This window comes from Stomoxys calcitrans, chromosome 1, assembly GCF_963082655.1.
Source record: "Stomoxys calcitrans chromosome 1, idStoCalc2.1, whole genome shotgun sequence".
NCBI lineage: Eukaryota > Metazoa > Arthropoda > Insecta > Diptera > Muscidae > Stomoxys > Stomoxys calcitrans.
In genome coordinates, this window is record NC_081552.1 from 5,684,998 (window position 1) to 5,817,950 (window position 132,953).

The 132,953-nt window shown below is 37.2% G+C and overlaps 3 protein-coding genes across 5 annotated transcripts; 2 read left to right on the forward strand and 1 right to left on the reverse strand.

The window, feature by feature from the left end:
- Positions 1–15,130: 15,130 nt before the first annotated feature.
- On the forward strand, positions 15,131–97,952 carry LOC106087797 (dual specificity protein phosphatase Mpk3). The gene is made up of 5 exons (XM_013252968.2): positions 15,131–17,316; positions 80,589–80,703; positions 80,765–80,948; positions 86,718–86,853; positions 86,921–97,952. The coding sequence occupies exons 1-5, from the start codon at positions 16,776–16,778 to the stop codon at positions 87,379–87,381; spliced, it is 1,437 nt and encodes a 478-aa protein (XP_013108422.1). The 5' UTR covers positions 15,131–16,775; the 3' UTR covers positions 87,382–97,952.
- Positions 97,124–115,717, reverse strand: LOC106087796 (sideroflexin-2). Of its 3 annotated transcripts, none has more exons than XM_013252965.2 (7): positions 115,611–115,717; positions 114,896–115,165; positions 114,527–114,798; positions 113,958–114,203; positions 113,598–113,890; positions 98,722–98,769; positions 97,124–98,641 (listed from the first exon to the last, which is right to left on the reverse strand). In XM_013252965.2, exons 2-7 carry the CDS (start codon positions 114,900–114,902, stop codon positions 98,530–98,532), a joined length of 978 nt encoding a protein of 325 aa, XP_013108419.1. In that variant the 5' UTR covers positions 114,903–115,165; positions 115,611–115,717; the 3' UTR covers positions 97,124–98,529. The 3 variants fall into 3 exon arrangements, with proteins under 3 accessions (XP_013108419.1, XP_013108420.1, XP_013108421.1); XM_013252966.2 differs by lacking the exon at positions 115,611–115,717 and adding an exon at positions 115,454–115,590; XM_013252967.2 differs by lacking the exon at positions 115,611–115,717 and adding an exon at positions 115,236–115,344.
- An 810-nt stretch (positions 115,718–116,527) lies between these two features.
- LOC106087798 (UDP-glycosyltransferase UGT5) lies at positions 116,528–119,419 on the forward strand. Its single transcript, XM_013252970.2, has 4 exons — positions 116,528–117,583; positions 117,646–118,075; positions 118,132–118,363; positions 118,431–119,419. Exons 1-4 carry the CDS (start codon positions 117,096–117,098, stop codon positions 119,192–119,194), a joined length of 1,914 nt encoding a protein of 637 aa, XP_013108424.2. The 5' UTR covers positions 116,528–117,095; the 3' UTR covers positions 119,195–119,419.
- Positions 119,420–132,953: the final 13,534 nt, after the last annotated feature.

The window sequence follows — 132,953 nt, forward strand, 5'->3', positions numbered from 1 at the left end:
GAAAAAATTAAAAACTAGGTTCAATTAGAAAATTTGTACATTAAATTTTCGTCAATCCGTTTGTAACACCTCGAAATATGCATCTAAGACCCCATAAAGTATATAAATTCTTGGTCGTCATTACATTTTCAGTCGATCTAGCCATGTCCGTCCGTCTGACGAAAGCACGCTAAATTTCGAAGGAGTAAAGCTGGGCGCTTGAACTTTTGCACAAATACTTCTTATTAGAGTAGGTCGGTTGGGATTGTAAATGGGCCAAATCGGTCCATGTTTTGATATAGCTGCCATATATACCGATCTTGGGTCTAGACTTCTTGAGCCTCTAGAGCTTGCAATTCTTATCTGATATGGTAGAAATTTTGCACGTAGTGCTTTAAAATCACTTCCGACAACTCTGCTATGTATGGTCTAAATCCGTTGATAACCTGATATAGCTGCCATATAAACCGACATTGAGTCTTGACTTCTAGAGCTTCTAGAGGGCGCATTTCTTATTCGATTTGGAGTGAAGTGTTCTAGTATGACTCCTAATAACTGTGCCACGTATAGTCTAAATCGGTCCAAATCCTGATATAGCCGCCATATAAACCGATCTCTTGAGCCTCTAAACTGTGTAATTCATAACGGATGTCTACCATCAGCTTTGCTAAGTATGGTTGAAATCGGTTAATAACCTGATATAGCTGCCACATAAACCGATCTTGGGTTTTGACTTCTTGAGCTTCTAGAGAGCGCAATTTTTATTCGATTTGGTCGAAAGTTTGTTCGAAGTGTTTTATTTTGATTTTCAACAACTGTGTCAAGTATTGTATAAATCAGTACATATCCTGATATAGCTGTCATATCAACCGATCTCCCTATTAGACTTCTTGAGCTTCCAATATGGTTGAAATTTTGCATATGTCGTTTTGGTATGATTTCCAACAACTGTTCCAAGTATAGTCTAAATCATTATTTAACCAGATCTAGCTGCCATATAAACCGACTTCCCAGTTTGACTTTTTAAGCCTCTGGAGGGCGCAATTACTACTCGATTTGCCTGAAATTTTGGTGGTGGTGTTTTTCTATGACTGCTGTTTTTCTATTTGAAAAAGACATTCAAAGAACTTGACAAATCCGATTCATGGTGGAGGGAATATAAGATTCGGTCCGGCCGAACTTAGCACGATTTTTACTTGTTTTATTCTACATACCAAACCAGCAAAAATTAAAGCTTCTAGAGACCGAACAAGAATAATCGAGTGACCAGTTTATATGGGGGCTATATCAGGTTATAGATTGATTTGGACCGTAACATAACACCGCATGCGTAATCGGACAAAAATTGCGGCTTGTAAGGACTCAAGAAGTCAAATCGGCAAATTGGTTTATATGGGAGCTTTTTCGGATAAAATATGCGGCTTCCAGGGGCTCAAGAAGTCAAATCGGGTGATCGGTTTACATGGGAGCTATATCAGGGTAAATGCCGATTTGAACCGTATTTAGCACAGTTAGTAGAAGTGACAACAGAACACTATCTGCCAAATTATATCCACATCGGTCAAAAATTGTGGCTTCCAGGGGCTCAATAAGTCAAATCGAGAGATCGGCTTATATGGGAGTTATATCAGGTTATAGACCGATTTGGACCGTACTTTGCACGGTTATGTGTTTATGCACGGTTGTGCATAAAGTAGAAGAATCTTTCGATTCCTAGACGTCCACATTGGCAGTGTCTATTGATATCGTTTAATAATTTGCGGACCGACACATTGATCCAATGCTTAGACCAATAACGGGTGGACCCGGTCCTTAGAGAGTGGATAAACCATATGTTAAGGAACAGGTGGATAAATTGCGCGTCCCATTGTCTGATATTAGCAGACTAACCATTCAAAGAATAGCACAGCAAAGAAAGGTAAGGCAAAATGTGTGATGTTGCTTAAAACCATTTGACTGGCTACCTGTCTCGAGATTTCTGATTCGCCAAGGATCTTCATCAGCAGAATTTGTCAAATGGATCATGGTGCTTTACATACCAACTCAACTAGAGCTGGTTGCAAAGCTCACATCTGAATTTGAACAGGGCTCTTAAAGACGACTTGATTCACAAGCGCAAAAGAAAACCAGTAAGGAAAGGCAAAAGTCGGGTGGAGACGACTATATAATACCCTAGACCACCTGGTGTACGTAGTACTTTTTATATGTAGAACTTCTCTCGAAATCGAGTCAGACTTTAATTTGGATAATACCTATTGAAATATAAAATAGAACCTTGTAAGATTTTTCTACGAATAGGACAATTTAAAAATAAATTGGAACTTAAATAGGAAATATGTTACCAGCGCTTACCTAATTGATTTTGAGAATGCTTTTGAATCGATGTAGATTCAACGGTTAATTGTAAAATTAATAACATTTTACTTTCCAATAACTCTGATTATGCTCTTGCACAATATGTTTAGTCACTCATAAAGATGGCCAAATCAGTTACAAAGAATTCAAGAATGCGTCAAATTATTAGAAAGTATCGACGTTATAATTACTGCAGTCGACAAAGAGATGGTAGGTGTTGATTTGTCCTTCTCGGGTCTTTTCCAGGATTTAGCGCAGTTGTGAATATCTGGTCCAGGGTGGATTTACCAGATTATAAGCCGCATTGATAGGGCACAATTATTTCATTGATTTTTGGTTTTAATCTTCCATATAGTACGCTCGAGACTTATTCCTCTGTAGTTGGCACATTCCGTCTTGTCTCCTTTCTTGTGTACGGGATATAGTTTGCTGAGGTTCCAATCATCGGGTATGCGTTCTTCTAGATAAACTGATGCATAGGATGTGACTGCACCAAAGCTTTCGGTTTGATGTTTAATTCTTTGGTAGAATTTCCGGACTTCATTCTGACTCCTGTACATCTCAATTCGCTCACACTCACGTTTTTCATGTCCTTTTTGTTTCTGCGGAATAGACGTTCCTCCTCTCTCCGTTTCTCCCGATGCTACTGATTGCAGGGTTGCTCTATATGCCGCATTCTTGGCTTCAGTAGCATGTCGACACTCTTGGTCGTATCATGGGTTTCTTGGAGGAGGCTTCCGGTACCCAAGTATGGATTTCGCGGCATTTTCCATGGAGTGGGCAATAGTTTGCCACTGCGCCATTATATCGTAGGAGCAAGGAGTGCTTTCATCAAACAGTTGGGTCAGTCGAGTGGAGTATGCCGCTGCCATCTGTTGTGTTTGCAGCTTTTCAATGTCCAGCTTCCGTGCAGTGTCAGATCGTATTTTCCTTTGCTGCAACAAGGTAATAATCCGAATCTCTATTCGCTCCACGGATCAATCGTACATCTAACACGCTCGATAAATCCCTTCCATCTATCACAACGTGATCAATTTGGTTTCTCGTGTCTTGATCTGGTGACAGCCATGTGGCTTTGTGAATATTTTTATGTTGAAATCTGTGGCTACTAACTACCATGGTTTTTGCCGCGGCGAAATCAATCAGCTTCAACCCATTACTGGACGTTATCTCGTGGAGGCTAAACTTTCCGACTGTTGGACCGAAAATGTCTTCCTTTTCTATCTTCGCATTAAAATCTCCCAGAACGATTTTAATATCATGGGCGGGGCAACGGTCATATTCTCTCTCTAAGCGCTCGTAGAAAATATTCTTGGTCTGCTCGTCTTTGTCTTCCGTTGGGATATGGGCACCAATAAGGCTGATGTTGAAGAATTTGGCTTTTTTGCGGATTGTGGCTAGCCTCTCATCCACCGGAGTAAAGCTGGAGACAAGGTGTTTCAGTCTCCGACTAACCACAAATCGCCTCCTTTCGCCCCTAACCTTGGAACAGACGCTGATGTTGGCCATTGGTTATTTTAAGGCGGCAATAACTCGCCTTGTCATCTCGAGTACCATTGGCATTGAGTATTTTATTAAGAGCCAGTGCCACCTGACTCCTCACTGATACTCTCCTCTCGAAAATCGCTGACTGCCCGCGGTCGCATTTGCAGCTACTCCGCATAAACGGAGCTTTCCACCATCCGCAACCTGTGGACACGCCCGGTAGCTTTCAGCTAAGCTTCCCGTGATAACGATGGACACCACAAAAGTCGAAGCTCAAAGTTCCAGCCTGTGTGGTGCTCATAGTTATGCCGTATCGACCGTGTGTAATACACATCCAAATATACTTGCGCTTTTTACGATGTGCTCTGTTAAAAAGCCTGCGGACCTCTTTCCGAATATAACGAATCTCCCCGGTCATCCAGGGTTTTTCCTGGTCTGATTTCATTTTCCGAAGAGGACAACTATCTTCAAAGGACCCCACCAATGCAGTCGTAATCCTGTTGAGATTTTCGTCAATGTCTTCTATGCTTGGACAATCTTTGATTTTTTCCCTTGCTGATTTTTTCCATCAGATCGTGTATAGCAATCTCGCTCCGGTGGAGGTTTATCTGGATTACCTCAATCATTGGTTCTCCACTAAATGGGCATCTTGGGAGTAGGTGATGATCTCATCGTATGCTCTCTGTCCTTTAGACTGCATTGACTTTCCTGTCACTGCACTGCCTGATGTCATCGTTTTAGGTTCTTTGCCTAGTCTAGTCTTCTGACTCTTTATAAAGTCGGTAATGGTTCCATCGTCGGGTCCCTGTTCGTTAGACTGTATTGGGTTTCCATTCCCTGTACCGCCTGATGTTTCAATACTAAGATCTTTGCCTATCTAAGTCTTACAAATCTTATGTAAATGGGCTTCTTGGGAGTAGGTGATGGTACCATCATCGGCTCCCTGTTCGTTGGGTTGCATTGAGGCTCCTGTCGCTGCGCTGCCTAATGTTTCAATATTAGGATCTTTACCTACCCCAGTATTCCGAATCTTGAAGTTGGTAATGGGTCCGTCGTCGGATCCCTGTTTGTTAGGCTGTGATGGGTCTCTCGCCACTGCACTGTCTGAATTTCTGTCTATCCTAGTCTTTCAAATATTAAAAAAGACAGTGTTGCTCCTATAGTGCGTCATGCCTTTAGTCTTAGCCAAACTCGTCACGGAGTCTTGATCAATGCCAACTACAAGGAGAGTTCCTTCCTCCTTCTCCTCCCTGCGGAAGACCTCCCACTTCTCTTGTGACCAAACCTTGGTTTTGCTTGCCCAAGAATCCCAACATGCGTTCCGTCGCAAATTTACTGACCCATCCCTTGATGATGACCGTCGCCTTTGTGAGCTGGGGGATATCCATTTTTCTCACCAGGTCGAGCTTTGCGCTCTCCCAGAGAGCGTGAATACCTCTGACGAGCTGTTTGATGGTATCAATACATTCGGGTATAACCACCACTGACAAATTTTTTAGATGTTCGAGCCAGGATTGGAGCCCAAGCTTCTGCGTCATAGGCAGACTTGCAAACCTCAGCGCTACGGTGGCCTCCACACCTAACGCTACGATTGTTATCTATTGCGATTAATTTTAAAAATTAATATAAATTAATTTGTTTATAATACTCCTTAAAGACCATGTCCCCGACAATAAAGAGAGGCTCATAATGGAGAGGCTCATAATGGAAACGAAAATTTTTCTTCGAAGCCTGGGATCATTATATATATATATATATATATATATATATACTAGCATTCCGCCCTTTATAATTTTTGTATTTTTTTCTCACTTCGTTAAGAATTGTGCGTTTGAGTACCTAAATATACGAAGAAAAAAATATCTTCTAGTTGTCCAATATATTCTTTCATGGTAACAATTACACCACATTTTCGTTTTATTTTATATGTCGTATTTTTTCAAGTCTGCGATAATGTTTCTGTAAAAAAAGTACCAAGAGGTACCACGAGTTGTGAAAAGATTATTTAGTCACCCTTCATATTTTTCCTAGTTGTACATGCATGCCAAATATCAGACCTTTAGCTTCATCTGTAAAGAAAGTACCAAATTGCACCAATTTTGGTACCAAAATGCATGACAGTTTTAATGGATAATTTAGTCACCAATCATATATTTCCCAGTTGTACCAACATGCTAATTTTCAGACTTCTATATCCATCTATGAAAAAAGTACCAAATGGTACCAAATTTGATACCAAAATGTGCAAATGATGAATAGACCATTTAGCAACACATCATATGTTTCATAGTTGAACTTAGGTGCCAAATTTCACACCTCTAGGTCCATCTCAATAAAAAGTACCAAATGGAATCAAAATATACGAATTTTTATTAGAACATTTAGTTACGCATCATATATTTCTTAGTTGAACCTGCATGCCAAATTTTAGACCTCCAGCTCTACCTGAAGAGAAAGTACAAGATGGTACCAATTTTGGTACACATATTTATGAATTTTTAATATATCTTGTAGTCACTAATCATATATTTCTTAGTTGTACCCACTGGCCAAATTTCAGAGCTAGAGGTCTATGAAGTAAATACCAATAAATGCCTACTCGCTCCCACATACCAAATATCAGACCTCTAATGCTATCTGCACAAGAAGTACCAAATGGTACCTATACTGTTACCAAAATGTACGAATTGTAAATCTTTTTACAGTCATATTTTTCCTAGTTGTACCTGCCCGCCAAATTTCAGACCTCCAGCTGCATCCATTGCAAAATGTACGAATTTTGATTAGATCATTTAGTCATCCATCATATATTTCCAGTTGTGCATGCGAAATTTCAGACCTTTAGCTTCTTCTGTAAAGAAAGTACCAAATGGTACCAATTGCTGTACTTCCTGCCGTTACCAGTACTGTTTATCCATTTGTTGTTTTCACCCTCATCCTTTTGAAGCAGATGTCTTTTAAGTCCAATTTCAAAATTCTACCTCTACCTACCGCCCTGTACAAAGTTCACCCATTTCGTACCATTTTGGTACTTTTTTTAGTACCTAAGTGTGGCAAAGTTTCAAAATCCAGAGTTCTAGTTCAATTTACAAATAACCAATTGCGGTACTCAACGTACTATTTCTCGTACTTCCGTTACGATTTTCCATTTTTTTTTACCGAACTTTATTTTTTCGAGATGCTTCTTAATTTGAGCCCAAAAACATTATTCTAGCCTTTTCCATTCGCGCTGGGTAAATATGTACCATTTTGTACTTTTTGATCCGAAGTTATGACCGAAAACCAAAATTCGTGCAAAATTTCATGAGTTTAGCTTTAGCCGTTAGGCCTGGGCGATGATTAGTCAGTCAGTCACGCAACTCTTGTATATATATATATATTGGGTTGCCCAAAAAATAATTGCGGATTTTTAAAAGAAAGTAAATGCATTTTTAATAAAACTTAGAATGAACTTTAATCAAATATACTTTTTTTCTAAAGCAAGCTAAAAGTAACAGCTCATAACTGACAGAAGAAAGAATGCAATTACAGAGTCACAAGCTGTGAAAAAATTTGTCAACGTCGACTATATGAAAAATCCGCCATGACTTTTTGGGCAACCCAATACAAGCAATATATTTCATGTTTTTCAAGTAATATATTTCATGTTTTATACACAATTTAATCCAGTAAATAAAAAAGTTTTTATTCATGTGAACAATTTAAATTATTTATTTTTTTAAAAATAGTTGCTAATAAGGGCAACTTTGAAATAATTGGTTTATAGAGTTAATAACCACTTTCATTGGGGTTTTGGAGCTTATCGTAAATCCAAATTGCGAAATTGTTTATCAATAATACAAATTTCTTGATAGGACCGATTTCAGCATATTTATTAATTGAATGTAAAAATTTCTTAATTCAACCTAGATTGTAATTTTTTCTGTGTAGCAATGACCAGACTATAAACAACAGACAACAAGACAATGTGGGCCGATGGGTTGCGCGGAGATGACAAGCTGATAAGGCGTATGCATTAGCTCCACTGCACGATGATTGCAATCTCTGCATTAGAGCTGGCAATTTCTCGATAATCGCAACATTCGATATTTTCGATAGTTTTAATAATAAATATCGATAACATCGATACTATCGTTAATTTCCCATCACCTATATTTCAAACGAAAATGAAAAGTAGAAATCAGGAGATCGATTTATATAGAACCAATATCAATGCACAGACCAAATAAAATTAAGGTTAATGAAGTCATGAGAGAAATCATTGAACAAAAATTGCGCCCTCTATCGGCGCAATGTATCCTAAAGGATATATTCAGTATTGGATTGCTTTTTTTTTGTTTAGTTTAGCAATATTGCGAAAAAATATTAATCGATATTCAGTCAAAAAATTAAATACCAATAGTGCCATGGATATTTTGCCAGCTCTACTCAGTATACTATTTCCCGCACAAAAGAAAGGATCAAGATGGAAGGTGTCAACTACAGAGGGATTAGTCACCTCTCCAAGATACTTCGTACTGTGCGAAGGATTAAAACCTAAAGTCAATGAGTTCATTGGGCCCTATCAATGAGGCTTTGGACCTGGTTAACCCACCATAGTCCAGATATTCACACTGCGACAAATCCTGGAAACGACCCGAGAAGGACAGGTCAACTGTAGTATGTTACAATGGAAACTCCCAGTTCATCGCATATAAAGATTTTAAAGGTTTCCCATAGGTTAAGTCAGAGTCGCGGGCTTGATTCCTTGTAAACCAGTGCTATTTTAAGGGAAGAAATGTAATATAGACGCCAGGCATAAAACATCAAAATGTTTTGCTGGCCAAGCAGCCTTTCTTGTGTCCCTTACACGAGAAAGGAGACAAGACGGAATGTGCCAACAACAGAGGAAGAAGTCTACTACCCATCGCATACAAGATGCTGTCGAGCGTACTGTGTGAAAGATTAAAACCTAATGAGTTCATTGGGCCCTATCAATGAGGCTTTAGACCCGGCAAACCCCCCATAAACCAGATATTCACACTGCACCAAATCCTGGAAAAGACCCGAGAAGAACGGCTAAACTATATTATGTTAAAGTAGAGACTGCCAATACTTCGCATATAAAGACTTTAAAGTCGTAGGTGTGATTCTTGTAAACCAATGCTATTTTAAGAGAAGAAATTTAATATAGAGACCAGGCATAAAACGTCAAAATGCTTTGCTGACCCTGTAGCCACGTTCGATTACTTTAAATATAAAAATACAAAAAAGGATTCTTTGAATCTGGTCAACTCGTGCAAAAAAAAAAAAACGAAATGTATAACGTGTGTCCGGGAGACTTAAATCTTAAAAAAAGACTTATACCTGCCTGACAGACCGTACGCCAGTTCGCACGTCTGTCTTTCTCCCTGTCAAAAAAACGTAGTTTTTTTTTTGCCCATTTGATTTCAAGTGGGTCGGTTGGTTGGTCGGTCGGTGATTCGGTTCGCTTATTCGTTTGCTTTGTCATGTACACACTTTGGTCGTATTTTGTGTGTTATTTTTAAGTCCTGCGTGGGTTTTCATTCATGAATTCATGTTTACTTGCTCTTGGCCAATACTCTCAAGCATTCCCACACACAAAATCTCACACTCACATACACATGTATTCAGAATTTTACTCTACAGCAGGGCACATGTAACTCTCGGTGTATGTACCTCCACTAGGGGCGTCCTCATCCCTCCGGCGTAGAGCTTCTCTGGGGATGCTATAAATATTGGGGCTAACACCCCGTTGCGAACAAAAAGAACAATACTTCGGACAGCAGCCTCCAACAACCCCTTGAGAGCGTCCCACTATGTGTGTGGAGAAATATTTGTTGCCAGCAAGGATATAAGGCAAGCGCATGCCCCTTGCTTTTAATTTTTTGCTTTTCAATTTCCGATGGCAAATCGTGCACATGCCTTTACAACGGAGCTACAATGCAAACGCTTTTTTTTATAAGCGCGAGAGTAATCATAGGCGGCAGCACAAATTGCTTATTTTGTAGAGTTTTACACGCGCGTGTATTTGCTTTTGATATCCTTGAAATAAGTTCACCTTCTTTGTGGACTGCTGTGTCTGAGGCTGCTGTTACCCAACTCCTCCCGCATGTAGGGCGTTGGGATTTTCCTTATTGTGGCAGGCATTGTTGCAGTGGTTGTAGATGAAAGCTGACTTTTTGCCTTGCCCTGCTCTGTGTGTTTGACTCTACGCTGGTTTTGAAGTATCAGGGTCATGGATATAAATTTTAATTTGTTTTTGGGTCTCCAAAATGGAGAAGCTCTTGCAAAACGAAAGAAAAAGAAAAAAAAACAACACAGTACGAGTTTTAAGTCATAAAGGAGAGCCTTCTATTTTACACATACACTGGCGAGAGCTTCAGAGAAGGCTGCAGAAAAATGCCAGCCATGAAGGTATTTGTATGGCCGGAAAACTTCGAAACCCCCAACACCATTTTCAGGTCCACGGACAACAAAACTTAAGTTGAAGGATAAATTTTTTTTCTCGCTATCATGCAAATCGTGACAGACCCATAGTAACGACAAAGGAAGGCACAATCCGTAAGATGATTTGTTCCACCACAAGGAAGTGAACAAGGACATGCTGCTGTAGTAAACGCTTCTTCACAGGCAGAGGACACATGCTGTGGGAGTTCGGGAAGGAGGAGATGATGCTCGAGTTGATAGTAGTGCTATGAAGTTGTCAGGCTTTAGGGTTGAAAGAAAGAAGTGCACCTAACACATAATTTCTAAAGCCCTTCAGTTTCTACTTCTTCAAGTGTATTTCAAATGGGATATTAACCCTGTCGTAGTGCTGGGGTAGGCAAAAAGGCAATACTAACGCATTTACACAGGAGTTCGGAAGGTAGGTTAAGAATCATTGGCGTAGCTAGGGGGTCCTGGGGGGCTTAGCCACTTAGAAAACCACAAACTGTACCCTGCAACACTACTGTGGCTGTGGCTAAAATGTGTAGTTCGACTCGGATATTCCTGCTGATTCAGATAAGTCATGTCCATCTGTCCACGTATTCTTTCTGTGCTGATAGTCCGTCTGTCAGTTTTTGTAACATTAATCCTGAAAATTTCCATATATCTCGTATCTCTTTTTATGTTCAAAGACAAACGCTATCTATATAGGCTAAAATCGGTTTAGATTAAGTTACAGCTCCCTTATATATATACATGCATCGACCGATTTTCACTTCCCCCAGGGAATACTTAGGAAATGGGTCATAGCCTGATGAAATCCTAGTCTGTATAAGCAAATTTTAACTAAGAACCAATAGGAACAACATGTACGATTTAGCATTAATTTTGATTGGTTTAGTGTAAGTAAGGTTAGATTGAAAAGAAGATGCGGATATCAATCCGCCCCCTGCCACTATGGACATACACCTAAGGTTTTGTAAAAAAAGAGAATTGGAAGGACTTGAGTTGGATAGAACATAGAATATTCTCTTCTCGCTAAAGATATGGCATCCCTTCGCTAGTATCACATCTAGACCCAGATAAAGATTTCTAAGCTAGAATATGGTCAAAATAGAAGCACATTGATTCTATCAAAATTTTTTCAAATCTGTGTATCGCCGTTTAAAAAGTTTACATCGGAAAGTATACTAACGAGAGCGTGAAAAGATCTCATCTTCTAAAGATTTTTGTAGATATTCAGCTTACGATTACTTGCAACACATGGACTGACAAATCCATAGAATAATCTGGTGTGCCTTAGGATTCTTAACATTTTATAAAATATTGTCATTAGATTCCTTAGATTCTTATTAGCGTGTCGCCTCCAATCTTAAATATTTCGGCTGGCGAACTATCGGCTCCTGCTGCCTTGTTTTTTTTCGGTCGGTTGATGGTAGACATTCTACACCATCATCATGGATTACTTCTGTGGTGTCTTCATTATCGAATGCCAGCAGCTGAAAAAGGTATTCCTTCCTTATCTGTAGCACACTTAACAGCTTTGTCTACACTGAAAAAATTGTTGTTCCAATTTCAAAGACTCCAGCTAAAGCTAAGCAAGCATAATTTAAAAATGATCGAATTTACAACTTTTTAAGGAAACATTTCCTTTGACGAAAGATAATATCCATGATATTAAGGATTTTTTACTTTAAATGGTAGGTTAACAGATCCTTAACATTGCGTAAAATTAAGGTCAAAATATCGATGAAAGTTAAGAAATCGACTTTAGGACAAGACAACTGCGAACCTTAGTACACTTATAAAAAAATTATAATTGGACAGTCATCTGTGTGGCAAAAAAAGGATCAATCAGTGATTGAAATTTGAAACGGATGGTCGTGTCCGTGAGTAAATAGGAAATCAAATTTAAAGATAGGATATTTATTTTAAAGTTTTGATTCTTTAACTACTTTGCATTGCTTTAATCCTACAAATAAAGAAAGTTCTCAAATTTTGAGACTTTTTTTCTGTGTATATCTGCTACGTTGTAACGTTGCAACGTTTTCCGTTGCCATTTTGTGTGAATAAGGAACAATTTAAAAATTTCGGCCAACTATTTTTTTTTCTGTTTACGAACTTTTGTTGCAACAAGGTTATGATCCGGATCATAGTTCGCTCTTCGGATGGATCATAAGTTGTTGTTGTTGTTGCCACATTTGCGCGATCCGTGGCCATTGGTTAATTAAAGGCGCCAATAACTCGCCTTGTCATTTCGAGCTTCATAGGCACTCATTATTTATGAAAGAACGGGTGCCGCCAGTTCTGTCACTGAGACTCTCCGCTCGATATCGCTGATTGTCCGCAACTGCCATTGCAGCTGCTCCCTCTATACAACCTGTGGACGCGCCCGGTAGCTCGCATCTAAGCTTCTTGACGATGAACAACACACCGGTCGGACCCCAAAGTTCCAGCCTGTGTGGTGCTCATAGCTATCCAGTGCCGATCATACGCCTAACACGTTAGTTGAATGCCTTCCATATATAACAACATGGTCTATTTGGTTTCGCGTGTTTTTATCGGGTTACAGCCATGTGGCCGTGTGAATCTTTCGATGTTGGAATCTAGTGCTGCTAACTACCATATCAAAAGTTTCCCGTGTAAGCTAAATTTTTTGATTGTTGGACCAAAGATATTTGTTTCTTCTCTATTCTTGCAATAAAGTACCCCAGAATGATTTTAATATCATGGACAGGGCAGTCGACATATTCTCTTTTAGGCGATCGTAGAAAATGTCTTTATTCTGCTCGTCCTTGTCTTTCGTCGGAGCATGGGCACAAATATGGCTGATATTGAAGAACTTGGCATTTTGGGCTTTGATTGTGGCATCCGCAGGTGTAAACCTGGAGACAAGGTGTTTCAGTCTCTAACAACCACAAATCCACAGCCCAATTCATGCCTCTTACCATTGTAACGCCACCTTTCGGGGTCTTGTGACGTCTTTTCCAAGCCATCGCCTTCCTCTATGACAGTCATATCAGCCCTGTACCATTCAAGCACATCCGCCAGTGCGTGTACTGCACTTTCTCTGTACATTTCAGATGCAGATATGCAAGTCATGTGTTTTATAATTTTTGCGGGGTCGTCAACATTGGGGTGATCAATTTAAAATGTTCTTTGTTATTTCGGACGGATATGTTCTTTTTCTAAGTGATGGGCTACTTAACCGGTGCCTCAACACACCCAACTTTGTATAATTCCATGGGTGAACTAGCGGCTCATTTTAACTCACTACTTTTAACGGATGTTAAAGAAAGCTACCCCAGGAGACGCCACAGTGATGTTTGTATCCTCAATGGAGATAAAGGAAGATCAACATAAGCCAGAGTTTTGCACAGTCAAAACCAATCAAAACCATTGCTTGGCATCTCCAAGTCAAATATGTAAGGTGGAAAAAAGTACAATATATAAGAAAAATACATCCATTAAAGCGCACTCTATTCGTATCATATGGATACAGAAGGAGACATGTAATATGACAAAAACATATCGTCTGATGCACCTTTAAAAGCCGTAATTTAGAGCATTGCAAATTTACCCATCACATATCAATGAGTGCTGTCCGTTTCAAATTTAAGCTCAACGATAAAGGGCCTCTTTTTTATAGCCGGTTCCAACAGTGACGCAGTGAGACACCTCATGTTGAGAAGATTTTACATGGCTGTCATATCATATGGTACAGTACTTACAAATGTCGCCAGCATCAGGAGGAGATTACTAGGATTCGAACCCAGGCAATTTAGCGTCATAGGCGGACATGCAAACCTCTGCGCTACGGTTAGAGCATACTAAGCTTTAACCCTTATTGGGTTTCCTGTGGTAATTTTAAACATTGAATTCAATTTGAACTTTTAACATTAGTTAAATCTATTTGCATTTAAAGGCTGGCACTATGTGTGTTTTTCGCAACGGAAATCAAATTTTTTCGCGATTAATTTTTTTAGGTAATAGATTTTGAAATAAAAAAACTTGTTGATTTCATTTAGTAATTCACTAAATAATGAGGGAATGTCTCACTGAAAATCTGTTATCTAATTGTCGTCACAAAATGCGAACATGATACCATCCTTCAAAGACAATTGCATACATCTTAATTTTTATTCATTTGCCCCTTGCACAACTTTAAAAAATCCCTCAAAATTGTGCTAATGCCAATCGGATTGGCAACATTTCGTGTGGCTTGTGTGAGTGTTGCCTGCCTTTGTTGTATACAATAAACCTGTTATGATGGGACTATTTTACTTTCGGCACGGATGTATCTGCGTGTAGAAATTGAAAAATTTCAATGAATCGGCACACAAACACACACCCGCAACACACGCACACCAATATCCGATACAATGGGAAAATATCAATGAACTTGTACGAAAAAACAAGAAGAGAGCAACAAAGTGGAATACTAAGAGAGCCCAGACCATATTCAACAATCTCAGTTGTAAGCTTCAATACATTTGAGAGAGACCCGACAAAGTCATGCTGTATGTATCTATGCTGCTACTTTCGGTTGTGTATGCATATTTATTTGGTTAGAAAACGTACGCTCATATCAGAAGTGAGCAGCATGTTAGATGGATGTATCTCATGGAATGACAGTCAGAGCAAGGCAAACACAAAAACAAACATGAAACACACACTCATGCATATAGCAATAAAACATTGATTCTCAACGGCTCTCGTCGTTTTGAATGAAAAAGTGTGTTGTTGTGTTTGAAAGGAAGAATGAATTGTGTTTGTTGTAGCCGCCGCCGCCGCCGCCACCGCCACCGTTACCGCCGACTTAGGAGTGTAGAGATTTCCTTGCTTGTCGGCTGACGTTTGATTGTAAAGGAATTACATACATGGTCAGAGGAAGAGAGTTACAAACAGACAGGGGCAATAGGCTTTCAGTTGTGGGCAGCGGTAGCTTTGCAAGAAATGTGTGTATCCGAATGCTTGGAGACGACTATGATTTTGGAATTAACCAGCGCGTTATACCTGCTTGCCGCCTGCAAAGTAACGTTTACCCCATCTGTAGGTTTGTATCTCTGTCGTGTTGCCGGACTTACTAAGAGCGCTTTTGTTTTGTTTTCCACAATACACTCTACTCTACACAACAGTCATTGGCAGTGACTCTCCTCTACACAACCAAACACAAGTATTGGCTGTGTGTAGCTGGCTCGCTGCTCTGGCTGCCTTAGCTAGAGCTACTTGGTGCTTGTTGTGTTTGGTTGGATAAAAACACTTTACTCGTGGCTGTAGTCGTCGAAGGTTTGTTTTTACGTATGGTAGCGCTCGCTCTCTAGTGTGGAGTGCCTTTGAAAGCAATTCATTTATTTTTATTTGTTAAATCCAATACCAAAATACAAGAAATCATAATAATTTGCATACATTACAAAAAAAGAGTAATTAAAGAATGCCTACAGAACGTCGTAAATAATAAAATTTGCCAAACGAAAATTTTAGTATTTCATACAAAAAAAAAAAAAAAGAAAATCAAAAACAACAAAAAACGGGACAAACACAAAAGCAACAACCCAACAAACAAACAACAAAAGTGAAGTAAAATTAGAGATAAAAGAAACAACAAAGCAGAAATTTTATAACACAAAAAAGGTTTTTAAAGTTCTCAAAAAAGTGGCAAACAGCAAACTAAAGTAAAAGTTTTAAATGTTAAAGCCAAACAACTAGAAAGCAGTAAATATTGTACAACAATTTTACATATTTATAATTTTTACAAAAAAAAGTACACTATCATTAAAAAAAAAGCCATGAGTAATGTCAAGTTGACACAAACAAACAGCGAAAATATAATAAGAAAATAAAAATATTGAAATAGCAGTGGCAGCAGCAGTAGTAGCAGCAGTGAGGAGAGCAAGAGCCAAAAGGCAAAGAAACACAGCACCAGCAAAAACAACACTACAGCAATAATACTACACACGACAAAAACAGCAGCAACAACAATAAAAAAGCAAGCACGGTCGGTCGGTCGTAGAGCTATGTGTGGTGCGGTGTAGTGCAAGAAAATGAAAAACAAAAACTAGGAAGAAGCAGATGAAAAAAAGTAAAATAATATAAAAACATCAAGTGAAAGAAAACAAATAGAAATGGTGTTTTTGTCATTTTACGTCTTCGTCATTTTAATGTGTGTTTAGAAATTAGAAAATGACAAATTGTTGATGAATTTCGTAAGATAACAATAATGTGCTAAAATAAACTCACAAACAACAAACCAACAGGCTCCTAGCCAACAAAACAGAATCATCAGCATCAGCATCGTCAGCATCATCACCGACCTCTCTTTTTCACAAAAACAACAAAGCGAAGCACAAACAGCATTCACAACGTTACGGAAGGCCTAATCGTCATACCTACCTAGATAGCAAACTAACTAACTCAAAGAAAAATCTCAGTCCAACTCTCTCGTCATATACAACAACATAAAGCCAAGGAAATTAAGCCTTCTTAATCCTCCCACCCTCTTCTAGCCACAACAACAATTCACCAACATGCCCGAAACGGAATACGAATTAATCAGCAAGGAGTGGCTGCAATCGGAGCTGCGCTCCATTTCAGCCTCCTCCTCGTTACGTGATGCCAAAGATTTAATCATATTGGACTGTCGCAGTTCGAATGAGTTCAGTGAGTGCCATATAAGGTCGGCCGTTAATTTTTCCATACCCAGCATTATGCTGAGACGTTTGGCGGCCGGTAAAATAGATCTTTTGTCTACCATCAAATCGCCCGAATTGAAAGAGCGCATACACAATGGCTATAAGGTAAGCCTATTTGTGCTCTACAATGATGTAGGAGCTACGGGACATCAGCATGACAACTCATCATCGTCCACCTCTCCACCGGGAGTCTTGAGTTCTGGCGGTGGCGGCACTGGGGGTCAAACAAATACCTTGGACCTGAATAATTCTATAGGAGGCGGTGGCGGTGCAAATGTCGGCTGCGGACCTGTATTGGGCGTAAGTCCCGATACCACCATAAATGTTTTACACAAACGCCTAAAGCAAGACGGTTGCCGTGTGGTGTCATTGAAAGGTAAGTTGAAAGTAACGAATTGCATTTTATATTTATGTATATGCCTAGGTCAACGACTTCTTATCTCTGGTCTCCCCCAGAGACATGATGGTAATTACTATCGTACACTCCTATGAACACGAACAAAAAAATGTTTATTTATGAAATTCCCTTAAAGTATTTACCTTCGTATGCGTGCACCACGAAGTATCTGGAGCAAATTGTTACCCCACCACAAAAACTGTTTACCTTTCACATTGACACAATTTAACACCGTCTATAACATATCGAGAATTGGAGTAGTTGTGGTTTTTTTCATTTGTCTTTCACTTCGATTTGAAATGAGGAACGCCAGGGTAGCAATGAAAATGTAATGAAAAAACCTAAAACAAATGTTTTTGATTATGCAATATGGAGTAAAATTCCCAGCAATTAATGATGGTCAAGAGCTGGAAGATTCATATGTCACTTGGAAATATTTTCGAGAATCTATTATGACATAGTATATAATACCATAACTACTCACTGAGAGTGACAGTGATTGATATGATAAATTTTCAGAAAAATTTTCATCGATGGTTTTACCCTTAATAATGCTGGCTACATTTGTGAAGTCTCTGTCATGTTAAAACTCGGACTTGGCATAAAAGAGGAGGTCCCTTATCATTGAGCTTAACCATTAATCGGGCTGCTCTCATTGATACTCGAGAAGTAACTACTGTTCCTTAATGGAATATTCATGGAAAATGTAGTATTTGGTAAAGTGTTTCTTAGCTTGATATTACTGAAGTTTTGATCATCTTTTTTTTTTCGCATGTGATTTTTGTGCGAAGTGTGAAGCAGGAGACTTCAAGACACTAAAGAACTATATTGCTTTATTCCATATATAAAACGATGTTAAACGTTTTATATCATCAATACCATACGGGATTATTTTCGATAAAAACGAGGATTATTCACTATTTATACCGTATGGCAGCGATAAAAGCATGTTTGGTATCAATCCTTCTTTCGATGTATTGTATCGGATCTGGCTTTGGAGGAGTCGGATAGCAGAAATAAAATCGTGGGATATATTCTTAAGGCAGCTACCGCCCATTTACATATCAATGACCTACATTATCTTAGCAAAATCGCCATGGTGACTTCGAATGATGTGTAGAAAGTCAATAAGACATTCGGGGATCGCACCTTGATATTTCAAGATGTTACAAAGAAATGGAAATATAACATATAAAAAAGTCGAGACCATTTAAAGTAAACACTAAAATTAACATTTTTAGCTTCACAGAAAATTTCATCATAATTTGTTTTTAGAAAAGAGTTCATTATAATTTTGTATTTAGAGAAAACCCCTTTAAAATAGTAGAAATTTCATTTTTGAGATAATTAGAAAAATAGAAATAGTAAGAAATTTAATTCCGAATTGCATACTTCGAAGCGATCTATTTTCATAGAGAAGTTTTACATGCATAAGGGCCTTAGAATCATCGCCAGCGTTTGTGGAAGGCGGTTGCAACCAGTGTTGCCACTCAAAAAAATTATTTGGTACCAAAATTTAAGAAAAATCCTACCAAACCAGACCAAAACCTACCAAATGTTCTACAATTCAAAAAGTGCAGCATATGTTTTTATACCCTCCACCGAAGCGTTGGCCATTACTCCATTCTACCCTGCATAATGATCCTTTTGACCCTTTATAACGATCTCTCGATAAGAAATCCTGAGTTCATAAAGTCGTATTTATGCGCCGATTTCAATGAACAATCGTACCGAGTTTGTGTAAAACAATCAGCCGATTTAAGTGTTCGAGCCCAGAAATGCGCTTTACTACCCATTTTCGCTGTTACAGTGAGTTGCATGAATCCTTCAAGATATGACTATAGACTAGATTTGACCATAGTTGTATTCAGCTGTCACATAGCTCTGTTTTCCGATTGAAGACAGAGAACGCACAAAATCCGCATTTTCTACCTACGAAATTTATAAGAGCTCCCTTAATACCTGTATCAGTTATAGTCAATATCAAAACTTACGCCCTTTTTACTAAAATTTGAAGCAATGAGACCGCTTGTAATAGTATTTAGACCCTTGACATCCATAGTTTTATTCTACACTCTTAACGAATACACAGACACGAGAAGAAGTGAATCAATATTGAGTTATCCCCGGCGTTTTCTTCAGTAATTAACATGGTATTTATATGTTGGAAAAACCTACAGAAAATTGAGGTCAGCCTACCAAGAAAATAAAAACTTACCATATTTGGTAAGAACCTACCAAAAACTGCAAAACTAGCTGCAACCCCTGAACGTTTTTTCTAAAGTTTTGTTGGGGATTTTAACCAATTATTTTAGTTAACCGTCCGTAAGGCGGACATATGTTAATTTTCAACTCAGTGATAAAGAGACGGAGAAAAAATACAAAATTCCCAGAGACAAAACCTTGAATACAAACTTCTTTAGTAAAACTTAAAAAAAAACTTTCTGCTAACTTAATTTGTATTAGAAAACACTTTACTTTAATTGGCCATTACAAAAAAAATTATACAAAAGCCGAACGTAGAATGGGACACCTCGATCTTTTGCGCTTCTTCTCCAATCTCTGACACCCAGTTTCGAAATTTCGCTCTCCACTTCTTCATCCATTCTGACAGCATGATCTAGCCAACGAAACCGTTGTTATTGATGAGTTTAATTATGATGTAGTTGTCATACACCTCGTGGTTCATACGACGCCTACAATCGCCTCATTTGCTTTCGCAAGTTCCCATTCTTCGAAGCTATACAGCAGCACGAGTAGTATCAGTGTCTTGTATAGTGTAATTTTCGTCTGTCGAGAGGTTGCTTTGATCCACATCTGCTTGCGTACACCAAAGTAACGTCTATAAGCCAATAGTACCCTTCGTCTAGTCCTTTTTGGGTCCTTCTAACCTATTTTGGGTCCTTCTGTTCACACGGATGGGTACAAGCTGGATGAGGGCAACGGGGTAGGGATTTTTGTTCAATTCTTAGGAATTAGGGAGTCACATAGACTTGTGGACGGGTGCAGGGTATTTCAGGCTGAGGTTTTTGCGATCCTCAGAGCTTCGGATGTTATCCTGAGGGGCGGCGCTCTCAGGCTGTCACAGGCTACAGATTATGCGAAGTGGAGTCCCTTCTCAGGTGATGGAAGGGACATCTCGGACGTTTGGGAGCTGTTGTCAGATTATTCCGGTTCATAAAGGGGTGGGAGGTAACGGCCAGTTTTGGATTGAGGATTTGCGGGTGCAACGCCGATGGTATGGCTGTTTGGGATGGTGGATGCCTACTGCGGCAAATGCGCAGACTTGGTGTGGGCTGGCGCCGCAAGATGCAGTGTTGTTAAGGAGGTTCCCCGGAACGACGATGTCGACAGTACTTGAGCTGGATAAGGGCGACACTGGAGTGTTTGTGGGAGTACTGACGATGAGGATTTCTGCAGGGACTATGGTTGTTGTTCTTGTATCCACATTTTCATCTGAAGGTGGAGATCCTCGTTAAGCTCCTATAGGAGAGCAAGCTCGTTCTGGTCCAAAGGACCAATCGCCCCACGAACAGTGTGGACAAAATTTTCTATATAACTTACATTTTGGGAAGGTCGGTGGGTAGCTTGCTCGAAATACTAATGCGAGAACTGTTCTGTCGCTATTGTGCTACCACGATGGACTAAAATAGTAAAAAAAATTGTAGAGAAAACAAAGGCCCCCAGAAGCAGAGCTAGTAGTGAGTTCTCATTTCCAGTGAGGGGGTCATAGGTTAGTACCTTCAACTACCAATATTTCAGCAAAATTTGCCAAAAAAAAATGTAGCTTCTAGGGTCTCAAGAAACCAAATCGAATCAGTTTATATAGGGACTACCATATCTATTCATTGAACTCTCTGGATTATATAGGGTTTAGGTTTTGTATGTGTAAAACACTCTTTTGCTCGCTATTTATCCAAATCGGATACAAATTGAGGCCACTTGGTGCTTAGGAGTTCCAATTTTAGGGATCTTAGGATTCATATGGACATATCTGTATCGTGTTTGATTTGAATATTTAATAGCAAAAGTGTATTTCACATACCAAAATTCTGATTAATCGGATAAAAAATAAGGCGTTTAATAGCTTCAAAATCTGAGTACCGCTTAATACGACTCCACATCTTTTAAATCACCTATCTTTAAAGAACTTAATGGGGTATCATGAGGCATACTTTTAGCCAAATTACATTAAAATGGAAGCATGAGCATATTGTATATAATGTGGGTGCTGAAGCGCACAGGTCTACTTCATACAGTAAATTAAAGTCTGAGCCGATACAAATTGAAGTTGGTAGAAGCTAAAGAATTTAAGTCAAAAGATCGGTTTATATTGAACACACATAATTTTTCCACGAAAATTCAATTAAGAAACGGGGAATAATTCTCTCATATCAATGAGTGCAGTCCTATTCATGTTTTCGCTCATTGATATGGGGCCTCCTTTTCTATGCCGAATCCGAACGGCGGGCCACGCCACTTGTTGAAGAAGTTTTAACATGGCATAACAAATGTCGCCAGTATTTGTAGGGGGATGACCACAGCTGAAATTTTTTTCTGATGTTTACGCCGGGGTTTGAACCGCGGCGTTCCGCGTCATAGGCGGACAGGAAAAAATGCACTTGGCAGGGGCTTCTAAAAGTGGTTTGTTCATTGGAACGTGTAAAAACTATAAGTTCGATCGAGTAGAAGACAATTTAAGTGGGCTTGTTTGGCTCCATATTTCCTATTTACATAACAGGCTATTTTTTTGTTCTTAATTAAAATTAGAAACTTGGAAAGCCAGTTACTCAATTAACTGTATCTCCTCCGTATTTGACATGTGTGAAAGATGATGAAATCAATCCTTATTTCCGCAAAAGCCATAAATGGTATTACCAGCCAGGAAAGCTAGATCCCCAATCATGCGTTTACAGCCATTTATGGCAGCATTCAATATCCAAATATGTACGAACATTTCGAACGGCTTTACAATAATTAGCTGTTATTTTGGTATGCACATTTTGAGGCAATGCCGAATAGTTTTCCTGTATGGAAAACATTTCCCCACCCCACCATAATATGATGATTGAGACATTTCCTTCAATTTCCGGATGTCTTCAAAGTTATGCATATAAGAATGATCTCAAAAATTACTCCCAAAAAAAAAAATATCGTTTAGCGCTTTTGACTTCCTCTCAAAGCAACCAAAACAGACAGCCGGTCAGCCAGCCACTTTGCCGTTTCAGTTAGTCAGTCAGGCATTCGACGATTGTGGTATGTGTCATTATTTAATCATTCTGTTCATTGTCGTTGATTTGTGTGCCGTTTTGTTTCTACTGCTTTCAGTTTCTCTCTCACACTCTCCATTCACTCACAATACTACTCGCTTGTATGAATGAATTCTGATAGACATAGAGCGACGACGATTTTATCTATGGAATAAAGAAAAAAAATAATGCCAGAACAGAAATGTGAACAGCAGACATTGAAATGTGTTATGAATGGTGACAGTGTGTGAGTGGGTTAAAATGTGAACCCACATGGGTTATCTATAATAGGCATCCACCCGTACAACCTACCAAACAGCCATCCCCGTTTTAAATGTAAAGCCAAAGCTACAACCACCCCACCCTTTGGTTAACCAACTAACTGTGGATACGCCCTCTCGCAACTGACCCCAACTATTCACTATTCTATAACCTCCATTGCAGCCCCTCACATTGTCATTGAAAAACGTTTTTGTTTTATCTTCAGCAAATAGAATTAGTAATTTGTTTTTATTATGGGCTCATTGCGTTTATGAAATCCTGAGTACTAAAGAAGGGGAGGGGAAGGGGAGACTGGTCTACAAAACTTCTTTTTTTGTCATTGATACGATAGATTTTCCGTTGATTGTTGCGCTTTTTGTGCGCAAATTAAAAATAATGAATACAAACTGAGTTTTTGTTAACAATTGCATAAGATAAGATAGCTCTGACTTTGGCATGTTAATGTCTGTGGTAAGTGGGAATGGGGATGATGGATGTTAACGCTGCGGCTTTTGTTTGAGTTCCATGCAACTTCCAACATTGAATGGGACCTTCATGCCCTCACACCCCCTTCTACCTCAGGAGGGGTTAAATGTGGCTACTTATCATAAATTAATTGAAATCCCAAACCTTTTTGTGCAACCCACCTTCTGTTTAGGGCTGCGTTCAATTCCATAGAACTCCATTGGCCTCTCTCCTCACTTTGTTGGCGTTATGCAATCCTAATTAGAATGTAATGAAGCCTTAAAGCATTTATTGCCTTGACGTTTTTTCCTTCTGTTGGGTTTTGCTAGCTGACTGGATGGCTGTTGGCTCTTTGTTGAAAGATTTTTTCCATCTTTCGTTGGCGTTGTTCTCGAGCGTATCTCTATTCTAAGTATTTCGCAATTCCATGAACGTATGTATATCAATTCGTTTGTATGTAAGTGCATACATGCAGCTATTACCATGGGGATGGTAAAAATTCTGTACATATCCTCTTCTACAAAATTATTCGTCCGTCCGTCCTCCCATGATATTTATAGAAGGGGCGAAATGTATTTAAATTAAAATCAACCAGATGCTATTAATTTAGATGTCATTTCATTATATGCGCCATTTTTCATTTAATTTCATATATATTTTAACGAAAATTCACATTCACGAGAGCCCAAGCAGCTAACGACCAAAGTACATTTAACTCATTTTGCATGCAATAATTGAGGCATACTAAAGGCTATAAAAGGAAAATGTTCGAAAAGGGGTACCCTAGCGCCTGAATATCGCATTCAATAAAGTCACTTATCGAAAAGGACATCTTATAATTTTCTTAACAGCCTTTGCGAATTCTACACCAATTGAAGAATAAATAAGGATAGGCAAAAGTCCGGCAAACCCGACTCGGGTTGTCCAACATTTTTTGGTTCTCCAAAATATTTTTCTTTTTATAATTTTATATGAGGAATTTAAAATCTGTACATTTTGTGGCAGTCATAGAGGAAAAACTCTGTGCAAATTTTGGAGAAGATGGGTTGATTATTGCGCTTGCAAAGACTGCAGAAGTGAAAATCAGGCGATGCATATATCTAAATCTGCGCCGATTTTTAAGAAATTCACCATGATAAGAGAAACTTTTGTGCCAAATTTTGTGGGGATCGGTTAACAAATGATCAAAATCGGATGAAAAGACATTTGGCAATTATATCTTAATCTGTACCGATTTCAATTAAAACCGAAACACATAGCAGAAGTACGCTGACAAGGACTCTAAAAGTGAAAATGGGGTGATACATTTAGTATACTAGCCGAACCGGGCCATTTTAAATGAGCCCCATAATGGCATGATCAGTAAATAAGTTCTGTTTGAGGGTGAGGGTCTTTGACATGAGTCTTTGTCTCGCAAAATGAGTATCAATTTCCCGAAAATCAATAAATTTTCACCCCATATAGCTTTTATAAAATAAGGAGGCATTTTAGAGTGGGGCGGCTCCCCACATGGCTCTTCAATTGGATATCAAATTCGTTTTTTTTTCTCTCAAGCGCCTTTAGTTGGAGCTCTATATTGTCGTGATTAGTCTATAAGGAGATATTGAAGCATTTGAAGAGCACGCTGCGGAAATTAGTGCGTTACATTATTATCATACACTTCGATATCCCTAGAAGCACTGCCTCTTTGATAGACTTCTGCTTGGTTAGTGACACGGATGATATTGTACACAGTGGATAATTGAATTTTCCACCACTAAATTCGAATCACGTTTTCATGGTTATTCAATATAACGTTGCTTATACTCGAAACTGCGTTATCAAGAAGTATCGTGACTATGAATCCATTCATATGAACCAACTATTGGAGAATATTAATGGAACCGATTTTCTCCAATTTACGATACTAAAATTTCGGATGTTCAAGTTAAATTTATTAATGGTATTCTTTCTTTTAGCTGTTTAACAGACATATCCCTGAAAAGTCTAAGACAATATTTAACGATAAGCCTTCGTTAATGTCCCGACCGGAACAATTACTTTACTTCTTCTAAAACGAATTCGTCAAATTTTCACAATTATATCGATTATAAAAATTTTCCATCTGTTTTTCGTTTGGACGAGTTTAGTTTTAGAAATTGACGACATGGAGGTTTGTGATGCTTAATATAACATTAGGCATATATACACAGATCCTCTGACAATTTGCTTTTTATTATTCTATATTTTTTTACGTAGGGAAAAGTGCGTTAGATTTTTTTTGTTTCTATGTTTAAGATTTTTTATTTTAGTTTTTATATGTTAAGTTTTTTATTTTTTATGTAAATGTTTGAAAAATTCACCATTTCGATCCACTTCATGGGTTTAAATTCTAAATATTTATATAGTTCTTTTTTTTATTTTGTGTATGAAACTTTCGTCCTATCAATGTATATTCCACTTAGGGTGTAGTGATTGATTAATCACAAATAAATAAATAAATAAATATGTCCATTTGGCGGGTTTTGAGCGTCCCCCGAGGCGCCCGACCCCAACAATAGAAACCATGTTTCGTTTTTGGTGACTGTGAGTGTGGAAAAAAATTTCGAACGAAGAACATTATCAATCTCCAAGATCTGGTGTTTTTGAAAATTACAATAATGAGAAGTGCGTTTAGGGAGGGATGGCACCTCAGACATGTCGAATCAAAAATGAATACCAAAAGTGGACGTTTTACGTAAAAAAGTCGAAAAGGTGAAATCGACTTTCAAATATTAAAAAGTGGAATAATCGATTTTGAAGTCGAATAGTCGAAAAGAAAGCTGCACAGAGAGATAAGTTTGGCTTTGCTAATGTTGCTGCTAGGTTGCTGTTTCTATTGCCCTAATTTTACGATTCATTGTTCTTTGGTTTACTCTTGTTGGCATCAATAACTCGTGCCAAAGATTGTGAATATCCAAGACAAATTTTGGGATTAAGCCATAAGTGAAAGATTCATCTTATTAGTTTTATGTATATAGATGCTAAATTTTGCCACAAATGTATTTTTTTATCCACTAAAATCGAGGATGGACTCTACAGGACTAAATCTTTTAATTGCCCCGCATAGACTGGCTGACTAGATTGACATGTGGTTTCAACAAGACGGCGCTACATACCACACAGCACGCGTAACAATGGACTTATTGAGAAGCGAGTTCGGTGAACATTTTATTTCTCATTCAGGACCGGTCAATTGGCCGCCTAGATCGTACGATATAACGCCTTTAGACTATTTTTTGTGGGGCTATGTTAAAGCTCATGTCTATACGGACAAGCCCGCTTCAATTGACGCATTGAAAGACAACATTGAAGCATTTATTCGAAATTTTGGAAAGAGTATGCAAAAATTGGAGTAAGCAGTTGCATCATTTGAGGCGCAGTGATGGTCAAAATTTGCATTAAATAATCTTGAAATATTAAATTATATGCACCGTACTACCGATTCAAATAAAGGTTTCATGCAGTTTTCTGAATTTTATGTTTTTTTTTGTTGAAAAATATTCCTATAGCTCTTAAAAACACACCCGGCGGCGTCAGATTTTGTGTTCCTATCTGTATCAATTTGATCTTAGCTATGTTTATTTTTAGCCCTACTTTGGCTGCGTTCTCATTCAAGCATTCTAATTTCGCTTTCATATGCTCAAAGCAATGCGCAAAGAGGCATATATCATCCGAGAGGCTTGTTTATCACAGGTAATTTGAGAAATTTTAAAATGATAGCTAAATTCTTTCTAACCTGGAAAGCAAAAGGACCCTACATACGGTTAGGCTATATGGTCTCCTGATTAGATTATTGGAAATCTCTTAACTATGGAAAATATTCGAGGGCTTTTATATAAGAGTCTGGCATAGGCTAGTATTGCCAGACTCAATCTGACATTTCCATTGGAAAGTTTGATTTTTCTAACATTATCGTGCTCAGAACGATTTGATGTAAAATCATCAGTGACTTCAAAAAATTAAGTTGACAGAAAATGGATTAACACGTGAACATTTTCGTGCGACTATTTTTCACCCCGGAGCGGACTATGGGCACCACACCGGTTGGAACTCTGATCTTCGATTTTCGTGGTGTTCATCATCATCGAGGAAAGCTCAGTTGAGAGCATACGGGCCCGTCCACAGGATGCGAATAGTGGAATGCTTCGTATACGGAGTAGCTGCAATTGCAGTCGCGGATAATCAGCGATACCGAGTGGAGAGTCTCATTATAAGGCCGGGCGGCACCGGCTCTTCTTTAAATACTGAGTGGCTGTGAAACTTGATATAGCAAGCCGAGATATTGGCGCCTTTGAATAACCAAAAGCCATAACGTGACTGCGGCGATCAATTCTATGGACCGGAACAGGATTGCTCACCTATGAAACTTGACAAGGATCGCTACATCTACATACCAATGTGGCCACAACAAGAACAACCATTTTTCACAACGACAAGATTGCATTGATGATCTTCAATCTTTATGAAAGACTGGTTTAATGAATTCAGTATTGGTCGACGCTCGCTCAAAGTCAAATTCCTTGAAGGTCGTCCAAAAACGGTCGTTTCAGATAATTTTGATGCCACTCATGAACTTATAATGCAAAATCGTCATGGAACATACCATTTGGGCATTTCTTTCACCAGCATACATTCGATATTGAATGAACACCTGTCCTACAAATAGTTTGTTCTCGTTGGATTCCGCTAAATTTAACAATCACTCAAAAAAGCTCAAGTCGATTAGTGCGAAGAAATGTTGGAAAAATACAATCGTGGTGCTTAAAAATACGTTTAACATTTACAAGATCGTCGCAGGTAGCGAATAGTGAATATGTGTATGATCCCGAAACAAAACGACAATCGACGGTGTGGGTCTTCGTAGTAGAGCCAAATCCAACGACCACCTGTTTCATCGGCAAAACCGGTCATGAGGCGACTGTTCCGCTTGAGCAACATAGGAAGGTTAATTCTCAGTGGTACATCGCAATTTAATGGCCTGAAAAACGAACAAGAGAAGACGAATCATTGTTCACCATGGTAATGCGAGCTTCCGAGCATCGGCTCAAACCAGCCTTATTTTGGCCGAGCGAAACGTCGATTTTTTTCGCCGCCAGAAAGTGACGTTGGAAAAGTGCTCGGCGTGGAAAAAGTGCTTCGTCCATCGATTTGAGTGCATGCTGGAGGATACTTTGCATTTGCATTGCAGTTATAGCACGTTTACATTGACATTTTTATGATCTGGATTTAACTAAGTCCAAAAACAAATCCTATCCGTTTACACTGCGTTTTTGGGGACTTAAGTGACATACACAAGCGGAGGCCGCTGGGTTCGAATCTTGGCGAGACCATCAGAAAAAAATTTTCTGCGGTGGTTTCCCCATCCTAATGCTGGCAACATTTGTGAGGTACTATGCCATGTAAAACTTCTCTCCAAAGAGGTGTCGCACTGCGGCACGCCATTCGGACTCGGCTACAAAAAGGAGGCCCCTTATCATTGAGCTCTAACTTCAATCGGACTGCACGCATTGATATGTGAGAAGTTTGCCCCTGTTCCTTAGTGGAATGTTCATTTGGTACTTTTATCGATTATTCCGCCATTACATCGGATTTATTTGGGATTTAAAAATATATCCTTCAAAAATGGGACTTATTTTTGTATGGTAAAACCTGCAAAAACACAGGATAAAGTACTTAAATCTCGAAAATGCCATAAATTCGGATTGAGAGGCCAATGTAAACGTACTTTTATACAGTATGGCTAAAATGTAAACCCTATTTTAATAGGGTCCGTACACATCGAAGGATCATATGATGAGCTGATTGAAATTTGTTTTAGACTTAGGTTTAGTTTGAATGGGTATGTTCATTCGAAGGCCAGTCTAGCCCATTTGTAATACCCCAGTTTCTTCTTTCCCAATAGACGGCTGGATTGTTTAGTCGTCCGTTTTCGGCAGAATTTTCTTTGCGTGAACAAATTCCATTCTTCCTATTGTTCGAATACATATTTTCACACAAAAGTTCAAATCATTTTTGCTATGGCCAATTGCATAGTGTCCATAATAATCATAATCAGATATTAAGTATTATGAATGTTACCAATTTATTCCTCATGGAAATAAAATGTCCATGTTTGTTACTCATGTTTTACTATACATTTATTAATGGACGTTATTACCCCTTTTTTCTCGTACGTGAGAATGCATGCATAGTGTTTTTTTTTGCTGATTTCTGTGACTTTAATTAATAAAATGCAACCACAATTTAAATAAAGAAGATATTATTACTCATACACATCTTTGCAGTCTGTAAGCCTGTAAGGCAGTCAGTCAGTCAGCCCATGAGCTTGTTTAGCCGATTGCAATGCAGTTCACAGTCCAAAAAGAGATATGGAGAAGGGGTTTGTGCAGTTGGGTGAATGTATAGGAATGTATGTACATACATACACCAAAGCTATTAGAGAGCAGAACCAGAACACAAACGAAAGGAACAGAAAGCCATGGCGGTCTGTAAATAGAATTTTATTACAATTATACGACCAACTTCCGTTTATAAACAATAAAAACGAGCTCTCACTCGCCGAGGCACACACATAAATACACTCAAGCAGTAGTATACGCATACAAAATATAAACGACCGTTTGTTGTTCATTCAGACTAAAGAACTGTTATAATTTAAAATTTGCCAAACACTGACAGCTAAACACAAACACACACACACACACACACTTTCACACACAATTATTGCATTTTCAATGAACTTTAATATGCAACACTGGGTTATTGACGCCATGCAGCGGGGATGCCACACGATTGCAAATTAAGCAATCCCTCCACACAAAAGGCCAGGGAAGACTTTGAAATATATGAGATGTGTGTGCAAGTTTGCACAATTACTTTATTAAAATTATTTTACAAGAATTGTAATGAAAATAAAAATTCCTCAGCATCATTAATTTTGTCTTGTCTGTTTTCTGTCCTTCCTCCGTGGTTGGGTATTCGTTCATACTAAAGTGTTTGGTTTCCATTTTATGAGTGGTATTTATGAGATGTGTTTGTGTGTACATAAATGTATATGTATGTATGGAAGAAGAGAAATAACAGCCTCAGACCTCTGCAGCCTTGTGAAACTTAGTAAAATTCTTACTAAACACACATTAGGTTAGGCAGTCGTCCTTCCTTGAAAGTCATTAACCGCTCTTACTTATATGTTCACCAATGTATGTACATATGTATGCATATACTCGTATGCACGACTCTACGTAGCAGTTAAAGGTCCAGTAACCCATTGCTTAAGACAAGGCAATGTTTTGAACCGGCCTTTTCAACGCGATTGGTTTGAAAGTTTACGTCTTGGCCGTCATCACCATTCTCGTCATTGGCATCGTCATTGTGATGTAAAGTTTTCAAGTCCAGCTATAAACTAAGAACTGGCATTGGCGCGCATGCGGATATTATTTCGTGCTGAGGCATACAGATTTGGAGTTGTTTGGAGGTTTTTGTTTCTGTTGTCGTTCGTTGTTGCTGCGGCCACAGCTATTCACGCATCAACAGGTCGTTCCTTGTTGTTGTATTATTTCCTTTTTACCTTCTTTATCAAATGTACATTCTTTTTTTCCGAACCGATTTTTTCGTTTACATTCTTAATTTTGCACAGTGGCGAGAGGATTTGTGAGTAACCAACACACTTGAAAATGAAAAAAGCAGTAAGTCGCATAATCGTTGGGGAAACGGAAATAAATTTTGAATCGGATACCTGCGACGACGATTGAGGTCGAGTTTGAAACATGGATAAAAAGCATGCAGAAAGTATGGGAAGAACCCTAGCACAACTGCCACCTGGATAACGGGTCGATCCAGAAACCGAGTTATAAAGGGTGATTTTTTTGAGGTTAGGATTTTCATGCATTAGTATTTGACAGATCACATGGGATTTCAGACATGGTGTCAAAGAGAAAGATGCTCAGTATGCTTTGACATTTCATCATGAATAGACTTACTAACGAGCAACGCTTGCAAATCATTGAATATTATTCCCAAAATCAGTGTTCGGTTCGAAATGTGTTCAAATTTTGACAAATTTTGTTCAGCGATGAGGCTCATTTCTGGTTGAATGGCTACGTAAATAAGCAAAATTGCTGCATTTGGAGTGAAGAGCAACCAGAAGCCGTTCAAGAACTGCCCATGCATCCCGAAAAATGCACTGTTTGGTGTGGTTTGTACGCTGGTGGAATCATTGGACCGTATTTTTTCAAAGATGCTGTTGGACGCAACGTTACGGTGAATGAACACATTTCGAACCGAACACTGATTTTGGTAATAAAATTCAATAATTTGCAAGCGTTGCTCGTTAGTAAGTCTATTCATGATGAAATGTCAAAGCATACTGAGCATCTTTCTCTTTGACACCATGTCTGAAATCCCACGTGATCTGTCAAATACTAATGCATGAAAATCCTAACCTCAAAAAAATCACCCTTTACTATCGCCAGCCTGATCGTAACATGGTCCCAGAGGCGGAGATTCGAGGGAATGTGTATTCTGCTGGTGTACTGCCAACACGAGATCTGGGAAGGCCAGTTAACTACCGTCAATAAACTTGGTTAACCCGAAGCCTTTCGGGACGACCCAGTCCGAGTAAAGGGCGTGGGCGATGAATGCGCATGTAACCCTGTGGAACAGCGAAACGGTCGGTAGGATGGCGAAAATCCTATGGGTGGATCCAGATCGTGAGAAGACGAGGCTATTGCTGAAAGAAAGTAAGAAGAAGGTCAGTATAGCTTCCGGTATCACGTTGGAGCATTTCGTATGTCATTACCCAGCTTTCGTGGCTAACAGATACCGCCACTTAGGTGGGGACACCATACCGAACATGATCAAACTTAGGGGTGTGGCATGGAGAACAATTAAGGATTTTGTAAGTACCACAGAATTCCTTACTTAGATTTTCTTTTTCGAGATTATTTTTTTAGTATTTAGAGCGTACAACAAGCCGATTACTGGCTTAGGTGTTTGTCCATAGGGCGGACTAATATCCGCACCCTCTATTCAACCAAACCTAACTTATATCGAGCTATGTACTGATTTAGATCATTCTTAGCGTGTATTTTAGAAGTCGAAACAAAACTTTACGGGCAAAATTTCAGCAACATCGGATAATAATTGCGCCCTCTAGAGGATTAAAAAACAAATGGAGAGATCGGTTTATATGGGAGCTATATCAAAACATGGTACCATATGCCCCTACAAGGTATATTCTTGATAAGACAATCTAGCCATGCCTGTCCGTCTTTCTGTCTGTGGTTAGTAGGCTAAAATCTTAAAATCATTTTTTTTAACAAATACAGGTTAAGTTCGAAGATGGTCTATATTGGACTATGCGTTATATAGCCCCATTATATACCGATCTCCCGTTTTAAGGTCTAAGGCCAATTGAAGCTGCATTTATTGCCCGGTTTCTCTGACATTTGGTACAGGGAGTTGTCTTAGGACCCTCGACATCGTAATCGAATGTGGTTCAAATCGGACTATATCTGGATATAGCCAACATATAGACCGATCACCCGATTTGAGGTCTTAGGTGCGTAGAAGCTGTATTGATTACCCGATTTCGCCGAAATTTGGCACAGTGAGATTTCTTAGAACCATCGCCATCGGTATCGAATATGGTAGTGATCCAACTATATCTTGATATAGCCCCTATATAGACCGATCTCCCGATATAAGGTCTAAGGACATAGCAGCAGCATTTATTACCCCATTTAGCTGAAATTTGGCACTGTGGGCTGTCCCTATGTTCCTACGTCGTCCATGCGGAGTATGGTTTAGATCGAGCTACATTTGGTTTTAGCTGTCACAAATACCAATCTAGCGATTTAAGGTATTTAACCCGTAAATTGCGTATTTATTCTGCGATTTTGCTGAAATTTAGTACGGAGAGTTATATTAGACCCTGAATACGGTGCTGATCGGATCATATTTGGATATAGCTGCCACATATACCTTAATTCAGATTTCGCAAAATTTTGGAAGAGTGATCTGCGTAAAATCCTCGACGTACTTGCTATGTTTGGCCGACATCGGACCTTATAAATATATAAAGCTGCAAAGCGTTTATAAAAGGTGCACTTTGGGGATCCCAAGTTGGGACGAAATGTCGACTTTTAGACTTTTATCAAAATAGCAGAAGTCGATTTTTCGACTTTTTATCAACAATTTCCCAAATTTTGTTAAATAAGATTCTCCTACTTCCTACAAGTTTACGTAGGCTTTTTCCAACAAGATATAATCATTTCTTTGTATTTTCGTAAAGGGGAGGTATAAAAAAGAACTTTAAATACAACATTTTTATATCAAAACCGCCCCGATATCTTAAAGTCAATAGGGCTTATTGGAAAAGTTTCACATTCTCGTCTACTTTTCCCTGTTTTGTATTTGAATTAAAGCTTGACCTGGTCCATATATTGCACATATGACTTTTATTCTCTATCACTTCCTCTATAAAACCCCAAAGGATACACAAAATTATCTCTATTCTATCCGATTTTATGTATCCGGCATTATCAAAGACCATTTTTCAAAAATGAAATTGAGACTGTCTTCACCAAATCGGAGTCTATCTATTCTAAAGTCCATCTAGACTTCGCTTCATTCGATGCAAAAATCCCTATTTGTGAAGTGTACCCTTTATGTGGCAGCTATTATAAAATGTTGTTCGATTCGTCCATGGATTAAAATATACTTTAACTAAGCCGAGAAAATTTCGCTTGCCAAATTTTATACAAATTGGAACAAAAATGTGGGCTTCAGAGCAAAAATACAGAAAATTGTGGCTACGTTGGTAAGGGACCTACACCTATAGTTGGACCCTCGGACATAAAATAAGCCTTTTTAGAAGCTGAATATTTCAAATCGATTCAAGCGAAGATGATCAAATTGATTGAACGATGTAATGGCATTACCAAGTTTTGTCTTCCGTAGCACTTGAGAACAAAGTACCCAAAGGCATCTCAGAAAAAGTGGAAATAATTCTTACCTAGCAGCAACATAAGCAAAACAAAACTTGTATCTCTATGCAGCTTTCTTTTCTACTATTCGACTTTTTTACACAAAAAGTCATAGTCAACTTTGGGATCCCTAGGGCATTTTGCCAAAATGTGATTAATATATCAACGGCTTAATATAAAAAGGGCTAAACTCGATTTTTGTTACCTTACAGGAACAGGAAAAACTTGATATAGACTTTTTTAATATCGTTATAACTCTGTTATTTGCAATTGATATTTTAAGGCAAGGTGCATCCAACATTTGCCTTTCTGAGAAAACAAAAAACGCCATTGGGGAAAAAATTGAATTGCGCCCTTTTTATATTGATTGTATTCAGCCATCGATATATACTTGAGGTGGGTTGTACCCAAAGTTTGGGGGGTCGAACTTAATGTCCTTTTACTTGTTTTGTATTATTCGTTTACATTAAACAATTTCCAAAAAATATATATCATTTTATAATTTCTGTATTTAATCATGATTGATCGAATGCACGAGGTGTAATCCATATGACATTGGGAAAATGCGTACCTTTTTCACAGGGATCCAACACAAGGAAAACTTTTTTTAATTTGACTAATTGTTTTTGAATATGACCAGTTCTTTAGTTCATATGCGTCCTTTAGATTGTTCTGACTGCTTTCATGTGGAAGCAGGTGATAGTTTTTTTTTTCGTTTAATAATCACCATAAATCATCATAAAATATATCGAATTTTTTGGGAAATCAATCCAATGTGCGGCAGCGATAAACGCAGCGGACAACAGAACTCATGCAAACAATAACAACAACAAAATAGTGCTAACAAACTTTTGCTCCAAAGAAATATTGTGATGATTGGAGTTGATGTTGGTGGAGTTTGTTGTTGTTTGGGTGTGTGTGTGTGTGCATAAGTGTGTTTATAAGATTCTTTACAGAATTATTTTTCTTTTTCCATCCATTTTTATTCTCTTTAATGCACCTATGTGATGTGCAAGCGTGAATGCATGCCTGGTGTGTGTACATAAGGGTGATGACTTTTTTCTTAAAAATTATATCTTGTTACACGAATGATTGAACTCACAAACAACTTTGAAATTATATTTTTGTGAAAAATTTTAAATTTCCCTTTTTTTAATCATACAAATCCAAATCGGAAAAATGTGTCAAGTCTTATCTTTCACATGACCATTGAACAAAATGAGATATTGATTTCACATACTTCGTTTTTATTAACAATTCAGTGAAGGTACCTCATTAGGAATCATCTTTGGAAAACCCGTTGACGACATGTTTATGACTCTCAGATTTAAAGAAAATTAATGAGAAACAAAAAGTTATGTTATTTTTATGATTGTGGTAGGAAACTAATAAACTCTTATAAATTCATGCTGAATTGCCTTTTGTTTATTTTTTTACTATAGCTACTCCATTTACATTCAATTTAAGGAGGGAAAGGAAAGTTTTTATTGATGTGTGTTTTTCCGTTGTCTACCTGTTGGGGATGATTTTGTAACAGGAACTACATTAATGAGGGGTCATTAATTTGGATGTTTTTAAAAATTCGCAACGTACACGAGCTTACTTAGGTACATAGTCACCGTAAAATAAGATTCGCCCATTCATAAAAACCTATTAGTAAAATATGGGAAAATACGTAGTATAAAAAGGTGTTCATTTATCGGTTTGTGTCTTGCAAAAAGTTCAGAAAACCTGAATAACAACAAGGCATTTTCCATTCAAGTTATTGAATACAACACAACATGTCATTCCATAAGAGCTCTTTTAACACGGAGAACAACAAGGAAACCTGGACAATGAACCTAGCTCAGTTTCAAGCACCATCAAGAAGATGCAACGCGGCAATTTTTTATGGACCAGTAAGTGAACGGAGTCGCATGCCCCTGAAAAACCACGTCATTTGAAGCTTCGTATTTCTTAACTCCACTACCAAAGAACGGAGAGAGAGGATCGATCTAATTGCTATAGATCTTAAGTCCCTATAGAGCAAAACATTGAACTTCCTCCATATATCTGATCAAGCCTGCAAAGCTATGAGCTTTACCAAAAAAAAAAAAACAAAACTTTGACTTATTGAAGGAATTTTTTGACATAACCAAGATAAAAGGCGAATGAATGTGCAAAAAATTAGAACTATGAATGTGCAAAAAATTAGAACTTCTACAAACTACAGATTGAGAGCAAAGGCTGCGTTGGTTATTACAGCGGCAAACTTGCCAACCGAAAGAGGGCAATGGAAGCGACTGTTTACACATTTACCACTCAGCGATACTTGATTGTTCCGAAATTAGCAGGGACTCATTCAACAACAATACAGATAGTCCTTGGGAGGATTACATTGCAACATCAACGAGAAAACCAGCAGGCATTGCAAAACGCCTTGCTACAAGCTCAAAGCTGTCATCCACGGAGTAGCAGCGGTCCAAGTTGCTCCCAACCCTGGAGCAACCAGTTCTGTGAGCGTGCGATCTAAGTTATGCAAGGATACTTAACTTCCTTGAGTGTTTGATGATGTTACATATATGTGGCTCTAAAGCTTGTGTTCATTTATATAACAGCTGACATAACATGCCGAAATAAAAATTTTAAAATCATTTTGTGGGCGAAGTTTCTTTTTATCGAATCACCTTAAATTTAAGATTTTATCTTTTCTTAAGTAAAAACTCATCAAAATATAATACAGGGATATGAGGTTGTAAAAAAGTCACCACCCTAGTGACCATGGCCATGTGCGTTTGTCGTTAGTCCCTTTTATAGAAAGAGAGCCAGTTATGTACGACTATGCGTACGCATATAAGAAGATTGGGGCACTACAATGGCGTTGCTTAGGAATTTTCAGTTCATATCTTTTCATTAGCTTTATTTTTCTTCATTGTTGGGTTTCCTCAACCCTCAGCCCATACCCCTCTAACAACTCTTAACGTTTTCATTATTATAAAGCGGACTGGAGTAGTAGTAGTAGACTGGTTGGTTGCACTTGGTTTAGCTCTTGGGGGCCTCCTTGATGCATCAGCTAATGGTGCTGGAGTTGTCGATAGATTGGCCCGCCAGTGGTTTGTTGTGTAGTGGTCGCTAGTCTAGCTGCCTGACCTCTTTCTCAATGCCTTTTTTGTCCATTGTTTGTTATCTTTTGGATTTAGTTCATGTCATCTTTTTGGTTAGAGCAACATGTATGGATGATTTTTTTTGCTCTCTCCAAGTCTGCTTCATATAATGTGGTTTCTATTGTGAAAAGAAAAATATCCAAGATTTTTTTTAATCTGGTTCGATGAGAGCAACAGACAACATATAGAGAGGCAGGGACAAGCAAAGCATCCCGGTGGGAAAATGGCGAATGTATGACATTTGGAATACATAGTATAATTCATTAGGATTGACGTTTTATAAGATATCTCAAAGAATAAAGGGGGAAATTTCATCTGGCAGAACATGGACTTTGATTACCGAGTGTAATCCCGTATCAAATGATGTTGGAATGTTATGTTTTTGAGAGTGACGATTATTTTTCATTTTGGAATTCAGTTGTCTGTTGTTGTCTTCTTGTCGTGTTAAAAAACATGATTAAGTTTGCTTTGTATTGTGTAGAATGAGAGACGTTTCTAAGTAAAACAATTATTTAAAATCTCATTTTTCATCTAAATCAGACCATTTTGGCTTTTTTTCCATTGGCTAATAATAGGCGTGCCTTTGACATGATTTTGCTGAAATTTTGAGCAGTGTGCAGCCGTACAGCCCTCACATCTATGCCAATTATATCCTAAATCGAACCATATTTGGGTGTATTTGCCATAATTTTATTGATGTGTGTTTTTCGCTAGTTATAAAATTCATTCCAAATACATTGTTAAATAATGTATTCTATTAAACGAATTATATAATGCTTTCTTCAAACACGTAAGAATAACGTATTCTGGAATCAGTAAACTATAGAGGCTATCGATTACCTTCTAATATACCATTGATTACCTTTTCCCGCTGGGATGGTATAGACAAATGTCGTTGAAAAATTTTCACCTTGTGTCATTAAATTCGTTTTTATTTGAATAGAAACTCAGTAATATGGAATATGGAAATATGGAAAAACATTTTAAAATAATTGCTCTAAGTATTAAAATTTCAAATTTACAAATTCTTTCATTTGCATTTGTGTTTTTTTTTAGTCCAGTCTTCATAACTGGTAAATGTAGTTAACCTGAAAAAAAACCCACACATCGTCAACAAACGACTCAAAACAAATAACTACAAAAAAAAAATTAATCAACATAACGCCTAAATATCCATAAACACCAACCTCCATCCATAATAATAAAAACATAGTAGCAACAAAACCAACAACAGCAACGACACTGACAATAGTAGTCGTCATACATGCATATCAGGCCAACAAACAAAAAACGATATTCAGCCATACTTATTTTAATAAGTAGTCAATTGACATAAAGACAAACATACGAAATAGCGAAAATTTTCTTCAAAAGTTTACCACAACGATGTGTGTGAGTGTGTTTTTTTTTTGGCTTGTTTTATTATGTTTGGCTAATGTGCCAAATATGGCAACGCCAACACTCCTCGAAACTGGGTAATTCGAGCCAACAACGCCGAAGTCAGGCCAACAACTACCCAAAAAAAAACGTAACGCATATTAACAAGGCTTGGACTCAAAATATTACGAATTGTTTTAAATTAGAAAATATGTGATAGTTAGTTTGGCTGAAATCAAATATGTCCTAGTCCCAGTATATATGAATTAAAACAAGTAAATACAAGTATTAAAACCGGCCATGATGAACATGGGATACCCATCACCATGGATATATTTAATATCCTATTAAACTATAACTATCTGCCATATTATTAGTTTTAACCAAATATCGGCCGGTCTGGAGCATGTTTTTTTATAAAGGAAGCAATAAATCCACTTTATATGGAATAAAGACCCTAAATCGACAGATCTGTCTATATGACAGCTATATAGAAAAATGGTTCGATCTCGACCATCTTCGATTCGGACATCGGGAGGTCTAGACTTTGTTCCAGATTTCAGCGAAATGGGGTCATCGGCAGTTTGATCTATGTGACAGCTCATCATAAAATGGTGCAAACTTGACCATATTCACTTTGCCTACTCCAACAAACTGTTCTAAATTTCAGCGAAATCGGTTAATAAATGTGCCTGTTATGGACTTGATACCCTAAATCGGCAGATTGGTCTACATCGCAACTAAATCCAAATATGGTACCACCATATACGGTTCGGATATCGGGAACCATAGTACAACTCATTTTCTAAATTTGGGCGAAATCAGGTAAGAAATGCGCCTGTTATGGTCTCAAGAACCTGAATCGGCAGATCGGTCGATATGGCAGTTATGTTCAAACATAGACCGATTTGGCCCTTTCAACAACTTGGCATATTTATTATATACGTAACTAAAGTTGTTGCAAACGCTGGTGGATATAAAAATTAGGATTTTTCTTGTGGTATCAAACAAACTTATTAACCTTGAACAAAATACATTTAAAGAAAAATATATATTTTTTAATTAAAAACGTTTGGGTTGAAAAAGAACTAATTTCAACTCTTTACAATAAAATAAACAAAAATCGAAATATTGAGGCAAGACCCTGTAATGGATCTTTCTAAAAATGCTGTTCTCAATCTGTTAAATTTTTTTTAAGATGCCCAGTTTTTCAACTTTTAAGGAGAAACTTCTTTTGGTGAAATAGTTTTTACTTGATGTAAGGGTTTTTTTAACTTGATCTTAATAAGTTTTTATAACATTGCTCATGGTATTTTTTCCAAAAATATCGACTGGTGATTTGTTTTGTGTCTTCAAATATTCAAAAGTAATCTTGGCTATTAAGGTGCACGATATCTTAATTTTACTTCCTAACTCACACTATATAACGATCTTTCCATGTTAGCGCACGTTCAGGTACAACTCAAAAACAATTCACCTAACTCACGAAGATATCATAACTCGAGATTTCCTTTCTAGAAAGGCATTCAATCTGAAAAATTTAGAAGCTACTGACTTCAAAAAAATTTCCCCCATGCATTAAACATAAGTTCACCAAATTTTTGGCCTAATATAAATCTAAAGAGGTTACCATAAATCTGGCATATTATTCTCCATGGGGTTTCCATATCTGTTTTCCCATTTTTTGGAAAATGTTATTTCAAAAAAAAATCCCATTCATGTATAAATGTCCTCCCACACTTCATAATGGACATTATGTTCAACCGAAAACCAAAGGCATTTCAATATGTATTTCAACACCTTAGAATTCATTAAAATGATCGTAAACACAGTTTACACGTAAAAGGCAATTTAAAGAAAAAAAATTTAAAGACGACGAAGGCAATACTAAATGTCCACGCACATGAAAGACAAACTCAAAAAAATATAACCAACACAAAAAAAAAAAATTAAAAAAACCAAACTAAAAATTCAAAAATTGCAACTATAAACGGTGTGTGTTGTTGGCAATTTCCGGTCGCTTTTATTTATATATGTGTGTGTGTGTGTATACAATCACAACGATATACAACGATCGTTCAAATGTAGGCAATGATGTGGAATAAAAGCGACGGACAACAACAACATAACACCAAAGAACAGACACACAGACTGACAGAGAAGGGGCGGATGAACAGAATTTCTCTTCAAAACATTCCCCACACAATTCAAATTGTTATGCCTGCAGCACCTCTAACAGCAGCAGCAGAAGCAACAGCAGGCGGACACCGCCACAAAATACTTAAAGCTTAGTTAAGAGCGGACGTATAGAATAAATTAAGTGGCTGCAAAGAATTATTATAAAATGTATGTACGTCTTTTCATACATATAGCGAACATTTTCTTCTTTTGAGATTTTTTTACTGTTTTTATGTCACTCTTTTTCTTTTTTTTTTTTTGTTATATTACATTTGTGGGTGTTTGTTACAAGCGAAGTGAATGATGTATGAAAACCATACTTGAAAGGAATTTCTAGTCATATGTTGTAAAGACAACAATAAATGAAGGAGGAGCAACTGATAAGTTTGGGAAAAGATGAAATGTCAACTGTAACGACCAATTATTATCTAATTTGGTGAAATTTTGCTACTGGCGTTCTCTTATGACTTATAAAATCTGAAATCGCTTCATTACCTGACGCGGTTCTCATAAAAACCGATCTTGCGATTTGAGTATTCTTACACAAAAAAAGTTTACTATACAATAAAGATTTGTTTCCTTAATCGTTGGATTTTAGTAATGATCTCAAGCCAGAGACGCAAGACTGCAAAGAAAGGATATTATTCTTCTTATATATAAAATTGAATTTGTGTCTGTTTCGTATAGACTCAAAAACGACTGAACCGATTACCTTGAAATTTTCACAGATTGTGTAGGTTGGTCTGGAAGGAAACATAGGATATATATTTTTTTAATATCGGAGGGGAGCGGACCCTCCCCCTAAAAGTACTACCCAAAAATAAAAATGGGCCGATCGGGACAAAATGGGACTCAAATCAAAGGTATTTAGGAGTAGAGTTCGAATTTCATATTAAAAATTGGGTACAAGTAACTGGGGGGCCGCCCCAACCCCAAAACGCCCTAAAATAAGTTTTTTAGACGATCATGACTCAAATGAAAGGTATTCGGGAGTAGATTACGAATATAATCAGGAATAATGAATAGGCTTTATAATTTGTTGATATTGGAAGAGGGCGGATCCTACCCCGTTACCCCAAAAACAACACCCAAAATCAATGGATAAAAATGAAAGGTATTGATGAGTAGAATACGAATATGGTATTTGGGTCGAAGTACCCAGGGTGCCGCCCTAATCCTAAAACTTGTAAAAGCATACAAATTGATCGTCCATATCAATATGGGGCTTAAATGAAAGGTATTGCGGAGTAGATTACGAATGTGGCATACAAAATCAGATTAAAGTGTAGGGGGTCTCCCCACCCCCCAACCCAGACACTCCTCTAAACAGATATATTCGACGTTCCTATCAATATGGGACTCAAATGAAAAGTATTCGGCAGTATATTACAAATACGGCATAAAAATTAGTTCCAAGTAATGGAAGGTCACCCTACCCCCAAATGCCCGACCATGGCTATATGGGATTCAAATGAAAGATATTTGGGAGAAGTTTAAAAATATGACACTAAACTTTGCGTTCAAGTCAAGGTGCCGCTTTTCCTCGAATACGTAAATTGACCCATTATGTCAATATGGGACTCAAATGAAAGGTATTTGAGAGTTGAAAACGAATTTAATATCCAATTTTGGAGCCAAGTGTTTGGGGGTACGCCCTAAATCACCCCCTAAACTGAACGCGGGGGTTGCCCAAAACCCGCCAAATAGATATATATAGACCAATCACGACAATATAGATCCATGTGTTTCGGGAGCCACTCCCCCCAAAATACCTCCCTATTATATAAAAGCTATTTGGGGCGAAAAGTTATTGATTTTCGGGAAATTTATATGATGAGGTCCACTTCTTCTCAACTTCTCACACATCAATGAGTGCTTAACGATTCAAGTTTAGAGTTTATCAACGATAGGGGACCTTTTTTATTGCCGAGTCCGAACGGCGTGCCGCAGTGCGACACCTCTTGAGGAACATTTTTTTTATGACCATGCATGACATTGGGCTACCTTTCCAAGGTTTAATAGAAGACGCATCGCTCTCAGGTTTATTGAGAGGCTTGATGCGAATGGTCGTAAGACTCTCACTAATAGGGAGAGAGACTGCCTAAATTGGGTTCGGGAATTCGCTGCACAGGCTATCCCAAAGACTACATGTCTTGATTCGGAAACTGCACCGCAGTCAGCCAAAAGGCTGCGGTCACCAATTTGGTGTTGTCGGTTGTCGACAAGGGAACAGGGCTGCATACCTAGGGATAATTGGAGTTGGATAGTCAATGGACTATACTCCGATGTCCTTGCAGAATTTCCTGGGTCTCCTCTAGTTTGTGACGATGCAGGTTGGTATCGGGGCCGATACAGACTATTTGCTTTTGGGGATCAACTTGTGCTTTGCTGGACAGGAAATTGAACTTCAAATCCAACATTTTGGAAAGGGCAAGAAAGGCAACTTTTGCCTTATACACCTGCAAGAGAGCCATTGGCAAAAGTTGGGGGTTTAGACCGCGTGTCATGCATTGGGTTTATACAGCAATTGTCAGACCTATAATGCTATATGGTGTTGTGGTCTGGTGGAGGGCGCTTCAATACTTAACCGGATCCAAACGATGGCTTGTTTGTGCATCATAGCCGCATTGAGGACGACACCATCTGATGCACTGAATTTAATGCCACATGTTATGCCTCTGGGCATTGTGGCTGTCCAAATTGCAGCGACCACTGCCGTGAGATTAAGGGAGCTTTATGTGTTATCCTTGATACAATATCCGATGTTCATGGCAGTGTGGATGAGCCGCATTTTGATAAAAAGTACTGTACCACTATTCCTGATAGAATCGAATGGAACTACGATATCCCTAGTAATAGAAGTTACATAGATTTCTATACGGATGGTTCCAAACAAAATGACCAGGTGGGCTTTGGGGTGTACTATAAAGATCTAAAACTGGTCATATCGAAAAGGTTACCTGACCACTGAAGTGTTTACCAAGCGGAGATCCTTGCAATGGCTAATATATAATGAATGGCTAAGATATAATGTCATTACGACGATTGGCATAAATATCTTCTCAGACAGCCAGGCAGCCATTAAATCCCGTAGAACGTATTTCTGAACACAAAAACCGCCCTCGACTGTCGCAGATCTCTCAACGAGATGGCTGAATAGGTCAAATTCACCTGTTCTGGGTGTCGGGCCACAGAGATATCCCAGCGAATTGTAAAGCGGACGAGCTTGCGAGAATAGGAACAACCCTTCACATTTCAATGATACTGGAATCTGTAAGTATGCCTCTAGCGAAATGTAAGCTAAGTTTTCAGGACCAGGACCGAAGGTCAACGAATGATAGATGGTCACAAAGAGGGGGCTGTGAGCATTTCAAAACTATGTGGCCTAATCTAGACTTGAAAAGGTCTACTGCTTTGCTGTCATTGGCTAGAACAGACGTATCAGTCATTGTGTCCGTCATCACAGGTCACTGTCTAATCGGAAAACACGCTGGCAGACTGAAGGTCTTCTGCTAAGACCTCAAATTTTGCTTGATTGGACTTCTTGAGAACCTATACATTAATACTACTAAATTTCCCATGAGCTTTTCATTAAGCAACAGGGGATACTTCTCTCATAGTATCAATTTTGCGGAGTGAGAACGGGGTGCCGCATAGTGACACCACTTGGGAGAGAAGTTTTAACACGGCAGGATACATCACTGATGTAGCAAGCATTAGATAGAGGATAACGCCAGCTGACAATTTTTCTGACGTTCACGCCGTGATTTGAACCCAGGCGTTCGACGTCATAGGCGGGCAAGCTTATCTCTGAGCCACGGCGGGTCAATTTTCATTCACAAACTGCTTTAAAGTAATTGTTGAATATATTTTTTTTTTTTGGTTACTACTCCTGCTACTTCTTACAACTTTTTTACCCCACTTTCTACATTGCCACCCTCACAAGTGCAAATGAGTGAAGACTTAAGTTTTATGTATTTTTCCTTGTATGGACATAATATGATTTTATTGTGTACACTTTTTCTTAGTTCTTTTTTATTATCTCAATGTCTATTCAATTATTGTTTATTATTAGTAATTCTGTCACTTTTGTTTCTTGCTAAGCTTCCTGTTTCAAAAGAATTCTTCTGTGAAATCTTACAACAGAATAAAAAGCCGAAGAAGAAGACGAATGGAAAAGGCTCTTCATGCATGAGGAGACTGACTGACCCAGCGTAATCTGCCATTGATGGTAGTACAATGCTGTGGCTTCATGAAATTCTATATGCACGAATATGAAGGCCTGGTGAGGCGGTGAATCGTGCGAAGTTTCTAATATTGGCTTCGCAATACTTATTCATTGGAATTCTTCAATATTCTTAGCACGAGTTATTGTTCTGTGCGCTAAGGCATTCAGAAGGTGGTTATTGGCAAACCGAGGCAAAAAAGTTGCAAAATTAAAAACAAAAATGTTTTTTTTTTTTCTTCAATTTTCTTACGTTGTATGTTATGCAAATGAAGTTTGCATTTGTATCGAATTAATTTTTTTTTTGCTTGTGTGCTTTAGTTTGGTTTTAATTATTGGTTTTTATTATTTTGAATGAGATAATGCAAAAAACAAAGACGGACGGAAAGACATTGTGAACGGCGTTCATAATCGTACAAATTGGAAATATGTTATTCACAATTCATCGCAAAGAGAACATTAATTGTTAAAGTTTTTTGCACATAAAATTTTGTTTAAATTTAAGGATTGTTTTTATTAGTTTATTGTTTTTATTTTTTTGTAGGAGCATTAAAAATCAAACTGCTGAGGAGTAAAATATTTTAAACAGTTTAAGTTTTGGTAAATAATAATAACCGCCTAAAACCCTGATTTTTTTGCAAGGTGTGTAAAAAATTTTGTAACCTATTATACCAAGTCCTTTATACAACAAGGGTCTTGTGAAAATTTGCCGATGAACATTCCATTAAGGAACAGGGGCAAACTTCTCACATATCAATGAGTGCTGTCCGATTCAAGCTCAATGATAAGAGGCCTTCTTTTTATAGCCGAGTCCGAACAGCGTGTAGAATTGTCGATTTTGGAGTGATGATCAGCCAGAAGCATTGCAAAAGCTACCAATGCATCCAGAAAAAGTCACAGTTTGGCGCGGTTTATGGGCTGAAGGTATCATTGGACCGTACTTCTTCAAAGATGATGCGAATCGCAACGTAACTGTGAGTGGTGATCGTTACCGTGAGATGATATCCAACGCTTGACTTACATGACATGTGATTTCAACAAGACGGTGCCACATGCCACACAGCACGCATAACAATGGACTTATTGAGAGGCGAGATCGTTGAATATTTCATTTCACGATTTCACGGTCGTGCGATTTAACGCCTTTAGACTTTTTTGTGGGGCTATTGTTAAAGCTTATGTCTCTAAAGACATGCCCGCTTCAATTGACGCATTTGAGGCGCAGTCACGGTCAACATTTGCATGAAATAAGCTTCAAACATTAAATTATATGGACCGTGCTATCGATTCAAATAAAGATTTCATGATTTTTTCTGAGTTTTATGTGTTTTTTTTTTGAAAAACTTTTCAATAACTCTTAAACAATCACCCTTTATTTTTATTGATATTGAGTAAACTGTTATACAATATTCATATAAAGCTTACAAATTTTCATGTGTAACATTATAATAAATTTTGTAACAGTATAATAAATAACCTGTGAAGCTATCGCCATTTTACTTACATAAGCTTGTTTTTACCTCCACCTTCCCCTTTTTCAGCGCCTAAAAACAATATTTCCTTTTAAATATGTAAAGTATTTTTTTTTTCTTTTTGTATAAAAGTTTAAATTTTTGTTAAGTTGACCTAATGTACACACACCACTATTACTGTTCACTATTTTGTATAAAAACCTGTCATAAAGTTCTGATGGAGAGACATGTACACAATCCCCAAATATTTTGTTTGGCTTTTAGCCGCCGCCCCACAAAGGAAATAGACAAACATAATTTAAACTATTTCCAAATATTCACATTCATTCACCTGTCTCAGCCTTAGCCATGTGGAAGATTCTTCTGATTCATAAATTTCGCTGCGATCAAGCACAGAAAAATGTCTTCTCCGGGTATGGTGGGACGAAGGCGACGACGCACAGTGGGAGAAAATCGAAAAAAATTTGCCGTGTGAGAACGGGTAGAGATATCTCTTTGAAAATGAAAATGGTTAGAATAAAAAAAAACGAAACGAAAACGAAACCCCTCGCGTTCAAATTTTTCAAAGCCCAGGTCCCCCAATTGGGCACGTTTTTTTACTCCACATGTTCCCTAAATCCATGCAAAAAATTGTTTGCTCCTAACAATATTTGTAGCCTTTACAAAGATATCGTAAAAAAACATGTGCCCAATTGGGGGATCTGGGCTTTGAAAAATTTTTTCCAATTTTTTAATAAAAAATTGTCTATTTTGAAGTACATATAGCACACGTTTAAGTTGACATATACTGTTAAAATTTCACTATAAAATCATCTACAATATGTTCTCTTCACAGGCAAAACAGAAAAAATTAAGGTATTTTAGCAAGTTTTTTTAATAAGGACTAATTAATGGAAAAAACACTTTTTCACATTTTTTGACTTCCGAACTGTATAAATGTTATAAATTTTGTCACGAAATCATATCAGTGACAATCGAACCACAAATGTCTTCGCAAATTGCCAAATACAAAACCAATCGCGGCCAAAATTTCAACAAATAAAAATTAAAACTCAAATATCATCGAAACCAGTAGAGATATTGGACTTTTTAGTATGGATTTTTGAGCACTGTCCATTTTGAAAATCGGACCACAAATGAAGATTTGGCAGCCCGAACAATTCTTCAAAATGCCGAGGTGGCCAATTTTAGTTGCCTGCCAAGAAGCATAAGGCCTTGAAATTTTGCACACAATCTCAGTTCTAACCATTTCAAAGAGATATCTCTACCCGTTCTCACACGGCATATTTTTACTAGTTTTTTTTTTAATTTTATCCCACTGTGCGACGGTGTTGTTGTTGCTGGCCTGCTGCCAAAGATCAATACAGGTTATGTAAACACCACAAAATGCTTAAATGGAATGGAAATACGATAGTGATGAGCCTGCAAGAGCACCTAACAAACAAACATTCCAAAAGCCAACGCGTGTGTGGGTCTGACGCACCGGCTAGTTGGCTGGCAAAGGCATTTTACACACAGGAAATGTTCATACATTAATATTTGTTGATGCATTCGTTTTTTCCTTTGGCTTTTTGGAATGAATCTGTATTTTGCATTGATGTAAAAACAAAATCCTATGAAACCACATAGCAGCCATTGTTTGGAACCTTCGTTTGGCGCGTTGCTGTTGTGGTGGTTCTGTCTCCGAATTGCAGACCAGCCCAAAGTTCTTGGTACTGGATTGTGCGGCATAAAAAAGTTTATTTTTGTTTTCTCCATGGGTATTCTTATTTTTTTGTTTTGTGGCATTTCTAGAAAATCTTCTTCGGCTGGAATATGATGGGGCGACAGACAGTAAGAAGCATCATTTTTGTCTGCTTTAATGTCCCGTAGTACTGCGACATTTTGTCGATCTTTCGCCTTGGCATATGAGGAATCATCACCATTGCATTCCTTTCTACCATGTGTCAGCATACATTTTGCATTTTAGGGGATCCATTCGTGGACATGGGTTTTTGGGGTCTTAAACAATGTTTGTTTAAATTATGAAGCATAAACAGAAGGGGCGGATGCACAGATACACATACACAATTTGCATTTGTATAAAGACGAATTTGCTGCTGCTGCAGTTTCTACTACTGTAGCTGCCGTCTTAATTGTTTTTCTTCCTGCTTAACCCAGACACAAAAGGCTATTTAAAACTATGAAGCAAAAACAAAAAATATCAGCAACAGCAACGCAAGCCAATCTTCAGTTCCGAAAAAGATCAAGAAATTCATTCAAAATAAAAGCGATAATGGGCACATTATTTTACTGTCTTAAATAAAAAAAAAAAAAACAGGATACTGTTTCCCATCGCATTGCCCCTGCCTCCGATGAGTCTAACATAATGATTTGGTGTTCCAAAATAATCACAGTCCACGGCGCAACGACACCGACATTATCACATTGCAGAAATCGTTCTTGAAACGATTTTGAAGCAGTGGGATGTCATGACAGACACGATAACTGAGACTTGTGTTCTAGCCAACATAAGTAAAGCACTGGTCAAACTAAAATTTAGATTGGGCCACATAAGTTTGGAGCATTCTCCCCCAGTTTGTCTCAATCATTACTATTGTGTTATCATACCCACAGATCACATACATATTCCCCGGGAAGTATTACCTATCCTCGCCAAATCATTGCTCTACCATCCTTGTGATATTTCTGTGGCCCAACACCCTAAACAGGTGAGTTTTCAACTTTGCAACCAGCTCGTTGATCGATCTTTAGCAGTCAAGGGCGGTTTTATAATCCAGAAAAACGTTCACCAGAGATTTAATGCCTACATTCTGTATGACAGTATATCTTAGCCACTACACCACTTCTTCAATTGGTTTATGGATGTTTATCCATAAACCACCATAAAAATCCTATTGTGATTGGGTAATATTCCAAGTATGCCGATTGATAGCAAAATTATAAGGTTTGTAAATATTTTACGTTTAGTGTGGTGAATAATTTTTAAGTAACCCAGGGGCTAGAAGATTTTTGACAGAAGTAAAGCAAATTTTGACGTTTATAAAGCAGAGATCCATGTTGCTAGTTGTGAATAGATTCGCAGGTCTAATTCAATTTGCGAGCGGCGATTACTAGCCGCTTGATGGTTTGTTAAATATATTATATTTTCACATTGTCATTTGAAAATTGACTGCTACACTGTTGAAAGAAATTGGCAAAACAAAATGTTTTTATATGAGACATTTACAACCTCTGAGTGAAATATATATCTTGGACGGCGTCGGCATCAGCAATCAATTGGCTTTTACAGGTTAATAAACGCTTGGTACACTAAAATCATTAATCCAAAGAGACTTTAATCTGTGAATAATGCCGAAGTATTTAAGTGTTCTTACTGCAAGTTTACTAAACAATTGTTTTTAAGCAAGTCATTTGTAATTTTTTAATAAATTTTGATTATTTCAAATAGCTTGGCTTGTCTTTGCTCAGGCAGAAATGTCAAAATTTTTTTTAGTAAGACAGTTACCATTTGTAATGTAAATTTTTTCTCACCAGTGTAAAAAACACCCCCTACATAATTTTTACATCTAATCATAGGAGATTGCTACCGATTGGCACACCCATTAAGTGCTACACTCATAGAAATTTGTTAGTAAAAACAGCAAAAATGTTTGCTGAAACAGCAGAAATTCTGCTGAAAATGGGACAGCAATAATTGCTGTTGTTGCTAAAACAGCAAACATTTTCTGCTGTTTTCAAATTTTGAAAAGTTAAAAAAAGCTGAATTATGTCATAAATATTTCGAAAATATTTATATTATATCTTATTTTTCAAATTTACAAGCGTATAACTTAAATTTTTTCAAAATAGTCTACATTTTGCTAATTTGTGATCGATTTTTGAGTATGTGCTTTTAAACAAAAAAATTAACGGCGAAAATTGCTAAACATTTTCGACCGCCAAACAATCTTCCGCGATGAAGGTTATGATCGCGGAAGAGCCATTGAAAATCCCCCAGCCGTGAGGAGTTGTGTCCTCAAGACGAATCTACTGGAAGAGTGTTCCGGGAATGTTTTGCAAGATTTTAGAATGGCACAAGAATCGTATGGACGAGTAACAAATGAGTCTTTTGGAGGATTTATAAAATACTCTTCTAAAAGAGTTGCGCATTACTCGCCTGTACGAGTAACAAATAATTGTTTTGTAGTATATATTAATTATTATTCTATAAGAGTTGCACGTTATTAGCTTGGATAATCTAAAACGCTTTAGTTCGTTCATCAAAAACGTAACTACCCCGAACAACTTTAAAAAATTAGATCTACTCGTCAGGTTCGTCAAAATAAGTACCAATCGTCATATAAGCCAATTGAGAATTCTGTTTTGTGTTGTGAAAGTTGTCCGCTCAAAACAAAACATCGAATAACAAAATTCAATACGAGTCCTAAACGCACCGCGTATGAAAAAAGAAGCAATCGCGAAAAGTTAACTTAACAGGTGATTTATAAACGCGATGAGTTACGGACGATTATAACGCAAGCAATTTGATAAGAATTATTGCAAAGCGTTGCAAATACTTCCGCACACGCAATGGATTGTCCAATGATATCCCAGAAGAGTGTTGCGCGACTCATACGGACGATTAAAACGCAGTGAGTTGCGAGAGAATGGACGCAAAGAGTTGCTAAAACTTCCGCACACGCAATGGATTGCCTAATATACGGAATAACAATTGCGTGAAAATCTTCCAGAAGATTGTTTTATTCATTGCGGGGACGAACGCTCTTCCAGAATTATGAAAAATGTTTGCAGGGCAACCAAGTGTGTAACTGTGTTTGGCGATGGTGGAAATTACGCACATATGTGTCTGATATTTGTTTGTTTTATTATTTTGTACGAAATCTCATTAATTTCATTGAAGATTCCGTTTCGTATTTTATGTGCAAACAAATACATACGGACATATATTGTTCATACCATTGCACACGCACACACATAGTCATGTAGAATTATTTCATTGAATAAAAGCAAACAAAATTTTTTCATGCCGTTTTGTTTACGACACTCTTGCGTTGTGGTAGTACGTCCGACTTCATTATCGTTTTCACCGGGCATCGACACACATCCGCATACACATACATACATACCCTTGCGAACAGCAGTGTTCTTTCTATCTATGCCCCTTTTTTTGTTTCATTGGGGGCAGGCATCGAGATGACTCGGTTCATTTGGGTGAGTGACTGACTCATCTAAGTACTCGAATCAATTCACTGAACTCTTTATGCGAGTATTCATATTCAGATTTGCCTCAACGTGGGTATGAGTGTGCGCGTGTGTACGTGCGCCCTATTCGGTGTGCGGCATTGTTGACACAAGTGTTAAAAAATAAACAACAAAGGCAGCAACAACAGAAAACGAATAATGGAGGGGCCCCAACATTGGGTAATTACTCATAAAACAGCATTAACTATGTATCTGCTGTTGGCTTCGAGAAAGGCTGCTGTTGTCGCTGCATTCGAATGTGTGCTTCTGCTTTTTTGTGTGCAAGAACCGCCAAGCTACCAACTGGCCGACCGACCGACCGATCCACCAACCCAACAGTTATGAGTCATCTAAATCCATAAATCATTTTTTGAGCTACCTTTTAGGTACATTGCACAAAGAATTGAAAGCACCAGCAAGGCTGGGTGGGCTAAATTTGAGCATTCAATCATTATTTATTTTTCGTTAATTACCAACTTAAAGTTTTCAAAACCAATGGCAAATCGATTTTAGAGTTTGGAAAATTAAAGCATTAGCATTGTTCAAAGAAAAATGAAGATGTAAGTCTTACTTCCATTTGATTTAAGTTTGATTAAATACAACAAACAGTCAATCACTCTTCCATGACCCAGGAGAATTTAGTGCATAAAAGATGTATTTCTCAGTCGATTTTCAAAAATTTTAAACATAATGTTGTATTGGTGCCTGCAAAATCTGTGCCTAGTATGGTGCAGCTAGTCTCACTTTTCGATATATCCATCCCATATCCAAACATTTTTCCAATATAACGTCTTGAGCGTGCTTTTATTCAAATTTTGAAGACATTTAAAACAAATTAATGTTACATGGCAATACCCAGAATGGTCACCTTTCGATATAGTCTTTTATAAACCGATCTGCCGAATAGACTATTTCAATCCACAGAGCACGTATTAAGAACATTGGATTGTAAATTAACGACTTCTAAATCTGTGCCAGGTATGGCACACATTAGGGCAGTTCAATATTTAAGGGCCACAAAATACTCAATAAACGGTTATCAAAATCGTAATCTATGACTCCATTTTGTTTTGAGACATAAGGTTTCTCTGGCAAAACTTTTTGAAATTTACCGTAGATTACAATTGCGACACAAATAGGTGAATCCACTGTTCGATATAGCCTAAATAGAGACCTGTTTCCCCGTTTAAAATCTGGGGCTAACAAAATGCTCAAAGAATAACTCGTCTGAGCCATAACAGTCATAGTGAGGACGACTCGATCAATTCAATGCTACACTTAGTGCTATACTCAGAGAAAAAGGTTTGCTAATGAGAGCAAACAATATCTGCTGATTTTTCTCAACTATTTCACCAACAGGTTTGCTGATGTAGCAAACTATTAGCAATTTCAGAATAGCAGGTTGCTGGATGTGAAGTCTGTTGTTTACTGAAAATGTCTGCTAGCTTCATTTATGATGGGATTGTCAGGAGGAAAGTTTAAAAGCTGTGTACAAAATGTCCTACAAATCAGATAACGATCAAAATTGAAAATTGCGCACATTTCTCCCGTTTGTGAAAGAAGCCTTACATCATTTTACGCAAAGTAAACCTTTCCGTGCTTTAATTTGTTATACACACTCAGAAAAATGTTTAAGTAAAAACAGCAGAAATGTTTGCTGTTATAGCAAAAAGTCCGAAGAATGCGTGCCACGCATGAGGATTTTGGTAATGATTGCAAGCCAAGGTATCCATTCTAAATAAAGATGCTATATTTAAATCGTTATATACAACAATTCTATTCGAATTTCAATTGCCGCCTTTTGCCAATTTGACTTCTCTTTATTAAAATTTTTATAAAAAAATACAATTGACTTAATTTGAAACTATAAAATTTATTCTTTAAAGTAATATTTAATTTTTTATTTATTTATGTTTCTGTACCCACCACCATAGGATGGTGAAAATGACGATAGCGGTCGAACGAACAAAGATATCCGCTTAAAATTTTGCACCGAGACTTCTTGTTGTTGTAGATCGTTGCAAATGTGTCTTATAGGTTCAGATTTGGATATAGCTCCCATATAAACCGATCTCCCGATTTGACTTCTTGAACCTCTAGAAGCCGCAATTTTTGTCTGATTTGGATGAAGTTTTGCAGGGAGCGTTATTTAAAAAACCAAGTATGGTTCAAATCAGTCCATAACTTGACATAAACCGATCTGCTAACTTGACTTCTTGAGCCTCTAGAAGCCACCGTTGTTGTCCGATTTGGCTGAAATTTTGCACGGAATGGTCTTTTGGGACTTGGACACAAAAAAAAAATATTTCGTTTCACATAAAAGAAATTTTGCCAAGTAAACTTCTTTTCTGAAAAAACATTGGATTTTGATTACGATAAAAGTACTAGTTTGTTTTTGCGATAAGCTCTTGCAAGAATTTGTGACATATATAAAGTTTTTTTTTACACTGACAATACTTTTAATTCTTGATATATAAAATGTTATCCGGAGTTTCAACTAGTTGTTCTTTACTTATAAGTTAATTTAAGGTCATGCTTATGTATATGTATGTTTTTACCAAAAGGAATTTATCCAGATCGTCTATAAAATATATTAATTATTTTTAGGTGTGTGTGTATATAATTTTTCTTCTAAACGAAAAACATGATGTCTTTGTCGAATAACCCTCCCAACCATGGCGACTTACTAATTTAATTTGTCAGCCCATTTGATTTCATCCTTAACCTTCAATTTCGTGTATGATTTAAAGAGATTTTAATTTAAATTGTCATAATGAACCTTTAATTACAAATAAAAATATAAAACATAGTTTTTTTGCAATGTAAGTTGTGATTGACATCTCTAATAAAAAACAATATTTAAACATTAAAACTGAATAATAATATAATTAATTATGAATACAAATGTTTTAAGTTTTCAAAGATTTTTTTATAAATAATGTTTCTAAGTTGTGTACTACTTTGTCTCTCATCACATTTGTCCCATGGATTACAAAAAAAATTAAGTTTATACTCACAATTGTATTATCCTCACCAACAAGCGCTTGAAGTTAGGATCTTGAGTGTTTTAAAAGTTTGAATTAAAATTTTGCCAAATGCGATGAATTCTGGCTCAAAATATTTTAAATTATGGAATTAATAGTAAAATGACCCAAATAATATAAAAACTACAAAATGATTAATTGGTCCTTTCCAAGTTAATTGTTGTGTGAAGTTGGTCCTTAATTTTGCTTCTGGGATTTCAATATTTTAATAGAAAAAAGGACATCCATATGGCTTTAAGTTTCTCATCAGTGTTGAAGTTCACGTAAAGACGTTGTTAAACTGAATGTTATTTGGTTTTCATATTCGGCAAAGTAAAGCTTTCTTAGTCAATAGACACATCAAGCTGAATCCTCATCGTTATCCTTAAGTAGTCAGAAGAAAAGTCTTTGAATTGAAATTATTTTTTTTTTTTTCTGGTACACAAAGGCTTAGAAATTTTTCTTCGTCATAGAGTTCTAAATTATGATGCAGCAAATTTACGCTATGACTTCCAACAACTGTGCCACGTATGGTCTAAATCGGTTAATAAATTGATATAGGTGTCATATAAACCGATCTCTCGTTTTGATACTTTGAGCCACAGGAGGGCGCAATTTTTATTCGATTTGCCCGAAATTTTGGAGGTTGTATTTTTCTATGATTTCTAACAGCCATGATAAGTACGGTGCATATCGGTCAATAACTTGATACAGCTCATATATATTTGAAAAAGTTATTCAAAGAACTTAATGTTGTAACACAATTCAAACTCAAATATTTCCCACTTCCAGAATTTATTTCGATGTTATAATACACAATTATATTAAAAGCCTTCCAAGTTGTTCTAATGATTTTTGACGTACCTATGGGGAAACTTTAAAAATTGTCAATTTCCGACTTTACCATCCGCCCATCACTTTTTCTCCATCCATACGCTTAAATATTCACCCTTTCTCTCTCTCTCTAGTAGGAGAGAGACACAAGAGAATAATTATTGGTTCACTAAACGAATAATCGTTTGCGACTATCGAAACACTTTTGCCATTAAAGATTTTTTGGTTTTACAACAAAAGAAAGGTACTTTTACCGTAGGCGACGTTGCTTAAGGGTCTACAATAAACAAAGTAAGTTACATTCGATAATACTATGTTTATGGCTAACGTTTGATATGTTGTAGCGAAACGTTACATAGCTATTGTACAATGAAAGGAAAAGCTTCGTAATAAAAGTATTTCGTATCTCGTAACCTGATATAGTTCCCATATAAACTAATCTCCCGATTTGGCATCTTAAGCCCATACCAAACTAGTTCACCATTATTTCGTTTGCTTGCCCTTCATTGTAGTTTCAAGCAATTAAAAGCAATTAAAATTACAAAAATGAGTTCAAAATAAAACATTTTTTAAAAAAATCCATTAACATTTTGTAGCTCTTTTAAAGTTGTGGTCCGCTCAGCAACGTAAAAAAAAATATTTGTTAAATGTTTGTTGCCCTTAAAAATAAGAAGAAAATTTATTATATAAATTCGTTAATATCAAGTAACAAATATTTCACCAAAAATTGTTTCCTTAAAGACTGGAAAATTGAGCATCTTTAAATTAAGTTCGGCATCTTAGGCTCGAATCTTTCAAATTAGAACAAATATTTTTCAGTGTACAAACTAGAAGGCATCTTTATTCGCATGTTCCTGTGATATCTCAATGGACTGAAATGTCCAAGGAGTCACATAGCAAACTGCCACTATAACCAAACCAAACCTCTTAGCGTATTCGTCATATATATCCTAATAGAACTTGCTTTGGCGTAGCTTCGCGGAGGATCTATGGTGATGATTATAGAAAAGTTTAAAGATTTAATTACAAGGTATTAAATAGTGTAGGCCACTTCTTTGCAGTGACGCTAAACACCTGGGTTCGCATACAGGCTTGAATATCAAAATATTGCAATCTCACTTACTCTGGCGATATTTGCGAGGCACTCAGCAGTGTAAAACTTCACTCTCAAGAGGTGTCGCTCTGCGGCACCCCGTTTGAACTTGTCAATCAAAAGAAGGTCCCCCCTTATTATTGAGCTTAAACTTGAATCGGATAGCTCTCATTGAAATGGACGTAGTATCCCACAGTTTGTTTAACGGAATGTTCATAGGCAAATTTGAGAAGAGTGGAGTACCGTAGCGCAGAGGTTAGCATGTCCGCCTATGACGCTGAACGCCTGGGTTCGAATCCTGGCGAGACCATCAGAAAAAAATTTTCAGCGGTGGTTTTCCCATCCTAATGCTGGCAACATTTGTGAGGTACTATGCCATGTAAAACTTCTCTCCAAAGAGCTGTCGCACTGCGGCACGCCGTTCGGACTCGGCTATAAAAAGGAGGCCCCTTATCATTGAGCTTAAATTTGAATCGGACTGCACTCATTGATATGTGAGAAGTTTGCCCCTGTTCCTTAGTGGAATGTTCATGGGCAAAATTTGCAATTATTTGGAGTACGAATCTGATTTATAATTTAGGCCTTAGGAAAAAGTGGCTTCTCAAAGCCCAAAATACCACTAGCAGACGACATGTTTGCAACTAAAACGAATGAAAATATGGAAGTATGTATAGTACAAATACTGTATCCAACCTAAATCAAATAGTCTGGTGGAATAAATGCCCTGCCGTTTGGCTTCCACTTACCTATCTCCCCCACAAAATTAGAAATTAGCGCAACGGTTCATAACCTGATATAGCTCCAATAGTATAGGACATAAATATTAAAATTTCTGAAATTTCGACCATTTTATTATGGACGTCTTGTTTTGCCAATATCTTTAAATAAAATCTAATTTATTATTCCTTTTCTATCAGGACAGACTCTCTCTGTATTTCTTAATGGAATATTTCTAAGAATTTTTTTTTCCATATTTTTGTAGTTCTTTATTATGTATGTAGTTTTTTTCAAATCCGGTTTGTATTTCATAGTCTAATAATTTATCATTCACAAGTTAATAAGAACCACAGCAACAACAAGGAAATTCAATTTCTTTTATTTTTTAATTATTTAACAAATTTGCAAAGAATACATTTTTTCGCATGGGTAATGTGATGGCAGAACAAGTCCAACATTCATTCACAAAGTGTGAACGTACAGGACGGACAAATGGACAGACAAAGTCAAGTAGACATCATTAAAGTACAAACGGTGATGACGTTTATGAGTTTGTATGAAATTGGTGGAAAAAAAAATTAAAATAATAACCATTGTGAGTTGGAAAACACATTCAGAGTAATTAATTGTTAACCCGTATTTAATGTTGAATAGCTAATGCAATTCATTGTTGATGATGTGAATAATGGTGGTTTGGGGTTGGCAACGAGTTTAGGCGCTCGCAGTGAATGGCACAGATAACTTATTGATGATGTTATTTAAAAGTTTTATGAATTTTTTAAGGCTTTCAAAAAATACTCATCTCAGCAAACAGCTAGAGCTGTTATTTTTTTTTTTTTTTTCATTTATCAAAATTTAGAAACTGAAAAAATTACTTGTCTCTCATTTTGTTTTTCAAGATTAATTTTCCTTTGGAGTGGCATTGTTTCGTCAATTTGTTAAAAATATTTGTGCGGGCGTTTTCAACTGATCGGCACTTTTTTTTCCAATTTACACATTTACACATGCTGATTTGTGTGTGCTACAATAGTACACTAAAGTCAATTTTATATCCACCACCATAGGATGGTATACCCAATCTAGTCATTCCGTTTGTAACACCTCGAAATATTCGTCTAAGACCCCATTAGGTATATATATTCTTGATCGTCTCGACGTTCTGAATCGATCTAGCCATATCCGTCTGTCGAAATCACGATAGAGGTCGAACGCGTAAAGCTGGCCGCTTGAAATTTTGCACAGATACTTAATATTGATGTAGGTCGTTGGAGATTGCGAATGGTTCATATCGGTTCACGTTTAGGTATATCTGCCATATAAACCGATCTCCCGATTTTACTTCTTAAGCCTCTGGAAGCCACAATATGGCTGAAATTTTGCATGTAGTGTTTCGTTATGACTTCCAACAACTGTGCGAAGTGCGGTACAAATCGGTCCATATCCTGACATAGCTCACATTTAAAACGATCTCCCGATTTGGCTTCTTTAGCCCCTGGAAGCCAGAATTTTTATCCGATTTGGCTCAAATTTTGCAGATAGTGTTGTAGTGTTCTGTTATGCCTTCCAACAACTGTGCCAAGTACGGTCCAAATCGGTCTATAACCTGATATGGCTTCCATATAAACCGATCGCCCGATTTGACTTCTTGAGCCCTTACAAGCCTTAATTTTTTTCCGATTAGGCTGAAATTTTGCATGCGATGTTCCGTTACGACTTCCAACAACTGTGCCAAATATGACCAAAACCAGCCCGTAATCCGGTTCCTAGAAGCTTACATTTTTGCTGGTCAGAAGACAGAAGTTTGGTATATAGAATAAAATTATGCCCTACAACTAAATTTATTTTGTAAACATTTTTAGCAGAATCCATGGTGGTGGGTTTGCAAGATTCGGCCCGGCCGAACTTAGCACGATTTTACTTGTTTATTTATATTCTGGCACATAAGTTCATATTTATATACCTACAAAATATACCTATAGTTGTGTATGTGTTGTCGAGTAGTCTTTCTTCTTTCATTGACGAGTTCATAAAAAACGACCTTCATAAATATTCACACTGAATTTTTAAAACTTTAAGACATTCATATATTTCAAAAAATAAGACAACAAACGACCGAAAAATGTTCACATACATATACGTAGGTATATGTGCATTATTAACTAATATTAGAGTTCTTCTTCGTTATTTTTAATGTGGTTATCTAAACCGGATTTGCCATAAATGGCAGAAAATTCAAATTCGTAGAATGCAAAAAAGGAAAAACAAAACAAATCCGACTTTCTTTTGTTTTTTTTTATTCGCCATTATTTTATGTTGATCTGTTGTTGTTCAAGCCAACTATCAGTGTAAATCTACACCTCCTACTCTTTGATCGTGAATTTTAAACAAAAGTTTTGGAAAATCCCACATTATAAACATTTCATTAGAAATTAAAGTGATAACGGTGCTAGGTCACCGGTTATTCCAAACGAATGTCGAACATCAACATCAATAACCATAACAATAACAAAAACCAACTAATGGTCTTGTCATATTAAATTGATACTTTTGATCGAATCAATCATTGCCAGGAAGAAAGTCCAATGAATATTAATTCGTTCGGCATATTTGTACAAGGGTCAATGCAAATGTGATGAACGAAAAGGTAAAGGAAAGAGAAAAAAGCCTAAAGTGAATAATTATGGACTTTAAGTTCTACAAGTAGAAGCGCGTTTAGTTCGACCGGGCCGAGTCTTATATACCCTCCACGATGGATCGCATTTGATACGTTCTTTGAATGACTTTTTCAAATATATAGGAGTTACATCTACAGATGCAGGCGGACCGTACTTGTCATGACTATTAGGAGTCATAAATAAATACCACGTTTAAAATTTCAACCATATACATGAGCCCCTAGAGGCTCATGAAGTCAAATCGGGCGATCGGTTTATATGGAATCTATATCAGGTTATAAACCTCTTGGCACGGCTGTTGGAAACCAAAGCCAAACTTTATGCAAAATCGTCTTCTAGAGGCTCAAGAAGTCAAATCTGAAGACCGATTTATATGGGAGCTATGGCAGGTTATGAACCGATTCAGATTATACTTGGCACAGTTGTTGGCAAAACAATGGCATTCAAAAATATTCATAGAAAGATAATATGAAGAACGCCATGCATTGCATTGCATGTCTTTTTTATACCCACCACCGAAGGATGGGGGTCCCTCAGTCTGTCTGTTGAAATCACGCTACAGTCTTTAAAAATAGAGATATTGAGCTGAAACTGTGCACAGATTCTTTTTTTGTCCATAAGCAGGTTAAGGTACGAAGATGGGCTATATCGGACTATATCTTGATATAGCCCCCATATAAACCGATCCGCCGATTAAGGGTCTTAGGCCCATAAAAGCTACATTTATTATCCGATTTTGCTGAAATTTGAGTTAGGCCTTTCGACATCCTTCTTCAATTTGGCCCAGATCGGTCCAGAATTGGATATAGCTGCCATCAATGAATAACAAACGGGTGAGAGTTCCTGGAATGTCTAGTATCCCTGACATACATACTTACATCAGGAATAAGAAGACGAATAACAAACAAAAACACACCATGAAAGTACCGATAGAACAGCGCCAAACAACTCACATTGCGACGATGATGAAGGAAGGCAATAGAGTTGGATACGCCACTGTCCCCAATCAACGCCATCGCTCTCCTCTGTACACGGTCCAGTAGCTCCAGGGATGATTTTGAAGCTCCAGCCCATACATGTGGGTTGTACTCCATTTTCGGCCTTATGAAAGTGGTGTAGATGTTAAGAAGATTAGACGGAGTGAAGTAATTCTTACACCGTTTAAGGAAGCCTAAACACTTGAATGCTTCTTTCGACACTTCGAATACATGTTTAGCCCAACGGACATCACTTTGTATTTTCATGCCCAAGAGCCATCAAGAGCTTCTGATTGCTCAACATCTACACCGTTGCTAGACAAAGATGATCGTAATGGGTCGGCGAATCTTTTGTGTGACAACAAGCAGCACTGAGTCTTCCGTGCATTAAAATCTACTCGATTCATTCGACCCCACTCAGAAATGGCCAGCAAATCCTGGCAGAGTGTATCGTCCATAACCCGCCTCTTGTCCTCAATCTCTCGAAGACTTGGCCTATGATCGAGAGATTACTGCCATCCGCAAATGAGATCGTTGATGAAAATTAGAAAAAGAGAAGGAGAAAGAACCGAGCCCTGGGGTACACCTGCGGTCATTTTGTGCTCATTGGATGAGAACCCTTCTATAACGACTCGAATAGTGCAATCTCTAAGAAAGCTCGAAATAAATCGAACGAAGCCATTACCGACACCTTCTTCAATTTGGCTCAGATCGGTCCAGATTTGGATTAAGAAGCCATATAGACCGATCTCTCGATTTAAGGTTTTGGGACCATAAAAGGCGCATTTATTGTCCGATGTCACGAAATTTGGAACAGTGAGTTATGTTAGGCCTTTTGATATCTACCTGTAATATGGCCCAGATTGGTCCAGATTTGGATATAGCTGCCATATCCGATTTCGCCGAAATTTGGGACAGTGAGTTGTGTTAGGCCCTTTGACATCTTTCTGCTATCTGGCCTAGATCAGTCCAGATTTGGATATAGCTGTCATATAGCCCGATCTCTCGATTTAAGGTCTTGGGCCCATAAAATGTACATTTATTATCCGATGTCGCCGAATTTAAGGACAGTGAGTTTAGTTAAGCCCCTTCGATATCTTTTTGCAATATGGCCCAGATCAGTCCAGATTTGAATATAGCTGCCATATAGACCCATCTCTCGATTTAATGTCTTGAACCCATAAAAGGTGCATTTATTGTCCGATTTTGCCAAAATTTGGGACAGTGAGTTGTGTTTCGCCCTTCGACATCCTTCTTCAATTTGGCTCAGATCGGTCCAGTTTTGGATATAGCTGCCATATAGACCGATCTCTCGATTTAATGCCTTGGACCCATAAAATGCGGATTTATTGTCCCATTTCGCCGAAATTTGGGACAGTGAGTTGTTGCGCTTCAATATTATTCTGCAATTTGGCTCAGATCGGTCCAGATTTGGATTTAGCAGCCGTATAGACCGATCTCTCGATTTAATGTTTTGGCTCTATAAAAGGTACATTTATAATCCGATTTCGCTGAAATTTGACACAATGACTTATGTTCTACAACATTGAACAATGATTTGTACTTATTACATCACTCAATGTGTGTGTCGAATTTCGATATAGCTGCTATGGGGGAATAAATTATGCATTATTCACCGGATTATGACGATCATTTTAGGGTTGATTGAATAAAGCCTTATAGCTTTCAAAGGGAATAAAATGCTTAGTTAATTTCTCTTGTACCCACCACTATGGAATGGGGAAGAGAATGCCAAAAGAATTTTGGCCCAAAGTATCTGGGGTGCCGCCCTGCACCCAAAAGAACCCTAAACGAACATATAATCCAATGTGAGATTTAAATAAAATGGATATGGGAGCGGATTTGTAGATTTGTTTGTTCAGGTAAACCGACTTTCTTGAAATTTTCACAGATTGTGTAGTTAGACCTGAAAGGAGGGGGAGATTATATACGAGTAATTTTTTTGATATCTGAAAGGGGTCAGACCCCCCCCCTTACCCCAAAAAACAACATCACAAAGTAGAAGTTGGTAGATTGGGACAATATCGAATTTAAATTAAAGGGGAGTTTGGGAGTGGAATATGAATTTGGTATTAAAAATTGGGTCCAAGTATTAAGGTCCCTACCCTAAACCCCCCTTTAAAAACCCATATTGGCCGATAATGACAATATGGGCCTCAAATGAAAATTATTGGCGAGTAGAATATGAATATGGTATTAAAATGTATGTCAAATTATCTGGGGGCATACAGACCCTTAAAACAGGCATACAGACTGGGCATACAATATGGACTCAAACGAAAGATATTTCAAAGTAAGGCACGAAACTTTCCGCTCCACCCTCAAAACACCCCACAAGCACGACATATTTATCGTTCTTGGCAATATGGGGCTCAAAAGAAAGGTATTTGGAAATACAATAGAACACGGATTTGGTATGCAACTCTGGTGCCAAGAATGAGAAAATTAAAATTTCTGATTGTGCAGGTTTATATGTTAGGTTCGTATTCTACTTAAAATATAAATCACTTGATTCCACCACTGTCATGATTGATCAGTTAACCTATTTGGAGTGATTTTAGGGGTAGGAGCTCCACCCAGATACTTGGACACAAATTGGTTGGTTGGGGCGGCCCCTCATTTCTTGGACTCATTTTTTTCGAAGTCCATTCCAAATACCTTTTTTTTGAGACCCATATTGGCATGATCATCCAAAATGCCTATTTGGAGCGGTTTTAGGTTTGGGGCAGTTTTAGGCTTGAAAGCAATGAAATTATGAATGCGTTGTAAAAGCGAATAGTAGCAATCTGTTCTTTGATTGGAAATCAAAACACTACGTGCACAATTTCAGCTTAATCGGTTAAGAATTGCGCCCTCTTGAGCTCAAGAGGTCAAATCAAATCGGTTTACCGGGCACCTATATCAATATATGGACCGATTTGGCCCATTTACAATCCCAACCGATCTACACTAATAGGAAGTATTTTGTGCAAAATTTCAAGTGCATAGCTTAACTACATCGAAGGTTAGCGTACTTTCGACAGACAGACGGACGGACGTGGCTAGATCGACTTGAAATGTCATGACGATCAAGAACATATACACTTTATGAGTTCATTGAAACGGAATGACGAAATTAGTATGCCCTCATCCTATGACGGAGAGTTTAAAAAGTGTCCCCAAACATATTTTGCAAACTCTATGTCCAAATGTGAGTGGGGTAATTCCTTCTTCCTTCTGCATGACATAAGATACTTGCTAATTCTTCCAATTATTTATCATAATTATGATAATTTTCTCTGACGTCTTAGTTTTCTTCTTTCATTAAGAATATATTTTTTTGTCTTCCGAAAACTAAACACTCGTCTGTATGTCTATAGAGGTCGGTCTACCACATTATAGCGTATAGTGATATGGACTTTTTGTATGTGCGCACATATGCATGTAATTACATTTACATTTTGCCATAGCGATGATGATAACAACGGACGGAGTAAGTGAATATATCCGCCAAGTTTGTGTGCAAGTTTCAATTGCAAGCGGTGGAGGGAGAGAGAGAGGGTTTTTAGATAGATAGTGGCAGCACCTATAGCATCTTTTATGAATGAATTTTTTCAAAAGGCGGTTAAGGTAACTCAACCAACTCATGCAATTCCATCATTTCGCGCGTCCGACGTTTGTGTGCTGCTGCTGGCTTCAATGTTTTCTTTCCACGGATTATGTGCCAAGCAACAGCCATCGTGTTGTGATGGTTATGCATAGCCTGGTTGGCTGGCTGGCTGGCTGACTGGTGACGTTTGTACATTATTTCCGCCTGTTACTACTGTTGACTGCTCCATTTTCCTTTACTTCGTTGTGGCTTTAGTGGAGCGTTAGTTAGATGCAACAACAACGAGAACCACAGCAACAACCGACAAACGTAGTAAGAGTACCAAAGTACTTACAACACAGCAAATTCATTCATTCACATTCATTCAACAAATTCATGCTACTGCAAATACGCTGTGTTTGTATGTTTGTGTGCCGTTAGCTTCCTTTGAATTTTACAAACATAATTGATTTATATTTCATTTGTTTATAGTCGTCTATGTTGTTGCCAACAGGCAGATACAAATATCTGTAATTTATATAAGGAAAGATTGCAAGCAATAGATATCAGGTGAACTTCAAGAAAGCAACAACGTTTTCTTTAGCACGAAACTATTTACTCTTCAAAATGAAACTTAACGTAACGTTTTTAGCAGGAAGCATATTCATACTTTCGAACAGTGTGACAAAGTTCTGAAAAGGCGTCAATTTTGAGCCGGGTCGAATCGTACGTATAGGCTGCCTAAAATTCGACTTTATTTATTGTCGGTATTACTTTAAAGTTGATTAACTTCAATACGTTGTACGATTGTGTACCTTTCCATGGCTCGTATAAAGTTAGTATGCAATGGAGAAATGTCAAATGAAATGCAGAAAAAACTTGCAACAATTTATTTGGAATCGCACTCTTTGCAAGCCAACATATAACAACAACAACAATATATCCATAAGCAAGGCAAAAAGTCATCTAACCAGCCAACGCATGTGCTTTGCTTCGGATGGTGTTTTTGTTTTCTTTGTTCGGCTCGCGCTGTGTTCCTCTGTCACTCTCTTCTATTAGCCTTAAAAACAAATTTTAATAATTTTGGTGCCGCAGGGTATTGGAACTCATGATCGCATGTTTGGTAATCTTGCACACATCCTCTAGCCTCTCTTCTATTAGCCTTAAAAACAAATTTTAATAATTTTGGTGCCGCAGGGTATTGGAACTCATGATCGCATGTTTGGTAGTCTTGCACAAATCCTCTAGCCTACGATGATGAAAAAAATCAATAAGCACTGTTGCACAGCAATAAATGTATCAATTTATTAAATTAAAATAAAAAAAAGATAAAAAACACTTTAAAAAAATGTATTTGTCTGTACGAAATTCATATTTTTTATGCCGAATTTTCGGAAACAAGTTTAATGAAAAAAAAAAATATTTTTTTTTGACGACCGGGGAATAGAAACTGGGTTTGCAAGTCATGAATAGCATGGGAATTTTATGCGAAGAGTACTAATATGACATTTAATTCCGAGCATCCATATGTGTTGCGACGTCCCTCTTCCAATATCCTGCAACTTGTTAAACACACAAGACATAGGGGTTTCAAATTCGCAGTATAGTATTTCACTAAAGAATCCTAAATAATAGAATATAAATATTGTTCACGAAGGATAGTAAGTAATATCAAGAGATTATTTTATGACCGAGATGTTTGTTGTGTGTATACAGTTGGGTTCAAAAAAATAGGAGTGCGCCCAACTGAAAAACAAAAATGGATTTTTGTATAAAAATGTCCTTTGTTTATTTAGATGGTTGTACGTAACACATTCCAAGGATACTGAAATCTGTAAGTATGCCTCTAGCGACATGTATGCTAAGTTTCCAGAATCAGGCCCAAACGAATGGTCTACTGTAGGAGTATTGGTAAATAAATAACTCAAACATTTTAAAGCAAATGACACATAAATTAAATATTAATTAATAAGAACTTATTGTTATTATTGCTGTTTCTAGAATAATACCCTATTTTTGATTACTTTTGCACATTTACGACGCTTGGAGTCATTAATTTGTCCTGGCATTTCTTTACAGGAGGTTTTTGGTATCTCTTTAAACAGATTTTGTTCCAGGCATTAAAATTTCCTTCAATAACGGTTTCGCATTCGGCATTAGTGTCGCTATAACATAATTTCCAATGTCTACCCATATAAATTCTATGGAATTGAGGTCAGGAGATGGAGCAGGTCACGATTAAGCTTGAACCCCATTGAACTTTAACTACTCCTTTGCCTACTTACTACTATCTTTCCGGTGTTGGCATACCAATTTCAGAAGGATGTTCCACTCTTAGGAGTGAGCTAACAAAATATGTTTCAAAATTCCAACATATGCGTATATATTCATGACCCACACCATGTTCCAATAATTATTTCGTCCCACTATTAAATGGTGATTTTTAAAGAGCTATAGGAAAGTTTTTCGAAAAAAAACTACTTTCAGAAAAATTCATGAAACTTTATTTGAATCGATGTACGGTCCATATAATTTAATGTTTGAAAATTAATTCATGCAAATGTTGACCGTGACTGCGCCTCAAATGGTCCATCCGCTTAGTCCAATTTTGGCATATTCTTTCTAACATTTCGGCCGGTATCTCACGAATCTCGCGGGCTTGTCTGAAAAGACATGAGCTTTAACATACCGACGCAAAAAATGGTCTAAAAGCGTTAAATCGCACGATCTAGACGGCCAATTGACCGGTCCCGTACATTATATAAAATGTTCTCTGTCAGTAGGTCCACTTTTACGCGTTCTGTGTAGCATGTGGCAATGGCATGTTGAAATTACATGTCATGCAAGTCATTGCATTTGCATTTTGGGCAAAAAAATGCTGGATATGATCTCGCGGCAGCCCAGATTATTCATAGTTACGTTGCGATTCACATCATCTTTGAAGAAGTACGGTTCAATGATGCCACCAGCCCATAAACCGCACAAAACTGTGATTTTTTCTGGATGCATTGGTAGCTCTTGCAATGCTTCTGGCTGATCTTCATTTCAAAATCGTCAATTCTGCTTATTACGTACCCATTGAGTAAAAATGGGCTTCATCGTAAAATGGAAGAAGCGCGCGATGAACTTTCTTAGCAGAGCACGCATTTTAATAATAAAATTCAGTAATTTGCAATGGTTGTTCGTTTGTAAGACGATTCATGGTTAAATTATAGACCAAACTGAAGATATTTGACAGTGAAACAATACTCGTAACGTGCATCAGCTGTTTAAACCATTGTTGCCAAAAAGATAATAGCTAAGAAATCACCCCTTACAACCATTATAGTAAATAATACATCAATTACAATTAAAACAGCTTTGATGGGAATTTGTTATACATAGTTTAAACTTTTTTTATTGAAAATGTAATAGTTTTTAATTTTTTTTTTAATACGAATCATTCATACTCCTATTTTTTGAACAAGTCGAATGACATAAAAAATAAAATATATGCTATTTTATTTCTTATTGATAGTAGTACTCCTTTTATTTTGAACTCAGCTGTATATACCTAAATATGGCCTGCATAATTCATTTAATCCAGTTTCAAGCAGGGAACCTGAAATCTAGTTTGGCTCTTAAGTTTTCTCTCTTATTGTTTTTTAAATGCTTTGTAAGATCTTGAAAGGAATTGCGTGATTTTGTGATTTGTATACGGCACTACCGTGCTATTCATGATTATTGCCATGCCATCCATGTTGTAAGTAATTATTAGACTTAGTCGACTAGTGCTACTTACATCCATACACATAGATGATCCAAGATATTCATTGGATGATGGTGGATTGTTCTGTACACAATTGACTTTGGCTTATTGTTTACATGTGCGACATGGAATCATATCAAATGGCAACACAATCTTGACTTCTTGTACATGTTCCACTTGTTGAAAACATGCTAGAATTATTCCCGTTTCTAAATCTAATATGGAATTTCGACCGATAGCGATATTACCATACATTTTTTAGGTTTTCGAAAAGATAATACACAAACAGATTTTCGAATATCTCTATCGTGCATCATTATTAACGGCTAGTTGTTCCAGCACCCTAATAGAAGTATCCGAGTCAATTCGAAGTGAAATCGATGACAACAAGTTTTGTTTTCTTATCCTACTCAACCATTCCAAAGCTTTCGACACCGTAGATCACCGAAATTTGTGTTTGAAACTTCGCCTTTTCATTTTTGCTGACACATCGACCAGGCGTATAGAGTCTTATTTGTCTAACCGTTTCCAATCGATTTATTCTGGAGACGTGTGATCTGAACCATTGGCAATAGCTAAGAGAGTACCAACAGGGATCTATCATAGGTCCACTACTTTTCACCATGAATGCGAATGATCTTCCTCACCAATTGGTCCATAGTCGGATATACATGTATGTTGATGACGTGCAAATTTACCTAAGCAGCTCAGTGAAGAACATCCGTAGACCTAATGATGATCTTTAATAAAAAAAAAATCTGTCATTCGAATTTAATCAATTCACTTTTGGTATTGAACCCATCACCATGGATCGCATTTGTAGAGCTCTTTCCACGGTATCTCTTTTTAGGCAAACAAAGGCAGAGGTTATATGGCAGCTATATAAGCTGCCATATAACAGTGGTTAAAAGTCATAGCAAAACACCTCATGAAAAATTTCAGTCAAATCGGATATGAATTGCGCACTCCAGACGCTGAAGAAGTCAAGACCCCAGATAGGTTTATATGACAGCTATATCGGGTTATGGACCGATTTAAACCATAATCAGCACGGTTGTTGGAAGTCATAATAAAACACCTCATGCAAAATTTCAGCCGAATTGGATAAGAATTGTGCCCTCTAGCGGCTCAAGAAGTCAAGATCCCAGATCGGTTTATATGGCAGCTATATCAAAACGTGGACCGATATAGCCCATTTACAATCCCAACCGACCTGCAGTAATAAGAAGTACTTGTGCAAAATTTCAAGCGGCTAGCTTTACTACTTCGAAAGTAAGCGTGCTTTCGACAGCCAGACAGACGGACGGACGAACAGACGGAGGGACATGGCTAGATCGACTTAAAATGTCATGACGATCAAGAATATATATATACTTTATGGGGTCTTAGACGAATATTTCGAGGAGTAACACCCAGAATGACGAAATTAGCATACCCCCATCCTACGGTGGAGGGTATAAAAAGCATCTTAGACAACATGAATTAAAAGCCGCTTGCGGATTTGTCGCTATAATTATCATATTGAATTAGCCTTTTGACCTCTTTTAATCATTTAGGTAATATTGTATTTGCTACAAAGGACATGTTGTATCAACTTGTTCTTTATTTTTCGCCAAAACCTTTATCACACACTAATTTGACCATTTAATAAGAATGTAATTGCAAGACATGAAGTGGTGGTCGCGAATGACATAATATGAGTTTAATACTTTACGGCATGACATGGTATGTTTTGTTGCCTGCCAGATGATTTGAATGAATTGTAAAAGAGATATTTACAGACCTTTAGCATTAATTTCTATAAACTTCAAAAAAACGTTCACATACTTTAATCAGCCAACTTGTTTGGACACTCTTTGTGGGTTTTGCAACATTATAAAATATTACTACCCCCCCAATATTCTATCACTATCATAATCATCTATTACTTCCACGACATGTTGTTCTACATGGTTTCATGAGCTAATTGTGTAGAATGTGTTCTCATAGAGACTACTCTATGGCAAAAACAACATCGACCTACATCATCATCATTAAACCAATAGACATGACGCTACTGTATTATGTTTACCTTAAGGAGAGAAACATTCATGTTTCCACTCGTGGTCTTGGTTTTGCTTCGTCATTATGAAAATATTTTAATTTCATTAAAATGTGTAGCATTTTGCATTCATACCAAAAACAAAAAAACGACCAAGACAAAAATACCAAGTCCCGACTACATTTTTTATATGTCTGCATCCCATACCACATTCCTAGCCATTCCTACCAACCAACGTTCTCTTCGCCCTTCTTCTGTCCGACCATCTGCCCATCTGTGGGTATGGGGAATTTTTTGAGTTATTAATTATTCAGACTGCTCGCTGCAATGTACTCCTAATCAGTCTTGAAAATTTCGTATGATTTCTGATGCAGAGCTACTTTTTGTACCTTGAATTGAAAATAGTAACGTTTTATTTTAGGTCAAACATTCGAAATTGTATGCGTGTATGTGTCAATCAAGGCATCATTAATCAAAATGTAAATTTGTTAATCCCCCTTCTACTCCTCTGTATGTAAATGTATGAAAATAAAAATATTTTTTAAAATGGGGAAAATTATTTAAACATTCATATCCTAATCTTAATAGAAATAAAAATAAAGTTGTAATCATGAAGGCCTATTTTAATGGCTAACAACTTAGGGAGAGGTGGAGCTGTGCTGAAAGGCATTTTGAGAAATTTCACTTCAACCTAATTTGGAATGGTTAACCGATGGCAGTAGCACAGTAAAATAGGCAAATTAATCTAAAGAAACCTATTTCCTTTTGTTTTTGACACTATAACCTTACCTAAATACCCAACCAAAACATCTCATGGATTTTTATAAATTTGGAATGTAGGTGTTCAAGAAGTTAAATCGAGAGATAGGTTAATATGGGAGCTATATCAGATTATGGATGGTAGAAACCTTAGCAGAAATTCCCGTGTGAAATTTCAGCCAATCGAAAGAAGTGTGGCCACTTAAGGCTCAAGAAGTGAAATCACGAAATATGTTTTTGTGGAAGCTACATCAGGTAATAGATCGATTTGGACCATGTGGATGATGAAGGTCATAACAGAAGTCATCGTGCAAAGTTTCAGCCGAATCGGATTAAAATTGAGCTTCTAGAGATTCAAGAAGTACAATTTAAATTCTGGTACTGTCAACAGATTTAAAACATTTATTTGCATTTTTTTTTAGCTAAAACCAAAGTTGACTTAATTTGAAAATATAAAATTTATTCGTTGAAGTAAATATTTTTTTATACCCCCCACCATAGGATGGGGGTATACTAATTTCGACATTCTGTTTATAACTACTCGAAATATTGATCGTCGTGACATTTTATGTCGATCTAGCCATGTCCGTCCGTCTGTCTGTCGAAAGCACGCTAACTTCCGAAGGAGAAAAGCTAGCCGCTTGAAATTTTGCACAAATACTTCTTATTAGTGTAGGTCGGTTGGTATTGTAAATGGGCCATATCGGTCCATGTTTTGATATAGCTGCCTTCTGACTTCTTGAGCCTCTAGTGTGCGCAATTCTTATCCGATTGGAATGAAATTTTGCACGACACGTTTTGTTATGATATCCAACAAATGTGCCAAGTATAGTTCAAATCGGTCCATAACCTGATATAGCTGCCATATAAACCGATCTTGGGTCTTGACATCTTGAGCCTCTACAGGGCGCAATTCTTATCCGATTTAAATGAATTTTGGCACGTAGTACTTTGTTATGATATCCAACAACTGTGCCAAGTATGGTTCAAATCGATTCATAACCTGATATAGCTGTCATATAAACAGATATGGGGATTTGACTTCTTGAGCTTCTAGAGGGCGCAATTCCTATCCGATTTGGCTGAAATTTTGCATGACATATTTTATTCTTACTTTCAACTACTGTGTGAAATAAGGTTCAAATCGGTTCATTACCTAATATAGCTGTCATATAAACCGATCTGGGATCTTGACTTCTTCTTATTATCCGATTTGGCTGAAATTTTGCATGACATATTTTATTCTTACTTTCAACTACTGTGTGAAATAAGGTTCAAATCGGTTCATTACCTAATATAGCTGTCATATAAACCGATCTGGAATCTTGACTTCTTGAGCCTGTAGAGGTCGCAATTATTATCCGATTTGCCTGAAATTTTGTACGACGGATCCTCTCTTGACCATCAACATACGTGCTTATTATGGTCTGAATCGGTCTATAGCCCGATACAGCTCCCATATAAATCGATCTCTCTATTTTACTTCTTGAGCCCCCAAAGGGTGCAATTCTTATTCGAATTTGCTGGCATTTTACACAGGTCTCCAACATATAATTTAATTGTAGTCCAAACCGGACCATATCGACCATCACGATAGCCGTCAAACGAATAAAGATATCCACTTGAAATTTTGCACACGGGCTTCTGGTTGGTGAAGGTCGTTTGAGATTGCCATATCGGTTCAGACTTCTAGTAACCGTGCCAAGTGCGTTCCAAATCGGTCATTATACTGATATAGATCCCATATAAACTGATCTTCCGATTTGGTGCCTTAAGACCCTGAAACCCTATTTGGGTGAAATTTTGCACGGAGTGTATTGTTATGACTTCCAACTTCCATGATAAGTATTTTCCAAAAATGAGTTAATATTAAACTTTTTTTGAACCAAAAATAAAATTTCAAAAAATCCTTTGACATTTTATAGCTCTTTTAAACTCGTGGTCTGGCCAGACCACGTCCGCCCAAGGTAGTAAGTTTGTTGACGGTGAAAAGCTTCCACATAATATTGTTTCACTTATTGTAGAAATCCTCAAAAAACATTTTTTTTGGCAATTAAATATCATATAGGCAATCCTTCTATCATAGGTTTCACCACCAGCATTTAGTTTGGTAAATTCTGTTTTTAGCGTAGTGTTAGAATAAAAAAGCCAGTAAGGAAGGACAAAAGTCGGGCGGAGGCGACTATATAATACCCTACACCTACCCTATAAGTACAATATGGGAGCTTTATTCAATTCTGAACCAACTTTGATGAACCTTAGCGAGCAAATATGTTCAAACAAAATAACTACGGTTGACAAATGACAACATTATTGCAAATTACCCAAAATCTGACGAACATATATATGGGAGCTATACCTAATTTTGAACCGATTTCGAGCAAACTTCTCAGATAGTGTGGTAGTTGCCGAGAAAAGCGTTGTGTAAAATTTTGGCAAGATTGATCAAACAATGTGCATGCAGTAGCTCTTGGTGTGAACATCTGGTGATATACATATATGACAGCTATATTTCAATCTGGGCCGTCATTAGAAAATCGGTTAACAAAAGACCATTTTATTGCAATATTACTGCAAACCGGACGAACATATATATGAGAGTTATATCTAAATCTGAACCGATTTCGAGCAAGCTTTATAGACGCTGTGGAAGTCGTCGAAGAAATCGTTGTACGAAGTTTTGGGAAGATTGGTCAATAAATGTGCTTGCAGTGGCTCTAGGAGTGAAAATCGGGCGATATATATATATATATGAGAGCTATATCTAAATCTGACCCGATTTCAGTGAAATTCATTTGTAATGTCGCGAGTCATAAGACAATCCTTTCTGCCAAATTTGAAGAGAATCGGTAAACAAATGACCATTTTATTTAATAATAACCATAAATTTTCAAAATTTTCAAATTTTCACTCAGTGAAAAACTTAGTACCACAAATGAACATTTTTCGATAAAGTTTCACTGTGAAAACTAAACATAACTGAAAAAAAGTTCAAATCCAAAACTTCGTTTTCATATGATACTACATCGCATAAGTAAACAAGCAAGTTCTATGGGAAATTATCATGAATTTGAAAAATTCGTGTCTTTAATAAAATTTGCAACACAATTTGCGCCCACTATATGCTCAAAGAGTAAAGTCGGGAAATCGGATTGTTTGGGAGCTATGTGTAATCATGGGTCACACCCCGGTAGCCGATTTCATAGCGTGCTCGGATTACCAGATCGCAGGTTCGATTCCCACTCGAGTCGTGGTCTGTTGCTACTATGGTTTTACAATGGGCTAAAATAGTCCAGTGAGTTTGTTTAGAAAATAGACTGTCACTCTAATCTAACTTTTCCATATCTAAACATACACCCATTTGGCCCGTTTGTAATCCAAACCTGCCTGCACCAAAAAGTAGAATTTGTGCATAATTTCATGTGGCTAGCTTTACTCATTCGAAAGTTAAAATACTTTCGAAAGGCGGACGGACATGGATAAATCGACTAACAATTTCAGGACGATGGGGTATTGGGACCATTAGATCCACGTTCGACCGCTATCGTGATTTCGACAGACAGACGGACATGGCTAGATCGACTCAGAATGTCGAGACGATCAAAAATATACTAATATATACTTTATGGGTCCTAGATCAATGTTTCGTCACCTAAAAACTCTCTAAAATTCACCAAGTTTGTGGTGAATTTATTTAAATGCAGACATTATTACGACCTTCGTAGTATAAATTAGTATGAGTAAAAAACAACGAATACAAAAATTTCATTGATATTGATTTTTCAAATCTCTAAATCTGGTGGCAGCACTCCAAATTGGATACCTCTAACAAAAAAAAAAAAAAAAAAAAAAAAACAAACATATACGAATGACACTAAATACAAATACCACAATGGGAGACTGTGTTCATTCATAAGCTTTACATGAATGATTTTAATTTAAACGTATTTAAATATTAAGAAAAATTTACGATGCATTTTTATTTGATATTCAAATTTGAATTTGGAATATAATCGTATACAAAAACACACATATGTACACACACCCATACTGGAGGTATATCCCCCAAAAGATGTAGATTTGTATGTATGTGTGTTTGGTATTGATTGGGTGAATGGGAAACCAATTTATGTCACACATTTGAATAAATAAAATAAATGTTTAATTCACATACAAAAATTAAAAACAAAAACGTTGTGTGGATTAACTTTAGTTTACAGAGAAATGGTTTATGCTTGAGTTGTTCTAAATCTTTGCCAGTGTGTTGGAAAACACATTCATAGAAAAAAGTAAATTTTAAAATAATGGTCTTTTGGGTTTAGAAGATGGATTGTGGGTTATAAAAATGTTTGAAGTTTTAATTTTGGTTTACAAAAAAGGCATAAACAACTTAGTTGGCCTAATGTTCAAAATTAAAAAAAAAATGTGTTATGTTCGGCAGGGCCCTGCACCAAGTTCTTTAAATAAGATTTTTTCAAACAAGTTGATTGGTTTATATAGGAGTCTATTATCAAGTTATTGACCATACTTGTCATGACTGTAAGAAGTTATAGCAAAATACCACGCGCAAAATTTTAATAAAATCGGGTAATAATTACGAACTTTGTAGAAATAGTCAGTCTTTGTAGAATAAATCAGGTTATGGGCCGATTTGGATCATACTTTAAATGTGAAATTGTAGCAAAACAGTATGAGCCAATTTCTGTCAAATCGGGTAATGATTGCACTCTCTGGGGGTGCGGATATTGATCCGCCCATGCCACTATGGACATACACCTATGCCAGTAATCGGCATGTTGTACGTAAAAATTGTAATTGTAGGTAATAATTGCGCATCTGGAGGCTCAAGAATTCAAATAGGGAGATGGGTTTATATGGGAGCAATGACTTTTTATTTTTTTTCTCAAAAATTATTTACTGCTACACGAATGCCGGGCCGAACTTTGGAAACCTACCACCTCGGGTATAAATGTAAACCCCCTTTCGTCATAATCCGAATAGCAGCCTCCATAATCCGATTAGCAGCCCCCATAGCAGCTATATTGAAATATGGTCCGATTTGGACCAAATTCGACACGGATATTGAGTGATCTAATAAGTACAAATCATTATTCAATTTTGAAGAACAAAATATTGGTCTTTTTGGTAGCCATATCCAAATATAGACCGATCTGAACCATATACGACACGGATGTCGAAAAGCCTAACATAAGTCACTGTGTCAAATTTCCGCGAAATCGTGTGTCTTTTATGAGCCACGACTTTAAATTGAGAGATCGGTCTAAAGGCAGCTATATCCAAATCTAAACCGATCTGGGCCAAATTGAAGAGGAATGTCGAAGTGGCCAACGCAACTCACTGTCCCAAATTTTGGCAAAATCGGACTATAGATGCGCATTTTATGAGCCCAAGACCTTAAACCGAGATATCGGTCATGTTGGCAGCTATATCCAAATCTGGACCGAACTGAGCCAAATTGAAGAAGGATGTCGACTGGCCTAACACTGTCCCAAATTTCAGTAAAATCGGATAATAAATGGGACTTTTATGGGTCCAAGACCCTAAATCGGCGGATCGGTCTATATGGGGGCTATATCAAGATAAAGTCGGATGTAGCCCGAACTTAACCTGCTTATGGACAAAAAAAGAATCTGTGTAAAGTTTCAGCTCAATATCTCTATTTTTAAAGACTGTAGCGTGATTTCAACAGACAGGACATGGGTAGATCTTTCGGTGGTGGGTATAAAAGGTCAGGCAAAAACCACTTTCATATGATATATTTGTAAAAAAATTTTAAATTTTCTTTTTCATAAAAATCCAAAACGGAAAAAGTGTCAAGCGTAATAACCTTCACTAATATCCACATAACCTATGATCAAAACGAGACATTGATCATAAAAATTGATGCACATATTGAGTTTTTATTTACAATTTAATGAAGGTATCTCATTTTGAATCGAATGTATGTCTTTGGGAAAAACGTTAGTCAGGAATGATTTTTTTTTACAGAAACCACTTTTATGAGCGGTCATTAGTTTAAAAGATTTAAAAAATTTACGCGGCACACGTGCTGAATCAGCTTTATAGCCAAAGGACAAAGAGAGAACCGGTCTAATTGCTATAGACCTTAAAGCCCTTTGGGGAAAAACAAGCAACTTCCCTCATATATATCATCAAATCATTTGTGCAAAACTAACGAAACAGCCGGAACAGGCGGCTGATCATTATTTCTATAGTCAATTGATCCTCGCTGTAGATTTCGAAGAACTATATGTAGCTCTTATAACTTCCCAAAACGTATCAAATGCTTGAAGACCCAATCAACATTGCCTGAAGCAACCAGTGCTCTGAGCGTGCGATTAATGTAATGCAAGACTTATGCAACTCCTCCCGCAAGAAGAACAAACTCCCACTGAGATTTATCCTCTCCAATGACAACGCGAATATTTAACATCCTTGTATATTGGATGATCCTATGTAATCTTTTATATAAAAATTAAAGTGTTGCGCTTGGTTTGTTTGTTTGATTCGAATAGAACGGCTGAACTGAATTTCGTGAAATTTTCAGAGATGCAAGAGTTTAGCCCCCTGTGAAAATAGGGCAAATAGGGCACTTCATATTGTGATATCCACAAGGGAGCGAACTCTCCCCCTTACCAAAATTTTCGAAAACGTCAGATCTATGAGATTGGTGCATCTATTGTGAAGTGAAATTTTGTATGTCACCTTATGGTAACCCAAAAGCACAAAAATTTTCATAAAACTTTAGAAGCGGACGCCCTACCCTAAATACCATATCCCATATGGATATCAAATGAAAAGGAATCGGAAGTCGAATAGAAAACTTATATAAAAATTTGAGGTCAAGTTCCAGGAGGATCGCCCAACCCAATAAATCACCCCCAAACGGACATGTAGCAGGACAATATGGGATTCAAAAGAAAGGTACTTGAAAGTAGAATACGAAACTTATATAAAAGTTTGGGTTCTATTTACAGGCGGGTCGACCCATCCCAAAATTATGCACCAAATGGACATGTACACCCAACGAGACAAAATAAGCTCAAACGAAAATTATGTCCAAGATTAAAATGTTGGTATACATATACGGGGCAATACTGGATTTTGAAAGTTATGAAATTAAATTCAAAACACTCACTTGAATCATTTTGTGCGTGGGGTTTTTTTTTTAATCAAAATATGATAAAGGAAAATTAGGTTGTATAAAAGTCATCACCCTAATATCTACACATTGACCGATTTGGCTCGTGTTGGAAGTTTTTAGACAAATCGCTTAATAATTGCGTCCTCTAGAGGCTTAAGCAATCAAATCGGGAGATCGGTTTATATGGGAGCTTCATCTAAACATGAATGCATTTGGCCTAATCCAAAACGACCTATACTAATAATAAGTATTTGTGAAAAACACCTAGCTTTTTTTCTTCGAAAGTTTTCATGCTTTCGACTGACAGACAGACAGACGGGAGAAAATACTCATATCGCTACTCCACAATAAATCAGGCGGAGCCGAAAATAAAATTAATAATACTATACCAGCAATATGCAAGAAGAGTTTCTACCTACTGAGTACCCCAAATTCAAAATTTCGACAAATCAATGGAAAAATATGGCTAAAACTTATCTTAAATGTAACGTAGAATAATAATGCAGACTTATCTACACTGATAGAAAAATACAGTACTTTGCCTTTTTTTATTCATTTATTGGCAAACATTTTTTAATACCATTTGGTATTAATTCAATGCCAGACGAAGGACAGACACTCTTGTAAACAGACGGTGCCACATTTATAGTCTTGTCATCGCTGTAAAAGTTTTGTTTAACTTTGTACTTAAAATATTCTCAATTTAGTCTCAATTTTTAGATTTTCCAGCTGCATATTGCAGCCCCGGTGCCTGTTTGACATATCGATGATTCTGTTGCCAATTATTATGTAATGTAATTCGAATTCGCTGAACCTCAAATCGAATCTAAGGTGGAGATTTTAGGCAATTTTTTCATTCTATTGAAAACTAATACTTATGGTTCTGTCCCATATTCAGGTGATTTCTGCAATTCCAGTCAATGCTCTTTGGTGTCGATTAGTTGCTTTATTCTATGGGCTGCTACAACCCATACTGAGCAACATATTTCAATATAGAGCTGTTTGTAATTTTGTTTCGTTAATATAAACATGGCTCATTCACTTTTTTCTAGTACAATGTGTCTTTCGCCTTTAGCTCTCTGCTCGTTTACAACTGAAACTTTACAATGGCAATTCATTATAGCCCACACCACTACTGTGATGAAGGGTATCATTACCTATTGCATTTGTCTGTAACACACAGAAGGAAAAGATTTAATAAATTTTTCAGAATTTTATATGTTTTCGTTTGCTTCCTATATCTTTTAAAAAATCACCCTTTATGTGTATCTCCCGATTTTCACTTTTAAGGCCTTTGCTTACGCATTTATCAACCGATCTTCTCAAAATTTTGCACAAAGATTTTTTCCATGACTCCCACAACATGTCCTAATTTCTACATATCAAGTTTAAGCAAATTTTAGTCTCGACGACCCCCATTATGGTGTAGGGTATCACTAGGTCGGTATCATTACGGTATCACTACGCCCGACTTTAGTCCATCCTTACTTGTTTTGTATTTTGGGTCTGTTCTTTGAAAGAATGAATGAAGCTGTGATATAATGTCCGCAACATCAGCAGCAGCAACAAAGTCACTATTTACAATTGAATAGAGAAAAGGGCAGGCATCCTGCAAACTATAAAAAGCAACAACAAAAACATTCACATCCGCTAAATATGAAACTTTTGAATCAACAAATTCTGAATGAATGAAGCGTAGAGAGCCACACGAATGATTGCTCTGGAGGTGCTGTATGGATGGACTTTGTCACCTCTGAAATAGAAAATGAAATGCAAAGTATCGGATGAAATGTTAATGGAAAAGTTTACATGTAAAAACGATAAAACATAGGGAATAGGGTTCAGCTAGATATATTCACAAGCAGTCTTTTAGAGAATTTGGCCAAAATCGGGCGGAGTATAATAAATATTGAAAAAATAATTCACTCATCTCATAAGCAATTTATTATAATTTATATTTTTTTATTAACTACCTCTCCTATTCATACGTTATTTTTTATCTCATTGCAGATGGCTTCTGTAGTTTTCGCCAAACATTTCCCGAATGGTGTGAAGATGATAGTCTACAAAGCAAAGAACTGGAATCTAGTCGTAGTACCCAGGCAGATCAATTAATGGGTTTAAGGTAATTTGACTTTTTCAAGGACTTTTTTTGAAAACCTTTGTAAACTTTTCTTACTTTGTAGGTCCTTGCGTATATCCACCCCACATTCCGATTCAGCCTGCAGTAGTTCAGCGGAATCTAGTGACTGTGAAGGCACGTCGCATCATAACTTTAACGAGGCACCGGTAGAGATAATACCGGGCCTCTTTCTCGGCAATGCCATGCATAGTTGTGATGCCAGGGCCCTACAGAAATATAATATAAAGGTAAGCACGTCCTAGCAAACTTACACAAAAAAAAAAAAAAACGGTTTAAATCAAGATTAATTGATCCAATTAACTTTTTTAATTGAAGCTGCTTCAATCACGAAAATTATAATAAAGGGTGATTTTTTTGAGGTTAGGATTTTCATGCATTAGTATTTGACAGATCAAGTGGGATTTCAGACATGGTGTCAAAGAGAAAGATGCTCAGTATGCTTTGACATTTCATCATGAATAGACTTACTAACGAGCAACGCTTGCAAATCATTGAATTTTATTACCAAAATCAGTGTTCGGTTCGAAATGTGTTCAAATTTTGACAAATTTTGTTCAGCGATGAGGCTCATTTCTGGTTGAATGGCTACGTAAATAAGCAAAATTGCCGCATTTGGAGTGAAGAGCAACCAGAAGCCGTTCAAGAACTGCCCATGCATCCCGAAAAATGCACTGTTTGGTGTGGTTTGTACGCTGGTGGAATCATTGGACCGTATTTTTTCAAAGATGCTGTTGGACGCAACGTTACGGTGAATGAACACATTTCGAACCGAACACTGATTTTGGTAATAAAATTCAATGATTTGCAAGCGTTGCTCGTTAGTAAGTCTATTCATGATGAAATGTCAAAGCATACTGAGCATCTTTCTCTTTGACACCATGTCTGAAATCCCACGTGATCTGTCAAATACTAATGCATGAAAATCCTAACCTCAAAAAAATCACCCTTTATCTATCACCGTTTTTGAAAAACTAATTGAAAAAATTTTCAGTTAAAAAAATTCCATATTTAATTCAAAAAATGATTGAAATTTTCAATTCATTTTTTTATTGATCAAATTAAAAAAATTATTGCAATTTTTTTTTAATTCTTAATTAATTCGTAATTACTTCATAATAGAAATTTTTTGAAAATTCCAATTTATTTCTATATTTGGTACACAGATGTGTACATCAACATTAAAACATCAATTGAATTAATAATTTTTTTAATTGAACCCGGCTTTTTTATTTACGATTGTTATCGAAATTTAGGAAATTTTCATTGAAAAGTTCAATAGATCCAATCATTTTGTTTATACCCACCACCATAGGATAGGGGGTATATTCATTTAGTCATTCCGTTTGCAACACATCGAAATATCAATTTCCGACCCTATAAAGTATATATATTTCGGATTGTCGTAAAATTCTAAGAGATTTAACGAAGTCCGTGTGTCTGTCCGTACGTCTGTTGTAATCATTCAAGAGCCTTCAAAAATTGAGATATTGGCATAGATGCGTCTTTTTGATGCATGCTGGTTAAATTCTTGAATGGGCCAAATCGGTCCATATTTGGATATAGCTGCTATATAGACCGATCTGCCGATAAAGGGTCTAATGCCCAAAAATGCTTGATTTTTTATCCGATTTCACTGAAATTTGAAACAGTGAGTAGTTTAAGGTTCCCCCACAACTGACCCAAATATAGTTCAGATTGGACTATATTTAGATATAGCTGCCATATAGTCCGATCTCCCGATAAAGGGTCTGAAGACCATAAAAGCTTTATTTATTGCCCGATTTCGCTGAAATTTAAAACAGTGGGATATTTTAAGCCTCCCGACATCTGACCTAAATATGGTTCAGATCGAACTATATTTAGATACAGCCGCCATATAGACCGATCTCCCGATAAAGGGTCTGAAGCCCATAAAAGCTTTATTTATTACCCGATTTCGCTGATTATTTTATTTTATTATTTAGGTTATTTTAAGCCTCCCGACATCTGACCTAAATATGGTTCAGATCGAACTATATTTAGATATAGCTGCCATATAGACCGATTTCCCGATAAAGGGTCTGAAGGCCATAAAAGCTTTATTTTTTATCCGATTTCGCTGAAATTTGAAACAGTGAGTAGGTTAAGGTCTCCCAACATCCGACCTAAATATGGTTCTGATCGGACTATGTTTAGATATAGCTGCCATATAGATGGATCTGCCGATAAGGTGACTAAAGCCCATAAAAGCTTTATTTTTTTGCTAAAATTTGAAACAGTGAGTTTTTCTGAGCCTCCCGATATCCGACCTTAATATGGTTCAGATCGGTTTATAATTGACTATATCTGCCAAAAAGACCAATATTTTGTTCTACAAAATTTGGAAGATCATGTTACACGGATGGATCAAAGCAAGAGAACAGAGTGGGCCTTGGGGTCTACATTGAGAACCATAACACGGTCCTGCAGGCGGAGATCCGGGCGATCACGGAATACGTGAAGTGGTGTGGGGCTAACGCGAGGACGTCGAGTGTGAACATCTTTACGAGCAGTAAACTGGTCATAAGGGCAATAACAACCAGAACGGTAAAGTCACGAACAGTACTGGGAGTGTTAGAAGGAGGTTTACGCCTTCTCTGAAGATGGAACGATCCGCATCGTTTGGATAAGGGGAAATGAGAGATAAGACGATTTGGTAGTGAAGGCCAGAGAACTGCCGTCATTAAAATTGGTTAACCCGAGGCCTTTCGGGTCGACGCAGTCTGAATTAAGGGCGTGGGCGCATGTAACCATGTGGAACAGCGAAACGGTCGGTAGGACGGCGAAAATCCTATGGGGTGATCCGGATTGTGAGAGAACGAGGCTATTACTATGAGTGCAGTCCGATTCAAGTTTTAAGCTCAATGGTAATGGGTCTATTTATTATTGGGGTGGGGACATTATACCAGACATAGTACTATGAAAAACAATTAGGAATTTTGTAAGCGACATGGAATTCCAGACTTAAATTTTCTTTTTTCGAGATTACTTTTTAGTATTTAGAGCACACAACAAGCCGATAACTGGCTTAGGTGAATGCCCATAGTAGTATGGGACGGATTAATATCGGCACCCTCTTTTCAACCTAACCTAACCATTATTCGTAACCCCCATTTCCACTGACGCAAGGACGAATATGGCTAAATTGGCTTAGATTGTCAAGACAATTAAGAAAAAACATTCTTTATGGGGTTGATCTGTTGTTGTTGTTGTTGTAGCAGTTCATTGTGTACTATCTTTCGTCTGCTTGATTCTGTTGAGTGTCAAGACCCAGGAACTCCGCGACTAAGATGGGGTGCGTCCACAGGGATCTGGGTCTGAGTCGAGTGGGTCTGGCCGGGCAGTTAAACAGGTGACGTGTATCATGCGGTCCCTGGTTACAGTCGGGACATACATCTTGCACGTCGGCATCAATCCTAGCTCTGTGGGAATTGAGGCGGCTGCATCTGCCGGAACGTAATTGAGCCAGAATCACTCTGGTTTGCCGGGGGAGGTCGATTTCTTCGGGTGCAATGGGTGGCGGTCGTTCTCCAAGGACTACATTCACCCGGTAGCCAGTTAACGCGTCTGCTACCGTGTCTGCATGAATGTTGTTCAGACCCGCTTGATATGCCGCTTGATCTAGAGGTTCTCTCTTGTAGCGCTGGACCTCACGCTCTAGATCATGTAGATCTACCTTAAGGCTTCTGGGCGGTGGGTATCTATCCACAAGATGATGATTTGGATGATTTCTGCGATAACAGCCCAAAAGGTATTGCTTAGACAGCATGTAGTTATGTCTTCGCACTGGTAGGATCTTTGTCTCCTGGTGGAGGTGGTCCACATGAGAACTAAGGAGGCAGTCCGTCGCAGTTCGGAGGGCGGCATTCTGACAGATCTGAATATTATTCCACTGCGTGTCACAAAGCTGACGTGACCACACTGGCGCTGCATAACTCACCACAGACCGGCCAATTGCTTTGTACGTGGTCAACAAGGTTTCTTTGTCTGCACCCCAAGTGCTGCCAGCGAGTGACTTGAGGACCTTGTTTCTACTTTTGACTTTATTGCAGATTGCTGTGGCATGTGGGGAGAAAGTGTAGGAGCTGTCAAATGTGACGCCAAGTATTTTGGGACACTTGATGGTCGGAATCAATTCTCCATCGACCATCACAGTCAGCTCAGAATTCACCTCACGCGTATTTGTAGTGAACAGTGTGGCTGAAGATTTGGTGGCGGATATCTTCAGATTTCTTGCAGCGAAATATGAGGCAAGCTCGTTGAGGTAGACGTTCAACCTATCGCAGATGTCATCAATGGGTGGGGGGCCTGATGCCAAGATCGTACAGTCGTCCGCATATGATACGATCTCTATGCCGTCTGGAGGAGGTGGGATGGAGGATAGGTAGAGGTTAAACAGAGCCGGAGATATCACCCCACCTTGGGGAACTCCCTGTTTCACTCTACGGTGTTTTGACTTCTTATCCCTAAATTCCACAAATGACTGGCGGCCACACAGATAATTCGCGACCCAACGTTTAAGGCCTGGCTGGAGGGACGTGTTGGCGATGTCCTCAAATAATTTGGCATGGTTGACCGTGTCGAATGCCTTCGATAGGTCCAATGCCACGAGGACCGTCCTATCACATGGCCTGGGTTGATTGAAGCCACGGCAAATGTGTGTGGTGATGGCATGCAAAGCTGTTGTTGTGCTGTGCAGTCTCCGAAATCCGTGTTGATGCTCGGCGAATGGAAATTCTCCTACGAGGCTCGGGAGGAGTAATGCCTCAAGCGTCTTAGCCACTGGTGAGAGAAGGGAGATCGGTCTGTACGACTCCCCCAAACTCGGGTCTTTACCAGGCTTCAGTAGCGGGATCACTCTGCCCATTTTCCAGACATCGGGAACTATTAGAGTGTTCAATGACAGGTTAAGGACAGTGGTAAGGTACTCAACTCCAGGTAAATCCAGATTCTTCAGCATCAATGTAGAGATTCCGTCGGGGCCCAACGCCTTGGAAGATTTGGCGCCACGGATGACATTCGTAACTTCGCCCACGGTAAATTGTGATGGCTGTTCATCGGCTCGGAGACCACGAATACGGCGAATGGCTCTCCTCCTTGCCCTGTCTCTCTCGGGATGCACGATAAATTGACGGTTGAACAACCTGGCGCATCTCTTCGGATCAGTCACGGTTAACTCGCCAAAAGTGACTGAGGTCCTGTCGTCCCGTCTACCGGGGTTCGAGAGAGACTTAACAGTGGCCCACAATTTGCCTGCACCGGTGCCTAAGTTACATTGCTCCAAGTGTTCCAGCCACAAATTCCGCTTATGTTCGTTGACTACCCTGTTTATTTCCAGATTCAGCTCGCTGATTCTGGGGTTAGCGGGGTCCATAGCACGAATCCCATCACGCTCGTCTGCGAGTACCACTGCTTGCGCCGGGAAATTGGGTCGCACTTGCGGTATTCGACCGGCTGGTATAAAGCGAGCGGCTGCTGCGTTGATGATGTCTCGGAATTTCCTCTCGGCCACAAGCACATCAGAGGGGGGTGGCAGTTCATTGAAGCGGCGATTGGTATACTCTCTGAAGTCAGTCCAATTGGCCTTCTTGTAGTTGATGAACGTTCGGCGCTCAGAGGTTATGAAGTCGGGTGGTCGGTCGATGGTGAGGATTATGGGGAGGTGGTCTGACCCCAAAGAGATGACGGCTTGCCAGGATACGTCACTCAGGAGATCAGGGGATGCGATTGAGATGTCTGGCGAGCTGCTGCACCTCCTCGTAATCCTAGTGGGGGCATCCTCATTCACCGTGCAAAACGTGGAGCTATCTATCTGCTCTGCCAAAGCTATGCCACGCTGGTCGTTGATCTGTGAACCCATATAGTATGTGTTTCTTGATTTCGAGATGTTGCAATAAGAATGACTAGATTAGTACATCCCCCCACCCAATGGTGGTGGGTATAATAAAAAATTATTAATATTTCTTTTTCAATTGCAGTATGTCTTAAACGTTACAAAAGATCTTCCAAATGTCTTCGAAGCTTCTGGTGGCATTGAATATCTGCAGATTCCCATTACCGATCATTATTCCCAAGATTTGGCCATGCATTTTCCCTCTGCCATACGATTCATAGGTTTGTATTACTCATTCAATATATAAGTAACAAAAATTAAACATTTTCTGTTTTTTATTTTTCACAGAGGAAGCTCGTTCTAAAAACTCGGCCGTGCTGGTTCACTGCCTGGCTGGCGTTTCACGTTCCGTCACCGTAACGTTGGCCTACTTAATGCATACGCGAGCTCTAAATCTCAACGACGCTTTCACCCTGGTGCGAGATCGCAAACCGGATGTATCACCTAACTTCCATTTTATGCAGCAACTGCATTCGTTCGAACGTCAACTACGTTTGAACACCAACGAGGCCATGGATCAAAGTTGCAGCGGCAGCAGTGGTGTGGGAGTAAGTGTAACAACCGCTGACATTTCCATGGGTCCTTGTGGCTCATCGAAATTCTCTTGCAATTGTATATCGACAGATTGTAAGTGCATACAATCTGGTGGATATATAGCTCAATTGGCCAAGGCCGCAACGGGAATATCCCCCGATTCCGGTATTGAATTTGACCGATGGACCCCATCATCGGATACTGGACTTAAATGAGATCAACTTGTAGGAAAAAGTTTTGTACTGCCGCCTACAATCAATGAGCCACTGCAGGCCGTTAATGTCGACAATATGTCGCCGGCCTCCACCAATTCTTCCTCGACTTCGACCAACACCACCATTGAGGCGGTGTCCATGGTTGAGGTGAACAGAAAGTCATCTACGGAAGAGTAAAGTGTGCTGCAATAAGCTGAACTAACTCAACATTGAACACTTGCTTTCTTCTTTGGAGAGTACAATACAATGAACTGGGCGTACAAAACCTTTTCCTACCTGTTTCAATCCTACAAAAGCACAAATTTTAAGTGTCCCTCCTGCCCCTGCTCCTCAAACAAAACTTCAAAAGCTCCTAATGTTTTTTTATTATTTTTTTTTCTATTTTCTTTTTGTAACAATTGTACATTGAATTGCATACCTTCTATTAAGGGTATTTATTTTTATTAAATATGTATTTTAGTGTATTAAGTTTCAATTTGGAGGGGAACGTTTACAAAAATCCCCTCCTCCCACTCCTTCTGTCTGTCATCACTACCACATACACACACACACACAGTAACATAGTTGAAATTAAATCTTTGTTTTTAAACAAACGTGTGTTAAATTGTTATAAAAAATGTATTAATGTAAGTGGAAATCCCTCAAAGCAAAAAACACATTCTAACTTGTAAACATTTTGTAATGTTTTCGACAAAAAAAAATAACTGAAAAACAAACAACAAATTATTAACCTTTGTATGTACAACGTACATACATGCATTACTGTATAAGTCATTATATTAAAAAATAAAACAAGAATAATACAAGATGAAAAACTAACTGCAAAAAAGGAAAAAAAGTTATGGAGAATTACTGTAATTTATTACATACATAAATAAGTATTCAAATACATTGTAATAGTCCATATACATACATATATATTTATAAAAAAAAAAAACAAACAACCACAAACAAACCTACAGAATATATGAAAAAAGAATAATTTTTTATGAAATAAATCCTTTAAAAATTAAATTTTATCAAATGAAGAAAACAAAATAAAACAAAAAATATTGTCAACAAAAATAAAAATGTGGGATCCACCATGATGTTTTGAAGCAACAGAAATTGCATAAATCGAAGAAGAACTACTACGGCAAGAGTATTGAGCACCTAACTAAACCGAAAAATACTGAGTTACTTGGGTAGTAACCGATTTGTATACCCTACACCATAGGATGGGGGTATACCTCATTTCATCATTCTGTTTTTGTCACCTCGAAATATCCTTCTAAGGTCCCATTAAGTAATTCAGCCTAATTCTGAAAACTCCCAGGGAATTAATTTCTTCCTCGAATAAAATCCTCCTTATCTGATTGAATGGTGAGAGGAAAAGAAGATTTGAGAGAGGGAATTTCGAATTTTCGAAAACAGCTGTTTTCTTTTGGCTAAACATTTGACTATTATTTATTGGAAAAAGAACATAAAATAAAAAAATAAGCAACAAGAAGTCGTAAAGGTTGTTGAGTTTTGCTTTTATAATGTTGACTTTACTTTTTGTATTTTAATAGTGCACAATTATGGCCTACAGCTTGTCACCATATTGTTATTGTCGTAGCCACATTTTCATTTGGAGGTGACGATCCTCGTCAGGCTCCTGTACGTGAGCAAGCTCGTTCTGGTCATTGGCTATTTAAAGGCGCCAATATCTCGCCTTAACATATCGAGCATCATAGGCCGCCCGGCCCCTCACTGAGACCCTCCGCTCCATACCGCTGATTATCCGCGATTGCCGTTGCAGCTACTCCGTATGGGACATTCCACTAGCCAAAACCTGTGGACGCGCCCGGTTGCTCGCAGCTAAGCTTCTCGTGACAGTAATGAACACCACACAAATCGGGCCTAAATGTTCCTACCTTTGCGGTGCTCACTGCAATTCTGTGCCGGGGCTTTTCACGATATTTCCGTGTTGTGATAACAACTTTCCGTCTTCATCCAACAATCGTTGTCTAAAATGAGATGCTTCCAGAGTGGTCTGGTCGACAGATAAATAGACTGTGTCGTATTGTTCCTGCTTGCATGTGGGGCACACATCCTGCACATTGGCGTTTTCGCTTGCCAATAGCGATTTAGGGTATCGTTAAACCTACCGGATCGTTCTTGAGCAGAACTACAATACTTTATTTAGTAATATAGAGTATAGAGGTTTGCTTCTACTTTGTGTGATATGCTGCTTTATCTAAAGCCCACTTTTCTAATCAACATTTCCGGGCGACGGCCGCTTTCTTTGTAGTTGCAACGACTGCTGGACATGGTGCTGCGGAAAGCTACTTTTGGATTTATTCCTACTCCTGTGTAAATGCTGCTAAATGTTACGTCAAGTATTTTTGAATAACTGATGGTATAAAGTTCGATGTTGCAAACGAACAATGTTTCCCACGAACATTCCATTAAGGAACATGAATTTTGCCCGATTCTACTTTAAGCTCAATGATAAGGGACCTCCTTTTAGTATCCAACTCCGAACGGCGTGCCACTTACCGACATCTCTTTATACATATGGGTCTAAGAATATTAAAATACCACATATTTGATACCTATGTATTTTATAGAATTCTCATCTTTAATTGTCAATAAAACTGAAAAACTTTTGCAAAAATTCTATAATGTATACGTGACATATTTAAACTGAGAGAACCTAACAAAATTTTTACTTGTTTTTGATGAAAAAGTGAAAAATTAATTCAGTACATAATATATTGTTTGTAAATAGTAAGAAGTGGTATCAATTTTTCAACAAAAACAATTAAATTCAAAAAATTTTTTTTTTCCTAACACCCTTTCATTTGTTTGGGGGAATTTTTCCCATGTTTTATTATCTCATTCTCCCTTTTATTTCGATTTAGAATACCTATTTTTTCTCCGTGGGAGATATTTGCCTTTTCGAAGTTTGTTTAGAATAAGGGAAAGGGAGTTGGGGAAAAAACTCCCAGGGAATTATTATTCAGAATAGGGCTGTATATATTCCTTATCATCATCAAATTTTAAGTCGATCTAACCATTTCCGTACGTGTTTGTCCATTCAATATCGACGCAGTAAAGCTAGCCGCTTGAAATTTTGACCAAATACTTCTTAGTAACGTAGGTCGATTGGTGTTGTAAATGGTCCAAATCGTACCGTGTTTAGATATAGCTCCCATATAAACCGATCTCCCGATTTTATTTCTTGATCCCTTATAGGGCGCAATTCTTATTCGATTTGGCTGAAATTCTGCACTATGACTTCTAATATGACCTTCAATATCCAAACCATGTACTATAGCCTGAACCGGTCCAATCGCATAGCAATTCTTATCCATTATCCTTATTTGACTATAAAGAGATATCGGGTAAAGAACTTGACAAATGCGACCCATGGTGGAGGGTATATAAGACAGGGCTGCGGAGTCGGAGTCGATAAAATTGTCTCGCCTCCGACTCCGGACAAAGTAATAAAAAATACATCAAAAACTATTTTTTTTTAATAAAAAAATAAAATGGTATTTTATAGTAGACTGTTGTATTCGCGAAAACTTAATTTGTTTTCGCGCTTCTTGGTTGGTCACAAAAATTATTTCATTTTGGTTTTGGATTACACCCAACCAATACAGCTTCTACCAATGTTTTTTTTTCTTTGCCTCTATTTCAAATAGAAAATCAAACCAACAATAAACCTTTAAAGAGTCTCAGCAATGTGGTGTGTTAAATGTTTTGGCAGCGGGCTACAATGATCGCGATTTCGGCCTTTGCCAGAGGCCTCATCAGATTGTGATAACACCAAAAGATTACATGCTTCCACCTACTCACTAATTAGTGAGCAGTGCAATGGTAGAAGCATGCCCTTCGAAGGAACCGTTGGATCTTGTTAGTCAATCTTTTCTTATAACGCAGTTAGAAAAAAAATCAACAGCCAACATCTCTTCAAAAAAATTATAAGATAAACCTTCATGTATAATTTCACAAGGATCGGTTGACAAATACTGCAATAATATCCACATCTAAACCGATATCTTTCAATTTCAATAGGCTTCGTCTCTAGGCGAAAAAAGATTCCTGTAATAAATTTGTACCCACATTAACATTGACAGAAAGACAGACATATGGGTAGAAAAATATCAATTCAAGCTAGAGTTAGGAAAGAGGAAATCTAATGAAATTTGGAATAGCGTAAAATGGACGAATGAAAGTAGGAAAAAAAATTTTCCCGTCTATAAGGTCGTGTTTTGGGGGAAATTTGACTAGTCGAAAGTCGGCAATTTTTTATACCTCGTAAAATCAAACAAAAATGTTATCAAAAATTCTCAGGAGGGAGATTTTTGGAAACCTTTATAATCTTGTTGCATTTAAAGGATTCTATGTTTAAAAAAAAATTAATTACCCTACTTCTTTTGAAACCAGGTGCGGTTGTATGTCAAAGTCATTAAAATCCACTTTTCTTCGTTAAATGTTAAGAAAATTATTTGTTTTGTTATTAAAGCATATTGGCAAAGAAAAATGATTTTTTTTAAAAAATTTAAATTTTTTTTTGAAAAACGTGCTCGGAGTTCTCTCCATAGTCGGAGCCAAAATACGTTGACGGAAATTATTTTTGAACCTTTGAGGCAATACCATATAAGAATTTTTTTTACTTTCAATCCGTTTCAACTTAAAAGGCCAAGAATATTATCTGGTATATGGTAACCTAACTATTTTATGAAGTAACTATATAGTTGTTGGAGCTATTTGTACGCCCTCCACCATAGGATGAGAGTATACTTATTTTCACATTCAGTTTGTAACACCTCAAAATGTTCGTCAGTCTACGGAGTAGCTTTATTCCGCTCAATGAAAGCCCACATTTTACTGGAAGAATTTACTTCTTGTGCACCTAGAAGACTCAAATATTGACCGATTAAGTTAAAAAGGCAATAACTTCTGTAACGACTTCCAAAATATATGGCCAGTATTGCCTGAATCGGTCTATAATCTGAGATAACTTTCTTACAGACAATTCTGTCGATTTGACTTTTTGAATAAATTTTGCACAGACTTTTTATTTTGAATTTACCCAATCATGCGAAGAGTCATGCCGACATCCTATTTAACCAATTTGACACAGCGAAACGGTCGGCAAGACGGCGAATGTCTTATAGGAAGATCCGGATCGTGAGAAAACGAGGCTATTACTCAAAGAAGGTAAGAAGGATGCCAGTATAGCTCTCAGTATCTTAACGGAACACACAGGACTTGTGCAAAATAGGTACGGCAAGTGATAGTATGTGTAGGGAATGTGGGGAAGATGATGTGACGTAGGAGCATTGCCTATGTCATTGTCCGGCTTTCGCGGCTAACATACAGTGGCACTTAGGTGGGCACACAATACCAGATATGAATCAACTAAGGAGCATTTTATGGAAAACAATTAGGGACTTTGTAAGTAGAACGGAATTTCCAACTTAGAGTTTCTTTTTCGGGCTTACTTGTTAGTATCAATAAGCCGATTACTGGCTTAGGTTGTTGATGTTGTAGCCACATTTTCATGTGAATGGGTTGATCCTCGTCAAGCTCCTGTAGGTGAGCAAGCTCGTTCCGGTCCAAAGGACCGATCGCCGCGGGAACAGGATGACCATTAGTTATTTAAAGGCGCCTATAACCCGCCTTGTCCTATCAAGCATCATAGGCACTCAGTATTTGTGTAAGAATCGGTGCCGTTAGTCCTCTCACTGAGACTCCGCTGGATACCGCTGATTGTTCGCGACTGCCGTTGCAGCTTCTCCGTATGGAGCATTCCACTATCTGCAACCTATAGACGGTAGTTCGCAGCTAAAATTCTCATGATAGCAAGGAACACCACACAGATCGGACCTCAATGTTCCAGCCTGTGTGGTGCTTACAGCTATCCCGTGCCGGGCATAGGTGTATGTCCTTAGTGGCATTGGGCGAATTAAACCTCTTTTCAACCTTACCTAAGCTTATATGGATAAGTTTTTAATTTCTGGTTAAAATAGAAATCGTCCAAACGATTTGGCGAAATCCGATCCACGGTGAAGGGTACATATGATTCGGTCCGGCCGAACTTATAGTTTTTTAATTGAATATAATTTTTTAATTTATTTTTTCCGATGGCCTATCTGTTACAAAGCTTGAAACTATGTCGTTAATCAAATCTTTTTCCTTCTATAAAAGTTTCCAAAACGAACCGCCTCCGTATACAACACACTGCTACAACAACCCAAACCCATGGCAGTCGTTTGTACGCACCCGATTGACCCGATAGAATCCTTCATCGGCAAGGGCTGCCGCCTCAGTGCACGTGTTCGTCCTTTTCTCGTCATAGAAGAGGCACTTCCCGGAGTGCCTTCTCCACACGCTTCTGGTTCGTGCCGGGATTGAAAAGAACCCCTGACCCTGGTTCTGTTCGGTTTGCCAGAACCGCCTCCATCATCTGTCGGTGTCGGTGAGCTGTAACCGGAGCATGGAGTGGGTACATTTCCAATCTTGCTCTGACCCCCCGACCTCTCCCCTGCGGCAATATACTCAACAGCATCATCCCAGGCCCAATATTGCCAGGCCAGTGTATAATTTGTGCAATTGAATTGCAACGGTCTCCGTGGCTAGATCGACAAGATTGTCGATTTTATGAATCGGAAGAACATATTCGTCTCAGCGGTCCAGGAGACACAGCTGATCAACATCTGCAGCTTGCACAGTTGTCAGGATACAATGTGCCACGTAAGGATCGCTTAATGAATGGAGGTGGGGGATTGGCCTTCGTGATACACCATTCCGTGAAGTATAGACCCATCTCGCCTGCGCCTGGCGCTAGTAACCCGTACATGGAGTGCATGAGGATAGCAGTCAGGTTAGGTACTGCCGAGATACAGCTATCCAACGTGTACATACCGGCGGTTGGCAGCTGTATCCCAAATAATGGCCAAGCTTACAAGGCCGACTTAAGTGGGCTACTGTATGACCATAATCATCTGCTTTTAGCAGATTTTAATGCGCATCACGTTTCATGGCATTCTCCCCTACGTAACGACAAGCGGGGCATAGTTTTGGCAGAGCTCGTTTTGCACGGTGTTTGAAGACGCCTGAGCCAGTTGTTGTTGATGTAGCAGTGTGTAGTACACTGAGGCGGCAACCCGTGCTAATTACAAAATCCTTAATTGTTTTCCATGCCACGCCGCGAAAGCCGGGCAATGACATAGGAAATTCTCCAATGTCTCATCATCTTCCCCGCATGCCCCACACATGATATCCCTTGTCGCACCGATTTTGCATAAGTGAGCTCGTAGTCCTATGTGTCCTGTTATGATACCGAAAGCTTTACTGACTTTCGGTTTGCTTCCTTTCAGGAATAGCCTCGTCTTCTCACAATCCGAATCTCGCCATAGGATGTTCGTCATCCCGCTGACCGTTTTGCTGTTCCACAGTGTTACATGCGAGTTTGTAGCCCACGCTCTTTACTCAGGCTGCGTCGACCCGAAGGGCTTCGGGCTAACCAAGTTTGTTGACGGCAGTCCTCTGGCCTTCACGGCCAAATCGTCTGTTTTTCCATTTCCCCTCACTCCGCTATGGCCCGGCACCCAAACGCTACGGATCGTGCCATTCTCAGAGAAGGCGTTAATCTCCTTTTTACACTCCAAGACTGTTTGTCACTTTACAGTCTGGTTGTTATTGCCCTTATGGCCAGTTTACTGTCCGTAAAGATGTTCACACTCGACTTCCTCGCGTTAGCCCCACACCACCTCATGCATTCCGGATCTGCGCCTGCAGGACCGTATTATGGTCAGGCAGTCTAAAACAGATTTCGGTCCCTGGGTTCTCTATGAAGACTCCCAGACCCACTTTATTCTCTAACTTTGATTCATCCGTGTAACATGATCTTCTAGATGACAATACAATGGTTCCGTCAATCCAAGACTGTGCCTCAAGTTTCCTTTCAGGTATCCGATCAGAAACCTCTTCCATTCCTTTCAGATTTTCTATCGTCTACTCGATTATACCGCGATGGTATGAGCTGCTTCTATCCTCTTTCCATTCTCCAATCACCTTGAGTCTCAAAGCGGCAATGGTTGCCTCACACTAAATTTGTATATCTAAGGGTCGGATATCTAGAATAGTCTCTAGTGCCCTAGTGGGGTTGTTTTCATAGCTCCGCCTATGCCAAGACAAGATGTTCTCTGAACCTGTTGTATGGTCCTTATGTTGAACTTTTTCTCCATAGCAGTCCACCAAACTACTGAGGCGTAACTAAGTATTGGTCTAATTAAGCTCCTGTAGGGCCAGTTGACTATCATCGGATTCAGGCCCTATTTCGATTGTACGGCTCATCCGCGAGCCTTCTCGGAATGCTCCTGAATATGATACTTCCAATTCCTGTCCAAGATAACTCCAAAGAATTTTACCTTGAAATCGTTCTATTGAACAAACGTGGTGCGTTAAATTAGCCCATCTTCGTCTTCCTGGTGAAGAAGCACATTTCGGTCTTTCTTGGGTTAACATTGAGACCCCTAGATCTAGCCCAGTCGTATGCCATCTGCAGGACCCTTTCGGCCCCTTTGACATGGACATTAGAGATTAACCCGCTAACTCGCCACACATAACTAATATCGGGGGTAATATGTCTTCTCTAAGCTCAAAAATTTAAATGGACAACAGAGGCTGTATGTGGTGAATCAATAAGCGTTGTTTTTGATTACAAGTAATTTGAGCTTTGACAACTTCAATGGCATTCCTGATGCTCAACATTTCAGTTTGAAACGGTACAGTTTTTTAACCGGAATGTCGAAAAGTAAAATCATAAAAAAACTCATTTCGTTTTTTTTATAACAATTCTAAAGCGTACTTTTCCCCGGCCACCATTTAACAAACTTTAAAGGTCATATTTTTCGTTGACTACCGTATTTTATAAAGTGGCATAATGTCAAATCGTGACAAGATCTGTAACTAGGTGAATTAATAAAGGTGGTCTTACGCCTACAGCTGAAAACACCCGTCCAGTTTGAAAGTATTAAGATGTCAGTTCTGTGTTTACATTCACAGCAAACCACCCCATTTTTTGCACGTTCTCTTTGTTTGTGTTTATCTTTCTCTCACACGTACACACACGAGGGCAAGTTTCTTTGGTTTTGTGGAGAACAATGTCAATTTTGCAATGACATCTTAAGGACAAGATGGCGGATTTCACCATATTTTTATTACTTCGCCATGGATCTGTAAGGGGGCTATATCAAGGCACATGCCAATATCTCTCATCAAATTTGTATATATTCAAAAAACGGATCATGTTTGTTTTAAAAATGGATTTAGCTTAGTGTAGCTCAATATCGTACATATAATTTAAACATATAAAACTTTTCACTTTGCTCCAAGCAAAAATAAAAAAAGTATACATTGACTTATTTCCTAGCCGTAATTGAATGTTTTTGAATAATTGTGACGAACGATAAGTTATAATTTATCGTGCCGCCTACCTAATCGCACTTATTTTCCATTAGATATACTTGACGTCAAATTGTCTCTGTAGGGAATTTCATTAAAATTCGATAGCATGAACTATGACCGGACCTTGAAAATTTATTTAAAATACAAAGTTTTCCATTAAAAACGTATATATAGGCTAATTTTTGTTTGTTTTTTCTTCCAAGTATAAGTTGATTCAATTTTATTGAGACCAAAAATTAATGGGTTTGTTTACAATCAGTTTTTAAAATAAAACTGAAGTCAATACTCGTACTGCTTGCTGTCAACGAAGTTTTTATTACGACATTAAGAGTCTGTTCGTTGTCATCCAAATAGTATATAATATTTGCAGTTTGGCAAGCTGGATTGGTGAAACTAAAAACACATTGATTAAAGACAAAATATATTTGGAATTTGTACAAAGAACCATCAGGGCGTTTGCAAAAAAATAAATAAATAAAAATAAATAAATTATACGAAAGGCTGTGTAACATATTAGAAACAACAAAACAAAAACCAAAATATAAAATACAAAACAAACGAAGAAGAAATTAACATTTCAGAGAGTGAGATTGAGATTCCATAAAAATTATGGCCATCAAACTCCCACAAACCAAATACAAATCAACAAACTGGAGAACTATGCTTCAAGTGTATGTCAAGAAAAAAACCACCTCTAAATAGTTAGAGCCTCAAACCAAATAGACCCGCATGGAGAAGTATTTGTTTCAGCTGGCAATGATTTGGAGTTATATTTCCAAATACTTGTGGAGTGATTAGTGGGTTGAAATGCATTCATTTGTAGTTTCGGCCACAATTAATAAACCAAAACAAAAAGAAATTAGTTTAAAAAGATACTATTTACCAATATTTTGGAGAAATTTAAGTGTATGCATTGCTAAATGGATTTTAGAATTAGACAAAGAGTTTGGAATGTTTTTAAAAATGTAACCGAAAGAAAGTATTTTAGAGCAAAATTTAATGTTGAGATTAACTAAAACAAAAAAGCAAAGAAAATTTTGAATTCAAAACAATTACCGTTTTGAAAAGAGAAACAAATATGCCAAATAAAGAAAATGAAAAACAAAAAAAAAAAAAACAAACAAGCAACTGCAAAATATATACGAAATACATTTTGCACATTTGTAAAACTTGTAAAAGGTAACAAAAATATATTTCCAATAAAAAAAGAGACAATTTTTTGAAAAACACCCACCTCTCCTTGTTGTTATTTCATTTTTTCAACTTGATTTTAGAATTGTGTCAAACAATGGACAGTTTTATTCGATATTGCTTTTCAAACTCACACTAACTACATGGAATCAAAAAAGCCAATATAAGAAGTGATTAGTTATTGATTTTGAGTAACATACATCAAAAGGGAAAACAGAAGACCATTACCTAACAAATTTCATTATAGCTAAATACAGAAATAAATATAAAATTTATAAATAATATAGGACGACAAAAGAACGTGTTAAAGCCTACTACAAACTATTGAGTCTTTGGAACACAAATACATTAACGTTTAAATGCTTTGCTCTACGAAGACCCTTGTCGCCAGCATACAATACTGATGACTAAGGGCACATTTGCTACCATTTAAAATATTGTCATTGTTCGAAGCCTGAGTCGAAATTTTTTCTTGCTTTCTCCCCCTCTCTCCCATGCTGACTTGCTTGCTTAGAGACCTTTGTTGAAATATACCTTTTCAGGTACTTTACCATTGGTATTTTTAACCATTTCCTCATAGAATTCCGGCTCGAGGCGCTTAATTGTCGATGTATTCAACGCACTATGGACAAAAGAAAGATTTAAGAGCGAATTCAGTATCTTTTAGAAGGATTTTAAGTCAATAATGCTACTTGTACATACCATATTTGAGGAAATAGGGAGCAGGCCGTTGGTACCATGAAGAGTAAGCTAAAAGGCGAATAATTTTATAATAAATGTTCGTTAGGAATGGAGAAATGGAAGTGGACGCTTTCGAAAATGAGTGTTTAAATAAAATAAAACATGCAAAAAGTGAATGAGGAAAATGTAATGATGGACTATGCATTATATTAGAGGGCAATTTGCATAGAAAAATTTTAAATTGAGTTTTTCACCACTACCGAAATTTTATTCAGCCAAATATTTGTTACCTCATAAGAAACCATAATCAAGTTACATCTGAACAAACTCTATATACATGTTATAGGGCTGACTAACAAACAACATTTATTATTTGAAATGATAAATCGAACTAATAAACTAGACAAAGTTCTTTCGTTTGTTTCAAGACGAGCTCAATGAACGGATTTTTTTTTTTTTTTTTGCAGTTGAAGAGGAAACGCACCAACCACTAAGGGACGCGTTTCGTCCTTGGGTTGGAAGACTTTTCAACTATATTAGGTCTGGAGGCTTCAAGGGCCATACATTGTGGTAAGACGTACTTATATCGAATATACCGCGAAAACGTGTCTCCGATGTAAGCACGACACTAGCGCAAGTTTGACGCCTTTCACACTAGCTGTTCTCGTCCACCGCATGTGTTTTTGAAGTGATCGACTTATTTTCTATGCGACTACCTTGCTTCCGTTGCAAACACATATCATCTGTGCATTTTTTTTTTTTGAAGTTGTATTGATGGCTTCGAACGCTAGACAACGGCAACAAAAACTGGTCAAATGAAGTAACATATTGGTGTTACCTTTGTAATGGTAACTATCCAGCAAACTACAAAGGGTGTACTATTTACAAACAAATATTCACACAGCATTGCCCTCCTCTCAGATCTGGTAGAAAGCCACAAGCAGCTGCACCTCAACCTTTGAACAATCCAGCCCATCGCATAAATGGGGTCTCGTACTCAAACACTGCTAGAAATACCCAAGCAGATATTGTTAAAAGACGTGTTTTATATTCAAAAACAAGCAAACGAATGAAAAATTTTATTTTTCAATATACATACAAAGGGTAGTTTTCATAACTAATATTTCATAGCATACTACCATACATTATAACAAAGTTTATTTATTTAAAGTACAATCTTCATTTCCAACACCCCCATTAGATTGGTCTTTAAAGCCAAGTAAATTGCAACAATGGATATGTTTGGGAGCCGGCAATCCTTTCGTCAGTATGTCTGCCACCATATCTCTAGTTTGAATGTAAGCAATCTTAATTTGGTCTTCTTCAATTAATTCTCTAACAAAGTGATGACGAATGTCGATGTGCTTTGAGCGAGCATGAAATGTATTATTATGTGATAAACAAATAGCACTCTTATTATCGCATTTGATTTCAATGGAGTGAATTTCATCAAGTTCTGTGAGCAAGGATTTAAGCCACATTGCTTCTTGTGCTGAAGTCGATAATGCCATGTATTCAGCTTCGGTGGTAGAAAGAGCTGTAGTCTGTTGCTTCTTTGAATTCCACGATATTGGCCCATTTTGAAATTTAAAAACATAACCAGTGGTTGACTTTCTGTCATCCACATCACCAGCCCAATCAGCATCAGCAAATCCATCTATTTGACTAGATCCATCTTTACTGAATTGCAGTGCATAATGACTTGTCGCCTTAAGGTATCGGAAAATTCTTTTTACAGCTTGCCAGTGTGCTTTACCATAATTTTTATTAAATCGTGAAAGCACCCCCACTGCATATCCAATATCTGGCCTTGTCACCTGCGCTGCGTACATTATGCTTCCGACTGCTTCTTGATACGGTATGGTTTTCATTTCGTTTATTTCATCTTCTGTGGTAGGACACATATTCTTGGTAATTTTCTGGTTGATGTCAATTGGAGTCGAAATTGGGTTGCATTGATCCATGTTGAACTTTTTCAGCATATCTTCAATGTATGAATTCTGATTCAACCATAGCTTTCCATTCTCACGATCCCGTGTTAATTTCATTCCTAAAATATAGTGGGCTGGACCTAAGTCCTTCATCTTAAAACATTTTGAGAGTCTTTCTTTTATGTGCTCTTTACTTCTTTGATTATTTGAAAATATCAAAATGTCATCGACGTAAATTGCCACGTACGTTTTCTCTCCGTTTTGAGTTTTGAAATAGATGCATGGCTCTGTTTTGGATTGTGTGAGACCAATTTTCTTCAGAGTTTCATCTAACTTTCTATTCCAAACTCTACTCGCCTGTTTTAAACCATATATGGATTTCTTTAAGTGACATACCTTACGTGTGTCCGATTTGCAACCTTCTGGGATTTTCATGTAAATTTCTTCTTTTAGTTCACTCTGAAGAAACGCTGTCACAACATCCATTTGATCTATGTCCAAGTCATGACGAACGGCCAGGCTGAGAAGAAGTCGAATGGATGAATATCTCACAACTGGTGAGAACGTTTCGCTATAATCAATTCCTTCCTTTTGTGAATATCCTTTTGCCACAAGTCTGGCTTTGTAACGCTCGATTTCACCGTTAGAATTTCGTTTTATTTTGAACGTCCATTTGCTATCAATTGCATTCCTTCCTGGTGGTAAATCAACAATTTCCCAGGTTCCATTTTCAACAAGTGCATTTAGTTCGTCTGATATAGCCTTTTTCCAATGTTCTCTATCAACACATTTTAAAGCTTCTCTCATATTTTTGGGTTCCTCAGAACATTCTATGAGACTTACTTGCGCATACTTTGGATTAGGCTTCATAGTCCTAGACGATCTTCTTAATTTCGGAGATGCGGTTCTACTGTCATCAGATGAACGGTTATCCACACATTCCTTAAACTCATCTTCAGAAATTTGATCAGAAATGTCCTCATTCTCTTGACCATCCGCTTCGCGAATGTTAGGATCTTCTTCCCCCACTGAATCGCATCCGAAATCTATTTTGTAAAATATAATATCACTTTCCCTCTTTGGGTCATCTAAGAATTCAGATTCCAGAAATTTCACATCCCTGCTCAATGAAACATTTCCAGTTTTAGGATCAAAAAACCTATACGAATTCGGATGTTGTGAATAGCCAATGAAAATCACTTCTTTGCCTTTTGGATCCAACTTTTTGCGTTTCTGCTTTGGGACTTGAACAACGGCCTTGCATCCAAACACTTTTAAATTCTTCAAATTTGGTTTTCTCCCATACCATGTTTCATAAGGACTAAGGAAATTTTGGCGCTTACATGGAGTTCGGTTTATTAAATAAACTGCAGTATTTGCAGCCTCAGCCCAGAAAGTTTTTGGTAGTTTTGAATCAATAAGAAGGCATCTGGTTTTCTCAATGATGGAACGATTCATTCTCTCTGACTTACCATTTTGTTGCGGTGTGAACGGCACCGTGGTCTGATGTTGAATTCCATTTTGCACCATGATGCTTTTCATTTTAGCATTGCAGAACTCGGATCCATTGTCACTTCTAAATGCTTTAATTCTTTTACCAGTCTCATTTTCAACTTGATTTTTGAACTCCAAAAACTTCTCAGAGACTTCACTTTTCTTCTTTAAAAAATAAACAAAAATTTTCGATGAAAAGTCGTCAACAAAAATTAGCATGTATTGTGAGCCCGCAAAGGATGGACATTCCATTGGACCACAAACGTCACTGTGAATCAATTCCAGGAGGTCAGTTGTACGATTGGTTGTTTCATAAAAAGGATATCTTGCAAATTTCCCTTTATAGCATGTAACACACTCGAAGTTACAAGGTTCAAAGCAAATTCCATCAACAGCTCCAGAAGCCATTTTCTTCAAAATGTCATTATTCACATGCCCAAAACGCTTGTGCCACATCTGAACTTGATTTTCTTGAGCCTTTCCTGCTAAAGCCTTATGATTCGAAGTCTTTAATTGAAACATACCATTCACATGATTTCCAGTAGCAATAATTTCCTTGTCATTGGTGATAACCTTACAGCCATTATTAGTGAAACGAACTTCGTGTCCCTTTTGTACTATTTTCGATACTGACAAAAGGTTTAGACATAATTCTGGAACAAACAGTACATCATTGAGCTCAACAGACTCCCTGTTCGCAATTGTAGGCAAATCTATATTTCCAACTCCTTTTACCATCATCTTGGAATTATTTGCAACTGTCACCTCAGCTACTTTTGGTTCAATATTACCATTAAACAATGCCTCATTGGACGACATATGAGCCGATGCTCCAGAATCAAAATACCAGTTCTCTTTTCCGGCACTACTTACCGAAAAGGAACCAATCATTGCATTTGACTTTTTCTTTGTGGTATTTTTGTTTGGGCACTTAGCAGCAATATGTCCAAATTTTTGGCAATTAAAACATTTTGGACCCTTTGGTTTTTGCTTCTGACGACTATTGAGTGCTAAATTTTCATCATTTTGGATGCGCACGTCCTGTAAAAGTTTTAGCTTAATAGAATCTCCTGTGATTTTCATTCCAGAACTTTGAATGCCCATTATCATTGGTTTATATTCCTCAGGAAGACCAGCCAGCATCATTGAACCAACCCATTCTTCATCCAATTTCAAGCCAGCACTTCTAAGCTTATGTGCACTCGTCAATATATCATTTACATACCCATCCACGGACGCAAAATTATTGAGTTTTGCAGAACAGAACCTCTGGATAAGACTGACTCTTCGTACCAAACCAGAATCGGCAAAGACTTGATTCAAAGTATCCCATATTTCTTTGGCATTCTTGCACTCTCGAATATGTGGATACACACATTTGTCCACCAGCATAATTAGCTCTGCTCGGGCTTGAATATTTTTCTCCTCTTTGCTCTCAGTTCCCTCTATAGACTTCCATAGATTCTTCATTTGAAAATATGCCATTACGGCAAACTTCCAATCTTCGAAATTTTCATTTCCATGCAGCTTTTCTATAGCAGTATTATTCGTTGCCATTGCTAGTAAGTAATAACGTATCTTACAAATCACACTTCAATTATTTTACGCGTTCAGGCCCATAACCTGTTAAAAGACGTGTTTTATATTCAAAAACAAGCAAACGAATGAAAAATTTTATTTTTCAATATACATACAAAGGGTAGTTTTCATAACTAATATTTCATAGCATACTACCATACATTATAACAAAGTTTATTTATTTAAAGTACAATCTTCATTTCCAACAGATATACCAGATCCTAAACCCCAGCCACAACTTTCCCAATCACAACATTTCCATTACAATTTAATACCACAAGCTTCCGAGATACAAAACATGTTAAACAATCATAATCAAATAATGCAACAAATGACAAGTCTCAAGGAAAACTGTGAAACACCATCATGGAATACACTATTGCACAGAAGAAATTTAGGCAGCAAATGTCATTGTTGAAAGCTTACAAGGTCCTCTTATAGTATCATCTATTTACAGTCCGCCCAAGCATAATATCAAGAAAGATAAATATACCAATTTTTCCAATACTCTCGGCAATAAGTTTGTGGCGTGTAGTGATTAAAATGCCAAACACACACAATGGGGGTCACGTCTAACCACACCAAACGGAAGACAGCTTTACTGAGTTTGTTGTTGTTGTTGTAGCAGTGTGTTGTACACTGAGGCGGCAGCCCTTGCCGATGAAGGACTCCATGGGATCAATCCGGTACGTACAAACGGCTGCCATAGGATTGCTGGGTTGTTGACATGATGAAGTACGCTCCAATCGTACTTCATCAAATATGATGCGAATCGTAACGTAACTGTAAATGGGGAGCGCCACCGTGAGATGATATCCAACTTTTTTTTGGCCCAAACTGCAAGAACTTGACTTGCATGACATATGGTTTTTTTGTAATTTTGTAATTTGTAAAAGAGGCGAGTTCGGTGAACATTTTATTTCACGTTCGGGACCGGTCAATTGGCCACCTAGATCGGGCGATTTAAAGCCTTTAGACTATTTTTTGTGGGGCTATCTTAAAGCTCAATTGACGCATTGGAAGACAACATTGAAGCATTTATTTGTGAGATACCGTACGAAATGTTGGAAAGAGTATGCCCATATTGGACTAAGCACATGAACCATTTGAGGCGCAGTCACAGCCAACATTTGCATGAATGAATCAATCCTCAAACATTAAATTATATGGACCGTACTATCGATTCATATAAAGAGTTCAGAATTTAATGTTTTTTTTTTTGAAAAACGGACGTTATCTCGTGGAGGCTAAACTTTTTGACTGTTGGACCAAAGATATTTTCCTTCCTTATTATCGCATTAAAATCTCACAGAATGGTTTTAATATCTTGGGCGGCGCAGCGTTCATATTCTCTCTCCCTCTCTCTATACGCTCGTAGAAAATATCTTTGGTCAATATTTCTATGAAATTTTCTCGAAAAGCACATCAAGATCAAATCTCTCGAATTTAAGGTGTTGGTAAAGATATTCTGGTTCCTTGTTGTAGATTACTTTGTGCAGAAGAAGTAAACATTTAGCATTCAGTAAGTTAGTAAATGACATATTTGGTATGCATATTGTGATAGGCTGACTTGTCGATTTTTGTAAAAAAAATTCATGCTAAATCGTTGTAAACCACTTTAAGCTTTTTGCTGGTGTCTGCCTCACAATTTGCAAATATCTGGCATCCATATAACAATGTAGGAACTAAATAAGATTTTGCAAGTAGCATTCTTATGGTAAAGAGAATTGACAAGCGAACAGCCCATAAATTTCGCAGCATTCCACAAATTTTGCCAACTGTTTCATTAACATGATTCATCCACATTGGGTTTGAATTGAAAATCAATCCTAAATTTGAGGCAATTTGAACACGAGCTACAATAGAGTTTCCAATTTTTACAGAAAAATCATCAGATTAGTTTTAGATGGATTTATGCATAATGTATTATTAGCAGCCCAAGAATGTAATGAGTTTAAATTAATGTTTATATTATCCACACATGTTTTAATATCAGGCAGTTTGCAGCTTGTTTATAGTTGGACATGTCAGGCAAGTCATTTATATCATTGAGAATAAAAAGGACCAAGAATAGAGCCTTTAAGTACACCTTTAACGCCAGAAAGGGAGTTTGACCAACTATTGTTACAGAAAACTGACTGTTATCTTTGTGTTAGATATGAAGATATCAGTTTGCAAGCAGTCTCTGAAAAATTTAATAGTTTCAGAAGATTTTGGATAAGATTCCATTGCAGCATATTGTACGGCTTTAGACCATTGTTCAATGCTTTCTATTCAAAGAATATTATAGTAAACAAAATTTAAAAGTCAGCAAAAGAATATTAGGGCTAACAGTGTCAACGGCTTTGCTGTGATCCAAAAGAAGGAGGAGGGATATTTTTATACAAGTTTTGACGAAGGGTTTCAATTACATCAATCAGAACAGTGAAACAACTTATTATCTTTCTATATCCAATTTGGCAGTTTGATAACAGATTTCGAAATATCAGAAAATGTTCAATTTGATTAGTCATTAGGCGTTCCAGTGCTCCATATATGGCAATAGGACGGTAATCATTTTTTAATTTGCGTATGGCTATAATTTTTGCGGAAACGTTGATTTAGTTAACATTGTCTTAAATAAATCAACGTTTCCGGAAAAATTATATATATTTTAAATATGGCAGAATCTTCGGTATAATTATTTTAATAGATCGTGGATTTATTTCATCAATTCCAATCGCATTAGATTTAATAGACAGAAAGCTGTGTATAGAACTTCAGTTTCATCTACACAGCGAAAAGAAAGGGGATTTTCAACAGTTACGATGCACATATTGTCAGTAGGAGTAACATTGTTTATCGAAACAAAATGCTCATTTAATTAATTTACATTCTAGTTAGGTTCCAGTTGAGTATTGCGTTTGTGTCCAATGCCACTCCATTTGAAGAGGCTGTTGACAGCGTTCTGAAATGTGTTATGAAAATACAATGTCTTTGACTCAGTTATATAACAGCTCTTCAGCACTTTTAAAACGTTGATGCAATTGTGAGGTTTTATAGCGCTTCCCACGTCTATACGCAAAGTTTCATTAATCAATCAGATATCTTATTCGCTGGTTAAACCAAGGTGGTTGTGTATTTTAAATTTTTATTCTTTTTTCTGGTACCCAATGATCATATATTGTACATATACTATTTTGAACTGTCATTATGTTAAGAGTATTTTAAATTTTTATTCTTTTTTCTGGTACCCAATGATCATATATTGAACATATACTATTTTGAACTGTCATTATGTTAAGAGTTTTACAACGCATGAAAAATTTATTTTTTCTATTCATACAATATGACAAATTTACAAAAGCAAACAAACTATGTTCTGTTTTAATTATTCAATATAAAGTAGTATATTAGGTTGTTCATTCTCTTTCTTCAACACCGCCACTAGATTGCACTCCTAATCCCATCGGATCACAGCAATGCTAGTGTCTTATTCTTTATAAAAGTTTTGTAAGGATATCGGCGACCATATCATAAGTGTTTATGTATTCGATAGCTATTTTTTTATCTTCGACTAATTCCCTCACAAAATGGTATTTTATATCAATATGTTTTAATCGAGCATGGTATGTGCTATTATGGGTCAAATTTATAGCACTTTTTTTGTCACATTTAATTTTGATGAAAAAAGAATTTCCCAATTCTTTGAACAAGGATCCCAACCATAATGCTTCTTGTGCAGATGCTGATACTGCCATATATTCTGCTTCAGTTGTTGATAACGCGGTGGTTGACTGTTTCTTTGAATTCCGGGAAATACTCCCATTTTGAAACATGAAAACGTATTCTGAAATAGACTTCCTTTCATCAAGGTCACCTGCCCAATCTGCATCAGAAAATCCTTGTAGATACTCATTATTGTCTTTTGAAAATTATAGCTTGTAATCCACTGTGCCTTTAAGGTATCTCATAACACGTTTAACTGCTTCCCAGTGTGGTTTTCCATGATGATTGTTATATCTTGACAAAACCTCCACTGCGTATGATATATCTGGACGACAGACTTGTGCAGCACATGTCAAACCTTCTACAGCTTCTTGATACGGCACGTTACAAGGTTCACCCTCCTTTGATGAACACATATCCTTCGTTAGTTTTTGATTTACATCCAATGGCGTAGAAACAGAATTGCAATTTTGCATATTAGACTTTTTCAATACGTTTTTGATATACAATTCTTGATCTATCCACAATTTTTCGTTTTCTCTATCTCTTGTGATTCTCATTCCCAGAATATAGTGCGCTTCACCAATATCTTTCATTTTGAAACTTTCTGATAATCTTTTCTTAATATTCATTTTAGAATCGTTGTTGTTGGTAAAAATCAAAATATCGTCAACATATATTGCAACGTATGTTATTTCAAATTCATTTGATTTGTAGTAGATGCAAGGTTCGTTTTTAGACTGAGTAAGACCAATTTCGTCTAACTTCTTATTCCAAATTCGACTAGCTTATTTAAGACCATATAACGATTTTCGTAGCTTACAAACTTTCCCATCGTTTTCTTTAAGGCCTTCCGGTATTTTCATATAAATTTCATCGCCCAAGTCGCTTTGAAGGAACGCCGTTACTACATCCATTTGGAACACATGTGGGCAGATGCACCCGAATCAAAAAATCAGTCATTGTTATTAAGATAACGTACCGAAAAACCTCCCATCGCTGAATTTCCACTCTCGTTTTTTTTTTAAATGTTTTCTTGATTGACTTGCTAGGACATTTGGCAGCAATATGACCATATTGATTGCAATTGCAACATTTTGGTCCTTTGTTATTTTTTCCAACTCTCTTTTTGTTACCTGAAAGCGCCATTTCCTTTAATCTTAACATCCTGCAATATCTTTAGTTTTATGGCATCTCCCGTAATCTTAATACCTGTACTTTGGATTCCCATAATCATTGGCTTATACTCGTCAGGCAATCCAGCCAGAAGCATTGATCCAATCCATTCTTCATCCATATGAAGTCCAACAGCTCGTAATTTATGTGCGGAGTTGATTATTTCATTTACATATTCTTTAACATTTGCGCATTCTTTCAATTTTGTTGAGCAGAATTTTTGAATTAATCCAACTCTCCTTACCAAACCATTGTCTTCATAAACTGTGGCTAATGCAGTCCAAATTTCTTTCGCACTACCGCATTCTCGGATATGGGGATAAACAGATTTGTCAACCAATAAAATTAATTCCGCCTTTGCTTGGATATTCTTACCCCCTTTTTCTTCTGTGTCTTGAATGGATTTCCACAGACCTTTCATTTGGAAATATGCCTCAACTGCAAACTTCCAGTCTTCAAAGTTTTCACTTCCACAAAGTTTTTCCAATTGCATATTCGTTGCCATCTTGTGCTCAAGACCTTGTTATAAATTACAGAATTACCCTTATTTTCGATCTTAAAACGCGGAAGGGCCTATAACCTGTTATTATGTTAAGAGTTTTACAACAAATGAAAAATTTATTTTTTCTATTCATACAATATGACAAATTTACAAAAGCAAACAAACAATGTTTTGTTTTAATTATTCATATTCTGTTTTATATAGGGTTGTTCATTCTCTTTCTTCAACATGAATAAATGATATTTGTTCATCAACAGTGGCAAAATGATATATTATGTCCCACGGTACTTCATCAGTAAGGTTGTTGGGTAAATTACCGTTTATTTTCGTAAAATCACGGTAGGTAATTTTTTCATCTTGATTGTTTATGCTTTGAAAATCCTGGTGCAGCAAATTGATCAAAAAGCAAAACACTGGACAAATGATTGACAAAATATATATCTAAAAGGCTGAATGAATGGCTCGAAAACTTGGTGGAAACGGATCTATTAGTCGGTACTAAACCTAAAAACTCCATCCAACTAAAAAGATGTTTCAGATAATATGGAATATTTTTGTTAGGTCTGTAGAAACAACCAATAAGGATTTTCTCATTTGAGTCACAGTTTATTTCCAGAAATAGGTATTCAATGCTGTCCCCTTGTAATGACATACATTTTACAGTTGCATGAAGTCCTGATTTTTAAAATATATCAACGCCGCCACCATGAGTGCGCCTATCGGTTGTGAAAGTGTTATATCCTGATAAGGAAAATATAATGTCACATATTGTATTGTAGAATCAACAAAAGTGTCTCGAAATTCATCAATTTTATTGTTCAGACTTTGTGCGTCAAAATGCACAATTGTAATCCAGGCGTTCGGTTCTTAAGAATCCTTAACTGTATTTTGATATTATCTCTGGAACTGTAGACAGTGTCACTTAGCATTTATAATATGCCTTAAAGCAATGCCAATGGTATGCGTAATAGTTTTAAGTGACGAGATCTATTAATAAAGCCTGATTCGATTATAGTTGAAATATTTTAATGAAAACACAGTAACATATATAAGAAAGAATTAAACAGAAATATAAAAATTTTATTTTATTAGATAAAAAGTAATACGGCTCCACAACATTTTAGGACTCAATATGAGCAAATGCTCTTTCAGGTGTTTCACGAAAGAGATGGGTCAACTACTCTATGTTTTCAATTACTGTAGGGGAGTCAGAAACAGGCTGTCTAGCATATTGAAGAACGCGAAGCGAAAAAACAGAGCCAAAGTGTTTTTGTCAGTTAAGCTTGGTCAGGCTCTCATTTATATAAAATGGTTTGTTAGAGTCAAAACCTGCATGACTCAAAATTAAGTTCAACTAACACGATTTCTGGAGTCTGGAGTCTGGCGAGTTATTTTGTCCACGAACATTGTTTAGACGGTAAATACGAGCTGTCGAGCTCGTAGCTCTAACCGTTGGGATCGCGAATGACTTCCAGTAACAATTTGTGCAAATTTGCACACATTTTAGAGTTCACTGATGGTACTTCAAACATAATGAGCTGTTTTTGTGTTTCTCAGAGTTTAGCTGTGTTTTAGATGTGCAATTTGTTTTGGTTTAGCACTTGGGATGGGTTTTCCTTTTGTTTTGAATATTTGATTTTTTTGTTGTTTTGCTTTCGTGTAAATAACAAGATATTGATTTACCAACCGAACAGATTTAACAGAAAATAAGCTTTAAAACACACTTTGACATGCTTTAAATAAATTACTTTTGAGGAGCGTTTTATAAGCACGTCTATACTCAAAAAGGACAATAAAAATTTTCTTGAAAAACATTTAATAAAATGTTTCTTGAAATCTTTATTTGTATAATTTCAATGAAACTGTATCTCTAGACACAATTGTATTTAAATTTCTTTTTTTAATAAAATATTTTGTTTGCAAGTCTGGAATATTTTTATTATTTATAAACTAGCTGGACAGGACCCGCTCCGCTGCGCCTTCTTTTACTTTATATGGAACAAAATTTTCTTTTTAATATTTCTTTTCGACTATGAAAGAGCTTTTAGTGAAATACCATGCTACGAAAATAGTATATCGCTTGAAAAACAGTTTAGCAATATAAGTGCCTTTATTTGAATCCCATATGATCTTTATTGGTCTACGAATTTAATTTTGGATGTAAGATGCACTCCATTCTTTAAATACTTTATTTAAGCCCGATATTCTCATGATGTCTGATTTAGGGGTGTTTTCGGGGTGAGGTGGTTCCCCAGACACTTAGCCCTGAAAAAATATCAGCATCGTGCTTTTCTCTCAAATACCATTTATTTAAACCCCATATTGCCATTGTTTTAAGGGATTTTACAAGCTGAGGCGTCCCCCAAAAACATGGGCCCAAAATTGGTTATAAAATTCGTTTTCCAATTTCATATTCCTTTCATTCGAGCCATATATTGGCATGGTCGAAAAATTTTTACCCTTTGAGGGGTGTTTTGGGGAAGGGGTGATGCCCTAAATACATGGTCCTACATTTGGATATAAAATTCGTATTCTACTCCCAAATACCTTTATTTGAACTCCATATTGCGATGGTCAGTACAAAATTGCTGTTTGTGGGGTATTTGGGTAAAGGGGTAAACCCGCAGAAAATTGGTCCCAAAAATGGGTATCAATTCTTTTCTACCCCCAATACCTTTCATTAAAGCTCCACATTGCCATGGTCGGCAAATATGCCCGATTTAGGGGTATTTAGGGGATTGGGGTAGTCCTCCAATCACTCAGTGAATTGGCCTTGAAAATATATATCGGATTTGTGTTCTACTCTAAAAACCCTCTTATTTAAACCTCATATTGCAATAGTCAGCAAATACTTCCTATTTGGTTGGTGTTGTGGGGTGGCCCCACCCCCCCCCCCCCCCCTAAGTTTCCCATCCGAAATTTGGATACCAAATTTTTATTTTTAGGGTACTATATGAGAGCAGACAAAATTTCGCTTAAATCGCACCACCCGTCTCCGAGATCTGGCGTTTCTCAAAATTAGGGTAAGGGGGAGGGTCCGCCCCCTATCAGATATCAACAAAATTTCACCACGGGATCATTATGCACCACTTGCGAAAATTTCAAGAAAATCGGAACACACAAACAAAAAGAGTCAATAAGTGCAGATAAAAAGACATGTTTTGGAATGGAAACAAAAGCATTTGATAGTTGTCAAATTCCGCTCGCGGAACAATTAAAAATTTCAGCGACTATTCCGAAAGGAGAATAGAATACCAACCCTTATCGACCTGGTAAATTTAAACAGATGGTAGCTAGGCAAATTTATATAAGGTAAAGTCATTAGCCCAACAACAACGAAATCAATTATACATCCCTGTGGGAATGGTGGCGCAAATTGCCACTAGGTGGTCAAATTTCTTGGCACTTCTAATTAACATTTGTAACTCCACGAAATATTCATCTAAGACACCATAAAATATATATATTCTTGATCGTCATAACATTTTAATTCGATCTAGCCATGTCCGTTCGTCCGTCCTTCTGTCTGTCGAAAGCACGCTAATTTTCGAAGGAGTAAAGCTAACCGCTTGAAATTTTGCACAAATACAATACTTTTTAGTGTAGGTCGGTTGGGATTGTAAATGGGCAATATCGGTCCATGTTTTGATATAGCTGCCATATAAGCCGATCTTGATTTCTTAAGCCACTAGAGGGCAAAATTCTTATCCAATTTGGCTGAAATTTTGCATGAGGTGTTTTATTATGACTTCCAACAACTGTGCAGAGTATGGTTTAAATCGGTCTATTACCTGATATAGCAATCCCATGGCAGCCGGTTGTATGTACCGGATTGACCCGATGAATTCTTCATCGGCAAGGGCTGCCGCCTCAGTGTACAACAAACTACTACAACAACAAACCTGTACAATAGTAGTGGTGTAGGGTATAAATAAAACAAAATAAAAGTCTTTTAGCTTTTTTTATATAATTTTTGCCTAAAAATCGCACTCAGCTAAATTCGTTCATATCGAAGATAGCTGCCCATTTTACGTTTCAACCCCGAATCTGAATAAATTTCCGCAGAATAACACCCTTGCAGAAAAATGTTACAATTACTCCTAGTATATATGTGTATAAGTTTTTCTATTTGGGAATGGATTCTTAGATAAATAAAATAAATAAATAATGAAAGTGTTCCGCCTTAGAAATATCTATGTAGGATATTTTTATCAAAATATATTTTAAATTAAAAACTTTCAAGAAAAACACCTTGTTGCCCTGCAATAATAAAACACTGAACATAATTTGTGTGGCAGGGAATATGTGAATAAAGACTGTAGTGTAGGGCAGGTGTCTTGTTTAACAAGACTTAAGAGTGATTAAACTGCACATCTCTTGGGAAGCCCTATAATTATGTCCACAATTATACCCCATGTAAAATTGGTTATTTTTAAAAGATAAATGTTGTATGAGTCCAATTGCTTATGAATAAATGAACATAAAAGCAAAAAGTACATGATACTTACAAACATCCAACCAGTGCTGTTTGGAGGGGTGCATTGATCCACTTAATACGTTTGTATGCTTCAAACTTTTCTATGCGTTCCATGATAAATGGCAATATCAACATACCAGGAGCAGCCATTGAAATACGAGATAAAACCACCTGACTGATGCCCTTGACAGCAGCTGTACGACTTTTTCCAACAATGTTGCCATTTTCATCTTTGACCTCGATACCATTGATAATTTCATTTTGGCGCATTAAAGGTATGTTGACACAATTTGCAGCTGCCACAGCGGCGAAGGGCACAAAACGCTACGCAAAATTGCAATGAGATGTTATTTAGAGTTCGACCAAAGTTGGAAAATTGGTGGAAAATTACTTGGAAAATTGGTGGTGCGGTCCTTGTCCAATAGCCTTTAAGGCCAATGGCGGCTACTAGAGCCGAGCTAGTCGCCGATACATAGGACACTCCCAGCTGAGTAACTGTGGTCGGAGAATTTGCATTTCTATTAGTGTAGTTGACAACAGCATTGAACGATTGATTTACAAACTGCCAACAAACAACCGCTGGGACAGTTCGATAGAAGGCCAACATGGCCCCCGTTATCAACATACCACCGGGCAGCTAAAAAGGAAATTGCCATTAATCTTAAATAAATCGAAAATAGTATGTGATTATGTTTCTATTAGATTGTCAATTGTTGGCATTAATCCAAATTCCAACACGCGAATTTTTTGTCGTCACTTAAATCAGAATAGCCCAAGTGCTAGAATTCTTTGGCCAGAATCACGCGACTCTTAAACGAGCCCCCTTCACCAACACTTCACATAATGCACGTTCTTAATAAGCTTAACGAGAATGATTATTGCTCGTGGACTTAATGAATCAACAATGACGTCCAATTATTATTTCACAAAAGAGCAGACCACTAGGTGCTCTTAACTTACTTGGAAGCTCATGCGACCAGCAAAGTTTTGCAATTCACCAGTGTCTGGATGGAAAGCCGACTGATACAGTTTCATAGCATATTTGATTTTCTCAGGAGGCGTGTCCAACGCTTCCCCTTTCTTATAGGATTCCACCAATTGTTTGGCCTCCAAAAGACGTTCATTGGACAGAACACATGTACGGGGATCTGTCATCCAAGCGAAATGCCGGAATCGACCCATAAATGTGGACACATCGTATAGCGGCTTGTCGACATCAATGCGATCTGAAGCTGAATAAGCAAAAAAAAAAAAACCAAACGAATGAATGAAACCATAGCATTTTAATTATATACAAAATTAGGTAATAAAAAAATATTTTATATTAACCAGCCATTTTTGTGGTAGTAGTTGTTGCTGTCTTTATGAGAGGGAGACCAAAACAAACACCAAATTAGAATAGCTTCTTTTTTGTGGGTTCTATCTGGATGTGGAGGAGAATTACGTAAGTTTCGACTTTTGTTGTTTTTTTCAAAACGATGCGAGAGACAAGTGGATGACTGCACTGGTTGGTCGACTGGTCGAGTCGTTTGTTGCCTCAGAACAGAAACAATAGCAGAGTAACGGCCAGAACGCAAACTTGTCCGTCTAGTTCAATTTCTAAATAGAAATAAGAAAACAAAATCGAAATTAGCCATCAACTGTTGTACACCACTATCAACCAACTAACTCTTCCTCTGGTACAAATACAATTAGCATCTGATTTTTTAGAAGAAATACAAAGAGAAACCAGAAAATCAAGAAAACATGTAATTCTTTTAGTGTTTCACTTTCACGTGCACATTGAAAGTGTATATGCTAAAAACAAAATAATATTTTTAAAACAATTTGTGACATTCTTTGGATACAGTCCAAAACACAATAACCAACAACACATCGCAGGTTTACCATTTGTTTTCTATTTCGGGTCGTAGTTTTTAAAGATCACAAACAGTAAGCACACTGCATTGTCTCTTTTTGCACTAATGGAACATTGTAAGCACATTTTGTTTAATAAAAGTGAAAATAACAAATTACATTTGCACAAAATTACGTTACAACTTACCGCCGTTTGTGAAAGCGCTGTCTCTCTTCCGGTGAAAATTTTTGCAGTTCTTTGATTTGTTTTTTGTGTACGCGCATGTCTTTTCTCACAGCTGATTCGCAAATGGGTATGATGCCAGATCAATTTGCATTTGATATAAAAATTTTGGAGTGATTGGAATTTGTGTTCAAGCGCAGAATGCTGCTTTAGCGAACAGGGTGACATAATAGGCATTGGTGAATTTTTTCTAACAACTACAGCTGGCGAAATTTTCCGGGGCAGCCAAGACATTTATGTTACAACCGAAAAATTTACGGTTTGATGGCACTAAGATGTCAGATTTTTGTTTGCATTCTCTCTGTTGTCATCATGGTACAACTAAGTGGTGGCGTCATTAGCACAACAACAAAAAACTACCCCCAACGAAACTATTTTGGTTGGCAAATGTCGTAAATTGAAATGTCAAAGTGGTTTTAGAAATAAATTTTGTTTTACAACAACTTATCGTTTACAAACGTCTTTTTTATTTGTATTTGTATCATTATAACACTGTTTTGTTGCTAATGTGTGGAATATCGGATCAAATAGAACATCTTTTTAAGATTTTAGAAAAATTCACAGCTGTGTTATCCAGTCTTTGACATTTAGATTTACTGCAAAATCAGCTGTTCGCATGACCTCACCCTATAATATAATATAAGTGCATCCTGTGTTGTCATCTTCTTTCTCGCCTGTAAATGAATATATCTTGCTAGTAACATACACAAAATCAAAGTTGCACTAATCACTGATTTATTGTTGGGCAACTGCCCCTACCTGTAAATAAATATATCTTGAGTCTGGCACACCAAATAAACTAGCTGGTAACTCGGTAATGCCGGCGTCATGGGAATCTAGAAAAAGCTTTTTCAAATATTTCAAAGAAAATAAATATCAACATTTTCGAATAACGATACTCTTTTTCAGGGTAAATTCCTCAAAAAACCCTAGTGCGGATTTTAACCACGCTCGTCGCACATTCATAAATGATTCTGATCCTTCGTCGAATTTTTGCCGGCCGCTTTGAAATCAAGACGCCAAGGCAGCATCAAAAATAAAGCCGTCGTCTATCATATAAACCGACCTGGTTGTCTATAGTTACTGGTTTGTTATTTTGCAATTGTGAATTCCGCAAAAATTGAACATTAACAACTCACAAAAGTTCAATAAATTAAAAATTTAAAACAGGCCATCATTATGTAAAACCAAAGAATTTTCGAGAATTTTAACGCAAACATTGGCATTAAATATCATTGCCTCGGAACGAAGAGTTTTGGCAGAATACGGAATCATCAAAAAGGATTATCCACGTACGTCGTGTTTTGAATCGGCAAGGGAATGGAAAAACTCGCCTGACAAGCTGGCCTACTACACCTACACATCACAAATTGTTCAATATTTACACCCAATAATTTATATACATATGTACATATATTCGATGAATAATTAAGACTGAACAGCTTTAAAATGCAAAATCTGAAAGATTTGCTGCTGCGAGGATGTGGGTACCTCCTCCTTATAAGCATCACAACGAGTTCCATGCAATGTCATGGAACACATATATTGGCGGTATTGCCAAGTGTTTGGAAATCCCATTACTTATTTGGATATCAAATGATGCAACAAATCATGGAACGGAGAAATTACTCGGTTACTTTAATAAGTCCGTACGAGGGTGGTGGCGGGGGCAAAGTACAGGCTCATGTACAAGATGCCCGCTTTAGGGAAATTAAGGTAGAAGGTTTGTTGGAGAATTGGTTAGAGATGGGTTTGACTTTTGACATTGATGAAATGCATGGAAAATCTGTAATGGAACACTTTACACGCCTCATGTATGCTACCACCAGTAACACAGATACACTGTTGCAAAATCCCAAGGTGCGAGAATTATTGCAATCTCAACAAAAATACGATTTATTAGTGGTGGATTTATTTCTTAGCGATGCTTTATTGGGGTAAGAGGGTCTTAACTTAATCATCAATCACAAACTTTACTGTTATTGATTGCATTTTCTAGTTTATCGTTTTTCTACCAAATACCTACTGTTGTCATAAGTCCTAGCGGTTCGAATACCTGGCTCAATCAACGTTTCGGCAATCCCCAGAATGCCGCCCTTGATCCTAGTAATTTTCTCCCCTATTCCAAGGATATGACTCTGTGGCAACGCAATATCAATACGCTGATGGCCATGTTCGAGAAACTTACATATTCCTTTTTCCATATGATCTCTCAACAAGCTGTGTACACCAAACACTTTGAACCTCTTTGCCAAGTTGCACCATGGTGCAATGAATTGCCTGACCACAGAGACCTCACCGAAAACCTATCTTTGGCCCTTATAAACTCCCATCCTGTGCTGCAATATCCAAGATCTTATCTACCCAATATGCTGACAGTAGCAGGAGTTCATTTAGCAACGGATGGTCAAGAACTTAAACTACCTGCTGTAAGTGGAAGCAGATTATGTGTAATTTGTACTAATTTCTTTGCGGTTTTTTTTAGCACTTAAAAGAATTTATTGAAGAAGCGCAGCAGGGCGTGGTTTATATAAGTTTTGGAGCCAATATTTATGATTTCCCTCAGGAAAAAATTGAACTATTTTTAGATTTTATAGAAACACTGCCCGAAATGCGTTTTATTGTCAAATATGATGAAGAAGAAAACCTAGATATGACATCGAAAGTGAGTGATAAAGTTATGGTACAAAATTGGTGGCCTCAACAAGCCATTCTGGGTAAGTATGCAAAGAGTAATGTAATATTTCTATTATGTTTATATACATTGCTTTCCCCTTCCTGTAGCCCATGACAATGTGAAATTGTTTATAACCTCAGGTGGTTTTATGAGCATCACAGAATCCATTTATTTCCTAAAGCCTATTCTAGCCATACCAATAACGCCAGAACAATACGTATTAGTGGAAAATTTGAAAATCCAGGGATCGGCGTATATACTAAACTACAACGACCTAACCTACGATCATATTTTATGTGGCGTCAATGACACTTTGAATAACCCTAAATATAAGGAATCCTTAAAGGTCTTAAAATCACAATTGGTCAATGACTTGACGGGTTTGACGCCAATAGAAAAAGTTCTCAGCTCTATAGATATGACATTAGAGACAAAAGGCCTAAACTATCTTAAAACCCACTCGCAACATTTAAATTTCTGGAGTTCCATATTGATGGATGTTATGCTCATATTACTACTGGGCTTACTAACTATACTAGCCATTCCTTTTATCCTGACCAGCTGCATTTTACGCAAATCCTACCAGAATCATGCAAATCTCACAACGTTAAAAAATCAAGTTCGTACACGACGCGAAATTGATGATTTCCTAACCAAAAGCCTTAATAATGGTGACAATGAAACGTTGAAAACAGTTAGACGCTCATCCTCAAATTCCGACTTTCAACAGAAACGTAAACGACTGTCATCAGGGTGTTCTCACAGCAACTCGTGTTGTTATTGTTCATCGGTTTCATCTTCAGCTCCAGGAACACCTGTAACTCGTGAATCGCCCTCATTCAGTAAATCTCTGGAAACAAATGACATCTAATAAAAATCCCTTAAGTAGATTGTTTTTTTTACAAAAATATACATATAGTATGGTATATATCAACGTAGTTGCATTATATCTACATATACATAAGAACATTTTGTAGCTTCTAAGTGTGTTTGTATTGGTATATTTTATATGTAATGTGTACTATGTATTTTATGAAATAATTGTTGTTTTTATGAATATTAATGTATTTACCCTATTGAAAAAAAAAAAACAAAATCAGATACATTTTAATCGAATTTATGAACTATTCATAAATACATAAGTATGTGTGTTATATTGTACATAAATATTATGTAAAGATAGGTATATGTGTAGTTTTTTTGAGATATTAAAAAAAAATTTAAATATATTGTTGATGTTCGGACCTTAAAATAAAATTGTTTTTTTTTTTAACATGGGAAATAGTATAGACATTTTGTTCGGACTCTGAGTCGAACTAGCCACGTCCAAATATTCTTCTGTCTGCCGACATTCTGATACAATCCAATCTAGAAATCAAATAAAAATTAAATAGGTATTTAAGCACGAATGTTTTTATAGCCCATATGCACACATAAGTTAATCACACACACCGCACCCACCCAATTGCAGTATTGCTCCCACTCTGATTCAAAGTGTGAAAGCAGTGCAAACACCAAATGAAGAGTTGGTTTCACGCTCACGCCAGCTTATTCGAATTGCAGACTGGCTGCTGGCCGATGATCGGAACTAGCAAAAGAAAAAGGGCGCGTTCAGTTACAGCAGCCGGCAAGAACAGGTTCTCATAGAGAATAGTCGGAAAGCGAAATTGGTTGTGTGCCATTAAGTACTTGTAGTGGCGCATATAGATACAGGGCTGATATTTCTTTTAGCTGCCCCCAAGAATGTTACGGTTGTTCATCGTTGCTTTCATAACATAAATATCATTTTTTGTTCTACCTCTGTAACTGTTACTATTGTGATGTTCCTCTATTTGGTTCTGCTATTGATGAGCCCATGTTAAAAGTCGCTCCTATACGTTGAACTACACTTCTCTTGATGTCTATGAAATACTAAATCTGACCCACTGTTCTTGCTGCTGTAGACTCAACAGGCCCATGTAATTTTGGTTGCCTAGTGCAAGTGTCTGAGTCTAGCACGCCAAATGAACAGGTTCAAATCCCACCGGCAGTGGTTGTGGTTTTATTTCCTTTTTTTAATTTTGCTTTCTCTTTTAAAAAAAAATTTAGTCATTTTATTGTTTGTTTCTCTTTCGAGACTAGCTCAATGCTCGGAGATGCAAATGGAAAAGGAAAGCCAAAGATAGCAACATATTGTGTTGCTATTTATAGTTTTTAGGGCCAATACCCCAAACCGGACATATTTGGTATCCAATTTTGAGGCCAATGGCAATATGAGTTTCAAATAAATGATATATGAGAATAGAGCACGTTGTTGATATATTTTCAGGGCTTAGTGTTTGGGAGACCACCCCAATCCCCAAAACACCCCTAAATCGGGCATATTTACCGACCATGTCAATGTGGAGCTTAAATCAAAGGTATTGGAGGGTAGAGCAAGAATTGATACCCACTTTCGAGACCAATTTTCTGGCAGTCTACCCATTTCACAAAATACCTCACAAACAGCAATTTTTTACTGATTATCGCAATATGCGGCTCAAATAAAGGTATTTGTGAGTAGAATACGAATTTCATATCCATAGGTTCATGTAGTTAGGGCATCACCCCTTCCCCAAAACACCCCCCAAAGGGTAAACATTTTTCGACCATGCCAATATGTAGCTCTAATGAAAGGTATTTGAGATTAGAAAACAAATTTGATAACCTATTTTGGGGCCATGTGATTGGGGGCGCCTCATAGTGTAAACTCCCCTAAACCAATGGTAATATGGGGTTTCAATAAATGGTATTTGAAAGAAAAGCACGATGCTGATATTTTTTCAGGGCCAAGTGTCTGGGCAACCACCCCACCGCCGAAAACACCCCTAAATAAGATGTCATGAGAATATAAAGAATAAAGGAATGCTAGAAAATTCATCCGTAATCGGATCCGAAGTCTGTCCGAATTTTTAACGAAAAATATATGGAGTGGTTGACACGACTTCGGAACTAAATGTCAGAGGGAAATCTGATGTTTCTCACGAATGTTTACTGAATTCTAAACCAAAATTTTGGGAATCTTGGAAGGGAATTTAGAGTTGTTATCAACTTCTGACCGAAATCTGATGTTGAGTCTTAATGAAAACGGATGTGTTTTCCGACTTTTCTAATCGATTTCTGACCGAATTCTGGAATAAATTTTTTAGAATTCGGGTGTACCTTCCGACTTGTCGTATAAAATTTCAACCTAAAGGCCGGTATTATATTCGGTTTTTGCGTTGAAACTCCATATAAAAAGCAAACGGAAAATTTTGCCGAAACGTGTTCGTTTTGTCATAACTTGTTTTTCCATCTAGGGATGTCCATTTAGAGTGATTGTGGATGCATAAATAAGAAAGTATTTTTTTAAATATAAATAAAGAAAAATAAATATTTCTTTCATAACAAGCAACTCAATCTACGAAATAATAAGGGTTTTGAAAGGATGTGTTGTGCTTTTTACCTTGCATGCAAAGGGATTTGGAATGTTGTGCTTATTTAACTTGTAACAGTGAAAATACTACAAAATGTTTTGTGTTTCATTATTTATTAATTACGAAGGGGTGGGTTTTAGTTGAAATTACAACACATACATGAATTTCAGTACGACCCACACACTCACATTTGTGTGTACACTAACAAAAAAAATTATTCCCTATTTACTTTTAAGAAAAATCCTACCAAACCCGACCAAAACCTACCAAAAGTCTTGCAAGACTAAGATGAGTTATACGTTTTTATTTATACTCACCACTGAAGAGTTGATAATTTTGTCATTCCCTTTACAACACATCATATTGCACATTTTCATACTTACAAAGTATTTTGTTGTAAGCCTGGCCATTAATCGGGACACAACTACCAACCGGCGGTATATACACGTTGTATATTTCTATCACGGCAGCACCAGACCTGACTGCTACCCCCATCCATGTATGGGTCACTAGCGTCAAGCGCAGGCGAGATAGGTCAATACTGCACGGAATGGTGTATAAAGAAGGCCAATCCCCCACCTCCATTCCTTGAGCGATCCTTACGTAGCACATTGTAACCGTGACAACTGTGCAAGCTGCAGGTGTTGGTCAGCTTTGTCTCCTGGGTCGCTGGAACCAATATGCTTTTCCGACTCATAAATTCCACGATCTCATCGATCTTGCCACGCAGTCCGTTGCAGTTTAACTGCAAGAACGATACACCTTCCGGCACTGGCCTGGCAATAGTAGGGCTATGATGCTGCCGTTGCGTAAATTGCCGTACGGGAGAGGTCGAGGACGCCGAAGGCGACGACGACGACGCTTGTGACCCACTGCTGGCTATGTTCGCACAGCACCTTGCGACATAGCCAGTATGATTGTTGTTAATATATTTCGCCTTTCGTTTATGTTACTTTAAAAATGATTGTAGTTCTTAAATCCTTTTGTATCTTTATTTGATGTCTTGATGTTTCTCTATATCTCCATATATGGTGATCGATTTAACTAGTGACAAATGACTGACTTCTTTGCTTGCTCTTCAACAGATAATGGTAGTGAATAATTTGTAATGAACTTGATAAAAATATGAATTTAGAGAAAATTGAGGAAAAATGAAATAGCAAATTATAGATTCAAATTAGGCAAAAATTAAAATGATTTTTTTTGGTTTAATGTCGGTTGACATTAAACACCAAGCAACACTAAAACTATCAAATTCATATATTATATATACGAATATAGGATTGTTTTCCACTTCTCAAAATTTGAGTTGCAAATAAATTGGTATTCTTTAGCAATAACAATATTTCGATAATTGTCACTATTATTCACTATTCAGTGAATTTACCGGAGATTTCACCATATCAAGCGTACGTGAATTAAATTAAATTTTATATACAATTTTTGTTCACCATTCTCAAATCAACAGTTCTACAAAAAATTTGATTCAGCCGTTCATTGATGTATACATATTTTCTTACTTTTTTGTTGAAAAAATTTCTTAGTGACTATTGTCCCTATTATTTTTCACCAATGTAAATGCGCATTTACTATCCATTTTCCCCGTAAAGCGTGGTATTCTGCTCAACTTTTCAAGCGGAATGCTGTCAAACTCTATATAAAAAAACGTCGGCGAAGTGTTGGCTAAAAATAGGCGGAAAAGTAGTACCCTGCTTATAGTGAGGAAAATGGCAACACTGACTTGATATTTATGTGTTGGCAAAACCTACCAAAATATGAGGTCAGCCTACCATCCTACCAAGAGAATAAAAATCTACCAATTTTTTTAGGAACCTGCCAAAAACGGCAATACTGCTGTACACATGCACGTAAGCAGCTGTTAAATTGTTTGATGCCATATTAATTTTTATATGTAAATGGCAACATTTTGCCCAAAGAAACCCAAAAACATTAAATGTGGTAACCTTGTCAAACCACCGAAAGAACGATTTTGGAAAATTTTTACACAAAAAGAACGTAGTATCAGCCTTAATTCTGAAAGAATTCGAATGTGTTTTGCGACGGTTATAATTGCAAATTTGCTCTTAAACATTCCATTAGGGCAAGATATATTAATTTACAGGTAGTGGCAGTTGCCCAACAACAAAATATTTAGTGCACTATCTGTCAAAATCAGCGATTAGTGCAACTCTGATTTTGTGTATGTAACTAGTTCGCGCCATTTCTAGTTGTTTGTGTGTGTATGGTTCTTAACTATAATACACACACACACACACAACCAAAACTCGTTGACAGATAGTGCACTTCGCGAGAAAAGTTGTACTCAGCTGTTTACGGTACTCTACCTGATAATTATGTCATGCCATTGAGGATCTCCTTTTTATAGCCGAGTCCGGACGAGGCGCCGGCACCTCTTTGGGGAGAAGTTTTTACATGGAATACTACCTTCCAAATGTCACCAGAAATATGAGGGCATAACCACAACTGAAAATTTTTTCTGATGTTCCCATCAGGATTTAAAACCAGTCACTCAGCGTCATAGGTAAACATGCTAACCTCTGAGCTACGATGGCCTCCAACAAAATTATGCAAAAAAGCAAGCACAAAAACATTCGACAATGAGTTCAGACACCGTTCAGAACTTCTTCTGACCTGTCGGGAAAAAATTTCTACAGGTAAATAAAAGAAGACAAAAAATATCAGAATTCGGAAGGAACTAGGTAAGATCTTTTCGGAAGACAGTTGTTCACGTGAAAATCCGAATAGAGTGATAATTCAGTGACAATAAGCAACTGACTAACAAATGGTTTGATGCAAAGTATGAGAGATATAGGAAGATGTTTTTGAAACTTCATAAGTACAGAGTTTCGGGGCTAGACGCGGATTGGATGTCTTATATTCAATGCAGATCGAATTTCAGGAGACTATGTAATGAGAAAAAAGTGTTTTTGAGGATCGCAATATACAGAGACTTAACAGTGCGAATGACAGCAGTGAATGGTGGAAGATTTCTAATTCACTCTTGAAACGTTTACCGAGGTTGGCCACTAAACTTTCCATACAAGACTTCCGGGACTACTTAACATCGCATCTGGCTGCCGTGTCCTTGAACCGCGAAATCGCCTGGTGTGAGGGATATAATGTTGACCCTTGGCTTGACCCACCTTTTGAACTAAAAGAGCTTAAACTTGTTCTAAACAAAACTAAATCTAATAAAGCCCCAGGAAACGATAGAATCAGTTATGGATTTTACAAAAATGCCCAACGTCGTTCCTTAATGAGACTCAAAATTTTCTGCGTATTGCTATTCTTTTCTTAATTCTATATTGGTACCAATATTCAAAAAGGGTGATGCAAGCTTAGTATCAAATTACAGAGGTCTATCGCTACTAGACGCAATCTATAAGTTGTTCACTGCGATATTACTTAATCGCATCAAAAGCTGGGTACAGGTGAATGACGTCAAAAATGATTATCAGGGTGGTTTCCGTAAAGAGTATTCCACTTTAGACAATTTATTCAGTTTAACGTCTATTGTACATTTATACTTTCACTCCGGGAAGAAAACATATTCTTTCTTTGTAGATTTCTCTATAGCTTTCGACAAGATCCCGCGTAATCTTGTATTTTTTAAACAGAGCAGGACTGGCTTATCGACCAAGATGGTCAGTGTATTACGGAGTCAATATGAAGGTACGACCTCCCAAGTGTGGGATGGCTCTGCTTATGGGGTCTGGAAATCAATCTCAGTAAATGAAAAATAATGATATTTAGGAAAAGTTTGAGAATTGGGAGACACACGAGTTGGAAGTACGGAGAACAGACTATTGAACTGGTAAAAGAGTATAAGTACCTAGGTGTTAACATAACATTTAACCTATCTACATCTAAGCGTCTAGATTCGAAGCCCGCATTAGTAAAAACGGCTATAAACGATAACTGGCTGAGCTATGTCAGATAAATCTTTCGAATAAGATGAAGATATTTAACTCTACTGCGAAGTCTATACTATTTTACGGCGCAGAGATTTGGGGTTTTCAATGTTTCGACCGGATTGAGAAGTAGCTTCTTTAAGAAGATGTTTTTTTTACCATAGAATACTTCGAATAACATGCTCCACTTGGAGATTACCAGGTCTACTTGCGGAAGAGGCTGTGCGACTGGGCAATTTTTGGTATTCGCTTTGGTCGAAATTATGTGAGCAAATTGGCATGTCTTTAGAAATTGAACAGTGGAGATGGGACCTATCGTCTCTACATACTTTTATGCTGGAATCATTAAATTCATTGGAATATGACGATTTTGGAAGGAGTGCGAGGGCAGCTTAATTTCATGACATGTATTCTATTTTGCAATATGATATACCGCCCTACTTTGTAGACTCCAACTCGGCTCATTTTGTTGGTACGATCATGAAAGCCAGAGGTGGTTTGCTAAATTTATATGCTCGTTCTTTTTGCACTGACATTGTTGACGTTTGCACACTTGTAATCTACATGAAATGGAAAATACATACCATTTTCTTGGGAGATGCCCAATATTTTCATTCTATCGAGTGCATTATTTCGGGAAAATCCTGTTAACAACTACCGAAGTTTGTGAAATTTTGTACAACATTGATCGATGTCGTGTTTACCAATATATACTAAAGAGTCAAAAGTACAGATCACTTTCAATTACCGAATATGAAAGAGAAAAAAAAGCTTGTTTATTTTTGAAATCCTTTATGTTCAAATAGATAACTACTGCCAATCAAACACACAACATATTCTGTTTTGTCTTATTGTTGTTGGATTTTTTGTCTTATTATGATTTAAATAAAATTAATTATATCTATATACATATATAACAAGTAAAAGCGTGCTAAGTTCGGCCGGGCCGAATCTTATATACCCTCCACCATGGATCACATTTGTCGAGTTCTTTTCCCGGCATCTCTTCTTAGGCAAAAAAGGATGTAAGAAATGATTTGCTCTGCTATTAGAGCGATATCAAGATACGGTCCGGTTTGGACCACAATTAAATTATATGTTGGAGACCTGTGTAAAATGTCAGCCAATTCGAATAAGAATTGTGCCCTTTGGGGACTCAAGAAGTAAAATAGAGAGTTGGATTTATATGGGAGCTGTATCGGGCTATAGACCGATTCAGACCATAATAAACACGTATGTTGATGGTCATGAGAGAATCCGTCGTACAAAATTTCAGGCAAAGCGGATAATAATTGCGACCTCTAGAGGCTCAAGAAGTCAAGATCCCAGATCGGTTTATAAGGCAGCTATATCAGGTTATGAACAGACTTGTACTTTATTTGACATAGTTGTTGAAAGTAACAATAAAAAACGTCTTGCGAAATTTCAGCCAAATCGGATAGAAATTGAGCCCTCTAGGAGCTCAAGAAGTCAAGTCCCCAGATCTGTTTATATGACAGCTATATCAGGTTATGAACCGATTTGAACCACACTTGGCACAGTTGTTGGATATCATAACAAAATACTACGTGCCAAAATTCATTCAAATTGGATAAGAATTGCGCCCTCTAGAGGCTCAAGAATTAATCTGTTGATTAATTCTACTCGATTTATAAACAAAACTATATGAAATTTAAATATTGGCCAAACATGATAAAACAAATTCGGTCAAATATTTGATTAATGTAAGCTTGCCTTTATCGTTCTGAAACTTGAATTGACTTTTGTACTAATTTTTTCACGCTACTGTAAATACTTTATAATTTGTTTTTCACGTAAATCAATTTTTATTTTAACAGCAAAGACAATTGGAATTCTTTCTGTTAGTTAAAAAAAGACTAGATCTCATTTGAATATATTTAATTCGCACAGAAATTTACTGTATTAAAAAAAATAAAATGATTTCAATTAATTATATTGCATAAAAAATTCATTATTTTTGAAAAGTAAGTATTACTGAATGGGAGTCATAATTTTGGGTGATTCAGTACATTTGGAAGTAATTCATTATTTTGCAACATTTAGTATGTTTGCGGGTATGCCATTATTTTAAAGCAATAAGTATTATTAAATTGAAGCTATTATTTTCCATACTTTGGTATGTTTAGAGGTATGTCATTATTTTTAGCACTTCAGTATTTGTACGAAGATTTCATTATTTGTCATCTGGTGGTATGTTTACTCTGAAGTACTTTCTTTTGAGGACATGCCCATGTTAAAGTATTACTGCGGGTACCTAGTAGTAAGTGGTTACAGCATCTTGTTTCGGGTTACCCACTGACTTACCCGGTAATATGAGTTTTTGCTGGGCTGGAGAAAAATCTTCAAGAATGTCAAGTCGTTATTATAAAAAACGAAGAAACTCACCCAACTAGGTGGCCTCTAGCGCGGATTACCGATTTACATCCTGGAAAAGATGGATTGGTGCGGGCGGTGACGGTCAAGGCTGATTCTGGTTCAGTAAAGAAGCCAATAAATATAAGTAGTATATATAAGCTACTAAAGGCAAAGGGAACTGTTATAGAGAATCGACTAGTGGTATCCGCTTGGATTCCTGTTTGGGATCAGGTGTCTCAAATTCATAAGATGATTGGCGTGCCGTTCGAAAATTTGGGAAGAAAAATGACTCTGGTTCTGAATTAAATAGCTGTCAAACCTTTGGAGAGAACGAATATGTTAACGATGGAGGGTGGCTCTGGATGGATGCTAACTCTTGGATGGATGCTAACTCTTTATAAAACCAAATTGTAAGTTTGAGGAGTTTGGAGTTTTGAACGAAGTTTGAACTGGACATCAGTTGGATATTTAAAGTTTTCAACCAAAACAACTGATCATATTCAATGTACGGGTCGGTCACAACGAATAATTCTGCCTCTGCAAGGCATTTTGGAAGTGGAACCTAGCTGCACCATGAGAACCCAAGGACCAACAATTACCGTGCCGTTAAGCATCCAGTCCAGCCGAGTCTTAGAAGACAGAGAGACGTTCACGGCTGACATAGCTCAATATGTTTCCCTTGGGACCAATGATCATTAACCACACCCGCAAAGTTGAGGAAATAGTGACGAAGCTTAGAGACACCCAAAAAAAGTTATCCCATGGTTCAATTAAAATGAACTAATTTTCAATAAAATTGAACTTCATATAGCTCTAAAGACATTTTAATTCGATTTTGGTTGATGGTGTTGTTACAATATTTTAACGATAACTCCGCCTGCGAAAATATTAACTTATTTCAAAGTAACGGATGTAATGAAATTTTTTAAAATGTTTACTGTAAGTAAATCTTAACAAACATGTTGCAACACAGGTTTCGCGTTTAAAAGAACATGACATTTCTTATTTTCAGCAATCATTTTATTTGTACATTGGCATTCAACCAAACGAAGCTTTATATGTTTTTTGCTTTTCAATTTCCATTGGATTAAGAAAAATGTTGCAATTTTTAGATAAGTCGTAAGGATAATAACCGTAACCACCATATTAAAAAGCTCCATAGATCTACTGCTTCTCACAGTATCAATTTGATTTAGATTTTGCAGTTCCACACTATTATCAAGATGCAAAATTTTATGATTCTCAGTTTAATACAAACTACCGGTAAAATAGGTGTATTTCGACTTTAATTGCTGATAGAAACATCCATTGCGAAAACATCAGTATTCTATACTTGAATTAAAAACCGTTTCCCAGTTCTATTTCAAATTTCTGAAAACACAATTAAATAAAAACAAATAAAATTGCTGCAAATATTGTGAGTTCTAGTGCTTACCGGACCATGCCAATGAACTGAAAAATAGTGATAACCATCATATTCAATTTCTATTTATTCTTGTCTTAGATAATACAAGTAAAGCGTGCTGAGTTCCGCCGGGCCGAATCTTGGGAACCCACCACCAGAATCCATTTTCTACCTACCAAACTTCTGTCAAACCAGGAAAAGTTAAATCTTCTATGAACCAAACAAGGATGATCGAGAGACCGGTTTGCATGGGAGCTATATCGGGTTATAGACTGACTTTTGCCGTACTTGGAACAGTTGTTAGAAGTCATAACAAAAGACTACATGCAAAACTTCAGCCAAATCGGACAAAAATTCTGCTTCCTGGGGCTCACGAAGTCAAATCGGGAGATCGGTTTATAATTGATGAATTGACTGGTGAAATTATGCCTGATGTCTCGAGTTCTTCTTCGATTTCCGTCCTTGCTGCAAAGGCTACGGGTCTTTTGGGAACATAAATTTCCTTGGCATCTGGCGGCAACTGAATATGAACCTTTGTCTTCATACACAGACCTAGGAAACTATTATCGAAAACTATGTGGTACATACTTTTAAGAGCTGCGATGTCATCGTCGAATTTAATTTGATGACAACAGGATGATATCGGTATGTCCCAAAGGTTGAAAGATTGAACCCAGTCGTACCCATGATATTCAGCTTTTCTATATCTGTGATATAGCAATTTAAGGACTTTGTGACGTCACCTATTGTCACGTTGCATTCGAACATGGCCAGTATCGTGAGTTGTGAGGCCTTCCGGTTTTCGATGCTGTGCCACGTTAAAATTGATATTGTAACGTTTTTACCATAGACGTTTTAGTCCCAAATAGTAGTAGTGGTGTTTATTGAGTCGTCTTATTTTCGATTACATTGGAATGTATTGCATATCGATTACTTAAAAGCAAACAAACTTAGAACTACTGTTGTTTCGTTCTAGTACACTATGAATTGGTCTACTCACTACATGATTACATGATTGTATGTACATATATGAATGAGAATGAAAACAAATGATTGAATTTAAAGACTTGCTCCCGATCTTTGCTGTTACTTACAGAGCACCATGGTCTGTGAAATAATAAATAACTAAATAACATTTTTAAACGAATCGACAACTAGACTGTTAAATTATGTTGACATACAGTGCGGGATGGTATTAGCAAATAATGAATGAAAAGTACAGATGTGTTTGACTTTATAAGCAAACGACGGCTTATATACATAAGGCTTTTTTAATTTAACACTTTCGTTTAAAGAGTTGGTTAATAAATAACATCATACTCCCAGCTGAAACACAGTTCGATTACAATTACTTTACTTAAGGTGCCCGCACACTACATGGTCTTGTCTTATGGCATATCAAATTTTGTTATTATTAAAGTAGCACGCATAATCTGATACGAATCACAACTTTAATTGTTTTCTCTGTATAATTTATTTTTTCGCAAATAAATAAATAAAAACGAGCCATTGAAACCAATAAAATATACAAAAAAGAAGCCGGCAGATAAAAAAGCGTGTTTTGGTATGGAAACAAAAACATTATATTGCCTTCGAATTCCGCTCGCGGAACAATTACAAATTTTAGCGACTATTCCGAAGACAGAATAGAATCCGTCTTGTTGGTCACATCGATGTTTCGTGAATACGCAATGTGGTAACTTCGCGATAAGTCCTCTGATGGTCTCTGCTTACAGCTGGGTATGCACCTCTAGCGAAATTTTTAGCTGCATCCAAGACATTTATGTCGTCATTGAAAAATAGTTGTGTAGAATACAAGATGGCGACAAACACCGATTTATAATTTTGGCCGAATTTTAATCATATTTGGCTATCAAAGCACATATGCACTCAAATTAATCGTTTTTATTTTCAAATGACTTAATTTCATGTTGCATTGGCCTATCAAAATATACATTTTCATTCATTATTGCAAGAAAAATTCTCCTTTCGACAACATGAGAACCACTTCTCTTGTTTTTAGTTACGATGTCAGTAAGACATCAGAGTCGATATGGGATGGTTCGTCCGATTCCCGGACCAAAATCAGAAAATGTTGTTTGCTGGAATGATACTTGACAGGCACTACTCTATTGAACAAGCATGAGGTGGAGTTAATATTAACAAATGATACAACAAAACAGAAAAAAGAATGGCAACAAAGAACAATAAAGAAATTCTAGAGAATACTGGAAACAATAATTGTGTTCGTGTACTCAAAAACTTGTGCAAATTTGCACAAATTGCTACTGGATGTCGTTCGCGTACTTTATTTGCCAGCAGAAGATAGCAGGAGAGTGCGTGAGAGCAAATAAAATTTGGCAATTGAATTCCCAGCAGAAATTTTAAGCATAGAACAGCTGTTTTATAAAACCAGCTGTTTAATTCACATAAATATCAAAAGGGAGTAAAGTCTTTTCTTACTCTCAAATTTTTACTGTAAACGTACGCGACAATCCCAATGTGTGATGACGGTATTAAAAAATCGTTACAATTTGAACTTAAAATAACGGAAAATAATCTAAAGGGACCTTAAAACTATTAAAATCCAATTTCAACAATATTTTTGATATATCGGATGTTGTGAATAAATATGTTGCGTTTTTCCTCTTTCCTTTTTTTGTCATTCAAATTGCTTGATCACACCATATCTTTTAATAAACGGCGATAAGATTAGCCGCTTAGCTAAACGTGGATAGCATTTTTCTCTATATAAACCCATAGCGAAACAATTAAAGGTGGTCTCATTTGTGCAACAACCACAAATCGTATGGTGTGATCCGCTATCTTGCCATCAAGCTGATTGACGTTTTGCCAACACACAAAAAAAAAAATTGTGCGCTTGTGTGTATACGTGCGCGTACATGAGTAGAGAATATGCGATAAAGAAGATGACAACAAAGAGAATGCAAAAAATCTGACATCTTACTACTGTCAAACCTGGCCGGGTGTTAACAGCTGTTTGCGTGAGACCACCATTTTAAATCCGCTAAATGGGTAAATAAAAGACCACTTTATTTATTCAATTATTAAACGTTCTGCAATGGCAAAATTGCTTAGGATTTAAAAAAAATAACAGACTGGCAAAGAAAACAATCCAAATATCTATAACCAATTTGGTATTAATTGCTGTGTTTTAATAACCAGTCTTTCCCTGTTCGCCATTAAAGGTTTTTGACGGCTTGCCACCTTTTGCGCTGGTACAGTTTCTTTGTGACCAATTTGAGGGCACTTACTGCATGTATATTTTTGAAATGGACAAAAGATCAAGTAGTGTAGGTCTCCACAAAGCCAGCATGGTATTTAAGGTATTTTTATTTTATCTAAGGCCTTCTGTAGATTTGTTGACGTTGTGTTGTGTAATACGCTGTTTCCTCTACGACTTGATCTATACATAATACATTTATGTCTTGAGGCTACAATTTTTTACCAGCCTAGCGGATT

Bases quoted from the DNA above. Each gene is read 5' to 3' on its own strand.
- LOC106087797 (XM_013252968.2), top strand. From the start codon at position 16,776: ATGCCCGAAACGGAATACGAATTAATCAGCAAGGAGTGGCTGCAATCG. The intron at 17,317-80,588 runs GTAAGTTGAAAG...ATCTCATTGCAG, and splicing joins CCGTGTGGTGTCATTGAAAG to ATGGCTTCTGTAGTTTTCGC. The intron at 80,949-86,717 runs GTAAGCACGTCC...TTTCAATTGCAG, and splicing joins TACAGAAATATAATATAAAG to TATGTCTTAAACGTTACAAA.
- LOC106087796 (XM_013252965.2), bottom strand. The intron at 114,204-114,526 runs GTAAGTTAAGAG...TTTCCTTTTTAG, and splicing joins CTGGTCGCATGAGCTTCCAA to CTGCCCGGTGGTATGTTGAT. The intron at 98,642-98,721 runs GTATGTACAAGT...TTTTGTCCATAG, and splicing joins TCCCTATTTCCTCAAATATG to TGCGTTGAATACATCGACAA.
- LOC106087798 (XM_013252970.2), top strand. From the start codon at position 117,096: ATGCAAAATCTGAAAGATTTGCTGCTGCGAGGATGTGGGTACCTCCTC. The intron at 117,584-117,645 runs GTAAGAGGGTCT...TGCATTTTCTAG, and splicing joins CTTAGCGATGCTTTATTGGG to TTTATCGTTTTTCTACCAAA. The intron at 118,076-118,131 runs GTAAGTGGAAGC...GGTTTTTTTTAG, and splicing joins AAGAACTTAAACTACCTGCT to CACTTAAAAGAATTTATTGA.